Genomic DNA, 126,158 nt, shown 5'->3' with positions numbered 1-126,158 from the left:
GCCGTGTAGATGAGGCCAAGAGCTTTTGAGCTTGTAGCTGTCAGATGTTACTAGAAAGTGCCCAAAAGGAGTCCTCCTTGGAGCTAATCAGGCAGGTTCTATTTCTGCCCCTTCTCTAATTCTAGCCGTGCCATACAAGTAATGGCTATGGGGCTTGAAAAAAAAAATCGTATTCAATAAAATAAATTTGTTATGAACTCTCTGCAAGAACGTGAATGTGCCGTTACTGGTTTGGTTGTAAATACTGTAAATACTTCTTTTTTTCTTCTTTCTTTTCTCCTTTCTATATTTGTTGGTGCTGGGGTATTGTCTCTGTAGGTACTCTGAATGCTTAGGTGTTACTTAGTTGTAGCTTACAGGAGCAATCAGCATTATTCAGGTCTCCTCAACAGTTTGGTTTCACTCAGTCATGCTGCCTGCTGCTGTGTTGAAGGCATCCAAGGTACTCGCAAGGGTTTGTACTAGACTCTGTCTTTAGTTGCTTTTTTTTCCTCATTTTTTTTTCTGTCAGTTTTGCCTAGTGCTGCCAGTGCTTGCTCTTAAAATAAGCTCTAAAGCAGGATCCTCGGTTACCTACCTGCTTATGTCTGGCTGCCCCTTTCAGAGAACAAGGAGGAAGGCTGGGGAGGTGCACAGAGCAGGGCTGGCTGATAATGAAAGGTCAAGTCTTCTGTCTGTGTGTTTTACCTGCTAGATTTATGTACTTTCCCAAGTTCTCTTCTCCAGGCAGTGTTGGCTCTGGTTTGGGCTGGGTCATAAAGAAAATCAGCCTTCAGCTTGTCTAATCTCTCTTGCTCGTTACTGCCTCCTTATTTCCTAAGCTCACAGAACCACCGAGTGCTTGAGATGGGCAGGGATGTGTCTGGCATCATCTGCTCTGCTCTCCTGCTCAACCAGGTACCCAGGACCATGGCAGTTGTGTTTGGAGACTCCACAACTTCTGGGCAACCTGCTGCGGTGACCACCCTCACTGTGGTGGAAGTGTTTTATTACATCTTTAGGTTTTCTTTTTGATGTTCTTATGTCCTCTTTTGTTTTCCTCTTCCGCTCAGTTGGAGGTTAGCAAGGTTCTAGTCAGTTCGTTGTTTAGCCTCATTTAATGGGATCAGCACTAAATATTTAATAGCTCTTCACTGCCTGTTGTAGTGGCAGCTTTGCCAGCCAAGGGAACCTCTGTTCTAGTCATGTTTGTGTTACAAGCCATAAAACCCTGTTATTATTGCAAGCTTGTTTCAGTATTATTCCTTCTCCCCACAGGCAAAGGAAATCCAGGACTTCTTCCTTGAACTAGGTAGCTGTGCTGAGTTAACTCTTGGTTTCACCCGGATCCATCCTTATGTGGACCACGGCCACAGTAGTTTCCAGCACTGAGGCAGTAGTTGGAATGATGCTGCTGGAGGACTGCTGGCTGTAGGCACAGGTATGTCAGTATTGGAACAGGTATGGGGCTAGTTAAACAGTGTTCCTCAGGAATTGGCTGCACTTAAAACAAGCAAAGATACAGGGTATCGATGGTGAAGTTCAGTCAAGCACAGAGCTATCAGTGAGTCCAATGAAACATGGATTTTTCCACTGATGCCTTGTGATGTGCATCAGAAGTCAATCCTGTTTCATAATTAAGCATACAGTCTTTTCTGCTCCAATTACTATGTTTGGCTGCAACATTTTACAACAGAATTGCTTGTAAGCACAGAAAACAAATGCAACAGGAACAAATTGGGTAAACCAAAGATGAACTACACAAATAAATGAATTGTACGCAGCATTAGGACAGGACTGCTGGGTAACTCACCATCCAGAGATACCAAAATCTCTTGGCTGGTGCCGGATGCTGAAGCAGAAAGATGCCTGCCTCCAGATCCATGGGTGCTGAGTTCCCAGCTGGTGCTGAAGGCCAAGGTGTGCCCCAAGTGCTTTAGCTCCAAAGATCAGCCAGCCCCGGGCTCCAGGGTGCACCATGCTCGCACCACCACGCTCCTGTTATGCCGAACAGTGACTTGGACGTTCAATATTACTCGTTCTTGAGGGTCTAACAGCCATTGCCAACTTTGAGGCAATAGTAAGCTTTCAGATCCAACCTTGGACTTGACCTTGCCTCACAGCCAGTTTCTCTAGAAAGGAGAATATTACAAGTGCCTCTACTGTTGAATGTAAAATGGGGCAGGCAATTAATTTTGTGTAGCATGCTAAGAGGAAAAAAAATCATATATCTATTTTTAATATATAGAAGAGAGTAATAAATGAAATTTCTGGTGAAATCGTTTTGAAACATCATTTGAAACATCAAATGTGAATTCCAGGTAACAGAAAAATAGCAGGTAAGAGATGGAGGAATGGTTAAAGAAAGGGTAAGGAATTCAGCTGTTTGTGTGCTGAACCTTCTAAATGTTTTAGAAACATGCAACGTCTTACTCATCTTCCTTTTTATACAGAAAAGCTTTGAAGATTATTGCTTTTACTTTACTTTTACTTTAAGTACTTTTACTTACTTTACTGGCTCAAAACCAGAATATTTCTTATGTTTGTAATACAAAAATCTTCTTAAAGCCATATTTATACTTGTGAAACACTTACAGTAGTATTTGTAAGGATCTGTTTGATGAAAATGCAGCATGTTTAGGTAAAGCCACTTCACAGGGACAGAGGTTACAAGGCTGAAACGGGGCTTGCTGCTCTCGTGGAGGGTGCAGCCACGTTAAGGCAGGGTCGCCTGGCCCTTCTCTCCCTCTCCACGGATCCTCCTGCGCTTCCAGGACACGGTGTTACGCTGTATCCAAAAGCTGAGACTTGCTTCCCCTGCACACATGGATGTGGCAGTTAATTGGTGACAGAAAAAATGACCCATATAGTCCACCCACTGCTGGTTAAAAGATAATTTTAAAGTGTGCATTTATAGCATTTCTGTAGCATGCTTGAGTTTCTTTGAAACACAAGTTGTAATTTTGAATTTCCTGACTTATATCACTTTTGTGCAGAGAGGAAACAGTACTGTCTTCAAGACGATTTAATGGAGTACCTGCCTGTTAGTTTCAACTTCAAAATTCAGGTAGCTCGATTTGGTTTGTGAGCTGGATAATTGCACACTCTTCCAAGTTGTTTGTAAGGAATTCATATTTTGCCATATAAATATTTTGAAGCCACTTTTCCACATGAAAAATGATAACCAAGTTGATGAAGAAACCAGCAAGCAAAGAAATCCCCAAACAGTACTTTTAGTCTTATGGGAACAGATAAGAAACTGGCTTCTCACTGCTGTGCCAGCCTCCACAGCAGCATCCTTCATTTGCCGAAGTGCCCTGCACTTTGCCTGGTTCCCCCTCTGCCCTGGTCTTGCCTAGCAAGAGGCTCACCCGTTGCAAGCCAGGCTCAAGGGAGGAGGTGGGCAGCTCTGCAAAGATTCACCGTCACCGATCCCAGCACAAGGTGGCACTCGCATCCCGACGGAGGCGTTTTTCAGCCCCGCAGCTTGAGTCCCTTTTAGAAGCTGTCACGGGTTTGTCACAAGCTGTTAGTCCATTTGTTGCTTTTATTTTTAACTCTGTGATGCCCCAGAAGCGCATCCGAGTGGTACCTGGGGGGAGAAAAGCTGGAGGCCAGCAGTGATCTGCAGGGAGGGGACGGGTCGGAGCCACGGGGCAGCGCTCGGCAGGGGGGAGCGGGGATAACCTGATGCTGAATGCAGCTGTGCTCTTGCTAGCTCTAACCCTTTCGCATTCCAGCAGGAGGAGGTTCCCTCTTCAGTACTTTCCGGCCTTATCTGTGTCTGTCTCTGGATTTCTGCTGCTTCCATTATCCTGGAAAAATTCCTTCCAAGAGCAGGCAGGTTCTGTGAGCCTCTACGCCTTGTGTCCTGCTGGTAGCTGCCTGCCATCATGTCCAAGTCCTCAGGCAAGAGGAGGTGCATGGGGCATGGGGCTAGTGAGGAAAATGGTGCAAAGGGGCAGCAATAACACCTCCTCCGACCCTCCGCTGGGTCTGCAGGAATCCATTGGTCAGCATCCAGCATTAATGCTTGCCTTAGGAATGCCATACACATTCTCGGCGGGTGAAGGGTTGCTGGCTGGACTTACAGATCTTGAAATTAAGTGAGAACAAGCTGGCTGTGGCTGCGCTGGACTTGACGTGCTCGGTGGCTGCATCTCCTCACCATGCAGCAGCAGCAGATCCTGGTGTTCACTCTGTCTCTGCCAGAAGTAGCAGAGCGCAGGCCCGGGGAGGCAGAGGGACCACAACGTGCACCCCGGTCCCCCCGCCTGTCCGAGGGGGCTCCGTGCACCCCGGTCCCCCCGGCTGTCCGAGGGGACTCCGTGCCGGAGCGCAGGGAGCAGCCGAGGTGCCTTCCAGCATCCCGTGCTGCAGCCCCTGCTGTAAGGCTGGCAGTCTCCCTGGAAAAGAGCAGTTTTGTCTTAATGCTGCCATAGCAGTTTGTTTCGATGCATGGGAATCAGCACTTGGTTTCCTTGGCCAGAGAATACTGCAATAGATACTGTTTTTATAGACTTGAACTCTTCCACCTTATATTTATTACTTACCTCTCCTATTCCTGTATGTCCTTCATTAGACTTGCCTTACACGTCACCAGAGAACCTGAAGTCTGGCTGCTGAACTCCGTGCTCTCTGCAAAATGGAGGTGATGCATCCTGTCACCTGCCTCAGAATAAGGACTTCTCCTTGTCATGCCAGGTTTTATGTAACTATTCCAAGCACCAGATTAGGTAGGGATAACTCCAATAGCTAGAATAGAAAAATATTGCTTTTCCCAGTCAGACAAGGACTGCATCCTGTGGATACTTACTGGTGGTTGTACTGATTCTGTCTTGGGGCAGCTGTTTCTGGTTTTTTTGTGAGATCTTCTAAGCTATCTTCATCACTTCATCACCATTTTAACTGGACTTGGAATGCTAAAGGAGAAAAAGTAGAAAAAGATAAATATAAGAAATAGATGAGGTGAATATTCCTCCCTGTGAGAGCACATTTCAGGACTGCTGCTTTCTCCTCACCCACAAACTCTGAAATTTATGTCTGTGGCTAGAAATGTTGGTCCCTACTACCACTCATGCCTGGAAGTGATGATCTCTGTGCATTTCCCAGCAAAGAGGCATTTCTACCCCAGCATGTGCTCTGAAGGAGTCTTGTAAAAGCACTGCTATTTCCTGGCTATTACACAGTTATGTTTTTGTGGGTAACTCCCCCGCTGAGAGCGGAGGATGCTCTGGTGGCAGCTGGCAGTGGTACCTCAGCTCTGCACGGGCTGGAGGCCTGAGCTTGCCGCCTGCTTCGCTGCCCTGGGCTCCCCTAGCGAGGCCAGAGCTCACAGGGACACTGGGGCCCTGCACCCTTCCCTCCCTGACCCTGGAAGCGAGGGAAGCACCCGTGGGGCCGCAGCAAGCATGCTGTTTGCTCGCAGAAATGCTTTGGTTTGCTGTTTTGCTGGGTTTCCCCAGGAGAGGGAGCAGCCCACAGGAGCGGTATTGAAGGAATGGATCGGCTTGTTCTGACTCCAGCTAAAATGCACTTCCTACATTGCTGTGAGCACCCTCTTCCTTTGCTCTCCATGGTCTCCATCCTCGTCTCCTTCACCTTGCTACTTCCCTGGTAGCTCTCCTGTGCCTTGGCCTGTGCCAGCCCCTGAGGTGAGGCGTGGGCTCAAGCTGCGGTTCACCCCTCGGAACTGCCTTTCCCAGCAGGCTGCTTCCAGCCCCCAGAGCCGCCGTGTCCCTGCCCCGCTGCTCCCCGCGTCCGAGTCGCTTCCTTCCCGGCACCGTTTCCTGCTCGTGCTGGATCTGTGGGATGCAGAGCACAGCCCAGGCGCAGCTCCTGCGCTCGCTGTGGGGGCACTGCTCAGGCAAAGCAGGACAGCGGCTGGCTCAGGAATTTGGGCTCCTTTGGTGAAAATCTACTTGAGCCCCTAGCAAGCCTAACTTCCCGATGCTTGCTAGGTCTTAAGTGACTATCTGAAGGTTGACTTTCCCTAGCAGTCGATTGTATTCCCAGTGCTGCATGCGTAGAAAACCAGAGGAAAATAAGGGGGTTGTGGAGTTCCAATCCACTGTTGCCAAATTTGCTGTCCTTATGGTGTCACTTACTGTATCAGAATAAGTTTCCAAGGACGGGAAGTTCCCAAGTAACCCTGGTTACTGTGTAGGGAAAGGCTTGTGGTTTCTTGCCTTTTTTAATAACACTTGAGAGGGGATCTAACAGAGCCAACCTTGTGATAATGAAGCCTCTGCTGCATTGTATCTCAGTATATCCGATACAAAAACATTTACTGACACACGCTGTGATTCTTAGTGCTGCTGTAAGCGGAACTGCTCTGGGAAATTTTCCAAGGAGGAATGGGCAGGTTCTGAAGGACAAGCTGAGGAGGGCAACGCAAAGGTATCACCTCTAAGAGTAGCTGTGGGAAACTGGAGGGGTAGAGAGACTCTATTAACAGCAATTGCCACCAATAGCTTTGGTCTTTGGTGTTTCTTTCCATCCTGAAGCACCTACAGAAAGATTTGAGAGTTTTTGTGTGTGGATGATGCTTAAGGTAAGGGCCAAGCTTGAGTGGATTTTGCAGCAGAGAGTTGGAGTTATGCAGCTGGTAGGGGAAGAAACAGCCCTCGCTGGAGGGATCTGTAACTGCCCCCTCGGAGTTAGCCGGTCACTGGTGAAGACATCTTGAGACACAAGCTGTCATTTAAGGGCACAGCTGTGACAATTAAATCTCTGTTGTCTTCTGCCCTGTATGTGTGATCCAAAGGCCTCTTATGGACACATGCTGTGTTTTTTTTTTTTTTTTTTTTTCTTTCTCCAGTGTTCCTGTAAGCTGATCTGCTCTGGGAAATTTTCCAAGGAGCAATGGTAAAAAATCTGAAGCTCTGGATGAGAAGGACAATGCAAAGGTATCGGCATGATCAGCAGCCCCAGGAAACTTCTCTGGGAGAAATACAGCCAAAGAGAGGGGTAAATGTTTCAGTTCCTTTTAGGCTAGTGTAGCTTGCACGTTTTGTTTTACACCCCAATGCAGCAAGTATGCAGAGGTTGCATTCAGTGTCTAGGCTCATGCTCAAGTGTTCTGCTCTGAAGCAGACACTTATTCCCTTCTTATTCACACATGAACGATGTGTGACTTTAGTTAAAGCTGTGTGTGCTCTGTCCTTGGGTAGAGCGTATTATCCTTAAACAGTTTTGCAATTCCCGAGGCTGTATACAATGGTTTTCTTCTCCAAGCGTTGCTCTGCCTGTTGTTAGTGAGTGTTATCTTAGCCCATCAGATCATGTAGTTCATGTTGATTTTGGAGCCTGGTGGGATAATACTACGCAGCGGCCAGAGTAAACAGTTCACACCGCAGCCAAAGTTCAGGCTAGCAGGTCTGAGTTGTCCTCCCCACTTCCAGTTTGCATTGACAAAACGGGGCAGGAAGGGAGGGGGCTCGGGGACGTGCGTGAGGCGGTTTAACTCACAGTGTTGATGTGTCCATTCAAAGGGCAACATCAGAGTCAGCTGAGCATGAGTAAATTCCCATTTGTGAGAGCCTGACCTTAGACTCTGGACCTCCGCTGCCCTGGGAATCGCTCAAGGGCGGCTGGATTACCTGCCCACTGAAACGAGGATGATTTGGACTTTGCGACGAGTCCTCCGTCCGCCTCGGCTCTGTGAAGCGCTCTGAGATAAGAGCGCGTTGCCTCAGCCGCAGGAATCTGTTTTGCCAGAGATCTCACCAGGGATCTGTTGTTTGGTGCCATCCTCAGGCTGATGCCCCATGGGCATTGCCACCTCCTGGGCTTCCTGGCCAGAAAACCTCTCTGTGCAAGGAATCCCTGCTTCCCAGGAGCGGGCTGCCTGCGTTATGGGGTTTGCTTGTTGACACTAGCAAGTCACTTCAGACTCTTCTAGTGCCTTTGTAGCTCGTTCCTTGGATGCTGGTTCGTGTGTTGTGCCACTTCCACGCTGTGTCTCAGGTTTGCAAGTTCCTTTTAGGGGGCCTTTTTACCCGCAGACACTGGGCTCTGAGTCTGACTCTCTCTGGCAGCTCAAGAAAGGCTGAAAATGCGATAGTCGGGCACAGATGTCTCCCAGGATTTCATTGATTTTTGCTTCTAAGAGTTCAGGAAGAGGTGAATGTGGAGACCTATTTAAAAAAGGAGAAAAAACTCTGATACTACCAAATAGGAGTTGCATGAAACCAAGTTTAGCTGAAGTTTTGAGTGAGGAGGTAGATTGGTTCTGACAAATAACAGGTTCTCTGACTTCTGTTTGGAAGAAATCAGTGCGGAGAAGAGATAACAGGCAGTTTAAAGGGCTGTGTTTCTGTCCCATTGCAGAGGAACCTGGTTAAAAGTTGAGGAAGATGAATCTCAAAGCAGTGTTAGGAAGAAAAGCATGTTTGTCTGTGTAGCCGTTCCCTACGGACTATCCTCTATACAGGACTGCGGATGGAAGAAGTTTTCACAGGATGGAAAAAGCAGCCTGAGCCCAAGAGTGCCATTTTTCAGTAGTATCAGCTGGTTTAGCTGCAGCCAGGCCACCAGCAGCAAGTGAGCATCATCTGTGTGTTTAGTATTGTAAAAGGGCATGTGGCCATTACAGCTGCAAAACACAGGGGAAAAAACAGGAGTTTTTTGACAAGGGTAGGCCACAGTGCTGGAGGCTGAGCCTCTGCCCTTACTATTGATTGCAGATACCAGTCGCTGTGGTTCGAGTCCAGAACAGCCTCCCTCCAGGCCCTTTCTGCTCAGTTTTGACAGGGCAGCTTAGAGAGTGAGACAACGGAGGCTAAACAGCACTTGCATGAAAGGTGGCACCAGGAGAGGGGGAGAGAGAGACGAAAATAATAAATTAAAAAAAGGACAAGAATAAAGATAAATGTGACCTTGGTAGGACAGAAAAAGAGGCACTGATGGGCCTAGGAGATGGAAGTGCAATAGGACCTGGAGAGGAAAGGGGAGACCTTGGAAAGATTAATGGGACTAAACTGCACTGAGGAGGAGGGGCCTTGCCCGGAGATTTCCAAGCAGCTGTGCAACCATTTTCCCCTGCCAGGAGGCAGATAAACACGCACGCACCATTTGGTGGAGAGCAGCAAGCCAAGAATACAGGCTTTTTTGTTTCTTCATCAATTTTGTGGAAATTTTGCCTTTTTTCTGAGGTTTCTGGCTTTTCCTCTGGAAGCCACTTTTTCAGAAGGAATGATCAATTCTGCAGTTTCCCAGAGTCTGGCTTTTAATTCCACGTGCCAATATAGTAGGGTTTGTGTTTGTTTGTTTGGAGAAGTGCTCTGCACTGATAGAATGGCTGAGTTTTTACAGCAATCACAAATAGTGATTTAAAGAAAATTCCTCTCTGTGCAAGCTAAGGCATGCCAAACTTACCCTTCTCCTGAGAGTGTGTCCATGCCAGTAGGACAGCCAGTACAAGCAAGGGACACTTCTCATCTGCTTTGAAGTTTTAGGAAATGGCAAATCAAGCCCACTGAGGGGGTAAAAGCAGTGTCCCGCCAGCTCTGCGCTGCTCAGTAGGAGTCTGTAGGGTGGCTTTTGTGGCACTTTGAGTTAGTAAAGCCTCAAAGCTGCCCTAATTTCACTGAATTACTTATGTCTTGGGCCCTGGAAGTGGCTGTTTTTGTTACATTTTCCTCCAAGTTCACTCCAGTGCATGTGGCGCGGTGGCCCTGTTTTATAAATTCCTATTGGCAGGACCTTTGGCAGTGTGTGAAAGGCCCCAAGTCCTGCTGTGTTCCAGGGAAGAGCTCAAGGCAGGTTCTCATGTGCCTGGGCTCTGGTGCTGGCCACTCTCCTTGTCTGAAACCAGCTTCCTTTAGCAGTCAGGCAGCCCCTACAACCTTTTAGTAGAGCTGGGGAGACAGCTTTTCCCCAGGATCACGGACAAGTACCTCATCCTTCTATACCTTCTGGGGCTACTTAAGACCTTGGACTTCAATGTTCATTTGAGTAATTGCTGGCCAAGGCCTTTTGCTGTTCAAAGGCCCATGACCTTCTGCTCCAGAGAGAACCACTGATGGAGGGAGCTCCTGGTCCTGCAGGGCTGAGAGAACTTGGCAGTGCCTGGTCAAGTGGGTATGGAAGAATAACAGTGGCCTTATCTGATAAATAATAAACTCATTCAAGGATAGTGAAGACACCCGGGAGTCACTTGAGGGGATTCATAATATTCCACAGCATTGGTTGCATGTAAAATACTGAGATTTAGATAGAAATTGGCAAGGGATGCTTAGGATTCTCTCTTTATTATGCTGAATTGTTGCTCAGGAAGGGTGAGCTGATTCTCTAGTACGAACGAAAGATCCCGGGATACTTGGAGAAATAGGGCTGGACGTAGAGGCTGGAAGCAAGTGCCCCTCTAAGAGGATACCCAGCACAGAGGGGGAGGACAGTCTGCTTTAAGGCATGCCCAGATCAATAAGCACCTAAGGGCTGTGCTGATAGCAAGAAGGGAGCTGCGCGTGTTCTGGGAGAGAGGGTCACAGATCTCACCCCAGGCTGTGGCAGATCCACAGTAACAGTGAATCAAGAACAAAAGACTGGGAGAGAAGATAATGGAAAAGCATTTGAGTTATTATAGGACAGCAGAGGAGAGCCAAAGGATGTAGAGTAGCAGTGTAATCACAGTTAAACAACTCTCATCAGACAGATCACCTGCCTTTCAGCCTGTTTTTTTTTTTTCATCTCATTTATTTCCTCTTTTCTCTTTCTCAGCACTTCTTTTTGCACCATGAAAAGCTGATTACAGAAGTGGGTGTTTCCTGAATATGAAGTGCTGGAGCTGCACATCCCTCCCCCTCATTGTTCTCCTTGCGCTATTTCTTCAACAGCAGCAAATCCTTTCCATTTAAAGATGATGCTCTCGGTCGGTTTCCTTAGAGGTGACCTTTTTTCCATCACAAAACCAGGCAGAAAAAAGGTGTTTTTCCCCGTGTGCTCCGGGGTGCCGTGGAACAGCTACAGCGCAGCGTGGGCTGCGGGTGCAGCGCCTGCGTGGGGCCCCACACGAGTGGGGTTGGAGGGTGGGTATAAAACCTCCTCCAGCTCCTGCAAGTGTGAAGTCTGGGTGGTTGTCTCGTGCCTGGAGGAGGGCAAGGAGATGCCTGCTGGCTTCTGCGCAGAGGCCTGGCCCCCACTGCAGCTGATTTGAGTCTTGGAAATGAGAAATGTCTGGAAGTGATGTAAGGGAATGTGGAGACAGAACGGGGAGTTTGATGGAGGCGATTCCCGAGGTTCAGACCGCGGAGCTGGCAATAGCCCTGATTCCTCCTCTCCTGCTCCCCCTTGCCGAATTGAAGCATCTACAGTTCATGTTACCTTTAGTGCTGCTACCACAGTGATTTACAGTCTTCCTGCAATAAATCACTTCCAGAAAAGAGGTTTCTGTGCTAAGAATTGATTTGATGGGCAGAGATGATTCCCACTTAGAACAGTCTGGGAAATGTCCTCTGAGAAAATATTCACCTGTAGGGTAAGGTAGGAAGGAGGGTTCTCTAACTCCCCTCTTCCCAGAACAGTCCTAAGCACTGGAGTTAAAGTCCTTGCCATATTCCAGACTATTCTAAAACTACAGGAGCTTCATCTATCACCCAGGCAGATCAGCAGCACCTTTTTTCTGGCCCTGAGAAGCTGTTACACTGCTGGGCTGCAGATACCCCACTCGCTGCTGTGGAGGAGCCCCTCCTCTGACAGCAACCTGGCTTCCAGAGCTGCATCCAGACCCGGGGCACATCTGGAAAGGCCCAGTTTGTGCTGATGTGTGGAACTTGAATTTCCCATGACGCTTTTGCCTCTGAAAGGGGAGCCGGGGTTAAGACTGAAGTTGGAGACATTTTCCGTTGCGTGGGGCTGAGGGAGGCGGCTGCTGCTCTCCGAGAGGCAGCGCACAGGGGCTGCCGCTCTGCCGGTTCTGTGAGGAACGTGGAGGGCTTCCTCGAGGGGGATCTGCGAAGCAGCCGCTGGCCGCGCATTCCAGGCATTCCCGGCCGCGGCCGGCAGCTCCTGCTGCAGACGTGTCCTGAGCACCAGCCGCTCCTCGCTCCGACGAGCCGCTCCGCGGTGGGGACTAGCACCGCAAGCTGCAGGTCTGCGGCTGCAGCGGCCAGGCCACGTGTGGCTCCAGGCTCGCTGTCACCGTGGGCAGCCCTGCGGAAAGCAGGTGAAGGGCCTCGCGGTGGGCTCCACCACAGCGCTCCCTCCAAGGACTGTGCTCTGTGCACGCTGCGGTTCCTCATAGCACGTCCCACAGTGGCAGTCCCAAGTTGTTTGCTCTGACTGTAATAGACAGCAATTCACACCATCACGCCATCTCAGTGCCAGCAAGATCAGCTGCTTAATAGCCCTGGGTAAGATAGTATTATTAAAGACTAGAGGCACTAAGAAACCCTCGCTCACCTTCCCTGCCAAGAACTGAATCTTGTCCAGAGCTGCACAAACAGGATTCGAAGATAAAGACCTTGGGTAAGAATTACTAAAACAAACAGTGTGGCACGGTTTGTTAAGGGACTGGCCTTCTCAAGGCCAAAGGGTGGGTGTGGGAGAACACACCTTGCTGAAAGGAAAGCTGGGTAAATTAAGAGACAAACCTGTGTGGCACAAACAAAGCCCTACCCAGAAGTCTGTGATACTCAAGTGAATTTAATGAAGCCCAGCAGGAGAATCGCTGCAGTACTGGGTCCTCCACGCAGAGGGGATTGACTGGGCTTTGGATAAATAGCTGTTTGAAACCATCCTAGACACAGAGGGATCCTGTTTTCCTCCTGCACAGCATGATGCTGTGCAATAGGGTTATTTGCAGTTATGCAGCAGGGAAACTGCTTTCCCAAACCTCCATTTCTTCCTCAATTAACCTCAGCAAACTCTCTGATTTTGGGCACAGAGAAGAGGTGAACAGGAAATGCCCTGCTCTACCTCTTCCCTTCCCTGACGTACGTCATCAACCCGTCTGCCGCAGTGCAGGCCCTGGGGACACATTTGTTCGGTGCCTGTCTATTGATGACCGCCTTGCTGTCACTATTTTTGTTTTCACATGGATGAAATGCACTGGTAGGACATGATCTGCTATTGGTGTGGCCTACGTTCTGATTTAGAGGCAAAAAGCCCCAGGTCTCTGACCTTGCTAGCCTGTAATGAGGACCTGGAGGGATCTTTTTGTAGGCAGGGCAAGATGGACCAGACGGCTGTAGCTTGGGGTCAGTAATGCCCCAAAACCTGTTCCTTCTGCAGGTCTTCTCCTCGAAGAGCGCGTGGTCTTGTAGCTTCAGTCAGCGCTCAGGGCTGACGGCTCCATCCCTCGGCTTGGCTTGTTTAACTTTCCTACGCCGCTCGGGAGCTATTGTTAGTGCGCAGATAAGCGAGCGCAGATAAGGCATGTAGCACGGTGGAAGAAAAGGAGAGGAGGGAACTGTTAGTTCCTCTACTGTGTTACTCTCTCTCTGCCTAGCGGCAGGCTTGTCCTTCAGACTGATCTCTCGAATGGGGTAATAACAATAGCAGAGCTTTATTTCTGCTGGTACGCGGCCAAGAGCAGCAGCCAAGCTAGTACAGAAAATATCAGCCCTCCTGCCTTTGCAGCGCGCGTGCTGGGGCTGCGCTGACACTGATGCTCCTCCAGATCTTTCCTAGGTAAACAGAGGGACGGAGCCCTGCACCGCACGGCTGATCTGGGTTTGGCCACCAAGCACAGGCCTCCTGCCCTCCTCAGAGCAGCAGGAAGGTCTTCTGCCCTCCCGTATCGAGTAGGCATCAGCCTCCTTTCCTCCCCTCGTGCTGCTGCTTTTTCCTCCCTGTGTGACAGCCATCTGCTGCCTTTTCCAGAGGGCCCTCACATTGCCCTGTTGTGAGCACGTTGCCATCTCAGAGTTTGAAAGGGAGAGGAAGGACAGGTGAGTTACTGCGATCCCTCTGGTGATGTCCCTGTGGGCTGCGGTGTTCGAGTCTGGACTGCCAGTTGCAGCTGAGGGCCAGAAGGCCACAGATCCTGCTCCTCAGCCCTGTGGTGAATCCCACCCTTTGTGCGATGGAATTTGATATAAATCTGGTCGGATTTAGGAACCTGAATCATTCTGCACTATGAGAGGAAGATATGAGAGTAGAGAGACTGTAAATCAATCTATTGAGAAGAAAAGAGTCTTATGCTTGTGGCTCTTTCAAGGTTATGCAGAGGTGGATGCCCTCTGAATAGGGAAAAATACACGCAAGAGACCCCTGCAGAATCCAACGGCAGCAAAAAACACTATAGACAGCAAGTTGGCCCTGCTCAGGGCTAGTTTTTTTGGACAATGTAGCCTTAAGAACCTGATGGAAAATCCCTGCAGATTTTGCCAGTACAAAAAAATCACAGACATGGGATTTTCTAGGCAGGCAGGTGGGGATCGAAAGCACTTCTATTTTTGTTTTTGAGATCACTCTATTTGTTTTAGAGTCGTTCTGTTGAAGAATTGGATGGGTTGTGGTGCGGTGGTGGTGGTGTTTGCTGTATTTGTTTTTTGAGTGGGAGCTACGCTTGAACTTTAACTGAGCCGTGTTTTTCTGTGGCACTTAGCCATGCGGCAGGAGCAAGCGATGCCGAGCGGCCGGAGGAGGCAGCAGCGGCAGCACCGCGTGGGCCGCAGTGACAAGGGACACAAGCGCCAGTGCCCTGACCCAGCTGGGGGCCGTCACCGCTGGGCCAGGGCCTCTGCCTTCCCTGGGGTAACGGGATCGCTGGGGCTGGCCGGGGACGCCAAGGGTCAGGCTGGTGCAGGGACACGAGCGTTCGCTGTGGGCAAACACCCAAAGCCCAAACACCAAAGCTGCCAGAGAGAGGGCGATGGCCTTGCCCCACTTCTGTGCTGACAAAGTGCCTGGCTGCGTTTCTGCCCATCGGGTCCTTGAGAGGGGAGCTCCAGGAGAAGGGAAACGCTACGTCACGAGCCGAGAGGAGAGCTGTGCGCTCCAAAACCTCAACGTGGGGAGGGAGGACCTTGCTGAGCTCCGGCAGCCCCGTCAAGTTCTGCATCCTCCCATCAAGAGCTCTTTAGCAATAGCCTTGGCAGGCATATGTGAAAGAAGGAAAACTCTTATGGAGGCTGAAGTAGGTTTTTTTTTCATCTGTTGCCCAAGTGAAAGAATTTTTGTCCACAAGCTGCCTGCTTGGCAGAAACACCAATTTCAAAGATTCTCGCTAAACAATGTCTGGCAAAATGTATTAGGCAGGAGGAAGAAGCCAAATTAACCACTCACGTGCTTGGAAGTGTGTAATCTTGTTTGAAATCTGAGATAACTCCCTGAAGACCTCTGAGTGAAACTGTCTTTATGGATATTACGCTTGGAGTCAGAATTAAGTTGGATTTTTCTCTGTTAATGCAAAGGTCTGTAATCACAATGATTTTTTTGGATTACATGGTTGATGAGCTAGAGTTATTTTTCTAGCAGAGCCAATTGCTGAGGTAGAGATAAATGTTGGTACTTTTCCATCTCAAGCATGCCCAGAAGGTGCAAGGCTTAGCGTTCTCATATGTCCTTGTACAGAAGCTATCATCCTCAGGGAGAAAATACTCTGCATATAACAAGAGCATTGACACCGGCACAAACTTCCCCCTCCTTGCAGGAGGAATCCCTCCCAGTGCTTGGGAGAATGCTGAGGGGGAGCTGCACGGTGCGTAACCACACGTTGCTCCTCCCCACAGCGCTGCCCCGAGCAGGGTGCCCCCGAGCAGCGCTCCGTGTCACTCCTGGGCCTTACCTGAGCAAGGGCTGTGAGGCTTGACACGCTTGTGGCTGATGTCCCCCTCACTGGAAGTCGTGTCAGGGGTCCCTCTTGGTGCTGAGCAGCCTATGGCCTTTCAGAGCAGGTACTTTTGCAAGGCCTCCTGTCAGGGCCTGTGAGGAAACTGGGGCAGGTACCAGCATCTAGTCAAATCCTGCCTGAAAAACAGGCTGTGTGTGAGGAGGGCTGGCAAACTGAATGCCTGCCGTGGGTATGGCAGCTTTTGTAGGGCAAAAAAAGGACAGTTGCAGACCGGTTTGGAACCGACCCAGCTCGGTTTCAGTTGCGGCAGCTAGACTGTAAAAGCAAAAAGGTCCTTAAAACCAGCAAGTATGTCAAGCAGTGGGCAAAAGAATTTCTTGCACAATTCAGAGCAACATGCTAGCTGCCTGCATATGTAAGGAAAGGACTTACAATGGCACATGTGCTGGAAATGATATAAGTGGGGATTTTGTCTCATGGCTTTTGGCAATCAGAAGTAACTGGGGGATAACTGAGTTCACTCTGTCCTTCGTTCCATGGGCTCTCGGGAGCCTGTGGTGGCATCTAGGAAAGAGACTCAACCACAGCAGATGCTGCAGGCCAGAAGCATTGAGCTGGGCATTTGTGAGACGTGTACATGGCCAACAGCCTCTGTGGGCAATGGCTTGAAGAGCAGTAATTTTCTGAGTGCTCTATGGCACTGTGCAAAGCATACATTAGTCAAAGCATCACTTAGAGAATATTTTGTGGGGCCTAATTGCTCTGAATTCAGTGGCTAGCTGGGTTTTACATGTACCAGGTAAGGCCAATTTGCCTCGGGAGATAACTTTTTGTGGGGGAAAGGTTTTTAATTCCAAGCTTTTATGATCCATATAGTGCCTCAGTTTTAGGTGGTGTGATGCTCCAAGCTTTGATTCCAGTCCCTCCTCTTGTGAATAATATCATTAACAGTGTTACTCTGAAAGCTAAGATGATGCCTAAATGTCTTAAAACATATTAGGGGGTTGTTTTGGGGAGATAAAGGTATGTGTAGCTTCCTACATTTAAAAGCTGGAGCTGCTTTGATGCAAATCTGCTTATCATTCGAAACGTTACTTCATTTCTGTGTTCTAAACTTTTTTTTTCTAAAAAAAAAAAAAAAAGTTTAGTGAATATAGCAATCATTGCACCACTCTTAAAAGTGAATATCAACAAGAGCTGGAAATTTAGAGCAGCTGGTGTGTATTACTCACAAAATACCTATCTGGGCTAGCTGGAAATGAAGCACACAGGCTCTTTTTTCTCTCTACATTGCCAGCTTAGGACTCTGGTAAGGCAGTAATGCCCAGGAAACTGGGAAACTTGCTGCTGTTTGGATCTGCAACTGTTAAATGTATCCAGAAAGGATTGTGTTACTCCTATTCAGAAAGGCAATTGGGATTCAAGGCTGTATTGCAATGCAAGAGCAAGTCTTAGTGTGGATGTGGCTCTCAATACTTCGCGTTAGTGTAAAAACAAACAGCACGGGGCACTCGTTTTCCCTTGAGTTTCCTCAGACTGATGAGAAAAGCTGCTTCCATTTTCTGAAGTGCAAAAAGCACCTTTCCGTTTTATGATCAAGTGTTCCTTTCACCCCATTTCCTTCCTCTGGATTTCTTAGTGGCAGTTGTTACAGCTGCTAAGTGCCAGAAAACAACCTACCCTCTCCCTCCGCATTTGGTGCTCAGTAAAAAGTAATGTATCATATCTCACCCACCTTGTTTCCAGAAGTTATGCCTATCACAGCAAAACTAAATAATTAAATAAGGTATTCCTTAGCGAGTGATATCCAGTATGATACCTTTGATTTCACAGCATCAAGCATAAGTTCTGATGGAGAGTGTGGTTACCACAATCAAGTGAAATGCCCCGTTCCTGTGAGTTCAGACTGCAGTGAATGCTTTGATGTGAATCTCAGATGAATGCAGAGGGAGTGGTCCTCTCTGAAGTAGTTCAGCTGGCAACTTTAACCTCTTAAACCGTGGTCATATCTTTCATTTGAATCAATATTTGAACCAATATTTACTTAAGACTCAAGCATGATTTATATGGGAGTCTTGGTCTTGCAACAACTGCTCTGTTACTCAATTGGATTCCCAGATGACTGGTTAATACCTAACAAGCCAGACTTCTAAATTCAGTAGTGCAAATTACCATCAGACTGGGAAGGAGAGCTCCCTTTATTGTGTCCAATTCAAAAATCTATTAAGTACCTGTAGTGGAGGACAAGGTGCTCCTGTGGAACCGGCAGCGAGTCTTGTTCTGCTTTCAGAGGGATCCTAGCCTGGATTAATTGCTTGGTGACCATTTCCTAGTTATGGGTAACTGTGTTACTCCCTTGGGACAAAATGGAAGCAAAGTAGGATTAAATTAGTTCATTAAAAATATCACAGTCAAAGCTCTATATTATACAACATAATTCCAGCAACAATTAACTATGAGTTAAGGTCAAAAGCAGTCCTCAGTTTTGAAATTTAGATGTATCACAAAGCTACTTTGGTTGGATATACAGGTATTTTTGTACCTTACATGCCAAACATTATCAGGGATTCTTTTTGAATTAAGATCATTTGTCTCAATTCCTGTGGAGCATTTCACAGAACGAAAAATCCACTCCACTTAATTTGTGCCAATATGACCATAAGATTATTGAAAACCTTAAAATCTGCACACTAAGCACAGCCTGTTAGTCAAAACTTTTAGGGAAAGGGACTGACTTTACAAATGCTATTTGATATTTTGGAGGAGTGTTGTGGGTTTTTTTTCTTTTTTTTTTTTTGTTGTTGTTTCTTTGTAAATCTGACCAGGGAATTGAGAGGAATGCAGTTTCTCCTATAGCTGTAAATTGTGGATTAAACTTCAGGCAGGCTGAGAGTTCCTCGGTATCTGTGCAAGACAGACAAGACCTGTCATTTTCCAAAATCCAGGGTAGACCACTTGAAAATCAATGCATTTGTGTGTGTGAGAGAACACCAACAGACACAGCTCCCTGAAATGCTTTGACTTCTTTGCTCTGCTGATCCCTTCTCCCTTACCCAGTCTGTTTTCTCAGCATGTGTGTGCTTTAAGAGCAGTGACCGCTTCTTTGGCAGGCAGTTCTCTGAATAATCATTCTGTTGCATATTTAAACACATTTTCTAACTTAATGACCTTTCTTTAACCTCAGACTGCTACTTGTTATCACTGGGAAGGAACAAATGTGCCTGAATGACGTGTCCTGCCAAAGCGATTGCTTGGAACATGCCCCTTGCCTCTGGCTCTGCCACTGGATTCCCATCGCTGCTCTTACTGCAGACCTGGCTCCCAAGGGATTGGGAAACTTCTCTCTGTGGCCACCACTTTCCCTCAGAAAGCACCCAGCTGACATGCTCGCTGTGCACCATAGAGGTTTAACAGCCCTCAAGGAAAGTAGAATCCTTTCTTGGGCTTAAAGCTCTGTCAGGATGTCATAAAAACGGCACCGCTGCAAACGCTTAACTGCAATCAGTGCCTGGCTCAGAACGGCAGGGTCTGGAATTCATATCTGGAATCCACCCTTTCGTATCCCAGCAGAGGGAAAGCTGCAGCATGCCTGAATAACCAGCAGTACTGGAGCTGCAAGTTCCATCAGAAATCAGTTAGTTCAGCTCGGTATTGGGCCATTGTTGGGCATAGTTAAAATAGCAAATTGTTGCATAATGAGCAAAAGCAGAGGGGAGGAATGGTCACGTAGAAGTTCAGTTCACCTTAAGACCTGTCAATAATAGATTTGGAAAAATTTTAGAAATGCCCCAAAGTTTTTTATTTTGCACTAGCTGATATTCAAGAGTGCAGCAAGTAATTGATGTGGGAGTGGAGCTGGATCTTTTTATTGCATCGCATTTAAATGCAGAGGAGTTACTATTGTGTTAACACCAACCGCGTGCACACGGGGAGGAAAACTTTTAACCACCTTTGCTCTTGCTCTGACCATGCAAGCGCCCAGCTTCCTCGCACACAGCAGGCTCAAGGCATCTAACACGTGCAGCGACCTGGCGCCTTGTCACGGTGCGTTACTGCCTTTGTCCCATGTATTTCTCCAAGCAGCTCTTTATGACTGACCATTACCTCCACGGTATTTAGTTTTGTGGCTTTTTTTCGCGCCGGGCGCCATACCCGGCACGTGCTGGTGCACTTGTCACTAGGGGAACACGTTCCAGCTTGTGCAGCCCATTTGCCTGCGCCGCACGCTTGGAACAGCCGGAGCTGCTCCGGCGCGTTCCTCCCCGCAGCAGGCGTCTTTGGCTCCTGGCTATACATTTCCACAATGGGATTTGTAATGCAGATTAGCTAACTATTAGTCCAAGGCCTGGCCAGCGTTAGGCGTTGTGGAAAAGGCGCCATTTAGCGCGGTTTAGACCCGCTGCAGGTTTTTTGTTGATTTTGCAGTAGCGGTAACTCCGGCTCCGGCTGCAGGACGGGGCAGCCACCCCGGCAGTGCCGGTCCCTCGCTGGAGCTTTCCCAGCCTGCAGCCCCAGCCCGCCTGGTTCCCTCTGCCAAGGCCTGAACTAATGAACGCCGGGAAGACGAAGGGAGAGGGAGATGATTCCGTGCAGGTAGAGGAGGGGTTACTATAGCAACCGTTTCCTCCTTGGAGCAGGGCCTGCGAGGGAATTTCTCCGCAGTCCCCCGGCTGGGAGGGGAGATGGCTCCGAGAATCTCCTTCGGCAAAGCCAGCGGCGCGGCTGCACTCTTGAACCCTGCCGGGGATTGGGAGGAGGCCGGGGGAGGTTCGTGGGAGGAAAGCTTGACTCTCGCCCAAAAGTAAAACAGATGTTGAAGCGCCTCAGCTCACGGGAGTTATTAAACACGATACTCAGCTGACGGCGTGTTGTTCTGCGGGCTGCAGCGAGCGCTGGAGCTCTGCTCTACAGTAAGAGCCCACACAACCAAGATTTCTGAGGCTAGGGCTTTTAAAGGAACTGCAGCAGCGTTCAGCTAATTCCTACTGGATTTTCAAACCTTGCTGAGGTCCTGAGGAATCTTCTCAAAGCTAGCTGGGGTTCTCCAAGGAGATGCAGTTGTTGCGCAGCAAGAAATTTGAGTAACTTCCAGTTACTAAAGGCTTGGTCAGTCAGGCTCCAGGAAAAGTCATTCCCTGGGACTGGAGCCAGGTAACGTTATCTTTGCTGCTGCTTGGAGTACCTGGCACTGTACACGCTACAGCTATCTCGGGGCGCCACGGCAAATGAAGGAGCACGTTATCCTGCTGGTTGCTGCATAACGCTTCCCTTACGCTTGTGGGAAACGTGTAAATGCCAAGCAGTGCCTAGGTGGATGCCCGTCCTTAGCCCTGGTAAACGTGTAACTGTGCAGTAAACACAGGGTGTTTTCCTGTCTTTATGTATCATCTCAAACTTAGTCCTGAAATTTTCTCTCCATAGGGTCAAGGCATGGAAAACGTTGCAAATTCCTTTGAGCAAATGTGGCTTTGGGTGGAATGCCTGCTCCCTGGTTCTGCAAAGCCGTCTTACAGTTTATTTTCCTGTGCAGTATAGAAGACATGCATGGTGGATAGCTGCCCCAGATGCCCAGCTGCCTCTCCCAGCAGACAGCACCGTCTACAGCACCATTTTTCCTCAGGTAACCTAATTTTTTTTAGAAAACTAGCTGAATTGCTCAGAGTCTCTTTCCCTTGCTCCACAGTGGCTGTCTGAAGGGCAATAACCTGCTGCGAGTGGAAGCAGCTGCGGGGAGATGCTCTTGGTGCAGGAGAGGGACAGGTCCCTGCAGGGCCCTGGTATGAAGGCTGCAAGGAGAGAGGTGCGGCAAGGAGCGGCGGCGCAGGGCCGGGGGAGGCCGTCCTCCCCGCGCGGGCCCGCGCTCGGCCCCGCTGCGGCCTCACCTTGCAGCTGCATGCGGCCTACACGGCTGAGGCGGCCTCCAGCCCTCGCGATCCCCGGCTTTCAGAGCAGCGCTTTCTTGCTGTCGGTGCAGGGAATCAGCAACAGCAGGTTTGTTTTAAATGCAGCGAGTGTTTTGCCAGACCGGGAGCTGAAAACTGAAAATGGCCTCCCTGCTCCAAGTGTAATTTCGGTGCAGAGCAGGGCCGTGGGTATTTGCCGTGGCTGCCATCCCCTCCTCGCGATGACCGCTCAGCTCCTGTGACAAAGTCTTCGGCTCAGCCTACTTCTGGAAAAGGGATTCGCAAAGCCAGTAGCAACCTGCTCCCGATAAGCAAAGAACGTTTATCAACAGCTGCTGTTAAGACGTTTGCAAGCTTTTCATCTGAAATGGGTGTCTGTGTCCTTCTACGCACCCTTCTGTCATCCTCTCTGTCATATGGCACATACACCCTTAGCTGGCATTTGATCTCACCAGTAAAATCTGCTGCTGCTTAATATAATAGCGAGAAGGACTAGTGAAAGAAAAATAACTGCTTTATGAGTCAGAATGCTAGACTTAGCTCTTGTGTGAGCAATAAGCACTTTCTACCAAACTAATGCAATTGGAGTGAATCAAGTGATGCGTCAATCCAACTGCAGTTCCATCTGCAGCGGATATGCAAGTATTACAAACAAATAGAAAATAATTATTTTCTATGTAAATACCGGCTAATAGCAAAAAAGATGGTTCATGTTCTACTGTGGTAGATGAGAAGAGAGTCATCTGCCCTCTTCTGATGTAATACCCAATTAAGACTGGATTAATAGCCAGTGAAGACTGGAAGTCTCCATTAGGCTTAGTGAATAAGGGTCTCTGTTAGCCCCTAAGTAGCAGTGACCTCTTCTATATTCTGAATAGCCTGCTGAGCCACTGATGGACGTGGCCACAGCATGGGCTTGGGGGTGAAATACACTACAGAGGAAAAAGAAGCGAGTCCAAGGGGAAGGAGGTTTCTCTGATGAACACTTTTGTGTCTCCATACTGATAGCAAGGTCATACAAACTCTCAAGCCTCTGTTCACCCCAGAAGAGCGGATCTGGGTTCAGCCTGTTGCTTGCTCACAGTGCTATTAGTCGCCTTGTGTCTCGCCCGTGCTCTAACCCCCGTTATATAACCATTACTTCCTTTGTATGCTTTAAAGCTACCTTATCCAGGGGATGCAGGCAGCTGAAGAACTCTTAATTGATTTAGTTTATTAGATGCTGCAGTAGATTAGTCATTATATGGAATTAAAGTTGAAAATAGATATGGAGCCCATTAAAAAAAAAAAGTGTGCTGTTGCAGCTTTGTTGCTATGGGTGAAACTTGACATCAGGAACATGAAAACATGTTTGCCTTTCTCCATTACTTAAGAAGGTGGCTGGTTATTGACTAATCCGTTGGGCAGGGTATTGCACTGTCACATAATAAGCTGGTTCTAGGGCACAAGACATGGAAATGGGGAAGAAGGGTCAGTTTCTAGAACAGAAAATACTGGAATCAGACTTGGGAAACATAACTACACAGTCTTTCAGAGTTTGAGTCAATAATCTAGCACTTGATTTTTCTTTCTTTAGGTTTTTCTGGTGGCTTTTAGGTTTCAATAAGATTCTGATGTTAGCAGAAGGCTTAGTTTTGTTGAATTTGACTAAGTGCAATACTGAAGTGTAATTCCTACTTGAGAGCAGAAAAAAATGTGCTGAGCACAGCGAATGACAGGTTTGTTTTGTTTTCTTTTTCTGATTGCTTTATTTGAATGTTGACTTAAAACTTGTGAAAAGTATTATCCAAGTAGCTCCATTCTAGGATGAAAAGCTCTCTGCTAGTCCATTTAAAATAAACTGCATGAAGAGCAACAATATAAACTTCTAACACATTGCTGCTCCTGTGTGCTTTAAGCCTAACCAGGAGAGGCCGTGGGCAAGACCAGGAACTTACTTGTTTTTTGTGGGACAGATTTCATGTTTCATGAAGCCAGTACCAGCCTTTCCACATAATCCACTGGTTTCTGCACTGTGCTTTCGCTTCAAGCCCATTCATATTTGGGGTAAATGCTTAGGTTTTTAGTAAGACCCAGTTCCTGCCGCTGCAGCTTCCTGCCTTTCAAGCTGACCGCATTTGAAACACACAAGATCATTTTCGAATGTGTTGGAGAAATAACATATTTGAAAGAACTGTTACCACAATTTAAAAGTGAAAGCCATCTCGCACAGTAATGAATTCTCTTAACCAGGATTTATTTCCTGGGATTTTTTTTTTGAAACTAAGAGCAAATTTTGGGAAACAAAATACAGAATACAGAAACAGAATATAGTGAGAAATGCAAGAAAGAAAAACTATTTTCACAAGTACCATATCTGTATCCCTTTACATGAAGTAAGCATGGAAACCTGCTTATTTACTTTATTTCTATTGTGAGTTCCTCTACCCCTTTGTTCTTGGCCTTTATTGCACTGCACACACTTGTGGCTCCCCGGAAGATAGACTCTGTTTGTCGTAAAAACATTTGGAACAGTTGTAAAATAAGGTACACCCTTTTCGTAAACTTAACAGTAAATTAGAATGAGTTAGTAATTACTAATCAAGTGTTAAAATAATAAATGAAGTAGTCGGCCGAACAAACGTCTGAAGAAAGTAAGTGCTGGGCTCCACGTGGATCCAGGATGTTAATCGAAAAGGAAACCATTATAGGACTGAGGCCCAGCTTAGACTGATATTAAGAAAGAGTATGTTGCAATCAGAAGGCTATAAAACAAATAGCCCTAATTTGCATGCCTATTTCTAAATTATTTGAGGCTTTAAGAGAGATTATTTAAGGTTTTGAGTCAAATTTCATGCTTTGGTGTGAGAAAAAAATGTCAGTGAAACAGAACGTTGGTATTAGGTAAGATACCCAATAGAAGTGAAGCAAACCCTCTTTACCTGGGGGAAACAAACCATTTTCTTCTCTTACTTTTCTGCCTTCCCTTGCTATGCAAATGGCACTCTAGAAAAAAATGTGACATGTAACTCTAGTCAGAAATAGGTTTGTTAGCAGTGCCATGACAAAGCAGAGTGAAGGTCAGGCACGCAGAAACAGGAGGACCAGTTTGAAAGCCAGATTTTTCTGGTATTTTCCCTGGTTCTCCTTCCTGTACAATGCAACATCAACGTTTGTGCAGAATGAGATTTGCAGCTGTAGAAAAGGGATTTGGTACTTACTTATCGGTCATGTCTTCAGCTTCTTCTGCAGGGACCTGCAAAACAAACAGGGATCCTTAAGAGTGGAACCAATTGCAAACTCCCTGGCTTACTCTCCTTGAAACGCTAAATATTTGTGCGGGATGGGAGTGGGGGAGGAGGTCACAGCTTGGAATTTTTTCCTGTTCAAATGCCCATGTGGGAAAACATGTTTTGTGGCTGCTTAATGCACCAACACATCAGCCAACAGCTTTGGGCCCTTCTGGAGTCTCATCCCAAGCTGCAGCTCTCAGATGGTCTAGGTAGGTATAATGCTGCAATACTCTAACCTGGAACAATTCTCAGTCTTCCTAACAGGTGGAACTGCGTTGGAAGTTTGTGCTCCTTCCATTGAAGGTTTAATGTGGCAAATTTTGCAAATGAAAAGCTATTTTGCAAATGAAAAGCTGAAGCATTTTACAAATGAAAAGCTAAGGCGAGAAAGGGGAGAAAAGGACACGTGTGTCTCTCCTGTTCCAGTTTGGCATCCTAACCCCTACCTTCCCCTTTCTGCAAACCAGGGTCAGGTCTGCCTCAGCCATGACCATTTCAGTTGTGCTAAAAGCCAATATGCCAGTGCAAAGCAGTTGTGATGCCAGACCTGGAACTTCCCTGCTGCTTCTCAAAAAGTCCTTGGATAACTTGGGAGTTTTCCAGCCCTGGAGTGCCAAAGTGAAACGCACAGATGGAGAGAGGGAGCAGCCTATGCAGTGAAATATTTATGGAGGGAGGGGGAGAGGAGGGAAGGAGCATGTTGGGAACTCCCTCACAACCCACCTTCAATAATAGTTGCTGTTATTGCAGGGATTATTATTAGAAGAGCCCACAGAGTACCCATATATAATGTAGAAGACCAGCAAGGGAAAGATAACGTGGAGGGAAAAAAAAAAAAAGAGAGAGGAAAAAAAAAAGCGTGCGAGGGCAAAGATTGAAGGTGGTTTATGCATTTACTGCTCGTTTATGATGAGGTGATACTACCTATTGGGCAACGTTCCCAGCCCTTGGGGCTGCAGCGTGGCCTGCGAAGCGGCGGCTCCTTCCAGCCGGCTCCGACACCTCTGCTCCGGCATCCCTCACGTGCCGCAGCCCGGCAGCCGCGGCCTTGCTGGGAACGGGAGCAGAACATCCCCACCAAAGCTAACCGAGCTGTGAGAAGGCTGCGTGTGCCAGCCATTCTCCTTCTTGTACATTACTTTGCTGTTCAGGTATGTTTTTTCCCGAGCTGCCAGAAGCCACTTTACCACACGGGGATGAATCAGCCCCCAGAAATGGCAATCGAGTGACTCAATATCTTTCCGTAACGGACTCTAAATAAACATATTCCTGGCTGTTGTAACGCACTTTGCACAGCGCGGACATGGCTCGGATACTTCGGGGACAGGTCACTCGTGCCGGGCCTCGCGAGGAGGCCCCTTCGGCCGGGTAGAGGCTGCCTCGAAGCCCCGAGGCCGCGACGCGCGCGGCGCCGCGCGCGACCTTCCGCCTCCCCCTCAGGGCCGGCCCGCGGGGGCGCGCGCCCCTTCCGCCTTTGGGGGGGGGGGCACCTCGCCGGTGGTGCCCCCGGCGCTGCGCGCGCCGGTCACCAGGGCAACGAGGGGCGCAGCCAATGGGCGCGCTCCGCGCCCGTTCTTCCCCCGCCCCCGCGGCTGTGACGTTGCGAGCGGACGCCTCGTGCCCCGCCGCGCACCAATGGCGCGGTGCCGCGGGAGGCTGGAGCCGCGCGCGAGCCCCCTCCCGGTCCCCGAGGGGCGGGGCGGGGAGGGAGCCGGCGGCCAATCAGGGCAGAGGACGAGAGCGTGAGGCGAGCGGGCCCGCGTGCCGCGCCGCTTATAAAGGGGGGCCGGCGGGCGGCGCGCGCCTCACTCGCGGCTGGCGCTGGTGGCGGAGGGCCGCGTGCGTCGCGTTCCTTAACGGCCGCCGCCCCCCTCTGCCTCGCGCCCCTTGACGTTACCGCCGGCCCCCCGCGCGCCATGAAGACCAAGTTCTGTAACGGCGAGAACGAGCCCTCCCCGCTTGGGCTGCTCCTGGGCTGCAGCCCCGGCTCGGGCGGGGGCGGCGGCGTCGTCCTCCCCGCCGCCGGGCAGCCCCCCTCGCCGCCATCCCCGCTGGCCGAGCCCGAGGGGAAAGAGCTGGCGGCGGCGGGCAGAGGTGGGGGCGCCATGATCCCGCCTTCCCCGCTGCTGCTGCCGCCGCCGGTGGCCGAGGAGGAGCCGCCGCTGGACGCCCGCACGCGGCGCAAGGCGTATCTGTGGTGCAAGGAGTTCCTGCCCGGGGCCTGGCGGGCGCTGCGGGAGGAGCAGCTGCGCATCAGCCCCATCAGGTCAGCGCCGGGGCTGCGGGCGGGAGGGAGGGCTCAGTTTCTTTTTCTTTCCTTTAAGGAATTCCCCTATTCCTCGCGTGGTGGTGCAGCCGGCTGCGCCCGGCGCTCGCTGCGGCAAAGGCAGCCGCGGGTGCCGCAGCGCGACGGCAGCGCCGGGAAGAGCGGCGGAGCGTGCGGGCGCGCGGCGCTGCCTGCGGGGCCCCCGGCTGGAAGCGGGGCCGGCCTCTGCCGGTGCTTTCCTGGCCTTTCCCAGCTTGGCGAGCCGGCCGCTGAAGGGGCGTCCCGGCGCGGTGAATCCCCGCTGGTGACAAGTGCCGGTGACTCAGCGCGCCTTCTTTTTTCTTTTTGGAATAGGAATGACTTTCTCATTGAAAGCTGCGAGCTTGCTTGCTTTCTTGTTTCTGCTCAGAGGGTTTATAAGCTTGTGAAGGGACAAGGAGGTTGAATAGGCGAGTTTGACTGTATTTGTATAATCTAACTTGCTTAATTCTCTCTTCATCACCGTGCACCACTGACTTATTTTATGAAATACTACCTTCTAGGACAGTTATTTCTGCATCTCTTGAAAACTTTGTTTGAGATCCCCGTTCAAAATGGCTTGATAGTTTCTGGGTTGGGAGGAAGAGCAGATGGGGTGAAAATCAGTGTGCTGCACCTTACTGGCTGACTTTTGCACAAGAGCTTCATCTCTGATGCTTTCACTGAGAGATAACACAGTGTGAAGCTACTCTCAGACCACCAAAATCAGGTGTAAAACCAGCATAGCTGGTTTGTCTGTACTAGTGCATATCATGTCTGAACACCACTGTTAGGTAGTATTTCATAGGTTGAAGACGTCTGGACTTTCCTTGCAGAGCCAAGACATGGATTCCCAGCTAAGGAAACACAAATGTAGGCAAATCAAACTACTGCTGCTCTGGTTTTGGGAAAGCTATGGACAGCATTTAAAATAGGTGACTCCTTGGAAGGGCTTCCCTTCAATATTTCTAGTAGTTGATATTTAACTGATAGCTTTATCTGTGTACAGATGAGATATGCTCCCTTGACCCTTAACAAGCTGCTGAGTATGTTGACCTATATAGGGTGCAATATCTTCACTGGCCTTCTGTATGAATTATGCTGATTAGAGATAACTTTTAAAAGTCTCAAGTGCATAAAACCATAGTTAAACCCTTGTGTAATGGAGTTGAGCCAAAATGAGGTGCTCCTGCTGGGGGGAAGGTTTCTGAGCTTTCATACATTCCGCACAGACTGGGCTTGTCTTTAAGAAACCAAAATATTTTTACGAGATTCAAAGCGAATTTAGGCTGCTTAGGTTTCCTATTCTTTACATATTTGTACTTAACGAAATTCTAGAGCAAAGACTTCAAAAATGTCAGTTTAGCACCAGAAGTGTAGCTGGTAAAACCATCCCATCTTAATGACCGTCTCTGAATAGCCCGTTTTTGCTGTGCAGTTGATATCCTTTCCATCTGTTCTGGTTTTCTTTCTCTACCTGTTCACCTTCATGGTTCAAAGTTAGTTGGTACCTCTTGTCTCTTAACATCATTGTTTGGCTGTCTGCCAGGCCACCTGGTTCTCCTGTCTGCTTTTTTGAGCTCACTTTGCAGCTGCTATTTTACCTTTTTTTCTTGATTATTCCTCCTCTCTCATTGGCTCTGAATCCATAGGTCAACCTGATTTTTCTATGTAGCGTCTCCCAGTAAATAAATGTAGGTCAGAGAGCTGCTTTTTGTTGTCTGTTTGTTTGTTTTTCCTCTCTTCTCTACTGCAGAAAATCTTTACTTTCCCTGGTGGTTTGTAAGGAGAAAAAAAGAAAAAAAAAGAAAAAAAAAGAAAAACAGAAAATTATTTGAAAAAACAGATACGAGTGCCAGGTTAGGACCAAGAGCTGTATTTTAGCCATGTGGAGATCTCATGGCTTCCTGGAATCAAAGCTCACCTGGGCATTATGAAGTACTAGATAGTTTGTGAAGGCAAGGAATGTCAGAGGTTGTTTAAATCCTGGAATTACTGCAATGAGTTGAGAAAGTAGCATACTACAGATTAAAAAATCAGCTTTTTAATCTATACGATCTCGTTCCTTTACTACTGCTGGTTACTATACTTGGATTATATCTTGTCTTGAAAGGTGTCTATTCTTAATGATGAGACCGTTTTTTGAATACTACTGATTTGCGTTTCTGCTTTGCAAGTGAAGCAGGTTTCAGTACTTTTTTCGTATGGTAGAAGCAGCATCAATAGAGGAAAAGCTATACTGCAGGACAGAAAGAGGAAATTGTTAATGAATGTATCAAGTACAAGGAAGAAGGATATGGAAGAACTATAAAAAAATGTAAAGAAAACATAGGTCAAGAAAACTGTTTTCTTAACAGAGCTACTTGAAGTTAGCCATGTTAGTTTCTCTAGTATATTCTACTGTGTTAACCCAAGAATACTAACATGCTGCCTCACTTTTTCCTGCCAAGAAACAATAGTAAAACAGTAATTATATGGAAAGCTAACATACTTGTATAATTCCTGAAGAATTGAAACACTAGGGCTCCCTAGTTTGTTCTGCTTGGTAACATTTTTGAGGATGATTTTGGTCTTACTGAATAAATAATCAAATCTTTTAAGTTGTTCTGATTTAAAAATTTATTTTTTAAACCAAAGAATGGTAGTATAAGTATGACTTCCATGGTGATGCTGTGGTGTATGTTTTATGGTTAAATAGTAAAGTCTTCCCAGCTGTGACCCCAGTGAAACCTGATATTAATTCAAACTTAGGGCTTTATCTTGTGTATAACCAATGCCTAAAATTAGTCTTGCTTTAATCTTTACCTTTGAAACTTATTTTTACTGAGCTGTTACGGATCTAATTAGTCCTGCAGTTGGGATTTTTTTTTAACAGTGCTTGCAGAAGAAAACTCTTGATTTTTAGCAGTAATATTGATAGGACTGCAAATGAAGGATAGTAATACCAAGTAAGGGGAACTCTAATAAGCTTATCAAGAGCTTAGTAAATGGGATAACATGAGAAATGGATGGGGATAAGTATGATAATATGGTATAGCTTAGTATTTTGAGAATGTGTACTCTTAGGGTATGTTTTAATTTTATTTTACATAATAGCCAGTGGCTCTCTGAGGAATTTCTTAATTTCAAGTGGATCCTTTTCTTGATTTGTTAAGTTATTATATTAGCACAGGGGCTCCAGTCCAAACTGGAATATGAAACATGAAGGTGGTGAGTCTAAAATTGCATTTTGCTAGTTAAGATGAGCCTCACTGCAAGAGGTGTTAAGCATGTTTTGCTGTTTTCCTGCTTATGTGTTGTACCATAAGTCTATCTGACAAGACTTTAGTAGGAACTTGGTCAAGTTTCTCAGTTGTGTCTCAACCTTATGAGCAGAAATAAGTTTTACGTGCTGCTCACTTATGTTTCTGAATTGGAAAGTAAATTCCAGGATGCCCCCCTTGCCAAATGATCAGTTTCAGGATGTTCCCCTTGCCAAACAATCAGTTTCAGGATATGTTTTGGTCAGTTGTACCTGTCTTGCCCACTGAAGAGATACCAGGCAAGTGCGATGCTTGTTGCTGAGCTAGTGATGGGAAAATGTAACTCGGGTGCATCTGCTCTCATTTTTTCCTTGGTAGAAATTACTTTTTGTAGTCCAAGCATTATCAGTGCTATTTTGATCTAATCATTTACAATAAGTGGACATGAAATATATAAATGCAGTTTTAGCTAATTTGACAGAGCATGCATCTTCTAATCTAAAGAACATTATCATTGCCTTCTCAGAGGTGGCCTCAGCAACATGTTGTTTCAGTGCTCGCTACCTGACACCACTGAGACGGTTGCAGATGAACCACGAAAAGTTCTCCTGCGCTTATACGGTGCAATCCTGCAGATGGTGAGTATGCACAGTGCTTTGGGAGTGGGAGGGTTTCCAGTAGCTTAAATCATAATATGTTTGGAGATCTACTTCTGTGACATGCTGTAAGTTTGTGCTGCTCTATTCACTTGGAAATGTGTCTTAGTGGTAGTGGGGTAGACTTTTAGGTTAAGATAGTTCTTTCTTGTAGTTTGTTATTGTTTAGAACTTACACTCCTTTCCACACAGATCCTGACTGGCGTGTATCAGCTGAAGGCTCATTTGCTGTCCATTTGATCAGTAATGTTTTGTTTATGTGTTAAGTTTGGACTGTGGTGCTCCAGAATAGTTATTAAAACTTGCTTCTGTACAGTATGTAGGACTCTGGCATAACTAGCAAGAATGCAAGACTAAACCACTTAAAATATTAAGCTTGGTATCACTTACGAATCCTTCTGAGACTAATGTTGAAGCTTTTGTTAAAAGTACTTCATACAGTGCTCAGGCATTTTATTAGAGACTTCATGGATTTTTTTGTGTAATCATTATCAGAAAAAAATATCTACAGTAAATAAGATGAAGTGCAAACATCCAATATTAGACAGCCATTTCATTCCAAAACATGTCTTTACAGAGCATGAAATATGCCTTGTAGCTGGCATCGAGTCTTAACAATTCTGGAGTTGCTAGGACTCTTCCAGAACTGTTAAGATCTTAACACTGGAAGAGCTAAACGCTCTGCCAGAGGTCCTTTTCCTTGTATTGGTCAGTTAAAAAAAAAAAAAGTAAAATGTTAATTGCAATTTGTCAAACCTTAAGTGATTGGCAAATGTTTCAAATTCTAAACTTTAATATCCAGAATGTTTTGTAAAAGTGTCTTTTTAAGCTTACAAGCTGTTGCTGTACAGCTGTTTAACAGATCTTCTCTTACCCTACATGGCTAGACATTGACTGTAGCGCAAAGAATTGCCCTAATGTAGGAGTATTTTACCTTATGAAAAATGACCACTTCATAAAATTGCTTGGATGTTGGCAATTGCTTCTATTTGACTTAGAATCTGTTTTTATTGTCCATTAATTTGTGATATTTTTAAAACACTTAGAATAACTGCAAGAACTCCAATATCTGCAGGAAATTGACTGCTCTTGAAATTTCAGCCCAGTCTTCCTGCTTCTGCTGCCTTGACTAAACTTGCTTTCAAAATCTAATTGGACAATGTCCCTTATATGGCTTTTAAATGTTCTTTTATTAGAGAGAGAGATATATATAAATATTATATCAACTTCCCCACGGTAGCAAATTTACCACAAATAAGTGAAAGACTCCACTGGTTTGAAATAACATGGAACACTTTGCTACCTTGCTGTATATTTGTTGGGAAGTTTGAATGTTTAAACAAGACAAATATGTAGAAGTTCATTATTTCGAACTTACTCTTTCCTTTGCTTAAGAGAAATCGAAAGTCAAGTAGACAGTGTTCATGAGAAATACAATGCTTTTTTCAAGATGATTCCTTTGGTAATAAGAATTACCTGTAATTATGAATGACTTTAATGTTGATTTAATACATAGAAGGCCTGAGTAGGAAAATGGGCTGTAAAACTTCTGTAGTGCTAGAGCTTCTGCTGCCCAAGTGCTGTGACAAAATGTAGTCTTTCTGTTTTTTTTTTTTTTTTTAGTAGACTAGAATTTGGTTGCCTTCCTATTTCCCTTAGGTTTTTTCTTGACTTCCCTTTCCTGTGCCCCTGTTCCCTGAAAAAATCAAAATTAAAATTTTGGGCTCTAAAATCAGATAACTAATTTGGTTTTAAAATTGAAAGTGTGTTCATAACTTTCTAACCTGTCTACTCTTGGTGTTGAAGGATCTTTTGAGATGTCTAACTTCCTTTATTTCCATAGTGGCAGTGAAATGACTGCTCTTGTTGGTGCAGTTCACTAAAGGTTAAGTAAGCAGAGAAAGTCCCAAGGTAAAACTTTCAGATTGCATTGAGGTTCACAATTTCTGTCAACAACATTTGTCTCTTCCATCTCCTATATGTTAAATACAAGCTAAAACATAAGCAAACTGTTTTTATTGGGGTATTTTGAAAACCTCACTTAGGAGTCTCATTAATTTCTGGGTGGCACAAGCAGTATCTTTGCCAAGGGAATGGCAAATTACTCCCTTTCAGTAATGTCACTAATCTTTAAAGCCCTATAGCAATTCAGGGACACTGCTTAAGTAATTTAAGAATTGAGGCCTTATTCTAAAATTGAGACTTCATCCCCAATCATTTCTAACTGCCACTGGGTATTAGTAGTTGCCACTTGTTTGCTTGAGCCTTTGAAGCATGTGTTAACCCTTGCCTATTTTACTTGCTGTTGATATTGGAGCACAAAACAAGTGACATCAGCTCCTTGTATTCCTTACTGTAAATACCATAACAGCCTGCACCAAATTGAAGTAGACATTCCTGATGTTTAAGTTGAAACTTTGCATAGAAGTGAAAAATAGATATCAAATACTAACTTAAGAATGAATAATACTGGTACCATGATTTTGAGCCACCTTTGAAAGGAACTCTTGCAGTTTGAAAATAACCCCAGTTTGCTTATTATGAATCTTGGAAGACACAAATGTCAGTACATGAAACTCATCCAGTATAAACCATGCCAGTTGGCTTAAGCTGCCACACAGGGAAGACGCTATGCCTTCCTCTGTCATAGCTGATATGTTTAAGCAAATTTTTTTGTGTGCATGAATGTTTTGGTGGGGGGTATTTGGGGGGAGATGAACTGAACTGTCTTGACCATTATTATGAATGGTCTCACTGGCATGGCTGTTTAAAAATCAAGGACTTCTCGAGTATATCCTTGAACAGATTTTTTTTTTTTTAAGACAAGTATTTGTGCTTGTGACAGGTTAAAGTACTAACCACATTAAAACTCAAATGTTTGAGGCACAATGCAGATATGTCATACATCGATAAAGGGAATTGCCTTACTCTGCTTTTCTTGTTTTTTGCTCCAGTTCAGTAACTAAAATTTAAGGGGAGCATTGAAAGTAAAACTTCCTCATTATAAAATGCCTTAAACTGTTAGCTATATCAGTGTATATCCACTGAAAGAAAAGCTTCTCCAACAATATGCTGTTTAATCTTTGGGCTTTAAGATTGGATTTCACACACAGATCACAGTAGTATTTCTAGCCTTAAATTCGCAGCACCTAAAACTTCTCACATGTTAGAAATGCAAGTAGGATTTCAACATATGCCGGCATCATTTAAGAAAAAAAATCTTAAGTTCACCTATCCAAAGTTAACTTGGGTATTGATTCCCATTCTTACACATGTCAAAAGAACCTTGAACTCTGCTTTACTTGGGGCTCTGTTACTTTGCAACAGCCAAAACAAATTCTTGCTTATAAATGAGGAAAACCAAACCAGTATATCTAATATTCCCCTTTGGTGTCTCCGTTTCCATGTGAACAGACACAAATAATTATGGTTGCCACAGTTCTGTGGTAATTTTTTTTTCCATACCTGCCTTGCTGCCTTTTATTTTTTGTAACTAAATAAAATGCAGACTGCTGTTGTTTCTGTAATTATCAACGTCTTCTGTGATTGTTGGTGTCCATGTTTGTTTGTAGCATGGAGTAACTACAAATCCCTGGCACTGGCAGACGGCTTGAAAGAAACCAAGCACCTCTTACGGGGATATATTTGTGTTGGGTGGCGTTAAGGGTGTTCTGGGGGTAATGTACCACTTTAGTTGTATATGCATGTGTTCTCTGCTGCAGGCTTGCCCATGCGATCGTGCCTAGAGCACTCTGGTTTCCAGGTGACAGACACGATTCACGGTATAGTATGAGATCTCGGAAGTTGGAGCATTCTCTACAGCTTTCATTTTCTTTAGTGCTGGATTTCATTGTTTAAACATAAGACTTCAGTAGCACTAGCTACTGTCTGTGCATCTGAATGTTTAGAGCAATAATAAAATATCAAAATATTTCCCCTTCCTTTCCTCTGCTCCCTCATAAGAGAATGGTAACTTGAAGTGAAGAGGATTAGAGATATCCTTGTGGCTTTTGTAGGACTTGCACTGCAAATTTTCTCTCCCAGATCCTAGGGCTTCAGTAAACTAGTCTCAGTTCCTTGAGGTCTAGAGTGGATCAGTGCTCTAAGGCAAGTTTTCCATAGCAGAAAGAAAATCCTTCCTGGATTATCATTATTGCCTTCCCCATACCTTGCATTTCACAGATCAGTATCTTCAACAGCTTCCCAAGTTGAGAAAAGCTTCCACTGTAGATTAACCACAGATAACTTTGGTAACTTGACAAGCAGTTTCTTGTAGCAGTGTCAATCATTGGGTTTCGAAAATACTGCTGTACTTTTTCAGGCCCCTCTGAAAACTACTGAGTAAACTCAGCAGGAAAGTGGACTTAGAAGGCAAAAATTAAATGTGCAAACAGAGCTAATGTTTAATTTGGGGGGGGGGGGGAAGTGGCAAGTTCCTCCTTCCTTTATACAGATTTCTGCTGTCAAGCTTCATTTGGGGTATTGTGATTCAGAGCTCATCTTCTAGCTACAAGAGAAATAAATATAGGGCCTTAGGGAGAGAATGATGAGTAACTTGGTTGGGCCTTGTCAGACTGCTACATCTGGCTAATATAAACCCATGTCATCTTTTGATGACAAAACAGATAATGTAGAATGCCTTTCAGTTCTATAACTTTGATCTCATATCTGAAAACACAATGTCTTAAAATGAATTTTAAGTGATCAGTGTATTATAGTAGAGACTATAAGTAACTTCTGATTTCTGTACAGCTGCAGTAGCTGCCCTCAGTGATGACTCTTGCTTAAAACTTTAGTGGACCTTAATCTGCTTTGAAAATAAACCTTCCCACAAAAACACTGATGTGACAGCACTACAAAACAATTTAAAAGATAGCTTCTTCTCAAAGATGTAGAGCACCTGTATCTTTTCTAGCTGATATTTGTAGAGGACTTTAAGAACATCCAGGAGTTTTTAAACTGTTCTCGTATTCACAGGTGTTGAAATAAATATCTCCCAAAATTGGATGTAAGCTCCAATAGTTCACTTTAACATGTAGGTTACTGATTTAATTGTTTTGTACAAGAGCTTGTTAACTAAATGTGCATATCAAATACCTCATGGTATGAGATGTTTCATTTTGAACCACTGTTCTCATAGGGGATCGTGTTGTCAAAATAAGCACATCAATACTTTAACATCTGTGCTTTTAAGCTTCTATTACTTTAAATTACATCCTCCTTACCACATATTCTCCTTGGCCCCGGTTACTGGTGACTTAACCAATTCTAGGCTGAAAGTATGGCCACTTGTGAAGACTGATCCTCTCCAAGCTTCCATTCATACCAGCAAGTTATTTAACAAATTTTTGGTATTCATTCTTGACACTGACAATGTTCTGTGCTGAGGGAACAGAAAAGAGGAAGGGATGCTGCAGAAGTCTGCTTTTCTGATGACTCTGCAGTGCATATCCCTAACTGTCTCTTTCTAATGGCACAGTAGATGCCATAAAGATATCTCCAACACTGATTTGAGGTGCACTCAACTGGCTAGCCTCTTTATACAGTATGACTCTTGGAGGGTGGATGCCAGTTCAGGTTCTAGGGAAAAGTCTAATCTGATTACCTTCTGATGAACTGAACCATTCTGAGAGCACCATTAATCAGGAAAGACTCCCGGATGGTGAGTAACTTTCTGACTGTTCAAGAAAAATCAGTAAGATTCAAGTGGTATTGATGCAGGACATGCTTGTTTAGAGAAGCCCTCTGAAAATGACTTAAGTATTATTGTGTAGTTGTACATATAGCCTTAGTGGATGTGTTTTGACTTTATTAATTTCCTTGAAAGGAATAAAAAACTAATAGTAGCTCTCATATTGTCTTGTTTTAAACTTACTATCATAGTGGAATGGGAAGCACTTGCTGAAAGACCATCGATTCATATTAACTATACTTTTTCTATAGTTTCTGAAATACTGTAACTGTATAGCTTGTGTAAAGAATTAGTTTGTTGTATGGTACTTAAGGCAGCTCGTGTTGCTTAATTGTATTGTTAAGTTCGTATTTCCACCCTTGTTTTGGACATGCTAGAGCTTTGGAACAGAAAGGTATGCACATGGTTCTAGGAATCAAATGCTTTCGTTTAGAAGGTGGAGATACAGGCTACCTTTATGGGCCTCTAAACCTTGCCTGGTTTAAACAGCCAATGGTGGAATTGCAGCATAAATAGCAGCCACAAACTGTCACTAAGCAAATACTTGCTTTCTCTTCTCCTTACCTTAAGACCCTTTAAGGAACAAGATTTTTTTATTGCATCTGGAATTTTAAATGTGTAGCTCTACTAAAAGTATGTGCCATTGAGGGTTGAGATGCTGAGGGTACCTAATACTCCCAAATATCAGAACTACTCTGAAATTGCTTTATAAAGACTGTTAACAATCCTAGTGTAATACATTGTGCATGGGTTGGTTAGCTTTCCTTGTAGAGTGCAGTTCTTCATGCAAGCTAGAGGTGTCTCATTGGTAGTTCATTTCAGGAAAACCTTGGATTTTTACAGCCAGCAGTATGTGTTCAAATGACCTAGGCAGTGTATTACATGTGAATGAAAATCTGTTCACAGAAAGTTTACAGACTTTTGGAAAAATGAGGTAATAGGAAAAGCAAGTGCTTAACAATCTTCAAAATGCAACTCTGCTAGTAGTCCTTCTAAAGCTTGTTGGTAGTCTATAGTGTCTTTAACATGTTACGGCTGCAAGAAGAGTGTTTTCCCAGATGTCAGAGGGCCTTAGTGTACTTGTAATTTAAAAAAAAAAAAGTTCCCCTAAACTTGCAATATATTGAGATCTATTTTTTGAAATAACAGGAAATAACAACCCTGAATCCCTCCTTGCAGACTTTTTATAGGAGTGGCTTAGTCTCAATGGCACATCCTTTTGAAAGGTTTTGGAATCAGTGAAATAGTGTTGTGGTCAGAGGTCAGATGGATACTAGTGGTGTAGCTGTCACAGATCAAGAGAATGTTGAGTCATCTAGTTAATTATAGCTGGCACTTCTACTCCCCTTGTTCTGGTGGTTGCAAATGAATCATGCTAAATTTCATCTTCTCACTGTGTTTGCTTTTTCTCATTCATAGAGGTCCTGTAATAAAGGAGGGTCTGTACAATCTCAGAAGGAAAATGACTTGCAAGTAAGTAATTTAATTTGCTTGTCTTAGAGAATTTTGCAAATGTCCCGACTTGTCCCAGACTAGTAGCTACTCAGCTTGGAGTCTGGACTACATTTTTAGAATCCATAAAGAATAATTAGGAAAATAATCTATTTGCTCATAGGAGAACCATAGCTGTAAGGGTATGTGTGCGTACCTTTGAAAAATTTAAGCATCCGAAGTTAACAGGAACCTTGCCCCTGCCAAGGCTGCCCTAATGGTTTCTTACCAATCTTGATACTGATATTACTACTGCTTTTCTTGATGCTAGGCTTCTTTCTGTAGCTTAGCGGAGTCTCTAATCTGCTTTCTCATGCTCATTTTATATTACATAATTTGAATCTTAAGTTTGAAGTATCTGGAGCTAGAGAGACTTATGAATATGTTTTTGATTAGCACAGCGCTTGCAGCAACTATACAACCATTTCTGCTCACGCAGCATAATGTCAGTTTAGTGTAATTTGTCATGAAATATCATTAAAACAAAATTTGGTAGTTCAGATTTTTAACCCGGCATTTTTTGCCTTATGCAAGCACTTCCCCTTTTGATTCCGTAATAGTTTTGGCTGCCATCTGGGAGGAAACAAAAGTACACTTAAGAGTGATAAGTGCTACTGTTTTTCTCCTTGGTATTTCCTGTTCTCTGAGAATGCCATCTGAAACTCCTCAGTTATAGTAGTCTGTGTGTGTGTGTGTCCAGGAACTGAACTGAGCATAAACTGGGTTTGTGCTTCTTGAATTGTTGCTTTTGAAGTTTTGTTGAACTTTGAGTTAAACTTGCTGGAACAACTTCAGTCAGTTGAACTAAGATGGTTTTGTGCAGAGATGGAGAATGGAGTGTGGTGTTTGTGTGCATGTGTGGTGTGGGTTTTTTGGGTAACTTTCAGTTAAAAATAAATAAATAAAAAATTCTGAAGCTGTAAAAGAAAATATAACCCAACCCTCATTCCAGTAACTCAGAGGACTTGCAGTACAAGAAGTGAGGCTTTGAACTTCAGAACTGTCCTGATTTCTTCCCTGAAAACAGTGCTTTGAATTTCTGATAAATACTTAGATTGTTTTATGGAATGAATCTCATAGTGCTATAACTTCTGGACCAATTAACTCAGAAGTTTCTGTCACGGTGAATTTGATAATATACTTCAGTCTTCCAGTTGAAGTATTGAAGGTTTTTATCTGTCCTTGTCTAAATTGGAGTAGCATACCAAAAAAGTCTTGTCAAGGCTGCTTACAATCTTTAAGTTTCAAATGCAACATTTGGGATGAAGTATTCACTTCAAGTGAGTGGTCATATTCTCTCCAAAAGTTTGTATTAAGTGCAAGTGCTGATGCTTGTTATTTTAAAACAGATCTAAGTTAAAAAAGCTTCAGAGCCTAAAACTAGCGGACTATTGTCTTGGTGGTGTCAATGATATATTGAAGGCACTGATATACATAGTTAGGCATTGTCCTGTTTCAAAAAAAAAAAAAAAAGTCATCAGACTATAGGTGAACTCTTAACTGAAGTTAAATGTCTAAATTGAAGTGCCTGTAGGCTGTGATCTGAGAGGAGGCAAAATGCATTTTACTAGTTTACAAGTTTGATAACAGTGTATTTACTCAAGTTAGATAACTGTTAGGATTTTCTCAAGTAATTTATAGTCATTATAAGAAATGTTTTCCCACCCACACTTAGCAGTAGTGGTATGGAATAGAAACTCAGTAAAGGTTCCTCAGATATTATTATACCAAAGCAGAAACTTTGGCATCTGAGATGGCTAGGTTAGTGTTAAGACAGAGCTGTACTGAGGTTTATTCCCAAGGGAACAAATCTATTATAATAGAGACCCTTTTTTGTGCTCAGTTTAAAGCTTTTTTGCCGTCTGAATGCTCTGTGTCTGATCCTTTAAACGCGAATATTATTATCATTCTGCTTTTGGACAGCCTGTACTTTTCACTTCAAGCAGATTCCTTGTTCAGTTGCATAGCTAAGATGTCATGTTCCAAAGGCTGCTCAAGTATCTATGGATAATATTTGTAGTGTGAGTTGTACTTAATCAGGATAAACTGCTTTAGAAAAATATCTGCAGTTTCCACAGGCTAGGGAGGAGGAGAGGCTAGTTTGCTTTTTGCAGTCTTCCTTTCATGCTGGCTCTAGCAACAATATCTGAAGTCATACATGTTCCTCCCCCAATTTTGAACTGTGAGGCACAATGTTTGTTTTTCTCAAATGCTAAATACAAATTGCTACCAATCAAGAATATTTGATTAATAAAAGCTGAGTCTTTTTTAAATCTAACCCTCAACTTTTTTCTTTGAGACAGTTCAGGTCTTGAATACTTAATTTGTGAACAAGCACCAATTCTTTTTTTTTTTTTTTTAATTACTTTTATTTTTCTGTAGGGAGCAGAAGCCATGGTTCTGGAAAGTGTTATGTTTGCCATTCTTGCAGAAAGAGCTCTCGGCCCAAAGCTGTATGGAATCTTTCCACAGGGGCGACTGGAAGAGTTCATTCCCGTAAGTCCTGCTCAGTTACAGCTACTGGTTCACACAGTAGGATGTTTTAATTGATCATGACAAGACTCTGGACTGCCCAGAAAAGCCTGGGAATGACAGATTTGGCAGCCTGTAGTAACTGCTAGCTGTAATTTGATACAGTCATAGTGGGTGTTGGAAAGCCCAATTAAAGCTCTTGCCAGGAAGACTGTTCTAAAAACTCTTTAGCTGTAGGACAGACAAATAAATGAAGATAAAAAGCCTGTTAGATACCAAGCATAGCATGGGAAGCTCTTGAGTAACACTTTCCATTAATAGTGACAAGAGCAAATGCTTTTAATACTGAACACTTATACTGTCGTCTTTGAGGATATTCTTAGTGTGGGATATGATCATTTCTCAGGTCTCAACATCGAATTGTATTGACTGAGAGTCCCAAGTAAGCTGTGCTAGTGAAGCCAGCTTTTCCAAAAATGGCAAGTTTTGTAAAATCATGGGAAAAAATATTATTTTATTGTGGTATTCATATTTCTCAATTAGCTGTCTCTTAAAAATACTGTGTTTTGTTACAGAGCAGAAAATTAAGTACAGAAGAACTCAGTTTACCTGACATATCTGCTGAAATAGCTGAGAAGATGGCTAGATTTCATGGCATGAAAATGCCATTTAATAAAGAACCTAAATGGCTTTTTGGAACAATGGAAAAGTAAGTTGCTAAATGCATTACTCTTAAAGTATGGAAAAAGGTGACCTGCTGTAATCCTGATAAGTAAGACATTCGTCATAAGAATGCCTGAGAATAGAGCTGGCTTTCACTGTGGCTAAAAACTGTTTCCAGTTCTTTGATGACCATGACATTTGTCTTGAAAAATGCTCTTTTTTGCCATTCCATTTTGCCATTGTTTTCTTCATTTTAGTGTTATTGATATTTTAGTACTTTTGTCCATAAATGTGGTATGATTGCTTTTGTTTCTAACAGATACCTAAATCAAGTGCTGAGGATTAAGTTTACCAAGGAATCTAAAACTAGAAAACTGAACAAACTTCTCAGTTACAATCTGCCCCAGGAAATGAAAAATCTAAGGTAAGTCTGTTGTCTGAAGACATCTGGTCTATTTTTTCAATACCACTATCTTAAGGATTGCACAGTTTTAGTATGAATATGTCCATTTCAAAGCATTGCAAGGTGCATTTTAGTTTGGGGATTTTTGAGGGGTTCTGTAACAACCTTGAGTCTATCATACTGACTACAAATGGGTACACTTGGTTGACTTGCCTGTCAGTGCAATCTAACTTGTGTTCTGATCTTGCATTTGTAACTAAGAACACAGTTTTGTTAGAAATGAATAGCACTTCAAATCCTTCCAGCAAAATCCATGTTTACCTGTGAGTTGAACTGAACATAGTGATTTTTGTCGCTTACTAGAGATTATATTGCTGTTTTCTAGAGCTATGCTTGAAGCTACTTCATCGCCAGTTGTATTTTGCCACAATGACTGTCAAGAAGGTAAGCTGCTAATATTTCAGTTCCTTGCTCAGCAACGCAGTTTTAAGCCTTTTCTGATCACTTGTTTGCTCTCTGACAGGTAATCATGTAATCAAGGTAGTGCCCTGGCAGCTGACCTGAAATAACTGCCTGCGTGCTCCCAGCACATGACAGTTGCCAAGCAAAATGCAGTGGCTTTGGCAATGCTTCACACAAATGGAGACTGTATTGCATCATAACATGCACACAGGCTCTGTTAGTGCAGGCCAGCTGATGACGGGAGCCCTAGGCGTCTCCTTTTGGATCATACCCCTAGCTTTCTGTAGCATACACAAGCAGGGCAGGGTGGACTTTTAACCCTTTTGAAAGAGAGATGCTGAAATGCTACAGCTAACAGCAAAAGCGGAGGCTAGACAGTATGAGTCAACTTGCATGGGCAAGAAACATCAGGGAAGCTTTATTCACCCTTCATTCCCTAGAAGTCATGGAGGGAACAGCATCTATTCTGAATCAGTTCTCCAACAAAAGTAGTGGGGCTCAAAATGGTGCTTTGTGGTAGTATGGCTCAGTTTATGCTCCCTTTTGCAGGGTAGAGGGCAAGCTGGGCTGAGCTGGGAGGATGCACCATGTGCAGGGCTGTCTCATGTTCTCTGAGGGGAGCTTGCCTTGCTTGTTCAGCTGAGCATCTGAGCTGCTGGTGAGCAGTGTGTTGAAATAAAGTGGCCGGTCCAAGGCTTAAGACCATTAAAAGAGTGGTTCTCATTCCCACTGTTGTGACCAGCAGGAGTGCTGTGCAGGTACAGGAGGTGCTGCATAATTCAAATCTCAAGCAGTGAAAAAAACAGCTCAGCAAGGGCTGTTAAGGCTGGTAGTGTCATGTGATTTAGCTGAAAGCTGCAGGCAGTGGGGGGAAAAAAGGAAGGACCCTTGGGAGAACAAAAGTAACTTTCAGTTTGTGCAGGGTTGAAAATGGTCTTACTCCAGAAGGCTTGTATTGGTGATCTCAACTTTCAATGAGATGTTGAACTGTAATCCAGCTTTCATACTGCTTGCCTGCTTGGATATAAAGGGTGGCTAGGATGTCTGAGCAATGTTTTTTGCATGCAACATTGCTCTTCTGCAATTTCCCTGTTACTTTATTGAATATGCCCTAATATCTTAACCTTTTTTAGGTAATGTCTTGCTTCTGGAGGGCAGAGAGAATTTGGAAAAACAAAAGCTGATGCTTATTGACTTTGAATACAGCAGCTATAATTACCGGTAAATCATTTCTGCCTTTTATTCAACAAGCTACAGTGAAAGCAAGTGTCGGATTGCTAATTATTTGTCTATTCTAATGAGTTGCATTCAACTATATTAGTGGTGGGCAACATGATGTAACTAATCAAGACTGGTTTGTCCATGATGGCTTTGGGCACAGGCATGTCAGAGAGCATGGCCAGAATTTTGGGAGCTTCCTAGTCCTCCAGAGTTATTGAGGCACAAATGCTTCCTTAAACAACATTTTTTCCTCCAGCAGAGAGATGTGTGGTGACCTATGTACGTAGGGCATCTTTGCTTCCCCACTTATTTGTATGATCCTTTCAAACAGTTCTCATGTGCAGATGTTACCAATAATCCTACTTTTTTACTACATGGTTAACAAAAATGCTATCTGTTCTTCAGTCATTTACTAATTATGTTTGATCTAAACATTTTGAGTCCTTGAAAGAGTTAAATGTTTTTATAGCTGAAACAGATCCAGTCCATCTAAAAGTGTGGTACATAAAACTTTGGAGCAGGATAACCTCTATGTTTGTAGCAGTGTTGATACTTTTAGAGATGCATTAAATGCATACTTGAATGTTCTGTCTGCGTTAATTTAAAACCAAGTCTACTGTTTCCATGTAGCTGGGGAAGTTTTGACTATTGACTGTGCAGTTTACCAATTGCTTTAGTAAGGTACTTTGACAGCCCTACTACCTTTTTTTTCTGTTTTCTATCCCTGCTATCACAAGGTGCAGTCAGCTATATTCAGCTGCCTTGTGCTATTAAAATTTAACAATTTTAGGTTTGCTTAAGTAGGAATGGGTGGCTAGTATGCCAATACTGAGGAATTTGGTCATTTTCTTTTTTCTTTCTTTTTTTAATTTTTTAGAGGATTTGACATTGGAAATCACTTCTGTGAATGGATGTATGATTATACATATGAGAAGTACCCATTCTTCAAAGCTAGCTTTCTTAAGTATCCTTCAAAGAAGCAACAGGTAGGCACATAGAAGTTGTTAATACCTGTATCTACTAGCTTTTATTTTAACTGTCCTTTCTATTTTGTACTACCGTGTCCCATAATTTAAAAGTAATGTTTCTCATCCTGACTACCTCTGCTTTAAAAAGCTTACAGACTTCATTGCAGCCATTTGGCATAGAATACATTCTTTGTGCCATCTAGCTATCTATAGCAAAAACAAAGTTCAGTGGTTCTGGAATGAGTGCCGCCGTGAAATTAGTTGGCAATAGCAGAATGTCACTGTAATATTAAAAGGCATAAAATGAGCTTTTCAAGTAATTAGCAGAATGCCCAGTAACCTTAACCAACTCCAGGACTGTCACTGTTTGGATAAAATAAATGGCAATTTATTAGAAGACCTGACTTGTTTTGAAAGAGATAAACATGTCTTAAGCTCAAGAGTAATCTATTTTGATAATTTGCCTTTTAGCTTCATTTCATCTCCAGTTACCTATGTGCATTCCAAGATGGCTTTCAAAATCTGAGCAATGAAGAGAAGTCCAAACTGGAAGAAGAAGTGATGATAGAAGTTAACAGGTAATTTACCTTCCAGTGCTTTTGATGCCAGTGTGAACCACCAATATTCCTGAAACTTCTATTGTGATACCCCTAATACATTTCTGTGATGAAGTCTGCTAATTCAAAGTTCTGGATGTGTTGTAGAGAGTACTAATGGAGGAAACAAAATCTTGTAATATGGGGAACCTAATGTAATTACTATATGGAATTGCTTCCATAATGTCATACACTGCTTTGTAATTTTCAGGTTTGCCCTTGCATCACACTTCTTCTGGGGTCTGTGGTCTATTATACAAGCAAAGATTTCGTCCATTGAGTTTGGTTACCTGGTATGTTTTTAAACATATAGTTTCACTTAAATGCATACTTGCACATGACTCATAGTGCTTTATCAGGGAAAAGAGAGCGAAATAGCTGCCTAAAGGTTTGGGGTATTCTCCCCTTTTGTTATATAGCAAGAACAGCTTTGTGTCAGACCTCACAGTGGAATGACTGCCTTGCAAGCTATGAAGTGATTCTCTTTCAGTAAGACACTGCAAAAGGGAAGTTAGCACTTGCAGTAAGTGCAAAATTGGAAAATCAGTAGTCAAAGTGCATATATTTCATGTTGACATCCATTGTTCAGCAAAACATCTGTACTGGGCAACTTGCTGACCTTTTCAAATAGCTCAGCTTAACTTTTGATACTGCAAAAGTTTTAAGACTTTTACTGAGACAGCATACTGCTAAGTAATGTAACTTTTGGACACACTGGATATCCTACAGGAAATGTAGAAGCCACTTTTTTCTGCTGAAAGTCTGACCTTTTAGTTAAGATTCTTCAGGTGTTCTGGCAGAAGCTCTAGTGTTGTAAAACAGTTCAGGAAACTGTAGAGGCAAAATCTCTCTGGGGAGATTACCTTTCCCAAATGAAGAGCTAATTTAACTCGCCAAGAAGATGGATTAGGAGAGTAGCACAGTTAATACTTTTATTATGCTTTCCCATCATGAAAGTGAAAACTGAGGTATATTTACAGTTACAGATGTAGTTAACTACTTCATAACATTCCTTTTTTCTCTAGGAATATGCATTGTCCAGATTTGATGCATACTTTGATCAGAAGAGGAAGCTGAAGGTGTGAATGTTGGAGTGGCCTGTCAGTTACTGTACGAAGAGGGCAGCTGGACAGAACTTTCACTGTGCTTAGGCTACTGTATCTGTAACGAAGGGGTCACTGCCTTCCAGTTCCTTGGAAGGCAGGTGTACAATATTGAAGATTGTATAAAAATGATTTGTTTACAGTTTCATAACTATTTGGAATGAGGTTGGGAGGCAAAAGAAAAATACAACAGTGCAATATCTTTAAATCCTTTTAATCTAGAAGGTGTTTTATATTACGGGAGAGGCTTACAATTAAGTGTCAATACCACATGCATCAGAGCAAACAGTGTTACTGTGAGTACATTTTCTGGGATTTGACATAATGGTGAATGTTGTAAGCGGAACAATTGTAAAAGATGATAAATTGTAGACACTGCCTCCTAATAAGAAGGAGAAAAGCAACTGTAGGGAGACAACTGTTAAACTGTGAAGTAGGCTTAAAATCTTACTGTGAGATTAGGTTCAACATGCTCTGTGAACACTATCTTCAAAAAGCTGCTGATATGTTATACCACCACTTTAACCACAAAGCAAGTAAGCATGTTGAAGCAGCATGCTTTAAAGTGTTATCTGCATAAACATGAATGTCTCTTAAGCAGGTGTGCCTGTAAAGTGAAGTATGAATGAACTCGGGACATGCTATAGGGCTTTGTCTTGAATTGTTCATTCAGCATCCTTCACCAAGAACATGCTTTATTGCCCAGCCTGACTGACTCTTGCTATGCTGTGCCCCAAACGGGGGGATCTGTGGGCTGGCAGCACTGGGAAGAGTGCCTTGAATTGCTCTAGCTACTCCCCTAATAACTGGATTGGCATTGACAATACTTGTAATTGGAGCCCATCTCTTCTTGATTGTGTTGCCACTGTAGATGGCTGTAAGGAATAGTAGAGCCAAAGACTGTGGAGAACACTTCAGGAAACTGCTTTTCTGTCCAACTAATGCTTAAGTGGTTTGGGAGGTGCTGTTCTTGTACCTCCAACCTTCATGTTCCAGCAATCCAGTAAAGTGGAGTCTCTTGTGGGGAACAATAACGTGTATATTGAAACTTGACTATAATCTGTGTACATGTCATCTAAAGATTTCTTTACTTTTTTGGGAACATGTTTATTTTGACCATTTACTTTGTTTGTGCTTTCTAACACACTGTATTATAAATAATAAACTTTTAAGTCTACTCCTTTCACTTGTACAGCAAACACTATTTCGAGCAGTTAGTGGGTACCATTTCATGTACTGTATAGCATAACTTGTAAAAACTGTCATTTTATTCTCTAGTATAGAGAATCATTTTGCATACACTCAATTCTTAATACTTTATAATAAATATAAAGCACTTAAAACATCATAGCTGATCTTCTTAAGTCTTCATTGTAACTGAATGGTAAAGCTGATGCTGTTTCTGGCCTTAATCTATGCTTTTCTGGCCTTAATCTATGCTTTTCTGGCCTTAATCTATGCTTTTCTGGCCTTAATCTATGCTTTTCTGGCCTTAATCTATGCTTTTCTGGCCTTAATCTATGCTTTTCTGGCCTTAATCTATGCTAGAAACACTTTTTCTTACCTTCTGAGGCAGCCTGAATTAAACCTGGGATCTGTGCTATGGGACATCCTTTCTACTTAAATGCATCTTTAACATTTACTGTGGAACTGAATGCTAATACAAAGCATGATGCAAAAATGCAGTTAAAGTACTGAACTGTTTAAAGTGTATAATTACAGAAATAAGGAAGGATTTGGGTTTAAGCAGGATGTAGATACAGTTAAGTGTTTACTACCCTAAAAGCAAAGGTAAAGGTACCAGTGTGTATTGAGTTTTACTGGCACATCACAAGGCATTTGCCATCTAAATATTCAGGTAGCTATCTAGGCTTCTTGAAGGCTTCATTTAATGGTCCTACTGTATGCAGTAAACCCAATGGGAATGAAGGGGGATAGAAAGGATGAAAGCATTTAAAAGATGATGCTGTATGCAGAGGACTGTGATGTGTTAATAGGAGTGTTGATTTTGTAGGAAGCCTTTTGATTTATATTTCAATGGTAAGGGTAAGTTCTCAGGAATCCCATGGAAACTGGCACTTATCCATTGTATTTCTTGGTTCTCAGAAGCACAAAGGGAAGGGGGTTCACTCCCTGTAGTGCTAACTATAATACTTTCATCAGAAGTGAAGGCCTTATTGCTGGGATGGCTGTTTGCCAGCTGTGCTCTCAGAGGAAACTTAGCAGCTGTGGTCCTTCAGGCAAGACTACTTCAGGTAGCTTCCAGCAAGATAGATGTGGTCAAGTATTACTCTTTTATTTTCTGCAAGAAAACTTCTAACGGAAGCAAAACATACATCTGTTCCTCAAAACACTTCCAATGTCTGGCTTTTTTTTTTTTTTTAAGGTAAATTAATTTTTGAAGAGGATGGAATCCTCAAAAGGGCTCTGTGGTACCACAGTGGTTCTTGGGGAAAGAGGTAAGCCAAATTACCAGAGACCAATGCTGAGTCTTCTCAGTGCAAGTTTCTGTAGACTGCCTATCAAGGGCAACTTCTGTGACTTTTTTAAAAAATATATATATATTTACTGTAAATGACCAGTAACTGCAGCACAGTCCTCTCAGTGACTGAATCTGTGGCAATCTGACCAAGCAGTTAAAAGTATCAGCACTTCTCTAACAGGGTATTGTCTTGTAAAGCTACAGTCATAGATTTTGTATAAATGTGGTTGTTCTCTGTATGTCAAAGTAGCTATGGTTAATCTGATTTGCCTTGAACAGTGGCAGTTTTAGACTCCATGAATTTGTATCTTTGTCAGTGTTCACATCACCTTACCAGTCTAGACACTGGCAAGAGGACCTGTTCTTAACTGGTGAAAGTGAGGATTCGTGTGTAATTCTTGTGTACAGAAATACAGGTTATATTTAAAGGAGATTATCACATGTCTAGCCAGATAATTAAGACTTGAGGAATTGTAGTGACCATTTGCAGGTGGTTCAGTGGATAAACAGTGTATGTGGGGCCCATTCTATAGCTTCTACCATCAATTAGATAAGATGAAATCTTAATGCTCAGACTTAAATATAGTTAGCTGTAGAGTGCTGGGGTTTTTGTTGTTTGTTTAAGGATTTAAGCCTGCAAAAATCAGTCTGAACAGTCTTAACACCGTATCAGAGCCAATGCCTTCTCTCTCTAAACTAAAAGTGAAATTCTAATGGCATTTTTGTAAGAGTAGAATGCATTTTTTTATGAAATGTTATTACATAAATTAGTGAGTGCTGCCACTTTTTGGTTTTTCATAGTGATAATGCTACTGAATAGAAAGAGACTAGGTCCTAGAGATTGCTGTGAAAATTGGTGAAGGTTTACTTCGAGTCCTGTTCTGGTAGAGCGGAGATGCTGTGAGGTAGCAACACTTCAGCCTCAGGGAAAGGCCCAGCAAGAAGCAGAGACACAGCTAGAGCTGGATGTACAGATTAGGATACAGCATCTAAAAAAGTATCATGGGTATGATGTCTGTCCCAATGTCTACTAATTTGGTATTGCATGGGTAGACTTATAAAATTGGTATCCTATGTTTGTGCTAATACAACTTCAGGTGAATGATATGACATGATACATAAGCTGTCATTCACACCTGTCTATGCACGTAGGTTCATCTAGCCATGTGTGTAGGCATATGGAAGTGAGCAGATTTTGCTGGGAGTTTCTACCAGTCTTTGTTCTGGTCTTCTGTCACCTATGTAAGGTCACAAAAAAGGCAAATCTGCTATGGCTTTTCTTGAATCTTCTTCAAGGCCAAAGTAAGAAACTAACAGTTCTCTTTTGCTCTAATGTCTGCATAGCTCAATAATCCTTACTATGACATGGCTTTTGAAAAGTCTTACAGAAAGAAAGAGTTGGGGTAGTTGCTTTTTATTATAGCTACAGGTAATTTCTCAGATGTGATTCCAGTCCCAGAGATAGAGCATCAAACACTTTGTGTGAAAATGCTATGACAATGTATAAACAAGCCAGCTACATATGCTTTGCTTCCATCTGCTTGCAAAGACTAATTCTATATAGATCCAATACAAGATGTTAAACAAAAGAACCTGGTAGCTCATCTCCTCTGTGCTCTTGGCCCACAGCTGAAGGACAGGCAGGGTGCATGTACGCAGGTACTGCCTTTGCAGGAGCTGAGGCAAAGTCTCTCCCTTACTGAGTGCAACACTTGGGTGTTTGGTAATCTCAGCTTCTTCTTGCCATGGCAGTGTATTTACATATTATTTGAATTATTTTGGTCTTCCCCTGCCAGACTTCCTTATTTAATGGACAGAAACTACCTTGGCAAATCTATTCTTCAGCATTTCAATAGGTGGTAGTAGGTAAAGTTGAGCATGGCTGTATGACAGCTGTCTCTGAAACTGCTCTGAGGTGTGTGCAGCATTCTGAAAAGCAATTATCTAGAAACAGCACCTTGCACATCCGCTCATGTTTCTGAGCCTCTTGGTCAGATCTGCTAATACCAGAAAGGACTTACCCTTCTTTCTTCCTGTTGACTTGGCTGAGCTAGCACTATAGCTGAAGTGGAAGGAGCTGGGTTTCTACCCTTAAGATGGATGTAATTATGTTCTAGCTGATTGTGTCTGGAAACCCCTGAAGGGCACTGGGGCTTGCAGAGGTGTTGTTCAGGCACCTTATTTATCCTGTAAATCCCTTATTATAGATAATCAAGGGATGGAAAGAAACTAGCTTAATTCTGGAAGCGTGTGTAAAACTGCGAATTACAGACTTGTAAATAGAGCATAATTTGACAATTACTCAGCAAAGGAAAGTGATGAGTACAAAAGTAATTTTGCAATATGGCTATAAATACAATGGTTAGATGCTTCCTGCAATACTTCCTTAACGCCATCCAAGAATCTAGATACTAGGGTAGTAAGGGAAGGAGAAAAAAGAGCAAATAAATTCCCACAATTAAGAAAATTGACTGCTTTTCGTCTAAGTGCCAGCACCTCTGGGCTGATGTGTTCCTCTTTACAACTGCAATGCTTCAGCCCTACTGAAACTCAGCTGATAAGGAATGCTGTGTTAAATCAAAGTGACTGAATGTGTTGATGCCTCAAGATACCAGTTTGTCTTCCCTGTACTTCATTGTCACTGCCGACAGTGTCTCCAGAAAGTGCTCATGGGTTTTCAGGACGAGTAAAACCACAAGACCAGCAACTAAAAGGTCAACTTACCTGTTGCTGTTTCTCACCTATAATTTGGCTTTAAGAAGTGTGATAAAGCTAGTGCTGCAAGCTGACAGCAGCCAGGCAGTACAACACAGCCCTGCATTGTTTCTGCAGCTTAGAGAAAAGCGGATAAGGGAGAGGGGTAAGGAATGTGCCTTACAAAGACAGTATGGCTTTTAACAAGTCGAATTCTCCCTGAAAGATCTTTGAGGCAGCCTTGAGCAAGCTTCCTTCAGCTTGCAGGCAGGGTTGTCTCTTATGGCAGCCTAGGTCTGTGTGAAACAGCTAATAGAGCTGTTTCACTGGAGATGAATCAAAAGCCATAATGGTTCTGGACTGAAATAAAATACAGTATGCACTCACAGAGCCCTGGCAGGGAGCAAAAAGGAGCTACTGTACTAAGGACTCAGGCAACAAAGCTGATCTCTAGCAAACAGGCTACTTGCTCTAAGAAGAATCTGCCTTTTTATGACTATGATTTTCAAAGTAAACAGTGCTCAGCCTTACTGACTCAGCATAAAGTGTGATCACATTACAATATGCAAAAAAAAAGGAATATGTGTGTGTATATGTATATATATGATTTGTATCCACCAATTCCAGCAAATAGGGTTCCACCACTAAACTCTGAATGTATTTCCCTCCTTGAATAATGTCTGAGTAGAAAGCTTCATGACCAGGTGTCAGTTTGAGCCCCAGATGTGTGTAGCACTGAAGTAACTGCCTCACATGAAAGTGAGGAGTGGTACTGGAAAAAAAGACAAGGTAAATAAAGGTGCTGTGATTTCCTGCAGGTTGCAGACAATCTGTGACAGCCAGAAACAGTGCACAGCAGCAGAGTCTCAGCCCAACGTGCTGTGCACTGCACTAAATATCCTCTCAGAAAGCCTTGTAAGTGGTGTCCCTGCTGCTTGTATTAATGTTCTTATTTTCAGTGTTCCCTATGTGCAAAATTAAAACATGACTTGGAAATTAGTAAGGAGGGCTGATCCCCAAAGCCTACACCTTCTGAGACGCAGTGTAGTGAGAGCCTGACATCCTGTTTAAGGTGCATCAGTAAGAAGCAGTGTCTTTTATCTCCTAGTTCCCAGTAAATCTGGAAAATATCCAAGCTAAAAAATGTAGCCTTGAAAAGCATCAAAATGCAGCTGGCTGATTGGGTCTTGCTTTGGTGAGAGAAATTTACCCATTCTGGCTAGAAATAGGAGAAGAACAGCACTATCCGGAGTAAGTGAAAGTTTGAAATTTTTAAAAATTTCAGTTTTGAAAATTGAAATTTGAAAGTTTGCTGATGTGTGCTCTGACATTTAGCCTCTGGAAACTCTCAATTTTCTCTGCCTATGGGTTTTTTTCCCTTCCTCAATACACTTCTTTCTAGGACGCGATCTTGTGAAGATGCTACTGCATAGCATCCTTTCTACCACATTTACTGAAGGAAAGTGCATTGCAATTTCTGTGCTAAGAGCCAAAATCTTACAGTACTGAGTAATTTCACTGAGCCCAGGCTCTTCTCTAATTTAAATAGATACATCTCACTAAATCATCTTAAGCTGTCCTACTGGGAACCACAGCGACCTTGGCTATATAATGATGTCACAAATGTAAATAAAGAGAACAACGCATGGAAAGAAGGAAGCGACCTAGCCTGCTAGAATTAACAAACAGGAAGAGTATTAAATAATACAATAATTTCCTCGGGAAGAGATTATAGGGGATCGTGTGTAATGTTGAAGGCCTGAATGCTTTAAAAACTCACCTTAGAATGAAAGTCTAATTAGAATGTTGCAGCTGCAAAGGAAAATGGTAATTTCATAAATCCCTTGATAGAGTTGTTTGGAAAAATATTGGTCGTTCTTTAGGAACAAAATAACACAAGCAATTTGTTCACATTTGACTGTTTTTGAATGAAAACTCATGGTGCAATCCCCAAATTTTTGGAATCTGCTTTGAAATCTTGTTTTTCACTCCAATTTGGAAATGTGAGCAGCCTGAAGTGAAATGAAAGCTTTCATTTCATTTGCTTTTTGCTTTTCTCTCATTTTTTCCCTAAAAGCAGATTTTTATAAAATGTCTGTATTTATATGTATGTGTATTTGTGTCTTTAAAATGCACAGGTTATTGACAATTAATGATGTTTCTTCATAAGCAGGGGATTGCAGCCCTTTCTGCCATTCAATTTAGTCAAAGAAAGGCAAAATTATAAATATCAGTAGTTGGAGATAGGCAGCAATGTTTGGGTCACCAAATGCTCCAACTTACTTGCACATTAAACCACAGCTTATGTCACAGTTTGGGTTCTTCCTTTCCAAGAAAGTTTAGATGCCCCCAAAAGAGAAAGTGGGGAAAAAAAAAAAACCTGTAACTGGAGCCCTGTAAATAGGAATTAAATGCCTCTCCCCCAAACTATTCTTTTTTTGAATGTAAATGGTGACTGAATGTAAACGGTTTTACCTGTGCTATATGGCAGAGGATGAAGCATGTGGCTGCCACCGCCCTCTTCCTCATCTTGCCATGCTGATGGATGAAGATTGCAGCCTCTCGGGTGTCTCAAACAGCTCCTTCACACTGGAGTGTAAAGGCAGGGGGGAGAGGTGCTAAAGCCCAGCCTCCCTGCGACAACTGACAAAATGGCCTCCTCACCACACCTGCCAAGATGGCTGCCCTGCCTCAGGTGGGACAGTGCTGGGCGGGGGGGGGGGGAGAAGGGGGGACAAGGGGGAGGGGGCAGCCGCCATTTTGTGAGTGTGAGGCTGTGGCTCTGAGGAGAGCTAGAGGCTCCTGACATGGTGGTTCTGTCCTGCTGAGGAGCTGGACAGGTGCTGAGCCGTTGGGAAGCCCTTTGGTGGGGAGAAAAGCCACCATAAAAATGGATTTCCTTATTAGCAGAAGAGAAATGTTGCTCTTCGTTTCAAATGGCTTCATGCTTTGCACCACGAACCCAAGGTGTGAGAGCAGGTGACAGAAGGAGGCCATGTCAGCCTGAGCCCGATTCTGCAACTGAAACTCAGCTTGCAGTGTTCAACTATTGACTTTGTATCTCCAGAAGCATGGATTTTGTTTCATTTTTGGTTTTGTGTGGTTTCGTTTTTTTCTTCAGTGTGGCTTCCTCTGTTTGGGTTGGCGTTGTACAGCACGATTTTAGTAGCTCTGCTGTGGGCACCAAGTCTGCCCTGCCCTCAGGCCCCTGTGCTCTTCCTGTATCAGTTATAAACCATCTCTGGACGCTGCCTTACGCTGCAGATCCTGGCACGTGTTTGACCAAATGTAGAAGGTAATTCACTATTTGTGTTGCGTATTTTATACTTGGGCACTGGGTGGGCAATGTGGCAAGTGGAAGCTTTAAATCCTGTCTTCAGGGTCTCACTGTGCCTGGAAATGATCTGAGCTGGGGAGGGCCAGTGGATGTTGCTGCTGAAGGGAGGTGTTTGAGCAGCTTTCCTGGTGCTCACTAGAGCCTACCCTGTGGGAGCTGGGTTTAGGCACAGCTGAAGTGAAGTTTTGATCTGCCCTGTCCTGCCCTTGATGTAGCTGCAGGGCAGTGGGTCAATGTCTGTTTTACACTTCTATTTTTTTTTAAAAACTATTTATATCCTAAAAATTGCAACATCACTTTGTTAGAGGTGATTCTGCTTAACCCCTTCCTCCCTGGGGGCCACCTCTGTACTTAATACCTCAGCCCTGCAGCGCACAGCTGCTCCCTGAGTGCTGGGGATGAACACACTGATTTCCATGCACTCTCTCTAAAGGATTAAGGGCAGACTCCTGGGTGCAGAGAGTTTTCTTGAAGGCCACTTGCCCTTTGTATAGGATTTCTAACATGGTTGCGGAAGAACAGGATGTCATCGGAAAGGGGAAAGGTTATTTCTGTGGCGCACTAGCCCCATGCTTCAGCTAAATTGCAGCTTTTCTAAGCTTAGCCTTTACCTCCGGCTAATGCACGTTAGAGAAACGAATGCTGATTGCTGCCCTTTTGATTGATGCTGCCATCTTTTCCACGTGCTCTCTATCATGTGTCTGGTGGCACAACTGTTTCTTTTTGTAGCTATTTGCTTTGCTGGGTTTTCCCTCTTCAATTTTAAATTTTTCTATGATAGCACTGCTGAAAATGGATTCCTTAGCTTTAGAGAAAGACTAAAGGAAAAAAAAAAGGTGCCTTTAGGGGTAAGAGGCACATGACATGATACATCTTGGTCCTGCTGTTGTCCACTTATTTTCACAAAAGGTACTATGGTAAAGACCTTGCACTGCTGTCCTGCATGTTTGTAATGTGGGAAGCAAAACTGGCTAGTAGCTTGCAGCATGCCTGACTGGTCTGGATGCTACTTATGGTTGCTCAGCAATAGATGTACTTACTGGTTTATTACAGAAGGTTTCTGTGCAGGCTGTAGGCACCAATTTGTTGTGAGGTGCTGTTTAATCCTGCTTTGCATTTTTAGGGGAAAGTTATGAGAAAGGAGCATTTTGGTGTACCCACAGGCCCACACGAGTTCTGCAAACAGATCAGAAAAGACAGAGAATGTTTTTGTTCTGGTAACTGTCAAAAAGAAAGGTCTTTATTCAATTCCTGTTTGTCTAGAAATGGCTGCTGCCTCTGCTTCTATTGGGTCAGTTTTCCTCTCCTGCCTTTGGAGGCCCTGGGAGCTTTGAGTCAGGAACGCCACTTTGTATGTCCTGCTTGATGCACCCTGCATGCATGCGTGTGCACACACACACACGACCTCTTTTCCTAGGCCACCTTAGTCCTGGTTATTTTTTCAGTGGCTGATTTTGGCTGTGCTTTCTGAAAGTAAATATAGTGAGGCTGACAGATTGCAGTGTGAGTGATTGAAGGACAGGATGTTAGTGGGGTAGCTGTTACAGTGGCTGGGCTGAAAATAGAAGAGAATCACCCCCAGGTCATTGGTCTTGCAAGGGAAACCAACTGTGTAACTTGGGTATCTCCAGCTCTTACTGGTCTCTTTGTCCTCCATCTTCCCAAAGCTTAAGAAAATCAAACACAGCTTTGCCTTCCAGAGTCACCTGCAATCTCAGTTTTGTTTGCTTAACAAAGTATTTTAGTCTCTCTGAAAGTTTTGGATACATAAAACTAGAAATAAGCTAGCTTGGGGTGCTCTAGATTAAAAACTTCATGTGCTTTGGTGAGCCCATTTCCTCAATTTAAATGCTACATGTTGTGGGATCCTAAATGATCCGAAGACTCCCTCCTGTATACAGTGAATAAGGGCAGATCTCAAAATTTCTGAAAATCTGAAAAGTCACCTTGAGACTGATTTAGCAATCTTTTGATGCTTTTGGTTAAAATATGTTGGAGAGGAGGGGGAATCTACTGTGAAAAAAACTTTTTTTTTCTCCATTTAGTAGAGAGATGAAATCAAGCCCATGAGGGATGAATATGGTAAGAGCACAGCTTGCTTGTAGCAGCCTAAGAGATGGTTCAGGCTGGGGAACAACACCTGCAGGTGACAAAAGTAGTACCTGGTGGTCTGTGAGTGTTCCTGCCTGCAAATGCCTTGTTCTTGAGAAGATGGGAAAGGAAATGGGGTGTCTCCGTGGAGGAGACATTGATTCGTGCCTTCCCAAGGTTTGGTAACTTGCTTTGCCTGCCAGTACAAGCAGGCTTGTGTTTACGCAGTGCTGTAACAGAGTGCTCTGTGTTGGCCCTGCGCACGCAGACAAGGCTGCCTTGTGGAGGCCTCTCTATTTTCAGCCTGTAACCTGGCACGGGTAAGAGGCCCTCCCGAGTATCGGCTTTGCCACGTGTGTTTTCTCCCTTTGCCTGTGCAACTGAAGCTGCCCCTTGGTTTCAGCCTCTTCAAACGGACAGGTTTTCCAGGGCCCTTTCCCATCTCCCACCACATTCTCCTGTGGCACCTCATGTCCTGATAGCCTTTAGTGTTATCTAGATCTAAACCCATGCTTTCTAAATTGCTGGGAAATTGCATATTTTGTGGTTAATGATTAAGACTGCTTCTGGGAGCCCTGACCCTACTTGGAGGCATAAGCTTGTTCATTAACACGTGTTTAAAATCAGATGACAAGGACACCCTTGCAAGGTCACTCCTAGGTCCCTTGGAAGCATGTGGGGTTTTTTGACCCATATCTACCAGTTTCTCACTCTCGCACGTTTTGGAAATGGATTAGTTTACTTCCCATGAGTGAAAGTAGCGTGTTTGCAGACTGCTTGCAGAAGGTGCAAGCACCTCTCAAACTTTTACATCCCTTAGAGAGGAAAATAGATGCACTTGCTTCAAATACCCCCATTCATTAGGAACAAGCTTGTGAAGCTCTTGGTATTGGAACAGACTGGATGGGTCAGGAAGGATCGGTCACTCTGTCCCTTCAAAATGTCAGCCCAGCACTGCCGTGTCCCTGTGTGGGCAGGCTTAAAAAAACACATGTAGCATTTCCCTTTAAAACAGCCTGGGGACGCAGATGAAAGAGAGTGTAATCTTAAGTAAACAAAAGTATTACCTGTAATCTGAATTGGACAACAAACCGTCTGGGGCATGAGAGGTGGAGTTATTTCTGAAGCTGCAACTGCAAGGAAAGATCTTTATATAGCCAAGAGCATGACACTAGGTTTGGTGTAGTTCAGACTTGCATTTAACTGGAAACAAGTTTAACTATTTCCAACTGGAAACAGCCCCCATCCCAGTTGTCAAATTGTTAGAGCCACAGGGGAGCTGGAAACGCGAACGAACTTTAGGCTGACTCTCAGAGCTGCTTTCTTGGCAGCTCTAAAACAAAATTTCTCTCTACTTCACCAGCTAGATGTCATAATTGTTTTTTATTTTTGTATTTACAAGCAAATACTGATTCTACTAGCACTCTCTGCTAAGTGAATCCTCTGGAATAGACCATGCCTGGTTGGCAGCAGGGATCTATTGCTCTGATTGCTCTCAAAATCTTCTCTCTCTGGAATCGGAGAGTATTTTCGTATCCCCTTCCTGCTCTGACAGCCCAGGACAGGGATGTGCCCAAATCCCAGATGCTGTCTCTCAGCTCTTCATGCTGTGCAAACCTGTGTGCTTGTGAGCCACAGCATTTATACCAGGTGAATTCATTCCAGAACTCTCCTTAATACCTCTTAATGCATATTGCTGTGTATTTTCTAGTTGTTAAGCTTGCTTAACCCCCCCCAAAAATGAAAGAAAGCAAAGTATCAGATTGCTACCCTTGGAGAAAATGTTTTCAGAAACATATGCAGGCGTCTTTGGACTGAAAATGAGAACAACTCAAAGTGTACAAGGGCTGCTGAGCTGCTCAGAAAACAGAGATGAAGACAAGTGAGATGCTCACGTCCAGCAGCATACAGGAGCAGTGCAAGCTACTCACTGAAGATCCGTGACACTAATACACACCACGGTTAGAAACTTGCTTGTCATTCAGTTCACAAAATCAGTTAGGTTCAGACCGTTTCCCTCCCTCCTGGCTCTGGCCATGGTGTTGCTATGGTGAGGGCAGAGTTGCTATTTTTGACTCAGCGCCACAGTTGTCTGGCGACCACAGTACTACTCTATGAGGGGCTGTCCCTAAGCCAGTTCTCTGGTTTAAAGATAGACGCTTGCGCTTTGCCAGGTTATTTGGCCATTGAGCGGGGGCCAGAGCACCAGCAGTTCTTTGTGTCTCTCTCCAGGGCTCCCTTTATGGATTAGAAAGTGTCTTTCATAAGAAGCACAAAAATCGGTGGCATGGACCATGGGTATCTTTTATCTCTGAAGCAGATGATTAGAAATGACAATTGGGGGTTCTGACTTGTCACTTCAGCAAGGCGTGAGTTTTCCAGGGTGCTGCAGGCCTTTGGGAAAATTAGGCATCTGTGAGGTCAGATTGGATTTTCATCTGGGACACCAAAAGCATGTAGCGGCTTTTATTTTTCTTCATAGCTCTTGCTACACAGAAGGGAGCAGTGTCTTTATTTTTCTTCAAAGAATGTGCTTGAGGATTCACTTGGCAGAATTGCTTATACTTAGTGGGGACTTCTCCGTAGAGTCTTAAGTTGGTTTATGGTTTCTAAACTTCCTCCAGTTGCTTATCCTACTTTTTTTTTTCTCATCCCCCCACACATATACTCTGCACCCTGCATCATTTTACCTACTACCTCGTTATCCTCAGCAGCGACGTTACGCAAGCCAGAAGTAGCTCCAGAATCCTGTTTGCTAACACAGGGACTTCCTTCCCTCTTCCGCTGCTCATCCCCAGCCGGAGCACATGGTATGTTTGTCACCTGACCTCTCGGAAGCTTTCAGTTCAGAGTCAGCAAGCACTGAGCAGGGCGCCGCTGGAGAGGTGCCAGCAGTGTTGGGGTGCTGGATTTCCCCTGCGTCGCTCGGGAGGAAACTGCCAGGGGTGGTCGTGCATGTCCTCTGAACAAAAGCCACACTGAGCTAGCAGAAGGATTTGATGGTCATCCTGCTTTGGGTTTCTTGGCCAGCCCCTCTCTGGCCATCTTTGGCTCCTGCCCTAATTCCTTTTGGAGACTCCTTCTCCAAAGTATGTGTCTTTGTTCTTCTCCTCTTCCTATATATCTGTTAAAACTGTTTTCACCCAAGATTGTAAACATTATGCCACTGCCAGGGCTCAACATGCATCTTTTTATTTCTGCCACAGCCAGGAGGTCGTTAGAAAAGGTGTTCTAATGGCCTCCTGGGTGAGGAAGGCTTATACAAGGTTTTGGTGCGCTCCCATGAGGAGCAAGGCCTCTGCCTGCAACTGGGGAGCAGAATGAGCTCAAAGATTAAATACTGTTACTGCTTTTTTAATAGGCTTTCTCTCTGATTTTAGTAAACAGCTTAATATCTGTCCATATCTCTTTTTTATGGGATAACTTTTGCCTCCCAGCATGTTTGTTAGAAAAACTAAATCAATCGTGAAGCCACTTAGATTCAGTGATGAGAGGCTTGGAAATGGAGATAAGTAATGTGTGTGGGAAGTGGAAGCTTCTCTGTAGCGAAGCAGCCCTTTAAGGTTTGCAGGTCAGGTTGATTATTTCTGTTGTTTCCAGTGTTGGAGAGGAGAGCGCGGGATTGACTGCTCCTCCTTTGGAAGGCTGTTGTCTAGGTGATGCTGCCCCTGGGCTTTGAGAGGGCTGACACAGTAACACAGAGATCCCCGCTTGGTCTCCTGCCAGCTTACTGCAGCCTTCAGCTGCTGCAGAGTCAAGAGAGCTCAGGTCTTGGCAGCGTAGGCCGAGGGTTGCCAATTGCTTTCCTTTACATCCCCTGCAAAGTGCAGTGGCTTGTGCTTAAGGGTGAGATCAAATCTCACAACAGCTTTGTTCTGTCTGTTCAAGAGCCACTGCTCTTAGCCAGGAACTGGGAAGCTTGGAATAAGGAGTTCCTTGGTGTGATTTTATGTCATTGAAACATCAGTTCTCTCCTCTTTTGTATTTAAACACGCATTTGCAATTTGCTTACATCGAGATTAATAAAGGGGAAACAAAAAGTTCTCCCTGCTGGCTGTTGGTCTCACCCCCTGTTCTGCCTCCTCGGAGCGGGAAGAACATGGATCTCCACCACCTGATGGAGCTGGGCATGGAATTTATAACAGTCCCATGGGATCCAATGGGGAAGCAGGCAAAGAGGAAGATGGGTAGATGCTGGGCCCCTGCATGCACCTCTCATGGCTGTGCTTACCTCTCCTCTGCCCACTGAGCCACGAGCTGCCTGGCGGGCAGACAGCTCTCATGAGGCGTTCTTCTGGCAAGATTTGCATCACTAGCTCCAAGATTTGAGAGGAAAAAGAACTGGCAAACTCGCCTCTGGTCAGATGACTGCTGCTTTCCCAGACGAGCTTCCCATGGGTCCTGGCCTCTGGCATGGTTGCAATGATATGGACCTCTTTGAAAGGAACCAGCTGGCAGGAGGAGGATAGCAGCCTCTGTTGGCATGGGACAGCAGTGCTCCATGTCTCTACATGTGCATGTCAGCTTCTCTGCAGGCATTTCCCCCGAGTTTCACTTCCTGAAAGCACAGCCCTGGGCAGGCCCAGCAGAAAGCACCATGCTGAGTGTGGAGGAGCTGCCTTTGCAGCCCAGCTCCACGGGGCCAGGCATGGCTGGGAGTGTTTTCTCACTCTTTTAACTTTCTAGTGGCTGCCGTGGTTTCATCCCACTGGGACTACAGTTTGTAGGGAAGGTATTTTCCCAGTGTCAGGTCATGCTGCGCCTGGCATGCTGAAAGCAAGGTTTGGGCAAGGGCCTTGGGATTTCTAAATGAGGACAGCTCTATCACCTTTGCCAGAGAGGGACTTTAAGCTGTGGTTTCGAGGACACGTGCTTGCTTCTGCAGCCTGGCCACGTCAGAGTGCAGTCGAGAGGTTATGGCCCCTTCTCGCAGGCAGCCACCTGTGCTGACCCTCTGCCAGGTCATTGTGAACCCCATCACACAGGCTTTTCTTATCAGCGCTGTGCTGCCAGTGTTGCATTAGGGAACAAGTGCGTGTTTGTTTGTTTTTTTTCCAGAGGAGCAGTGATTACAAGCACGTGGAGGAAAGAGGGGAGCAGATGGGTGTGCTGCTTTGCCTCTCCAGCAAACACGACTGTAGCCAGAGCTGAGATTAAAGTCATCCTAGACTTGCGCTCGGGTGGCTTGAACTGTTGCCTGAGATACCCATCTCCAGGGGCTGGAGTGAGTCGGATAAATGTCAGCATTTGTGACTTCTTGCCGTAGCAGCTACTTTGCAAATCCCCTGCTCCCGCTCACCCCAAGGCAACTGCTCATGGCTGCTTCCCTGGGAAACAGCTGCACATACCAGGGACAGAGAGACTCTGGGGAGCCCCTGGCTATGCAGTGTAAGCAGAGAGCGCTGGGATGCCAGGAGCCACAGGTCAAGAGTCCTTCCATCAGGAAGGAAAGAGCTGGAGGGAGCGCTGTACTGGTTTTGCTTGACTGGTTGAATGGCCTGTGGGAGGTGGGAGCAGCATGGTCAGGGATAGACTCCACCTGCCCGGCTTTTGAGGACCATGGGGTCTTGCTCTGACGGAATGAGGAGGCTGAAGGTGATCCCACAGAGGCAGGTCTTTTAGAGCAGTCAGAACAACTCCTGGGATGCTGTACTACACTGATGATGAAAGCGAGGGCATGTGCAGATAGAGGTTGATGATGGTGAGGACTCAGGAGGTCTCCAAGCCTTCTGGATCCTTTGCTGAACCAGGTGCAGAGGCGATGGGGTGGGCAACCCAGCACCACGTCTTCTGCACACAGGAGCAGAGCAGCTTTCCTGACAGCTCCATGTGATCCTGTGGGCTCAGGTGTGGCCATGCCCTCCTGGGTGGCATCCTCGTGGCACTGCTGTTTGGAGAGAAACCCACTTCTGCTGCCTCCAGAAGCCGGAGCCAGTCCGTGCCGAGAGCAGCACAGGGTACATGCGAAAAGTAGGGAGAGGGCTGGGCTTGGTGTGCAACGTGGCTCAAGGCAGCTCAGCTACCTTTTTGTCCTCATTTTCATCCTAGCTAGAGAGCAGGGCTGGTGCTGCATGATCATGGGGCCTGCAGGCAGAGGGGAAGGAGGCAGCAAGATTCTGCTGTGGCTCATGAGTGTCCCTCCCTCCCCTTGCTACCTGCCCAGCCGGCTTCAGCAAGCTGCATCTGCAGCTTCCTCCTTGCAGGAGAAAGGGCTGGAGACAAGCTGGCAGCAGTGAGTAAACACCGGATGCTGCACTCTTGCTTGTGTTCCCTGATGCTCTGGCGCAGTTACAGCAAGAAGGCTCAGGCGCCCTTGGCTTTTTCTCCTGAGGATTTGTTGGTGTCTTGCCTCGGAGCACGTGTTCTCCGCGGTGTTCTCCAGCAGTGGGCTTGCGTCAGTTCCCGGCGTGATCTCCTGCAATACAGGATGTGCAGTTCAAGCCTTTTACAGCTTGGCCAGGACAGCACGTGGCTCCTGTCTGAATAAAGTAAGTGTGGCTTCCTGCCTGCAGAAGGGCTGAACAGTGAGGGCCACCCCTCTGCAATGATCTGAGAATATGGCCGTGAGGCTGAATTCACCAGTCACTCTGTGTATGAGGTGAAACTGAAACATCTGGCTGCCCTGCTCAGCGTGGCCCAGGCCACATTCAGCCCCAAATTACTGCTTTTTCGTTTTTCCATCCTAATAGTGGTTGTTTGCAGTGGCTGACTGTACCATTCGGCAGTGAAAGGAGCTCACAGCAGTATCAAGGCCGTCCTGCCCCCTCCCCCCCCCTTCCTAATTGCGCACGGTAAGGAAAAGATCAAAATGACCTTGAAAGCAACCTGAAAAATAGGACTGAGGGTGGAGGCTTTGCCAGCACCTTGCAGATAACATCTTACAGCTGTTCATGTGTGCATGTGGGCTCCTAAGCCCACCTGGAGGGCTTTTCCATCATGTTACCTGCTGGCCTGGGACCCTGCTTGCAGTGGTGGCACAATTTCCCATCTTCAAAGAAGTGACTTAATGTTCCTGCTTTCTGAGTGTCCTTGAGGTGGGTGATTTGTGTCTCTTTCAGAGAGAGGTATCAATGATGCTTTTTATTTTAATATGGCAAAGGTACTGGAAACTTGTGCAGCCTATTAGGCTAAGAAAGCAAAGGGACATGAGTTTCCATAGCCAAAGTGATGCAAGAAAATGAGGTGTCTTGCCTGACTGCCTTTGGTTTCCCCAGCTCAACAGGCCTCTTCATATCTGAGGTGACTTTGGGAAGCATCAGGGTGAGCTTTGAATTCCTCATTCTGAATCCCTGCTGAGACAACTGCCCTGAGTACAGGGACAAGACTGTACCAAGTACAGGGCCAAGTGTAAAAACCTTCAAATAATACAAAGTTTACTTTATTAGAAACTCCTTACCAAGGAAGCACAAAACCTCGGAATAATTTGTTGCAGTTAAGACCTCTTTTGATGGTGTTCAAATCTAATGTAAGTGTTGGTCTGAAATCCTCGTGCTTTTTTTTTGTATTCTGCATTGGTGCCGCCTTTGGGCTGTTGTCAGTAACTGCATGCTTTGCAGGACTACCCTTTCTAGTGAACTGTTAAAGCACTGATACTTTTTTTTCTTTTTAATGTGGTAGGGATTTGTGCTTTAAAATCCAAAGAGCTCTGTAGTCTGTAATTACTATAGGTAGATTGAAGCTGGGTAAGGACTTAGGCCTGTAATTTCCTTTAGCCAGTCCCATTGTCATAGGCAACATCCAAAAACAGTCAAACACTGCCAACAGCTAGAATGAGCCATTGCACAGATAAGAATCTCCAATTCACTTCAATAGCTCCTAAGGTAAAGTTGCCAGAGAATAATTATAGAAGCTTGGAGAGTTTGAGGAGTGAAGTTATCTTAATTCAACTATGTGAGCATGAGGACTCATTTTGCAGGTGTTAGGAGGAACTGTCTCCTGAATAACTGTTCACCTATAACCTAGTGTCTGAATTCTTCACCATGTTTGTTGTAAGATGGAGAATTCTGTGTGAGAAGGAAATCTGAAGTTCTACCTCTGTTGCTTGATAGCTCTTTGCTTTACAGATATCTTTCTCGTAGGGTCTAAAGACCTGTTTGCCCATCTGTACGTACTCTTGTATAAATATTTATAAGCTGCCTTTCCCTTCCTCAGATCAAAATTCCTGGGTGTATCTGGAGTTGGAACTGTTGACTTTGTTCTCTCAGTACAGGGACACCACAGCTCAGGGGTGGATTGACAGCAGTGAAATGCAATATTATTGTAAAATGGATGGCAGGGTAATGTCATCAGCTCTGGGAGATGTGAGTTCAGAGTACCCTCCTCTGCACTGCGCAGGTACCTTAAGGTACTCCCTGTCCCTTGGTGGTTCATTATCCACTTCCACGAGCCTGCCTGTGCTTTGCCCTTCAGAAAGGTGAATTCTTGCTTCTTGGGGCACCTTGCACCTGTTCTAGCATCAGTCAGCCAGCTGTGTATCACAGCCTTTCTCCAGCCTCCCTCCCTTCACGGGGCAAGGGTACCTCATCCACCTCGCAACCCAAGGCGCTCTGCAGGGCAAGCAGACAGGAGAAGAGACCTGCAAAGGCAAGCCTGAATGCAGAAGCATCCCTTCTCGATGCCTAAACTGCTTCCTGCCTCCCTGCTCTGCATTGGCCTTGTCTTGCTCACTTCCCACGCCAACGAAACTTTGCAAGCTGAGTCATTCCTTTTATGGGGCACACTGTATGCAGAACCCATCCACGCACTTCACAGAGCTTCAAGGAGGTGAGGTCTTGTGTGTCTTTTGAGGGGGGGGGGCAGGTTTTCTGAACAGTGTCACTGTGGAACAAAGAAGGAAAAGTGAAGCACCAGCCTGCACCAGCTTGCAGATGAGGCAGAGAGGATGGCTGTTGTATGAAGGGAATCTGCCACGTGAAAGGCTGGAAGATTAGTCAGAAGAATGTGCTAAAAGTGTATGCAATGATAAATGGGTCCTTTGATGAGGACAAGATGACAGGTGAAAGGAAAGAAATCTTTCTTTAAAAGAATTTATTTTCCAGAGTAACATGTAATATACATATCCAGAAATTCCCTGAGGCCAAAAATACATCAATATCCAGAAAGAGACTAAATGGATGGGGACAGTAATAATATCCAGATTTGTGAGCGTTAATGGCAGTAAAAATGTCAGCAGGGATATTAAAATCCGTGCTTCAGCTTGCAAGAAACTCTTTAGTCATTAGATCCAGCTGGAGGGAGTCAGCCCAGGTTGCTGACTGCCTTGTGGAGGCAAGGCCTGTGCAGTCCCAAGCGAGAGGCTCGGGCATGTGAAGCAGGAAAGTCTCACTGAAAATGATAAGTGGCATGTGAGCCTGCGGTCTGGATTTCTGGGGTTTTTGTCTGTGGCATCTGCAGGAAATGTCTACCCTTGTGTATACATCTGTGGCAGGGAGAGAGAAAGGAAAAATGAAATGGGGGAAGGGAGGTGGGACCACTGGGGCATCAACCTCTCAGAGTTGATGTGTTGATACGACATATTATTGCATAAGTTAGCTGTGCTGTGAATGGGCTGGGTGTTGATTAGAGCAAAATATTGTTAACTCTGCAGGCTTGAGGAAATTTTCTCAAAGGTAGTAACAAAGCTCGTGTTGGCTTCAGCGCTGCTGGGTTTCAGACCCCCTGGCCTAGGCAATGCCGTCTTTGTAAGTGCATAGGCAGTAGGAGATAAGCAATCCTTACCATCCTGTGATGATAGAGCATGGTTTATTAAGGGATGTGTGTATATATATTTATATACACACTTGAGAGTAGTCCCTACTGCTGTGAAAGGATGTCTGAAGTGAGTAGAAACAGTTTTTTTGATGGAGCAAAGGATTTTCTACCATTAGCCCTGTGGGGACTTAACGCTAAATCAAATAACAGTGTCAGGGCTGATAGGTAAGCAATGCAGAGGAGTCTCTGCAAATTGCTTTGCCTGCATTTAATTAGTGCAGTAGAAAATTATAGCTCTAGAGGAAAAAGTGAGAGATATTTTGAGCATGTAGGCCTGTGGGAAGAGTTCAGCCTAGGAGAGAAAAGCTCAAGAGCATCAAAGTCTTCTATACTCTTCCCTACTTTGTCTGCTCAGAGGCAGGCTCTGAGCTGTATGGACTTGTGGTTTGATTCGGTAGCAGTTTTCTGCCAGTGCTGAAGGTTGTAGAAAGTGGAGCAGCAGGGGAAATAGAACTTACTATTATTTGCAGTGCTGCAAGGGGCTGCCATTTTTGCCTTGAGCAGCCCGACTTTTATCCTCTGGGAGATGGGACACAAGCACTTCTTCCACAACGTCCTGTGAAAGGCACAGGGACATTCAGTGAGCACAGCCACCCAAGGGCTCACGTCAACCTTTCTGCATCTTCTCAGAGACCTAGTGCCTCAGCAACAGAAATTGCAGGGACCATTACAGCATTCCGGCCATATCCTGCTTTCCAGTAATCTCGAGACGGCCTTTTCTTTCTTTCCTTTTTTTTTTTTTCCTTCCCTCTTTCACCTTTCTTTGTTTTGCACAATAATTTCCTTTCTTCCTAGGCAGGAGTGGACAGCAGTATTGTTTGATTTCTGTTTTTCCAGTGGGCCATGGCACTCCCTAGGGCTTGTAGCTCTTGCTGTGTTGCTTATCTGTGAAGGATAGGTCTGAAACTAAATTAATCCGGATTCATAGTCGGTCCCCAAGGATGTAAGGCAGGAATTTTTCATTAGTAAAACTATGAGATAATTTGTATTAACATGTATATTTTAACCCCTCGAGCCACTGTTTGGAGACACATTTGAAGGCCGCGTGATGGACTCACTACCTCTGTGCTCTTCTGCAGATCTTTGCATAAAATGAGGCTTTTGGAAGCCTTTCGGTCTCTCAGGGCAACTCCGACTTCCCCCTGCGTAGCATTTCTAGAGTTTTTGTCGAAGTGTGGAGTCTGTGGAAGAGAGGGAAGCAGCATGTCCACACAGGGAGAGGTGCAGGATGGAGCTGTGTCGCAGGTGCATGCACAAGGACCACAGATGAAACTCCTGCCAGGGGAACTCCTGCTTTTTAGCCTCTTTCCATAGGTTTCCAGTCTTACTAGTGTCACTAGGCTCTGAATTGGGGTGTCATAGTAGACAAGCAGGCCTATGCTAAGAGATAAACTTCAGAGGATTTCTTTTAGTGGTATCTCCCAAAGCAATTCTTCTGCCACTCTTTTATCTCTGCTTAGCACCTACCATTCCAACCACATTACCCCAATCCCTACCTTCATACAGGGCTGCATCCCTCCTCACAATGGCCCGAGAAGTAGGTGGGCCCTCGCACAAGGGCACGTCCTTCAGCAGCTGCCCAACTTATTTCATGACAGCTTTGAGCTTTTCCCATGAGTGTTCACACATGTCCCCACTCCGTGTCCCCTCACAGTTGTTTCTCCCCCGTTTTCCTGTCTAGTGTGCAGTTTCTCTGCACATCTGTTGTGAGTTCTCAGGCTTGTTGCTTGCAGCCAGTCTCGAGAGTGTGGTTGCGTGTGGCCTTTGCTGCAAGCACATGTTGCGTGCACGCGTGTTTTTGGTTTGAAGTGAAACCTATTCAAACTGCTTGCTGTTGGAGGAGAGAATTATTGCCATCAGCTCTTCACACTTGCATGCTATAACTCAATGTCTATGTGTGGATCTAGCTGGGATCTTTGATAGCAGCATGAAACCACTTCAACAGCTTATGGCTCTTGCTTTCCTGTGTTCTCTGTCTCAGCTCCATCTCCATTTCTCCTTCCATCTTTTGCTCTGGATGCACATCTCTCCTCTATGTACTGTGCTCTTGCCCTACCACTGCAGCTACCCATGCCGTTCTGTGGCAGTTTGCTTTGAAAAAATTGCCAAGTGCTTTTGCTAGTGAAGGTGCCATGCAAAAAGTGAATGGAAAATTAACAGAGATAGGAAACTTGACTGCCAAATCAGAGGAGCTTTGAGTAGTGTGTTACGAGCCATTTGTCAAGGGCATGAGATGTTTAGCAACAGAGGAGTCACCGTTCAGGTTCAGATGTACAATCCACCTAGACTGTGACATCTTTTGAAATGGCGATTGCTGGCTGCTCTTGGGAGGGAGCAAAATGGGAGGAGGCAACTGTCTGGGAAATGGCCTGTCTATACAGGGGATTTCACCAGTAGTGGCTTTGCTACTGTCCCCTCAGCATAACTTTCAAAGACATCTTGGTCTGCAGGGTGTTTCGCAGCTAGCTGCTGCCCAGGCATGAGATGCATTCAGTATCGCTGGGCAGTGGTACATCTGCTTCAAGGTGCCATCTGGCGCCTCAAGGAAGTTAAATTATTGCTATGTAAATGCTGCAGAGCCCAGGAATAGAATGTCAAAGAAATTATTAGGTCACAGCTTTCACAGCCAAAGCATCTTAGGAGCTCCAGGCTTTCTGATTGCTATTGACTCAAGTACTTGGCTATTGTGGTCTTCTTGTGCTACTGAAAAGTTAACATCTCTGTAGTTGCTCTCTGAGAGGACCTGGTGAATGAGTCTAGGGAGCTACTAACCCACTCTGCTTTCTTTAGAAGGGCAAAAGAGTGAGACTTCGAAAGAGGCCAGTGTGGAGGGAGCTTCCCATCACACGCTTTGTTGTTGAGGCACCATTCTCCATGTCTACTACCTTAACTAGGACGCCACACAGATCACTCAGACATGAGCCAGCCCCCTCGCACCTCCAGCTTCAGAGTGCTGTTCTCCACCTCAGTGTCCTGCAGGAAGCAGACAAACTTGTCCCAAAGGCAGGCTTGCTGCAGTTCTTCACCACCGGGCTTTGTCACTCATGGACTAGGGACTGGAGCCCCCTAAGGATGTGGGATGAGACTGCCTCAGCAGTCGGATACGGACAGTCAACCCAGCACGGCCTCCAGGCATATCAAAAGCAGCTCACGTTCTTCTCTGTGATAGAGGAGAGAAAACTTCAGTTGGCTCTGGGAGCTGTGCAGGAGATCTGAATCGCTGCACACAAACCATGCAGTAACTCCATCCTGATGGAGGAGAGGGGTAGGCAGACAGTTGACTTGTCCAGCCCAGCTTGTAAAGCCAGGATCTAAGCAGAGAGAGAGAGAAGGTCTGATAGGTTTGAACTTCATTTCTCCTACTACAGTGCAAAGAGATGAAGGTGCAGTTATGCTGGGGGATGTAGCACAGGTGTCTATTGTTCGTTGAGGCTATTATGGAGATGGAATGAGCCACAGTGGGACTCCTCCAGCCTTACTTGGGAGCCACATTTAATCTCCTGTTCTTGCCCGTGGCTCTGCCTGAGTTGCATTGCAGCCAGGCCCACGTCTGGCCGTTGTTCCCTTGATCCAGATCTTGACCCACGGACTTGGCTTGACCTTGGACCTGCCTGTTTTACCGGGGTCAGACCGTCACCTGAAGTAAATCAGGGTGTTTACAGCAACTCAGAAATGGTTTTGCTCTTGTTTTCTCTGAAAGCATTGAACTCTGACAGCCAAGCTGCAACAGTGGCAACAAGCACAACGAAGCAGCTGCTTCCATGCAAGATGACCCCTCTTTTAGAGTTTTCTTCCTCTCACCATGCATTTCTTTCCAATGTTGGCTCTTCTTTTAACTAGCCACAGATGAGCAGCTGCAAGCCTTTATTAGCCATTTGGAGTCAACAGCTGCTAGGGGTATTTTTATGCTGATCCCCCTACGCTGTTGCTGAGTAGGCTCTTGCACCCCCCTGCCATGGGACTGGGTAGAGAAGCCATTTGTGCTCTGCTGTTGGTCTGCTGTGTGACCTGGCCAGCTGCAGAAAGCTCACCAGGAGCTCGAGGAACTTATTTTACAGGAAACCACATCCACTGTGGTAAGTGGAGAAGCAGTCTGGAAGTGGAGAAGAAACTGGACCCCTTCAGCCATGGAGAAGGGATGGGAAAGCTAGGTGCAGCCTTTGTCTCTTCTTAAATAAGGATTTAAGAGCTAGATAGGGGCAGAGGAAGTAGAAATCAAACTCTTGATCAAACTGGGATAAGTTTTGGTTTTTCTTTTTTTTTTCTACCAGTTTTCTGTCTTCTTTTTTTTTTTTTTTTTTTGCTTTGCTTAGCAGCAGGTTTCCATAAGCTCAGTAGCAGCCCCAAGCGTACCTGGGAGTAGGTATAGAGGAGCTCTCTGTTGCATATTGTGATATCTGGCTTCTCTGTCTTGCCTGCAGCCTAAACAACTGTAACATCTGCTAGCAGCTTTATTTAGGAGAGATCTAAATCTGGATTTGGCACCCCAAATTTATGTAGACTCCTCCTAGTATCCTCTGGGAGGCAGAGATACAGTAGAGCAATGTAATGTAGTGAGGCTGGCTGGTGACCTACTGCGTTGGTGTTTTGCTTCCTCCTTTCTTCCTGTGTATCTCTGTGCCTGTCTAGTCCTGCTGGGGAAACGAGGAGGAGTGGATGTGTGGTCCTGGCACATGTGGAGTGTAATGAGGAGATCCTGTGCAAGTGTGCTCTCCTGGTCAGCAGGAGAGCCTGTCCTTTTGGGTGCCTTTTCGTTGCCATGGGACTCTTTCGGTTTTCTGTGTTGTTTTCTAACTGTGGTCGGTCCATCTCCCTACCCTGCAGGATTTCTGAAAATGTGGATAGTGTATGAACTTGCCCTAGCATTAATGTACCTGCCTTGATAGCTATGTTGTTCTGCTTAGCAGTGTCAATGAGAAGAGGTGTTTTTTTTGCTTTCCCCAGGTGCTCTTTGCTGCCTTTCTCCTAACCCAGCCTTTACAGGTGTCACAGCCTCTACTCTCTGTGAGAGTAGAGAAAAGCTGAGTAAGTGCCTTAGCTTGGAGGAGATGAAGTCTGGGGATTAAAAGTCTTGCAGTGAGATTTTTTTTTTGAGCTTTGAAAACCTTTTGGAGAGTTCAGCATTTTAAAGCAAAGCTTTTAGATGAGGTAACCCAAAACCTGTGTTGTGGATGGAACTTTTCTCCTTGGAAACCTGGGCCATGGGCAGGAGGACAGTGGGCCTGAAGGCCTTACTCCGCCTCTCTTCCTGCCTGGATACTATTGCAGCCAGTATGGGCTTGCGGGGCCCTGTGTGAGTGCTGCTGTAGCGTGAGTGCTGGTGCCAGTTACCTGGTGTCTCCTTCTGGCTCAGGCTACCTTGTGGGCGCCTCTGCAATATGCTTGCAACAAAAATGTAGCTCTGAGCAGTGTAGCAAGCTGTGCTCAGATGGCATTTAGGCCTGCTGCTTCCAGGCACAGGAAATGGGGTCAGCCATATGCAGTAACAGTCTGTGCCCCTGCATACCTGAGAAGGGAAGAGGAGGAAGGAGCAGTGGGAGAGAGATTTACTTATTTCCTTTAGCATAAAACATCCAAGATCTGTGGCTGGCCAGAGTGTGACTGTTACCAATAGGCCAGTACTTGGAAACATAAGGGCTCCTTTGGTATTAGTGCAATTATACTCTGTCCCTGTGTTTCCTCCAAAGGGTGGTGGAAACAGACTCCTAGGGGTTGCTGTGTGGTGTTGCCTCATACTTACTTCTACTGAGAAGTGTTTCTGGAGCTGACACATTTGGCAGGCTAAGACTGCCAGCACCATCAGGCGCCAAGAGGGTGGCTAATGCCAAGATCTCATACTTCCAGGCACTGGCAAGAGGCAGCCATAAGCTGTGCAAGTCAGTCACGATGGACTTTTTCTGGATTGTAGCTTCTTTCTCTGCAAGACACAGGAGGGAGATATCAGCATGGCTAGTAGCGCCTTGCCACACTGCACGGGCCAAGCAGAGTGCAGGCTGGCAGGGATCAAGTCTATATTCCAGGCATGTGAAAACTGAAAGCATGGCCTAAGAATGCAAAATTAGTCACGTTGCCTTCTTGGCGGCTTGTGAATGTTTTATTTATGTGTGCTTGTGATCACAGGGTCCGTATCATGGTGTCACAGATTGATGCTGTTCTTATTGTCCTGTATACAGGCGGGAATCTGCTGGGTTTCATTGCTTTCTTAGGACAATTCACAAAGCAATTCACAGGTTTTTAAGATTAAAGACTGCAGGAAATGTGAGAAATGTGGTAATGTGAAGGACCCTTGATTTCCTGGCCAGCTCTTTTTTTTTTTTTTTTTTTTGTTCCAGTTTTCTTCACTGCTGTGCTTTACAAGTGCTGCCTCCTATGATCACCTACCCTTGTGGACATTGCCATGTGGGAGCAGATGCTCAGGGGAAGGTTAAGACTGGGGTAGCCACCCAGCAATTCTCTTCCCCAGATGTTTCTCTGTCTCTTGTGATACGCAGTGGGCAGCCTTCTTTGCCTTTAGTAAGGCCCAGTGAGTTTTGTTTTTTAATTTCCACTAATTCGATTGCCTTTCCAAGCTGTGTCACACTGTGTGTTCCGTAGCAGCCTATGGCAAGGAGTTTGCAGCTTAACAGCAAGAACTATCTCCTTTATTTCAGCTGAGTTCTCCCATGTGCATTTAACTTGTTCTCTAGATCTTGAATTGGTCCTCATAAGAGGATCCCCTCTCTTAATTTTTGGGAGAAGACTGAGGCCAGCCCAAAGGGCTGGAAAAGCAGAGGGATGAGGCGCTCAGGTGGGAGTGCTCCTTCCCCCTGCCCTTTTAGACCCTTTCTCAATAAAGCCCTGGTAGAGAATAGAAACGAGTTCCTTTTTTTGATTGCTCAGGATAAGATTGAAGCACTAATCTGTGCAGGGGAGCAAACATTTTAGCCACCTCTAGCAAACAAGAGCACCTACGAAGCAGTGCCTGGCTTTGGATAAGAGCTGTTTTACGAAATTGCTGCTCTCTTCTGCAACCTAAAACAAGTTTTAAAGCAGGAACTGATTTATGCAAACTTTGTGGACAAAAGCTCAGAGTAGATGTGATCCTTACTCCCCGCTGCTGAACAAGTTGTTCTCAGCGGGAGTTTTCTCCTATGATTTCTCAGCACTGACTGTATTAACTGCGCCCTTGGTGCAGGATCTTGGGCAACTGCCGAAGGTGCTGGATAATGTATCACCAGCAATCACTGCTGGAGATGAAGCAATAGCAATGAAGGGGAGGAGACTGGCATAAATATCCTTGTGTGGGTGAGATCTTGCGCATTCAAGCTAAAAAAAACCCTACTTCCCGATAATATGCTTGCTTTAAAAAAGGACTAAGAGAAGCCTTTAAAACAGGCCAAGAAGTTTAACTCATTACTAACCTGCAGCAAGATGTTGTTGTTAGACTAAAACCAGAATAACTGAGCTACAGATGGGCTTAAATGTGGTATTAGAGCATCAAGGGGAGTTCCTCTGCAGTAGTAACCCAAAGGGAGAGCTTTTTATGAAGGTAAAATACCGTTAGTACGACAGGCAATTACATACATTACCTGTCTGTCAGCCCTGGTTCAGCAGTGCGGATTTACAACCTGAACCGGAAGTTTCTACCTAGGATGGAATCTTATAATATCAGCTCCCCATCCGCTCATGAGCCTGTGGATGTCCTTATGAATCTGAGTCTGTTTCCAACACTGGGCTTAGCAGAGCCCCATAATCTCCAATGGAGGAACAGAGTCGGGTTGTGCTGATTAGATGGAAGTGGCCCTAATGAAGAGTCTTGCTTGCCTTCTGGTAAGGGCAGGAGCAGAGCAAGGGAAAAACAAGAGCCCAACAGTGAGGAGATGGGCTAGCGCCTTCCTACACAACCTGCTCAGATTGAAGCTCCTCTCTGTGCCAGCTGGTGCATAGCTTATGGATGCACTGAGCTGCTGATTTTTTTTTTCTCTCCTCCAAGAAAAGCCTACTAATGTTGTTAACATCACCAAGCTTTCTGTGTGGGCAGTGGGCACTCATGTTTTCAAACAAACTCATTGTATGACTGTCATTCAGGGGAAAAGCCTTTAATTTCGTAAGTCCTCTGTCAGGAGAAAAGAATGGTCATCTTGCTGTTCGCTTTTCCCAAGCCCCAGTCCAAAAGCACTGCAGTCCAGTGATAGCTAACTCTGGAAAATACCTGGAAATAACACCGCTAGAGTCTAGGAGGCACGCGCAGGCTGCACGCCCTCATGAAACCAAGAGGAATCCGTTCCTAGTTGCTCCTCCTGGTTTATCTCGACAACGGGCAATGGAAAAGTCCTACCTTGGGCAGCTGCTGAAACTCGGGTCCTCGGGAGCCCCCTGAGAGCATGCGTGGGCTCAGCAGTGCACCAAGATGGTGTGCTCTGCTAGGAAAACACGGTCCCACCCTGCTTGGCTCCAGAGAGCAGGTGATGTTGACCAAGCCGGCTTGGAGCAGGGCGCACGCACAGAGCAGTGCAGTGGAGGCAGCTGCGTCGTGAGCTCTGACAGAACTGCCAAGGCCCGGGGGCTCAGGCGAGCAGCTGCCCAGGAGTGTTCAGGGTTCCTCGTGTACAAGGCAGCTTGGCAAGTCTGGCCGTGAGGGTTGCGGCAGGACCTGAGCTCCTGGGGCTCCTTATAGTGCCTTACAGCTGTGCAGCAGAGTCCGAGCAGGAATCCTCTTCTCTCCTTACCCACACATCTAGTCAATATAGAAGGCAGTCAGATTGGTCAATGTCATGTTGGCCTGGCGTGCCACTTTTGTTTTCTACTTATGTGCCCAGAAATTGAGAAAACGTCAATGCTTTCTTCCCTTACTCTCACTAATCATATTAGAGAAAAGAGGAATCTAGATACTGAAAAAATAGAACTTGAACTTGAGCAATTAAACTTATTTGAATTGATATTTTGTATTTTACCACTTTTGGGATCTTAAGCATGCAATGTATAGTCTGCAAGTTGACTTTTGCAAGCTGTGTAGAAAACTAGCCTTAAAATATTTCAGCAGGCAGTGCTGGAACATTCTAATAGGAAAGCTTTTGCAAATCTGATGCATTTGCAATATTTCAATAAGTATTCTAGTATAATTAAAATTATAACATTAGTCATGAATATTTGTAATCAACGATGGATCTGCCTAGATGGATGTATCACATAGGGCATACTTTGCCTCGTCTATGTTCTTGCTTCTGTTACTGTTCTGTCTCTACAGCTAAATGATTTCCTCAAATATCTTTGGACCAGGAAAACAAATCAAAGGAACAAATATTATGTGGGAATACTTTGATTGTCTACTAGGACCTAATTAGTTTGCTACCAAATGTGTGTGGGTTTTTTTTTTTTTTCTATTTTAGTAGTAGGGTGGAGATGATGGGCTTTAAAGTACCCATAAGGAAAAAAAAAAAAAAAAACTATTACAAACAGTGCCCTCACGTGGAGAGAAGGGAAACTTCTTTTCAATTAAAATGGGCAATATGTCGGTCAAATTAAGAGCACAGTGAATGGAGTTGATCTTGCTACTGAGACAACGTGAATTGATAATTGAGAAGCAAGTTCTTCCTGTGTGTGAGAAGGAAACAAATAATCAGAAGGCCTCATTCCAAGGAAAAATATCTAAACAAATTACTAGGCAAATGCACAGAATGTTCTGTGGCCACTCCTGTATTAAGAGAGCAGAAACTGGACCAAATTAACTCCAGAGGAATTATGGTGAAGTTGATGTCCTGTGATTACGCAAAGATTGAATCCGGAGGTGGTGTAACAATTTTTTGTCAGTTTAACTGCTGACAGATGAACTCTTACAGCTTTGCAATGGACGCTTAGGATCTTAGCACCTTCCCTGCCCACTCCTTCCAGCTAGATGTTTCTGCTGCAAATGTTGGGCCACATTTATTAGGCCTGTGAGAATTCTAATCAGCTGCATTGCAAAGGCTGTAGGTTTTGAGTCATCACGAACCAACAAGCCTGGCCTATATGAACAAAGTTTGTGGATATGAGTATGAATTAAATATACATAACAAAGTAAATATTGTAAATGTGTCTCCTACAATACACACTGATGATAAGTGGTGTTTTGGAGATTAAGCTTGTACTACTACATCAGTGTTATGTGTATGATAATATGAGCAGTAGCACTGCTGTGGGCAGCTCTGGGTGTAGTATAATCTTAATCTGCAAAATCATATAACCCCAGATCTGCTCATTACAAAATAAGGTTGTGAATGATGAACTCTCATTTTTTTCCTTTTAGCAAAAGCTAGGAAAGCACTGAAAATGCAAGGTGTAAAGAAGGTATTAATAATAGAACTAAAATTTTCATCTGGCCTTATGATGACAGAAAAGGAAATAGTGACATCCTGAGGAAAGAAAATAAAATGCTGAAATTGGAGAGTTCTGTCACTAAGCTTATTTTAAATGTTCTTCTAGGTCCTGTTTAACCTGCAACACTACTGAATCAGTGGAGAAGGAAATAGCTGTTTGTGATTTGCCATCTCAGTGCCCCTGTGCACAGCTCACAATCAAGAAAGGGGACGTACCTTTCTCCAAGAGATTGAGCAAGATCTGACAAGGTGGGTAAAATTAAGCAATCTAAAGATTCCAGAAGAATGGTATGTAGTTAAGGAAAATATGTGTTATTAACTAACGATTGTTTTATGAGGCATTATAATGGTATTTTTATGAAACATTTCAGGCATTTTAATAGTATTAGAGCTTTGTGCATTTTCCCCATACCTAGAGAAAAATATTTTGGGGAAAATACAACCCTAGCACGCCTAAAATGCAGAACTGAATTCAAATGTTTTTTTTTTTCACTTTCATTTTGTATTTTGTGATACTGTGCAGTCCATAGCAAATTGAGGATCTCATCTTTCTTCAGGTGCATTCAGAAAACAGGCAATTAATTTTATTGCCCCTATTTGGTCTGTCTTTGATATCTGTGCATTTTGTGGAATTGCAGCATCTTATGGATGCATCTGGCAGTTGTTAAGACAGAGGGTTCATTGCCCATAACAGTTTAAAAAAAAAAAAAGTACATAAATGCAATTTTCTACTCACTTATACATATTGTAGAATCTTATGTTTCCTTCACAAGGTGCAGATTAGCCTATATGTCTCTCAGTGGAAAATGAAAGTCCTCAAGGGAGTCATAAACATGTTCAGTGTTCTTAAACAATAAATTTTAGATACAAGGTGCTGGCTTTGTTTCCCTTTTATTTCAATTTTAAAACAAAGATACTCTACAATTTCAATGGGGGTTACAAGATGTCAGGTCGAATTGCACCTACCAACATTTTTATACACTTGCAAGTAATTTACAGTACAAACATGAATGAATCTTGACTAACCTTCAAAACAGAAAAGTAAATGACTTCAACCATGGGTGTCATTAAATGATTTTTGACATTTTTACTTGATTTCCTACAGGATATTTTTTGAAAAAAAATCGGAGATTTCTCATCAGTTTATTCAATTTCACAACAACAAATAGCACAGAATAAATCCTTTAACACAGAGAAGTTTGATGTTATTTTCTCAAGTGTTCTTGAGTTAAACTGGAAAGCTGTGTGACAGTTTGGGCACACCTAACCTTGCTGTTTGTCACTAGATGGTGCTCATGCTGAGTTGTTTCTATAGCCTTATAATTAGAATTCCTGTACTTCTCTAAAAAGGAAAAAAAAAAGGAAAAGAAAGAAAATTAGAATACATATGGCTGTTCCAGATGTTAATTCCAGGTAAGTGGTATCCCCCCAATTATACAAGGAAATTAATTTTAATTCTAGGAAAATCAGAACTGAAACCACAGAAGATTCCACACTAATATGAGGATGCAAATTCTGTAAAGCTTTAAATTGTGTAGTGAACATTGCTTAATACCTTAACATTTGAATAATGCTAATTCCAAACAGGTAATATTCTAACATTGCTAACTGCGAAAGAAGGTAAAGAGATTGTTTTACACAAAGCTGTGATAATTATTGTGCTCAAAATTTGTGTAAAAATGGTTTAACACTTAATTTTTAGATACCACAGTTACTTATTTACATGTTGCTGAAATGTCCTTCATAGAAGCCTCTCTAGGAAGGAAGTCTGACCACATGCTGCTTTGTGGCAGAGAATAAGTGCAGTATAAGAGCACAGCAAAGGCCTCCCAATTGAGAAGCCTTTTTTTTTTTTTTTTCCTTGAGGCAGTAGGAGAACTAGATAATCATAGCAATTCCTGACATCCAAGTCTTTACATCAAATTCCTATAAAACTGTGCAACATGTTCCACACAACACACTCTTTGTGTCTGTGAGGCTGTGTGCTTTGTGTAGATCAGCACCTGAACGTTTCTGCCCAGTGCTCCGCTTCGCATTGGTGCAGATGCTATGGCAGATGATTGAGGAGATTCATCTGTCTCAGAGTTTTCTGACAGTGAACATTGTATTTCAGCAGCAGGCAAGTCTGCTTATTTGTAAATGCTGTGCATTCTTCTTCATGGTTCTTTGCTGTTTTCAACAAGCACAGTTTCTTGCTCTTTATTCCCAGATGGACCCCACCTAACTCTAACCTAGGTGGAATTTGCCATCTTCCTTTTTCCTGTGTTTTCTGCTACGCGTATGTGGGACATTTTAGTTAAAGAGGAAATGGAGAAAGTTTTTAGAGGCTGGGTTTTCTCTTGGGGCAAGAATAGCTTTGCCTGCTTTTTGTAATAATATTTATCCTAAGTTTCATTTTTTTTCTGCTTTCTCTCTGTTTTCTGTCACTAAACATGTGGTGACACCTGCGCAAGGTCTGTCTTCTCCCTTTCATTCTATGCTCTGTAGCAATGTATCATTCTTTATCCCTTTCATTCGTTTCCTTCAGGTGAAGTCTGTGTTCATTAGGGGCTATTCCAGGCCTAGGTTAAGGGAAGTTACTTGACTGTTCATTTTGATGATCAGGATGCCAGACTTTTTTTGGCAGAGTCAATGTATTAACATGTAAAGAGTCAATCATGAACTTTGAGTTCATGGAAGTCTGAAATTAGAGTGATTTATTTAAAAACAAGTAAAGGTATTAAAAATAAAATAACACTTCTATGAGAAATTGTGTTAGTAGCTAACACTAAATTCTGCACATATCTGGAAATCTTAGACATCTACAGGTCTACACATTTACAGGTGTAGTACAGAAAACATTCATATTTTCACAGTCATTAATTCCACAGTGTAGTTGGTGTAAGAAGACAGACTTGCAGATTGCTTTTCAGAAAGCACATGGGCTGGAGCTGACATTTACTGTGTCCTTTACCTTTAATATCCAAATGCAATGCACAAAGTCAACTGAAACTCCAGATTGTGCAAACCCTACTTACAAAAGGAAAGGAAGCTGGAACCTGGAGACTGCAACGTAAGAAATTTGGCAAATCTTGTGTGAGGCGTTGTGTCATGTCAGGGCTGACATCAACATCTGCTTTTCTAACCATAGCGTGACACAGTGAACAGCTCTAGGCAGGCAGAATGCTCAAGTGTATTTGTTCATTGTGCTGCTAATACCTGAGTTATTTAACTCTTTAACTCTTACCTGTGTTATTTAATGAGTAGAGATGACAAGTGTGATTATGTATATGCATGGAGTAAATTTCATGTTGCTTCACTGTATGAACTAAGGCATAGTAACTGGAGAGGATTGGAAAATTTGTTTCAGAAGTGTGTACCTAAACTGAATTAAAATGCTAATGCAGATGCACCCTAAACCATCAAAACTCTGCTTTGCCCAGGACACCTGAAGACTGAGATGGGGAAGGCTTCTTTCGGTCTGTGTTCTCCAGAGGAAGACATGTGGGTTACAAAACTTTGTCTGTGAATCCTAGGAAAAAAATAGGTCTGCAAGAGTCAAAATCACCAACGAAAAACAATTGCTGAGTTCTAGCATATAATAAGTAAATCAAATCCTAGTGTAGTTCCAAGTATGCAATTAGCTTTCTATGTGGTCTTTAGGTTGAGCTCTGGCTCATGGCTTTTGGATATGGCATATTGGATCCTTTGGAATCAGTTTTGCTAATATTTTTTTCCTGCTGACAGAAATAGTCTACTTTAATTATATTTTAAGCCTGCCCAGGAACTCACTTTGTCTCTTCTTTCATCACAGAAGTATTCCAGTAGTTTTAGAAAAGAGAAAACATTCTGTGAACCAAAAGCCTACTTCCTTATCCTCATGTAACAACTTGAATATGGAAAACAATGAGTTCTAGCAGCCTTCTAGGCCCCCTAATTGTTTAGAGCTTCCTGTATCAAGTATCCTCCCCAGGATACTTTGTGCCAAAGTTGCGTGTACCTTTCACTTGTTCCTGCCAACCCAAAAGATTTCTTCATGAAGGATGAAGTTTTCTTCCTTTCCTCTAGCAAAAGCTTTATCTTCTTTATATCTCCATTAAGCGTGGACTGTGCCAGTTTTAGCATAGTCATGAGCAACAATATAGTTGAAGAATGTACCGACCTGTACTGTTTTTCTAACTTTCCTTAGTGGAAAGTTAGGTGGAAAGCTGTATAGATTTTTCCAAAAATGAGATCCAAGCCAAATGGTTTGTTGAGTGTTTTTTGTTGGTGGGTTTTTTTTTTTTTTTGATTGCTTTATTCTGTTTTATTTTGTGATAACTAGTAGAGAAGTCTTTCCCTTCTAGAGAACTCCATTCAACAGAGTTATGTGTTTTAATCAAGGAGCCTCTGTGTTTTCTGAGAAATATCTATAAAAACCTACTGGCTTCATCCAAGCTTATTTGTTGAGTATTTGCTAAAAGTGTGGCAGGCAAGAGCTTTCTGAGTGATATGTCCCACTTAAAAACATCTTCTATTTCAAGGAATGCGATCTTTATTTTCATGAACAGCCACCTGAAACATTTTAACAATACTCATTTGTCACAATGCTTTCTGTTGTCATGTGTCGTGTGTCTCAAACACAAGGCATCATTGAAAGTTTTAAGAGGAGACACCAGATGAAATGTGATCCAAGCGTCAGTTTTCTAGACACAAGTTTTAACAAGTAGGAAGATTAATATAAATGTTTAACGTGTTTTAAAATATCAGTGGGAACAAATGATTATTTTCTTGCTTGAAAGAGGATCTCTTCAGCATTCTGCTGTTATTTGATAATTGCAATTACATCCAAGTCTTCCACCACTGTGCCAACAGTGAAAGTAGCCTAACTAGGAATAAAAAAGACAGACGCTAAATCGCAGAAGCACCCTATTGCCTGTCACCAGGAAACTGCAACTGAAAAAGGCTTGGGAGCTGCAGAAAAAGTGGCTTTATTAACAGCAAAGTATTCTGCAGAAAGCTCCAGGGTATGATAAATGTGTCCGAAGAGGCAGAGAAGTATGTCTGGAATAATCAGCCTGCAGTTCTTATTAAAGGAAAGTATGCAAGAAATTATGAAATTCAGAAAGAGCAACCCAGCTCCTAAATAGTTTAAGGTACTGTAGAATTTGAAGACGACAGCTCAGGAACAGACAGAGGACACAAATGTGTACAGAAGGATTCCTCCAGAACCTGGAATGAGTGAAGTTATGGAGGCTTGAAATTTGTATAATCTGGGAATTTTTTCAAAGTGAGGTTGTTTCTTCCGTCACGAAAGGGAGAGGACTGAACAAATCAAATATGATACACATGGCTATCAGCTAATGCACTGTGGACTAGCAAAAAGGGTTATTGCAGGCTTTGTGGACTGACTGTTCTGCTGTAGGGGAAATCCTTGCAGAAATGGAAAACAAACACATTTGATGAAGAAAAAGGACATGGCTCTGTACATAAATCGTGAGCAGGATTGGCCAGCCTGAAAGCAATATATAAAAGCAATGAGCCCCTTTGCTTGGAGGGAAACCAAGAAAAGAGTAATTCTGAGCTGCCCTGAAAGATTGCAAAGGTAGATAAGAGAGAAGATGGGTAAAACCATATGTTGCATATGACTTGAGAAAGCCAAACTTACAGGGGAAAAAAGAAAGAGTTTCTCAGGCTGGTACAGCTGAACCCCTGTAACATAACTAACTTAGAGCCCTTTGTGTTAGAGTAGGGCTAAAACTAAGTTCTTTTGTATCAAGATGTCCCCCTTTTTATAGACAAGAGGAGAAGAATAAAAGCAGTGTTTCATTTAATATCTTTTGGGTACAGGGATAACTAGAAGTAGGCTTTTATAACTATTCTGGAAAACTGGAAATGATTAAAACCAGGCCCAAATTTATTTCCATGAAAAGAGGAAAAAAGAAATGATAGAGACAAGTCACAGTCCTGGTGTGGCATCAGGCTAGAGCTAGAGCTCATACCTGTATTTGTGAGCCCAAACTAGTCCCAGACCATCAACCTACATGCAGAAAGACTGACCATCTGCCAGACCTCTGGTACGCCTAGAAGGCAGCAAGTCTTCTCAAGGGGAAAAGCCAGGCACTGCTTCTTAATTTGTGTGTGGCTAAGATCCTACATTTCTGAGCTGAATTTTTTGGACTTTGGCGCATTGAAAAGATCAAGGGATTTTGCCCAGAGGAAAGGCTTTGGGAATGCAACTCTTCGTCTCTTTATGTTGCAGCAATTACAGAGGAAAGATGCCCCAAAGTGTTAGTTTTTCAGCTGAAGCCTATTTCTTTGGATGAGCAAAGATGGTGCAGGGAGGCAGTCAGGCCAGCATGCCTTATACAGCAGCTCCATGTGTGCCTATTCCAGAGTGCAGGGAGATCGGGTAGCCCAGCTAGCAGGGCTGACCTCAGAACTGGAGGCAGTATCCTCACGTCCGCACGGCACTGCACTCAAACTGATTAGCTGTGTGATGAGAGACAGCGCTTCGTTAGGTGGCACTATGGTTTATAGCAGAGTATAGCTGGAGCTGGTGTCTCACCTAGCTCGCTCCTGGGCAAGTTTGCTTAGGTTTCTTTGCACCTTCCCTCCTGGGCTGTGTGGTCAGGCTTGAGCTGTGCACCCTGGCCGAGTGGTAGGAGCTCAGGATGGAAAATGCCTCTAAACAGGAGCGCAAGCAGAGCCCACGGCTGCCTGCATGTGATCCTGGTAAAAAAAAAAAAAAAAAAACAGCGGGGCGAATGCTCTTACTCGGCTCTGAGCACTGTCGGTGTCTTTATCTTTCCCCACAGTGCTGAAAGAGATGAGCAGAGGCATTTTGTGTTACTACAAGAAATTTGATCTGAGATCACAAAACCTAAAATATCTTCACCTGCCATTCCCATAATTCTGCCTTATATCACCACTGCATGCCAGAGCTGAAATGCTTTCTCCTGACATAGTTTGATTTTTTTTTATTTCATGGTAGCCAGGGTTCTGAACTTTCTTCTATTGTAGTACTTGGATTGAGGATAAGTTTCAAGAGCTCTGTAGCATATTTTGTCCTAAATTACTGCTGTGTGTATTTACCTGCAATGTGATTTAGTGTTTGGAAATTATGGTGCGCTACAGTACTGTCATTATGCCTGATTCTTTGTTCACAGGCACTCGTCAGAGCTCGCCACCTACACACTAAGGCAGAGAACAAAATGAAGCACCTAAGCCCTATGCTTAAAGTGTATAAGGTTAATATAGGTTAATTCCAAAACAACTCTGTCTCCTTTTTTGTGGATGAGACCTTATAGAAACAACAGAAATGAGATTAGTATAAATTAGCATACATTAGAGGGGGCAGAGGGTGACCAGAAGAATGTGATATAACTTCGCTTTATCTTTGAAGCTGGCTGTGCCTTGGATGCAGCTTGGACCAGGTGAGGCCTCTTAAAACCTGTATTTTTCTCTGATTTTGTGATTCCAAGAAATGTTAAGGCTGTAGCATCCAGTCAGGTAAGGGGAGAAATTGAAATATTGGAAAAAGTGAAAGTAAGCATTGTCCCCTTGAGTCAATACAGAGGCTTGATTTATTTCAAGTTCTACTACCAAATCAATTGCTGTACTTTAGGCAATTGCTACCGTACGTGGAATCCAGTGCTGCCGTTGTCCTTGCCATGAAATACTGAGGAATGTTAGGGTGTTTAACTGATGGAAGAAGTTAAGCAAAATGTAGTTGATACAATTTAGGAAAAAACGAGGTTGGCTAGAGCAAACACACAGTACAAAATAATGGTTCATGCCTTAGTGGTTTTGGCAAATACATTCCTGCATCTAAGCAGGAGGGAAAAAATAAATAAATTCCATCTTGACCCTGAAAGCCTGATCCACAGCATAGCCAAAGACAGGAGATTCTGGCCCAGTGCAGACTAAGAGTAGCTACCAGAATGTCTCCCGGAAGAAAAATACTCGGTTTTATTACTTTTACTCTTTAGCCTCAATGTTTTCTGATTCAATCAGAATTAGGCTTACAGAGTTGACTGATTTTAAGACACCTGGCTACTTCAGCTCCAGATTTGAAGCCCAGATTCTCTAAGCAATGAAGTCTAGTGTAAACCTGCTAGTTTGACCTACTGAGAAAGTCCCCCAAAGTCAGAAAGCTCCTCACTTCATTATGGGAGTCAGATCAGTTTTCCACATTAGAAAGCTCATCGGTAGGAAATGGAATCTATTTCGAAGGGCATGTTCTGTCCCTCATCCACATCCCTATTTTGAAGAATGTATTATATAAAATGTAGGTGTAAGGAATTACGGAGGGCTCACACCCAAAGCTTGCAACATTCTGCTGTCAGAGTCACTCTCATGGACTATGGGAGAAACTTTGCATTGAAAATACTAATCAGGCAGAGTGAGGATTGAAAATCAGGTCTGTCAGCATCGATGGAGATATCTTAATCACCACATTAGTGTGCCCTGAGATCTCTCAATGGGATTACAGTTCAAAATACCTTCAGATAGATAGTTCAGAGTCAATAGTTGCTGCACGAAGGCTGCTTTCTTTGCGTGGATCTCCTGGGTCTGTCTGGCCAGAAGCACGTGGCTTCTGCTTAGCCCGTAAACTGTGAGTCTGACACATTCCAGCTCCAGTTGGTAACGTATGCTTCACAGGCAAACATGGCATTTTCTGTAAATCCAGCACAGCCTGAGCTTCCTTGATTTGTTGTGCATTTACAAACCACTGGTAAAGTATATGCAGAGCTTCTGGGAAGTGCTGCACATACGTTGCATTTGTTAGTGCGTGTCTGGGATATCTGGACATCCTGCTGTCTGCTTAGCACTGAGGACAAGCAGACATCCTTGACAATTGCCCGATATCCTCAAGTTATTCCTAGTCAGGATCTCTGGTTACAGAAAAGACTGTGTCCTTGGAAATGTGAAAACATGATAATTCTACTTTTAAGAGGTAAATTCTCGTGTATGTTGTGTCAGTTTTATAGCATTTTTACAACTGCAGTTGAAAATTACAGTATAGACTATCCGTTCAGGTGTGCTAAATAGAAATCATGTCATGGCAGCCAGTGTCAGAACAATGCATTTGCTGGAGCTTACATTTTCTATCTTGTCAATAATGTAATGTTATGGTCTGATATGGCTAATGATAAGGTGAAGAATAAGCAGACCTGAAGTATGTGATTCAACTGATTGTACTATATCTGTAATATATTTCAGTAGTCCTCTAAAGGATGTTCTGGTGTTAGAATTTGTATAATTCATAGTTTGATGAAAAATAATTGCAATGGGGCCATCTCAACCCTCAGTAGTATTTTGCAAGCGGGTATGGTTAAGTTAGCTTATATTGCTCAACATTTATGACTTTCCTCAGTGGATGTTAAAGAAAAAAAAAAAAGCAGATTGATGCTGTCTGTGATTTGCAACTTTTATCTTCCAGTACTGCTTACATGTCACTAATAAATGATCCAGACACTGCATATGATATTGTGGTGCTAGCTGCAAATCACAGTCAAATATTGTATTAGAATTACAGTAGCATCTTAAACCATTTATGTTCCTTGTTCTGTAGAACTGTTAATGATAAGTAAAACTCTGAAAAACAATTGTCACAGGTTAGTTAATTGCAAATATTAAGGTTATACTCAGTGTTCATGGCCTTCTATCTTTTTTTGCTCTTGCTAACTGATGACTCTGTCCCAATAACAAACATGGCAGGAATTCTGCAGTTTCTGAAGATGATCTCTCCCCTTGCTACCACTGCTTTTCCAATTTTTAATTTTTAATCCCTTTCAAGTTTATACCACTTAGTGAATCCGGAGACTCTATAGTTGGCCTTAGAGATGTGGAAAGAAAATGGAGAACCTCAGGACGGTTCTGTGCCTAAGAGCCAGAAGATGGGCATGTCTCACACTGACCCTTTTCTTGTTCCTGCTGCTGCAATTGCTGCAATATCACTTAGGGATAGTTTCCAGGCTCTGGACAGGAATGCTGGTAGAGTAACCATTTCACAACAGCAGTAGCAGTTACTTTTCAAAATAACATTTGTTTCATCATGACATATTTTCCTAAGGTAGAATTTGCATTTGTCCATGCTTTTATGTGTGTGACAACCTGTTATCTTCAGCAGGAATTTTGTTCTTCTTCATCTGCTGAACCTGTATTTGCTGTGAGTCTAGGGCATATCTTGTGTTTTTTCTGGTGCTCTTCATGTTATGCCAGACAGAAAACTTTGAGGAAGAATAAGGAATCTTTTTCTTAGGGGTCATGGCTACAACACATGCATACTGGTAGTGTAGCTAGGAGATAAAGCTTGTATTTTTCCTCATCTCATTCAAGGATTCTTACTGTAAACAAAGGAAATCTTCCATAGGCAATGGCGTGATTCTTTATTTCCACACCTGGTGGCTATTCTGTACACTTTTATCCTACTCTGTTTTCTGAAAAGATGATGTTATATCACTGTGTGGGTCTCCTTGTATGAATCTTACTAGCAGCAGGCAGTGTGTTTATTCTATTCTGTCAAGTCAAAGTCGTATTTTGTTCTCAGGTACTGCTATGCTCTGTCATGGATCTGCAAAGTGGACAGAATCCTGCAGTCTCAGCTGAAGTACTGGGGATATTTGAAACAACTTTTTTCAAGTCAGCTGGCAGCTGAGAATTCGTCAGACCAAATTTCAGGACAGAAGTTTATTAAATATCTTAAACATCTCAGAAGATGCATATGAAAGCCCAAGAATGAGACAGTTTTTGCTGTGAAATGACCGGGCATCCATCCGTGATCTAAGTTGGTTGTGTTGTAAGTTATGATCATGTTCATCTCCCGCATAACAATGAAGTTAGTTACACTTGCTCCCTCAGTGTAATTAAGATTTTGGTCCCAAAGTACATGGTATGTTTGAATCCACCTGGAATTGCTTAGTGAGGTACGTATCTGTCAGTGACACCTTTGGCAGTGAAAGTATAATCACATCTCCCAGATAGATTCAAAGACATTCCAAAATGTAGAGCAGGTCACAGTCATTCACAGCATTTGTGTAACAGAAGTTTCAGCTTCGGTATCCAAAGCGGTTTGGAGACCGCCGCTGAAATAGCTTTGATGATGAACTTTTCTAAGAGTTCAGGGCAGAAGTTGATATTCAGATGATAACTTTTTCTTTAATAGTTCTAACTTTGGAGTGCTAATATTAATTTGTGGATTGAACTGCAATTTGTAATTCCACTTACATCCAAGCTTGACTGAAATTATCATTTTACCTCCTTCCAGAGGTAACTGGAAGCAAAACAAAAACACCTGCTGAAAACAGTATAAGTAAATTAAAGTTTGCCCTGGGAACAGATTGTGATCAAATCTTGAATTGCTGGATGAAATTTATAAAATTCATTTTAAAACTTGGTAAATAATATAATTGAATTGATCTTTTTCGACATTTCATTTGCAAATGGCCCATATTGCAAGAGTTTCCTGGTCTGTATGTCGGAATAGGAACAGAGTTAAGCAAATATGGCAAGTTATTTGTGGAAGGTGGAGGCTTAACTTCACAACTTTGTTGCCTGTCTTTCCTCAGCATGGCTTCTTTGATGGGATCTCCTGTTAGGGACCTGCACTGTTTGGCCTTGTGCTATTGATGAAGCGCTGACAAATGCAGGTGCAGATACATGTTGGATACATATTGCAGATACTGGTTTATTTTCAGGCTGAAAACGTGAAATGGCTTACTTTAAACAGGCTAGAGACATTAATTATTTAAATTTATGAAATCAGAAACAGTCACTAAGCCAAATATATATATATATATTTTAGAGACAATAGCATTGAAGGATGGTATTGCTTATAATAAAAGATGGTACTAAACGCTTAATAGAACACAGGAAAAAAAAGTAATTGTGACTAAACAGATAAATGTGTGTATAATTCTTAGGATTATACAGATGAAAAAGTAAGTCTTGCTTGTGTAAGTTAGATGTTGCTAGTGCAGAATCAGTTCTTGAGAACATATTCTGAGCTTTATGCAAGGAATGGATAACTAAAATGGAAAATAGATGGGAGAACATGAATTTAAAGTATCAGGGTATGTTATGTAATTACAAAGCAAATGAAGCAAACAGATTTGCACCCTTCGATAAGGAAAACTAAGACAAAGAGGGAAAGTAAAGCGTGTAATGAGCTGATACAAAAGGAAATGGAAAAAAAGTAATGTTGAAACATAGACACATGCTAATGAAATTCACTGATAAACGTCATAAATGCAAATATTTAGTGATTGCCAATTAGAGTTAACACTGGAAGAGCTTATAGAAGAGCCAATAGTCTAGAGTGATAGAAACAAGAAGCTTGGTTTGCATAGACATGTATAGTTTTATACTTAATGCTATGTGCTAGAACCTCAATTTTAAAGGCAGAGAAAACCACGTTACATTGATCAAAGTGACGCTTTTAGGAATTGCTGACATGATGTAGTTATGAGAAAAATAAGGCTAAGCTGCCATCCAGAGATCTATTTTCAGCAGAATTATGAAAATACTTCTGTTGGCGCAGCATCTCATTGAGACTCCCCTTAAAATATTGTGTTTTCCAGAATCTCTGTCTTTTAAGGGCTCTTAGAGTGACTGAGAAGAATATGATTTGTCTGTACAAGGTAAAACATATACAGAACATTGCCCATTCAGCACAGCAAAATGAAAGCTGAAGTGAGATATGACTGTTCTCTACAAATGTATTGCAGTGGGAATTGAATTTTTGGATGAAAATAAGTAGTTAGAAGTAGGAAGAAGAGATGGATGAACTGGAAGAAAAGGGGTGTAATGTATTCACGAATAGATTTTGTTTGTAAATTAGAATGGGATTCCCAGCCGTCAGTAAGGAAATCCTGAGGTAGGCTTGTAATAGGAGTAATTCAAGCAAGAAAATTAGATTCACTGCGGGAGGGCTTATATGATGTGGTTTTCTGCAAAAGGTCAGCTGGATGATTCATCCGGGCTTGGTTCCTGTGTTTCTGTGCAGATAAGAGAGCTAGGAAGAGGCAGCTGGGATCTAGCTGGTGGCACTTGTTAAAGCCCTATTATGCAGAAGCTGAAAATGTTAAGGTAAGGGGTACAGGACATCAGTTAGTAGTGTACTGAGCTGCTTCTTACCCTGCTAAAAATAATGTCTTGCTGCTTCATTGCTTCTCTCTTGCCCGATTTTTATCTGTTTCTTCGATTTCAAGACCATATTTCTTTTGTGTGTTTTTAACACCTTCCAACCTCATCCTTCTTAATTCTGTGGTCATTAATCTCTGTCCCACGTTGCAATCCCAACAGCCATCACTGAAAAATAACCAACTTAGTGCATGTTAGCATGGAAAACATTCAGAAGTTAACACGGTGCATTCGGTTGGTATCTTTAATATTTTCACTAGCTTTAATAGACACCTGAAAAATAAGTTACTGGATGTTTCCTAAACTGATTTAGCTTGTTCAGGCCCTTATCTTTGAGCCACAGTCTCTCAAGTTAGAAGACAAATAGTTTTAACTACATTAATTACCATTCACACAGAGCCCTCATTTAGAGTTACAACAAATTCAGAAGTACATTTGCAAACTCCACCCTACGTGACTGAGTGGAATGTCCTGTGGCTCAAGAGTAAGTGCCGTTAATGCTCCTAACTTCATACCTACACCTTTTATAAACACCTTCTGTAATCAGGACTGTAACGACAGCAAGATATCCTCACAATGCTGCAGCAAGGAATGAGCAGGTTCATAAGTGAAAGCTGCCAGAGCGTAACAAGTTGGCATGTCAGCAGCTAAACAGAAAATGCCAAAGATGCCCATGTGCTTTCTGAAATTACAGAAAATAACAAAATATTTGTGTTGATTATTCCTTTAATGAAATGTGTTAGATTTATCAAGAAATAGAAGCACGCGTCCATGTTGTTCTTACAAATAACTAACTTGGGGCAAATATATGCCCTAGGCTATGAAAAAAGAACCGCTTGATAATATGCCCACAGCCTATTCAGGTAAAGATATGTGACTATTTGCATAAAGCCAGTTCTGTGTCTGAGGTATACAGCGGTGAAGCTTTGCGCAGAGAAACAGGAGTGTCTATATGCACAGCGTGTTCCTGCAGTGGGGCTGTCCTTTCTAGGGATACTTTGTGGTTTTGGTCTGGTACTTATCCCCGGTCATTCCTGCAAGTGACAACATTTTTGGTTTCCAAAGCAGGGATTCTGAGGAACTTAAGCTTCACATTATAAAATGACAGATTTCTATCTTTTGACCAACAAAAGGCACCAAGTTCTCCTAACTCTTGGCTTTACTTAAAATTAGACAAAATGTAGTCAGTTTCTGGAAAATTCTTGTGAAAACAATCAGCTTGCAAGTACTGCTTAGGAATGTGAAGCAATTTAAAGATATGAACTGGGTTTCTGTTTTCTGATTATATGCAGGTGCTTGCTTCACACTGTCACAGATAAGAAATCAAGATTTGGCTTTGAAGAGATATATGTTTATTTTGCTCCAGATCTATATAACAATGTGTTACACTACCTCTTTGCATTGGGTAATAGAGTTTTATATACCGCTTTTATATTAGCTCATCCAAGTCTATGGCTTCTTTATAATTTATTTTGACATTCCAAGGCTAGAGTATGTTTCTGTTAGTGTCTTCTCAGTTTTATCCTTTGGTGAAAAATTCACCTTACTACCTCTTACAACCAGCTGGGTACATTCTTTCGGAAGCAGCCATACAGTACTGTGTTAAAATGCAAATTCTTACAGTAGTGTGTCACTCTGATGTCTTGCTGTCTGTAGATAATGTAGGAAAGATTTTTTAAAAAGGAACTTTTGAAAGAGTAATATGGAAAAAAAATCAGATTATTAGGTTTCATAGTATCCCCACAATTTTTGAGATTCTGAAAATGGTTCTGGCATTGTGAACCTGGCATCGTGATGCTTTGTTCTATCGAAACGTTTTGTCCTCATTGAGTAAAAGACTGACTCAGCCAGAGGATATTATGTTTTAACATGTTGATATTCTGAGTTTACTAAACAGAACTGTTTGCTGCAGCAGTGCTGAACACAAACTGACAATACTATGCTCTGACTATTCCCATATTCTGGGGATCCTGTGCTATCTCATACTGTGCTGTGCAGTAGTGCCACTTGCTGTTGCTTGCTTGATAACTCTTACATATATTTATCTGTTTTCTTGCCTAGTTCTGCCAGACATTTTGATTGTCGCTGTATTATACACATCAACAATGAGCTCCGACAATAATCGCATGTTATTATATTTGCTATAAGACAGGAATTTAAGCTCCACCATTTTTAAACTGTTTTCAAGAATAAGTCTGGAGAAAAAATAGCTGTAGCCCACATGAAAATATTGCCATCTTCCTCATTGCTTCCATTCTGTGGCACTGAAACTCACATTTTACGAAGTGAGTTCTTGAAAAGTCACCCAAATTTAACTACTATAATAATTTGAGAAACTTTCTTTTGCATATGCCAAACAGATTAAAAAAAAAAAAAAACACCAATAACCTTCCGAGGACTTTGTGTGTACTGAACATATTATGCAGCTGTATCTCTGTGTTGCAAGGAGCTGTTCCGTGTTGGGGAATCTGAAATGAAAGCTCTTCATATTAATGGGAAAGGCTTCATATTAATGGAAAAGGCTACCATATGTCAGCATTTCACTAGAACAGAAAAGCAAATCAGTAATGCCGTAATAGCCAGCAGCGAGTAATGAGATCAGTAGGGATGTGGGCGTTTCAGACTTGAGCCTTTGCACTGCTTGATTTACTTGATTTTCATATATGGCAGACGATCAGACAGAGCTTTGGCTTCAATGAGGGAGTGTTTTCCAAGGAATAACATCATAGTATGAAAAGCTGCCCACTAACTGCTACGGCAAAGAGTGTAAAATTACATGATTCTAAATACTCTGTGAAGAAATTAATGATTTAGTACTGAAGGTACAGTTTATCTAGTATGAAGTCAGTCAGTCATGAAGTACATGTCTCTCTCTCAGCTGCTCACAGCTGTGGGCTCAGCTCCCATTCTGAGGACCGGGATAAGGCAGGAGCTGCTCTGAAAAGGTAATACACAGTGGCATCATCATGGGCTCTGTTTACAACAGTTCCCTTGTAATCATTTATATGCAGCTAATCAAAATTAAGATTTTAGGATGATAGAGGTTTCGCAATTTTTGAAGGCCTTATGTTTTACAATGTGATGCAGGTTCGTGTGTGCAGGAGTTACTTATGAAATAAGTGGCAGCAGGGCACAGCGGGATGGCACGTTGCCCTGGAGTTTGCTGTGGTATTAGGTAACGAACGGTGAGGTAACTGGGCTGCGGCGCATTTGTACAGCATCTGCGTACCGACGTCTGTGTCACGAGTGAGGGGGTCCCCGGACAGGTGGCTCGCGCAGGGCCGGCGGGCTCTGGCGCGGTGCCCGTGGGCTGCTCGCGGCCGTGCCGGGGTAGCGTGCGTGGGCAGAGCGGCGGCGGCGGCCGTTAGCGGCCGTTGGCGGCGGCCGTTAGCGGCCGTTGGCGGCGGTCGTGCGCGGCGGCCCTACTGCCGCTGGGGGCGCTGGCGGCGGGCTCCTCGTAAGCGGCCAATGGGCGCGGCGCGCGGGCGCGAGCGGCGCGGGACGCAGCCAATGAGCGCGCGAGTGGTGCGCGCGCCGCAGCCAACGGGAGCGGCGCTCTTAGGACCGCTGCCCGTGCGGCTCGCAGCGGCGGCGGCCGGCGCGCGGGTGTCCGTGCGGCGAGGGGGAGCGGCCGCGGCGCCGGCAGCGGCACAGGCAGCATCGGCCAAGCGCGGCGGGGCCGCCGCCGCCTGCAGCAGGTAGGCGCCGCCCGCCGCGGCCGAGGAGCGCGCAGGGGGCGCCTCCTTGGACTGAGCCGCTCCATCCTCTCGCGGCCCGGGCGCGGTGGAGGCCGCTGAGGGCGGGTTGGGGGGAGTGCTGAGGAGCGGATTGTGGGATAGATGGTTAAAAATGAGGGAGGGAGGAGAGAAAAAAAAAAAAAAAAAAAGGGAAGAAGCTGCGGTGGGGGCGGGCGGCTGCGCTGTGGCGCGGGTGAGGCCAGCGGCGCCCCCTCTGCCGTGAGGTCTGCTCGCCGCCCAGGCCGCCCGCCGCCCTTTCCCTGCCTCGAGGCCGGCCCCTCAGTGGATATATATGTGTATATATATATTTATATATATGTATATATTTTGGCCTGAGGGAAGAGCTGGGGCCGCGTGCCGAGGCAGTCAGCGAGCTGGTGCGTGAGGGGAGCGGCGGGAGGAGCCGCTTGGCCAAGCCCGGGAAGCCGGGTAGTGATTGCGCGTCACCCACCTCAGAGTTTCTGCAGCCGAGCCGCCTGGCGGCCTCGGTGCTTTAGTAACCGCTTTAGAGGTAATTAAAGCATGAGCGGGACGTCTAGGGATTTAAATGCCCGTAACATCCACCTGCCTTGCAGCGGGCAAGGGTTCCTGCGGTCTGTGACCTGCGACTTGTGCTTCATAACTGAGGGGAAATGCCATTTTTTTCAACAATTTCTGAAATTTCTGGGATCTCTACACACCTCAGCTCCTTTCTTTTGCTTTTCTACCCTCCTGTCTAAACGATTCTGAGGAAAGAGGCTTTCTGCGCTCTTTTTGGTTAGGTACTTAGATAAGGAATACTTTGATTGGGAACCTGTCCTGGTTGTAGGACAGGCCAGCAGTTTGTGAGTAGAATTTGCTATAGATCTATGTCTGCATATATACACATATATACACACATTTCTTTTTTTTTAATATATTTTAAAAGATGCAAAAGTTGTGGAAATAGGACTTCAGATTTCTCTGACAGTGTTCTGACATTTTTTCTTTTCTACATGTCTGGAAAAAGTAAGGGTAACCTTATGTGTGATTAGGCCTTAAATGCAAACTGACAGTTGTCAGATTAAAGAGTTATTTTAGATTTCAGAGAGATAAATTTTTATTTATTTGTACGAACATGAGAGAAACTTATTTTCACTGATTTTCACTGAAGACTGGTGAATTGCGCTATATTAAAATGTTATCCAACTTGACTGCATTATTGTATGACTAATTTTGAAGTGGTTCACTTTGACTTTAAGAAATTAAGTTCTTTCTTGCAGTTATGATATGTAGGACTTGTCTATAATTTCAATGCCCCAATTTTTGAAATCTTAACTCCCTTCTTAAAACTGTTCTGCAATCAATAAGCATACTTGATCCAGCTGTTTCAGTCAAGAAAAGCTCAGATGATCAACGAGTTTAACATTTATTTTATTGCAAAAGCATGGGATGATGTAGGGAAAGCATCTCAAAGTATTAATTCCTGGGAAATCATTTTTTTTGTGCAAGATTTGTTGTAAGTGCACCTCAAGTATTGCAACACCATAATATATAATGTAAAAGAAGTGAGGTTTAAATTTAAATTTTAAACTAAGAGGTTTTATTAATTACAGATTTTGACAGTAACTGCTCTGTTAACAAACTTTAATCATAAGCTTCAAGAAAATTATAAAAAAAAAGGCTCGGTAAAATGTTTCTTTCTTGTCCTGAAGCTTGAACAGAATATGACTGGGAAGAATGGTTGACCAAACATTGCATTATCCTGTTTGAGATCAAGAATTTGAATCTAGGTTTTATTTGCTTGATTAGTCTTTTACAAATTTGTCTCATATTTTGTTGGTTCAAAATATCTTGAATAACCATTCATGAGAGAAAGTTCACAAAATGTCCATATCACAGTAACAGTTAGAGCAGTAATTATGCTGTTGCTTAAGCTTTTTCTATTAAGAATTTGAACTGCATAACAGAATAATAGAAGAACAGCTAAGACTTCTGAGGTAGATTCTTAGGTAACTTAGATTGAGAGATCTGGAATGTGGTTCCTATCAGTGAACCTTGAATGTGATATCCTAAAATTTGTTTGAAAGCGGTCTGGATTTTCTTCTTTGGTTTCCCAAACCTTGTTTGAAAGGAGTCTGGATTTAAGTGTCACAGACATGGTTGCCCATAAACTGGAAATGGAGTATAGTAAATGCTCTTTTATGTGTTATGATTTATTGCTATAACTTAATTTCTGAGCTTTCTGTTCCTCTCGTGCAGCCCTAGAGAAATGAGATTAAACAAGTTTTCTTTTAACATGAGCTTGAAGACTAAGCTCAACCAGTATATCAATTCAGAAAATCGTCAGTCCACGAGTATAATTTTATTATGAAGTGATAATTAAACTTGTTTGTACTAAACCAGTTCATAGAAACTTTTTTTTTTTTAATCCTCTTTAGAGGAGGGCTCTATTATAGATGAAATACAATTACAGCAAAGCATGAGGCCTCTCCAGTACTCTGTTAAACTGTACTACTCAAAATTTAGTTTAATTGACCCGGTACAAAATGCTCTGAGAATAGAGGCATAAGTGAGTAGTACAAACCTGTAACGGCATTAGAATTTTGGCTTAAAGAAAGTATGTGAAGGTGCACATGAACCACACATGTCAAATGCCTCTGATGACAAAGTTTTCCTGAGATCATTTCCGTGGAAAAGATACAGATGCCGGTACAGATGAAATAGCTTACCGTTACCCTGAACCCATTCCAGCTATAATCCGGAAAGTGGGTAGTGAAATGCTTGTAATCTAGTGTACTGCCTAGTGAAAGGTAAACACTGGCTAGTTATTATTAAAGGAGTGGAGTCCTTTTGATAGCTCTTCAAAACTAGATCTAGTCAGCTTCCACAGATGGCTGTGTGTTTTCCTGTGTGTAAGGGTATGTTGTATTTTCTTGGCAGGCTTATCCTGCTGAGTACTGTGGCTTATAGCTAGTAAAGGAATGACCTTGCAGAGAATAGATAAGAATGTTAATAATAAGTCTAAAACGTGGATAAGTTTGTCTTTTGCTAGGTGTGGGAAGAGTCCCAAATCTTGCCTGTGACTGTTAAGATGTACTTATTCCAAATTTAGGTTAATTTGCACCAAAAGTGGTTGGGAACAGGAAATACTCTATCATATTTGTTGTAGAAGATGAGAGTAGAGACCGTTATCTTTGACAGATAAGGTTTCTCAATGGATATAACCTTGGACCAGGAAGACAAACATACTGTCCTTCTTCAGTGATATCCTGGACAGATATTGTCTAAATAAGATAGATCATTGACCCTTGCGGTTGTTGGAAATGTGGACATTCTGCTGATAGCATTCATTGATTTACTTTTGTGGAAACAAGGCACCAGATGCAATGAGACACGATACAGTGTTATGACCCAGACTTGTCTTGCTGACAATAACCTTGTTCAGCTGGGTTAAATATTACTTCCTTTCTGCCTGAATCCAGTTCTTCAGTTTTATTCTGGCTTGCTATAGCGTCCTTGCAATGCAGTAGTTTACGTTCTCTGTGAGAGACTTCTGTGAAGTTCTTGAGTTTCAGACACTTCTGTGTTTTACTTAAATACATGCCTGTGCATTCAGGCCTGATATCTAGATGGGATTAGTTTCTGAATATACACAGGTGTTTCTTCCATCTTATTTTTAGACTATTTCCTGTTGCACTGTCATTAGTAATATCGTCATTAGTAATTCGAGTTGACATGGGTAAGGGAGAAAAGAGTTTTTTGGCCTGTGTTTCGCCGTATTTCCAGTGAATGGTTGCTAATGCTTGAGAGGCTGGGAAATGCACATTTTTTGTTTCCAGTGGTTGGTTAGGCTCATTATGACTGAATTTAAAGGGAGGCTTTTGCTGACATAGGGTTTTTCTGTGATAAACTAGAAAAAAAAGGCCATATAGTCTTGAATAAGGACATACCTTCTCTCCCTGACTGGTTGATGGATTTAACAGTTTAACATTCATTAGAACTGGAGCTTATTTCAGGCTTTCTTGGCCCTTGGAAAGCAAATTTTTAAGCATCTTGATCTGTTTGGACAAATTTGAGAAACGGTCTTTTTTCATGTTAAAAACAGAATGTGGACTTATTGTCCTTGTTTTGAGAGTCATAGAGACCTCAGTGTGTTTAAAGCAATGAGTTAAATGTTGCTGCAGCAGCTCTGAAAACAAACAGAGCTGCTGTTGTGTGTTCTATAATAGAACTTGCTCAGTCTTGGATGCTAAAAGATGGCAAGCGTTGGCTTGGATCCTGACAGCGGGTGGGGGGCTCTTCTGCTGTGTTTTTTTTCCTCCTCTTCCCTCTCCACCCCCCCCAAGTCTTTTGTCTTTTGCATTGAAAGAGTGCTGACACTTCAGTGTTGAATGCCAAATTTAAGTCTTACATTGTCTTGCAAGGTAGATATCTTTTTGAAGCTACTCCAGCCTGTTGTGTTTTGCAGATCAAACTGAAGTTGCAATGGGAGCAAAAATCTTAATCGGATTAGGTTTTTTAGGGTAGTGTGGCTGAGTGGCTTTCTTTCTGATTTGTTTGCACAATGACATGTTATCCAATAATTTACTCCCTGAAAACTTTAGGCAATAACACTGCTAATATAATTGCAGGTATATGGTAATTTCTTTCTGAGCTTGAAGTTAGGAGTTGACAACAATGCTATGTTACCTGACATGGAGAGAGAGCCTCTCAAAAGAAGACGTTTTCTTGCGCCTCTCAAAAGAAGTAACACTCTTCCCTTTTTCTGGACTTGTCCTTTCTGGGATGATTGCTTGTTAGGCTTTCTTCATTTACCCCTAGATTCTGTTTACCTTTGCTTCAATTTTGATGCTTCTAGGCAAATTGCTTGCAGTCTCAGTACGTATTGGCATATAAATCATTACCAAGATCCTGTAGGAATCATACCAATTTTGTCTTTAAAATTAAGTTTTGTTATAATAGCTGCACGAGTCTCCTGTTCCATTTGAGACAACAGGAGGCAGACATAATTTATGCATGGGAGCAATCCTGGAAATTTTTAGGAGGAAATAGAACTGAATGTTATATGCAAATATAAGCAGAACTTGGGTTAAGGGGAGGGCATACTTGAAATCACAGAGAGTCCTCTTTGCCATTGTGGGAGTAGTAGTGAAGACAACAGGTCACTGAACAAGAAAAAAAATGATTTGTGTGAGCTACTTGGCTCTTGCTTTGTTGCAGGTGGTATACTTTTTGAAACTGGTTTAAAGATTTGTAAGTATGTGGCAAAACTGAAAGGGTGAGTACAGGGTGTTTTTTCTTTTCTTTTCTTTTTTTTTTTTTTTTTTTTAAAAAGTTTCTGCTTGTAACAGCCTGTTGACTCAAGACAACTAAGCACTTTTATAGGTTGAATTCCTACATTCTTGGGTGGAGGTGCAGAAAGACTGTCATTCTATTTAGCTGTTCAGGATTGCAATTGTTATTTAAGTAAAAGTCTCTACCTTCAAAGAGACTTAACTTTTTTTGAGTGCAGTGCTTCTATAGGGCGATGCAAAAATTCTCTCTGGTCATCTTCTGGTTGCAGTGGTTGTGTGCATGATGCTTGTGCTATAAGAGAGTACAATTAAACTTCTACTATGCAAGCTTGTTATTTTGGTAACAGTACTTAGAAAAAATTGGTAAACCAGTATGTAAATGTAGACATCTGCTATATAGCCTTTTGCAGGAAAAGTAAGCAGTTTTAATGGGATATGGTCAAGACATTGTCATATGGAATGTCTCATAATAACTTGCAGTTAGCCTGAGGCACAGGTTGAGTTCCAGAGGCCATTAAAGTCATGTTCCAAAGGCAACATTAGTGGGAAAAATAGACCTGCCTACAAATGGATATAATTTTCCAGTTTCTGGTAGCTTATCGCTGGTATCTAGAACTAATCATAGTCTCCAAACAGTTTACTGGAAGAGGAGAAAGCATTAATACTTCTCATAGTTAAATTAACTTTTTAAACTGCAGCAAAGCTGGCAATGTCTGAGTAGTCTGCTGGGTTTCAATTACCATCCCTTCCCCTTCATTTCATTAGAGGGAATATTTTGACTGCAGAGACTTGAGTTTGTCTGAGTTCTGAGAGCACATCTTGTTTGAAGTATGAGGAGGTTCTTCATTTGGTGAAAGAGGGAAACCTCCTTTACGTTTACGTTTCTGTGGCCTAGCATCCATGCTTCTTAGGAAGACTTGGCCTAAGTCTAGCAGGGGATTTGCTGACATGGGCAAAATTCCAGGGCAAATAATTGGCAGATGCCTGGTTCCCTGTTTTCCGTCAACATGTTTGAAGCCTCCACTTGTGATTATTTTTTAATGATATGACCTTTAGACTACACGCAGCAGCCACATAACCTTAGAGTTTTAAAGGACCGTGCACTTGGAGATAAAACATACCAAAAGTTCAGCTATTTTTCTAGGCCAAGTGGACATCTAATACCTTAAAAGTAAAAACACTGTTGTAGAAGCGTTTTACATTTACCAAGGGGTAATCTTATTTTAGTATGAAATTAAATTTTCACATCTGTGCCATTTATTTAGAATTTCAGATTTGCAGAAGATATGGAAGATTTTAATATATATATTTTTTGTAACTTCTCTTAAGGTCATAATGGTTTCCATCCCTGAATACTATGAAGGAAAGAATATCCTCCTGACGGGAGCTACTGGCTTTATGGGGAAAGTACTTCTGGAAAAGCTACTCAGATCTTGTCCTAAAGTGAAAGCTGTGTATGTATTAGTGAGACACAAAGCAGGGCAGACACCTGAAGCACGAATAGAGGAAATAACCAGCTGTAAGGTATGTGCCATATGCTCATAAAATACATTTTCAGCTATCTTTTGTTTCCATTTCATTATGAGGACAGCTTTGGTTTATCTAAAGCCAGTTACTGTTGCTCATTGTCTTTTTTTTCTAGTGGAAATGGAAGGCGTGGCATTGTTGCTCTTATATGAATGCAAGTAGCAGAAAGTCTTCCTTTTTATTTAGTTCAGGAAGAAGGTGCTTAGCCAGCTGTGTGTTGAATCGTCTAATATCTGACAAAACTTCTTAGGAGAATGTATAATCAAGAGCAGGAGGTAGCATGGACTCTTGAGTGGTAAGACCTGGGTTGTGAAGCTGGTTTGACTACATAGCCGCTTTGATTTTAAGCAGGTCCCTTTTCTCTTTGTGCCTTACCTCATTTTCTTGTCTATAAAATGAGGATTGGCACTTTCCTTTTTTGGAAAGCACTGTAAGATTTACCAGTAATCAAAGAGGTGTGATCTCAAAAGACTTTTTAAATGAATTATGTTTGAACAGAATGAAAAGGTTTGCTTTAATACATTTTACTACAGATTTCTATTAGTCATCACCATCACTGTAAGACTGACAACAAAGGAAAGGCACTGGCATTCTTTGTTCCAGAAGTATTCAGCAGATATCTAAGTGACTTTTCTGTGTAGATGTTTAGGCTACACCCAGTTAATTACATATTGGTCATGCTGCTTGGGTGAGGTACTTTCCTCCTGAAAAAGACTTATTTGCTTAATAGTTTGGTGGGATAATTTGGGAATTCTTAATACATGTAGAACCACACATCAGTATTGCCCATCTCTCTGTATCCAGTGTCCCATTTATAATGTGAAGAAAGAACGAGAGGAGAACATAAACTTTTGAAACAGAGACTTTTTATGCCTCCCCTCTTGTGGGATGTGAGAGTTGGTAGTACAGACTTGGTAAAAATGTTCAGATATAGCAGCCTTCACAAAGTGTGTGCTTAGAAAGTTCTTAAAGGCATTCAATAAAAAGAAAATATGAAGTCATTTAAGCGGAAATCCTTTAAAGTAGGGAACTGAATTTCCTCACAACTCTAATTCTGGCTGTTTGAAGTTACATCAGGCATGAGGGTAGCTTTGTCTCTAGTAAACTGTCCCTTTTTCTGTAGTTGTGTCAAAACTCTTCACCCATTGTTCAAGAGCATCTACTTGCATTTCAATACCTTGCCCACAGCATGCAGCAGAAAGTTGCAGTGGGGGTTCAGTTTTAAGATCCATCCATAGATTGTCTCTTTCACATTTACATGAAATAGTTCATCACTTGCCCAAGCAAATAAAATATATGCTCAGACTAAGCACCAAACTGAGGGGGATAGCGAATGTTTATCACTCTCCTTTCTGTATATGTTATTAACCAAATAAAAAAGGCAGGGAATATTCAGGCAGGGGGAAGAACAGCTGGTCGTGTGAACTCACGCAGCTTCCCTGCGATTAGGCCTCAGTATTGCTTTTGGAAAGTTCATATGTTGCAAGAGGCTCTTAAGTTTACAAGCCTCAAACTTTCTACTTTAAGTCTATACCAGCCTTGATGTATGGCAGTCCAAAGTATTTTATGAGCCTCACTAAGCATTTATTGCTGGAACAGGTCCAAGAAATGAATTCCTTCTGACGAGCAAAAGTACTACTTGAAGTAGTCCCACATCTTAGTGCCTAGACTTAAGAACATAAAATGAGTGTTGCTGGGCATCACACAGCTGAATCAAGATATTTTTTCTGATTTTATCATATAGTTAGACAAAATAGGTTCAAAGTGTATTGTTTAACTGGTGTTAACTTGATCATGATGCCTCCAAAGAAGTATGAAAATATTTAGTGAGATTTGTTGTCTTAATATGCCCTGCTGTGAGGACCCTGCCAGTAATTTCTGAGTTTGGATGATCACAGTAAGCACACTACAGAGGTTTAGATATTCTGTTTCTTGAAGAGTTTAAAATTTAAATGGGTGAAAGTGATGGTTCGGAGCAAAACTAAGCTGCAAACAGTAAGAAATCAAATGCAAACGGTAAGAAACAGGTTTCTATTTCCGTTGGATTTGAGATGTCTGATTTCTGTGGTCGTTCGGCATGTGCATCATTTGTGTTCAAAGTTTTTGTTCTTCCTAGCACTTCATAGTGATGTCTTGCTGGTATGGAATTGTGCTAAGAAGGTTTCCTTGAGGATGTGAAGGGGTGAAAAGCAGATACCTAACATTAAAAACGATAAACCTGTTTTTGTGGCTGTTTTGTTTTATACTTTAGTGCTTTGTCTGTGGGACTTTGCTTGTGTATAATAAGGCTTAATATGATTAGAGTGCGGTAGCTTCCATTCTACATGTCCTTAGAGGCAGGCACTGTCATTCCAAATATAAAATCATACTAGGTCACTTTCAAAATGATAGAAGGTTCCCTGCCTCACAATCAAGCTGAAAAATCTATCTACAAAAGTATTTTTCAGCTGGACAAACAAGCTCTCCCAGCCACTATTGCTAGTTCAAGAGAAGCAACAGGCCAGTGAGGAGCTAGGAAATTGAAGCAATCTGTTTGGCGCTGTACTAGGTTGCACTGCCTCAACACAGTCACAAAACCGCACCTTTAGGTTAATTTTATAGTTGGAAATGAATTGGTTTCTTTTGATGCTGTAAGAAAATGACTTTTAGCTATTTTCCCTTAGAGTCACCACATACTTAAATAGGAGAGAGAAAACAAATAACTGCTGTCATTTTAATCTATTCTAATAGACTTGCAGTAAAGCAGTTGTGATATTGGCTTAATTGTAAAGGGCCCTGCTCTGGTGACACTTTAAAGTGCATTTTGTTCCCACAATGCTCTTCCCACTCCCTTAGGAAAGATTGCATGTTAATAATTGGGAATAAGATGAGTCAAGAATTTAGTTGTGTCTAGTAAGTCACAAGTGATTAGAGTCCAGCTAATCAAATAAAGAGAATTGAAAATATGTGATGAACATAGCAGTGGGTGGAGTTTTTTAGTAAAATAGTTGAGCATCAGTTTGATGAGATTTATTAGATGTTCCAATACAATGAGCAGCCTTTAACTGTGTCTGTTTTACATTATATACTTAGATAAGCAGTTTCCTCACCAAATATGTTCACGTGAAGTTAGTAATGTGCTATTAGGAAATTCTTAAGTGCATTTACTGCAACTGATTAACTTGAGAAACAAGGATGTATGATTGCCTATAGGCAGAAAATATGTGTTGTGTTTTGTTTTCTTTGCTTACATGAAACTTGTATCTTATTTTCACTGGCTATTAGTTTGAATTTTTAGTTCTGTTTTCTGACAGCTCTTTGACAGGTTGAGAGAGGAGCAACCAGACTTCAAAGCAAAAATAATAGTGATTACAAGTGAACTTACACAACCTGAGCTGGACCTTAGTGAACCAGTCAAGGAGAAGCTTATAGAATGCATTAATATTATATTTCATTGTGCTGCTACGATCAGGTTTAATGAAACGCTGAGGTGAGTCTAAAATTCTGTATGTGATAATTTGATTAACCAGTGGCCTTCAAGGGGAAGGGGTAAATCTGATGTCTGCAGGATCTTGTGAATATTCAGCCTTTCTGAAATATAAACCATTCCTTCAGCTTTCCTTTTTGGAAAGCATACATATATTTCTAATGGGCATATCTTAGGCAAAGTTGTATGTGAGGGAAGCTGTAGCGTTTGTAAGGCCTGCTGAGAGTAAGAAGATTATGTCAGAAGTCTTATATTCACTTGTGGCGCTTAGCGTTGAAACATGGAGTATCTGATTTGGCGAAATGACTTTGAAAAGGTCAGGTATACAGGTAAAACTTTGATGACTTCTTTTGTGGTAACCAGATGTCCTGTTGCATTATTTACTTCTTGTAGAACACTTTTCTTGGAGTAGAATTAAAGAATAGCCTTTAGGAAGTCAAGGGATCCATGCTAACATTGGAGCATAAGATGAAAGTAAGAACAGGGCAAAACTTAAAGAAAGTATGCTGAATATCAAGAGAAGTTCTAGATTAAGAACGGGGCCTATAGTTCCAAGCAGAAGCTTAGGACACTGTCTACCAACTCTTTTTTTTTTTAATGAATACTTTTACTATGTATATTGGTTAGTGAGGCCTTAGGGTTAAGTTGAACAGTTGCTTGTCACTTGTGCTTTTTACTTCTGCTTTCTGCTAATCAAATTTCTGCTTATTCAACAGAGATGCAGTTCAGTTAAATGTGATTGCCACACAACAGCTCCTTTTCTTGGCACAACGAATGAAGTACCTAGAAGTGTTCATGCATGTTTCGACCGCATATGCATATTGCAATCGAAAACACATTGAAGAAATAGTTTATCCACCTCCTGTTGATCCCAAGAAACTGATGGATTCTCTAGAGTATGTGATGGTACTTTGTGAACTACTTCAGCAATTCATAACCCTTTCCTTCCTAGTAATAAAGTACCAAAACATGGTTAACTGGCTGAAAAATGAAGAAAACAGCTTATGTTGCCCTATATGTCTAATGTTTGTCTGGCGCTTTCCCTTATAGAAAAGGAAATGGACTAAAGTTTCATGGTCATTTAAGCTGATACAGCTGTGGACTTAGTATTGAAAAATGCAGATGCTCTGTTTTTTCGTTTTTTGCTTTTTAGCTTTTTGCTCTTGAATTGGATAACACTAGGAAAAATATTCATTTTATATTTTATTTTCTGTGTATATTGCCCTGAGGTCCTACCTTAGCTGTCAGCCCCTTACAGAATCAGGAAACAAGTGGCAAGTATGAGGTGAATCATGCAACAATCAGATAATATTTCTGTTATCCCTAAATTGCTCCCTCCTTTCTTCCTTGTCATAGAAATACTATTTCTTGTTAATAGGAAATGAAATAGTAATCAAAAATAGTAATCAATTAAAAAGCAGTATGTTTTTATCTTGGTGTTGTAGGTAGAAGAGCTACTATGGAACTACACAAAAACACAGCACTACTACTATTGTTTAAACAAGTTTTACAGGAAACAATCTTTCAAATGAGATACTCTGAAGTAGTTTTATTTTCTGTTCTTGCTTTTCATGGGCAAAGTAAATACAACTTAAATGTTTGGCCTTGGACTACTGTCTGTATTTTAAAACCCATTGTGAAGTCATGGTGTACAGAGGCAAAGCTGTAAAAATTTATATGTGAAAGATCCATCTAGCCAACAGCTGACTGAGACACTGATAAACACACATTTGTGCTCATCATATGCATCTTCCCCACGCTTTCCAAATTCATATCATGATAGTGATACACATTTCCTTAAAGATAACAGCATTGCTTAATGAGAATTAAAGTATGTTGAGTAAAAGTCCAATTATGTGACTAAAACATTGTGTCACTGAAGCAGATAAAATCCTCACTGTGTCCCAAAGATAATTGACGTGCTAAGTCTGCACTTCACATGTGATAATTAATGGAGTTATGATTATTGCAGATGAATTCAGTATTTGCTCTACAGTAGGTGTGTAATGAATTAACTACTTGTGCAAAAAAAGTAGTTGCATCATGGTTTATATGCCTGCTGACACTCAGCATGAAGCTCTCATCTTTTTTTTTCTTCTTGATGTTTGAGAAATATGTTTTGTTTGCAGTTCAGACTGTATGCCTTTCTTAAGAAGAGAAAAGAATCTTAGTAACTTTTATCCTATCTAACAAGAAAGGAAAAAAAAAGTCTCTGATACCTAGTCTAGCTCATGAATGTGCTTGCTTTCTAGGGTGTTTTCTAGGAAATGTTTTCCAGAGGATTGTGGAACTGGCCAGAGATTCTGGTGGAAGGGTTCTCTTGCATTTCCTTTTAAATCCTTCTTTTTTATGCTTTAGTTTAAAGCAAGGTGAATGTGAAGTCAGTGTAAAAATGGTTTTCACAGGAGGTTGCTAATGTCACTAGTCCATCTTAACTACACTGCTGCAGAAGAACACAAATACAAGTGATGGTAACTTTCAAGTTCTCTTTTCAGAACAGTTATAGATACAATCAGAATGGGTGATAGACTCATTTTGGTAAACTGGAGAGTATTTTTTTTCTCCTTTTCATGGCCTCTATAGGAATTAGCCTCCCATTTAAAAGGGTTAAACCTCCACACATGCACACTCACAACCCAACCAATGTGAATGGCACTTTAGGAAGCTATCTAGTTTTAAAGCTTAGCTCAGGGAATGCTGCTTGCAGACACTTACTGTTTGGTATTCAAATGCTTGTAGAAATATTTCATAACCTTTAACCTTTTCAAGTTGAAAGAGATATGTGATTTGATAGGCTCAGTGGGAGTTGCTTTTAACTTTTGAAAATCAATCTGGCTTTTAAAATTTAGTGATCGGAATTTAATGTTGGATACTATGGTTGCTACAGAAATGTGAAACACTAAACTGAGCTGCTATTTTTTGCCTGAATTTCTTTGCAGAACTCTTATTCTTCTTAGACTTATTCAGGTTCTAGGGAATGCTTGTGTTTTGAAGAAAAGATTAGATTTTTAAATGACTTTCAGGAATATTTTTATTTGACTTGCCTTTTTACATTTAAAGAAAAATTCCTCCTGATGGAACAATGTGCTGTTATTTACACTCGTCTATTCTTTTTTTTTGTTGTTCTTTAGGTGGATGGATGATGGTCTAGTGAATGATATTACTCCTAAACTGATAGGCGACAGACCCAATACTTACACATACACAAAAGCCTTAGCCGAATATGTAGTACAGCAAGAAGGTGCAAAATTAAACATAGCCATTATAAGGCCATCTATTGTTGGTGCTAGCTGGAAGGAGCCTTTTCCTGTAAGTCACTGAATTTTCAATTGAGTATCTTGCTTGTAAAATGTAGTGCATGTTGACAGCCTGGGAACGTAGAGGCCCGGGTGCAGGAAAACCTTTTAAGCTTTGAAATTGTGGCTTAGTTGCTTCCAGCAAACAACTCTGGTATAAACGCTAACAAATACAGTATTTTTATGCAGGAAGAAGAAAGAATAAATTACTTCTAATCACAGAAAGCAATACATTTCTGTCAAAGCAGAGATTAAAAAGTTTGTTAAAACACATATGAAATAATTATTTATCACCTTTTCACTTCCTGAGTGTAGATATGTTTTGTTAATCTGTCTGCTTTTTCCACCTCGAGATACTTCGGTATGTCAATAGCGTCACATTCAAAAGGAGATCGGGGCACTGCAGGACATAGAAACGTTTTGATTATACTTTTAGTCAAGCCTTATGACTTTTAGTCATAAACTTTGTGGAAGGCAGCTTAAATTTTATACACCATATATGGTATATAAATCTCTAGTGTGTATGCTGTACGATTCCTCCAGTATAGGAAACTGGTGCTGCAATAACTTTTCCAAATCAAGATGGAGTATTTCTCAAATTATTATAATCCATATAATTGTACATATTCAGTTGACATTAAAATGGAGATAAAATGTTTTCTGTTTTATAAAATGCAAGGGAAAAATCTAATAATTGATATCAAAACCGCTTGTCAGTCCATTGAAGGAATTTCAGTATCCTTAACATAAATGTATTGTGCAAAAAAACCTTGCATTTTATTTGCTAAGAAATAAGACAGCAACTCACTTTGACAGATAAGTGAAGTGACAGATAGATCTCTTCTCCAAGATGTGCTGATGTGTTATACCACCAGATTTTGCAGTGGAAGAACTTTATTTCAAAATGTGGAAACTAGATTTCCTCCTGTCGCTGCTGCCCCCCTACTCCCCCTCCCCGCCCCCCCAATTTATTTCTCAAAACTTGTCAAATTTTCTCTTAAGAATGCTGAATGCACTCTGACCTCCTTTTTTTTATTTTCTCTTTTCTTCTCCCTTCATGCTAGGGATGGATTGATAACTTCAATGGACCTAGCGGTCTTTTCATTGCTGTAAGTAAATGATTGACTATAGTTAACAGATTTCCCTACACACACACACACCAAGTTTTTGGAAGACAGCAAAGCTTTATATGTTTTGTGTCTTTTTTTTTTTTTTTTTATTCTTTAAGGCAGGAAAAGGAATTCTTCGAACAATGAGAGCCTCCAACAGTGCAGTAGCAGATCTTGTTCCAGTAGATGTTGTTGTCAATACAACCCTGGCTGCAGCTTGGTATTCTGGAGTTAATAGGTATAGTAGGTGACGATATGGAGTATTAGTATTTTGAAGGATGATACTGTGTATTTTGATAAAGTAGTCTGCTGTTTAATTGCTGCTCTGTATCCCGCTGTTCCCCCAGGACAAAGGAATCTAAGGTACTCACAGCAATTAGTCCCTCAACCTGTAACCTCCTTATGGTAATAGCCAGCAGTTGAAAGTCAAGAGGAAGACATCATGTCCTGAAAATTCCTTCCTAGCCCTGGTTACGGTCAACTTATGTGGGCAAAATGTCCTCTGAAAGAAAATAAATGTAACAGTTGAGGAAGAAATAGGAAGCAGAAAACAATGATTATGCTGTTGATTCTTTATTAGTATTATTTAATTTAAATGATGCTGTTATGGGAAAGAATCACTTTAGGCATATTGTTTTTTAAAATTTTCTTGTTCTCTCATTTGCTCTTTATTTTTTCTTCTTCCTTTTTTTCTTTTTTTTTTTTTCTTCACAGACCAAGAAATGTCATGGTGTATAACTGTACAACAGGTGGCACCAACCCTTTCCACTGGGGTGAAGTTGGTATGCCATATTTCTTTTTCATAAGATTTAGTAGAAGGATAAGGTCAAATAATAAATGCATAGGCTATAATCATTAGAACATATTGCTTTTTATCATTGAAACTAGTAAAGAAGCCATACCTCTCAATCTTGCATCTTTTTTTTTCCTATTAATTCTCCCTCTTTGAGCATTACAAGTGTTTAACTTTTTAAAGTTCTGTCATCACTTAAAATATGTGAAAACTGATTTTTCAGCTTGGTACAAGCCACAACCTAATCTGCCTACCACTTGTGGGAAACTTGTAGAGAAAAGCATTGCTCAGAGGAACAGTAGTAACCTTGTGTGCCAATTTGGCTAAATATATTTGAAAAAATCAGCCCCAAATACACATGTATTTTGTACAGCTGCATAATTGAGAGGGATGACTATAGTTTTGCACTTGTGTAGTTTCTTGTTGTTCTTAGTTTAAGGTAATTCTTGTTGGGATCGTTTTTTTTAGTGTTCAGATAGTTACGTAAGTCATCAACTGTTCTTGCAGGGGAAAAAGTAGTCTTGAAAAATGTATGGCCACCTATTTTCAGCTCTTAAATATCCCGGCTAAAATGCAGCCCTCATGCCAAGAGCCTTGTAATAGTTTTTATTATAAGTCACAGTGCAAGCTGGCTGGCACGATAAAGTTGTATATTAGCTGTCTGTTTTTTCTTTTTTGCAGAAATAGACTTATTAAACTGAGATTAATTCTTTTTTCAGTTGACTTAAAAACTTAAGTCTCTTTTATTTCTTTTGACTACTTTGTTCATGCTTGCTATTTATTTTTGCCCATTTTATATGTACCTACACTTATAAACCTTGTTATTTCAGGCTAAGTGGGAAAACTACTGACCTCCTTTATATCCCACTTTTAATTGGGATGTTTAAATACTTCTATAAGAAACAACGTAAAATTAGAGATTATTAGAAAGATGACTTTCTGCCTGTTTAGAGTCTGAACCTGCAGATTATCCTTGAACAGCATTTTTAGGCTTCAACGGGAGTTTCATGAAAAGTCCAAGCCTAATGAGATTTTTTTTATTATTTAGATATGAATATGAATAATTTGTTAAATATGTCTTTTTGAAATGCACTTCATTTACTTGTCAAGTCCTAAGTCTGTTTTTAAGTTACTCTTCATGTAAGAGATTAGAATAGCCTTTTCTGGGAAAAGTAGTGTAATGTTTTGTTTTATATAGCTCTATGTGCTATATAAACTGAAACTGCTATGAGTTTCTGAGATCAACAACCCCTAAGGTAGGGAAGAGGAACAGAAAGAGAGAAGCTACAGTAAAATGTGATGCTGAAAAGGAAGGCGTAAAAGACCTTTTGATATACTAGGAACCAGTTTAACAGTATTGCAGGTTAAAAGTTTGACTGTCTTACTTTCTGTGGATGGTAGAAAAGTTAGGGTGGTTACTTAAATAACATACTGAATATTGTACACTGTAATGTACTTTGAAAACCATTAAATTTTACATGGTTATTATCAAAGCTGTTACACAACTTTTCTTTCTCAGAATACCATGTAATTTCTACTTTCAAGAGGAATCCTCTCGAACAGGCCTTCAGACGGCCCAATGTAAATCTAACTTCCAATCACCTTTTATATCATTACTGGATTGCTGTAAGCCATAAGGCCCCAGCATTCCTGTATGATATCTACCTCAGGATTACTGGAAGAAGCCCAAGGTAATGGTGACTAGCTCTGTCTTATCTGTTCCTCTGACTTTTAAACAAAGCTATGCTTACACTATAATGTATATTGACTTTTTTTTCCCCATGAATGCTTTGTGACTAAAATTCAGCCTTTTTTTTTTCCTGAAAATAGGTCCTTGAATTGAAACTGACTTTAAACTTTCTGGCAAAAATGAGGATGTTTTGGTTGAATATTTTACTTGTTTGGGGGTTTGAGTAATCAAGACAAACAGAATACAAGATCTTTGATGTTCATTCCTGAATCATAAATATTCAAAATATGTTGATCCTTATTTTTTTCTACAGAACACCACATAAATTTGAATTTCAAGACAAATCCGTTAGAACGTGCAATAAGGCGCCCTAATGTTAGTTTATGTTCCAACCCCCTCTTGTGCCAATATTGGACTACAGTCAGCCATATATTACCTGCATTATTGCACGATCTCTTTCTCAGATTGACAGGTCATAAACCATGGTAAGAAGGACAGGCCTAAAAATATCTGCTGATGAGGTGGTGGAGACTTGTGAAGAAGACGTGGCATGGGCACTATCCAGATTTACTAACCATAAGCAATAACAATACAGTGACTGAGTTTCTAAGATTAATGATCGGCTGAACAGTGTTGACCAAGATGCGTCTCAGATCAGAATCCGAGTCGGTCATTAAACTCTACGAAGTAGCTTGCACTAAGATTGTTGTTGCTATTATAAACTGAAAATGGAAGGGGAAAGGAAGCTAAATGTGGGTTATTTCTATAGATGATACAACTTGATCTGGTTGTCTTGTATCATCTCATTCCATTCAGTTTATAATATTTAAATTAGTATGTGGCTAACCTCTTAAGTGGGAAAATGGCATAACTCTTCCAAGCAGGCTAAAGTAAATTACATAGATGGAATATAAAATATCAAGATGTCAGATGATTTTGCCAAGTCATCTGATCTTAACTCATTACATATACTAAGTTTTCAAAAACATTTGTCTTTGGACTGTATCTAATCTCCACTGTGTTGACAGTGTATTGACACAAGCGAGTGCTCATTCATTGTCCCACAGTCTAGGTCTGTCATATAAGGAGGGTAAAAAGTTATGTAGTGGACCTGGCACTGGATTGCTAAAAAGATGGAAGGAAAATGAATGGTTTGTCTGATTGAGTTAGTAGAGAGAACTCTTCTAAACTGCCCTGGCTTCTGTTGTCCCAAGCCTACTCTATACTTGTGTAATGCTCACAGTAACAACAGTGGTAGGAGGGCATGTCTGTACAGTCATATCCCCATATGAAAAAATGAAAGGTCTTTAGATCAAAAGAAGCTGCTGAATGTAAATAAGATGCCAGTATTTAGATTCTCTTGCCATATAGGCTGTGTTATTAGTAAAAATTGATATAAATTCCCTGACAGATATGACAACATTTATAATCCAATTTTTAAGTGATCAGGTTGACTTGCTGTCTTTCAAATGATTAAGAAGTAATTGAATAATGTCAGAATCTTGTCAGTAAGAGAATCTTGACCAGTAAGAGTACAGCTTTGGCCAGGGGGAGTAAAACGAGACTGTGAATAACAAGGTTGTTCAGGAAACTTTCGTAGTCTTGGCGTTCCTAATGCTTCAATGTAAATCTTACTTGCCTTTTCTGGAATTCCTGTTTGATATCCAGAGATGGAATTGAGAAGTCTAATCAGTAGTACAATTAGTACATTGTACTAGTACGATTAGTGACATTGGCTACCTTAGCCTGTGAAGTATTACTGGTATGAGTATTCCTAATAGTGACTAATTTTAGTCATGACTTGGGTGAGTTTCTTTTGAGCAAGACTGCCAGTTTGGAGGAAAGATTGAAATTCAACTGAAAGAAAAACGGAGTGTTCAGATTGTTATAGTTACTTTAACACCCTTTATGGGGGTTTTTGGAAAAGAAAATAAAACCCCACAACTTTTAAGTTTGACATCCAGCCCATTTACAGAAACACAGCTTTTATTATGGAGTGCGCTTTTTAAATTTTTTTAAAACTTTTTAATAAATTGCATAGTAGGAGCAGTGGAATGAAATTACAAGCAAAACGGGCACTGTTAAATCCTATTGGACTTCATGGGTTATTTAATAAAGGAAAAGAAAAATTAAGACTCATTTTACTCTTGGTCTGTTTATTGATAATAATAAAATTCTGTCTCAAAATGCTTTGAAAGCATTTTTATACCATGACTGTCAGTTTATAGTGCTACTGTCCGCAGTCTCCCAGATAAAGGTTAACTGGCTATGGTCATTCAGTCCAGTTGGCTCCTGTTTTTAATTACCAGGTAACACCATTGGGAGGCTGCTGAAGCCCTGGAAACACTGTTAATATCCTGACTCATCACAATGTTGTTCTAAGTGATAGAGGACTAGCTTAATTTAAAATACGCCTTTTTTTTCATGACAATTTAGCAAGAAAACTTGAACTGTGTGGTTAAAAAAAAAAATCTGCACAGTTGAACTTAAGTGCTGTGCTGACCCTTGACTTCACGTGATTGTAGCCTTCCTTCTCTGTGCTCCGTATGAGCACACTTTTCTTCATTGCACACCCAGGAGAAAGAGTCTAAGCAGTGACATGACTGTGTCGGTTTAACTGCACTGCTGTCATACTATCAGTGTATTCCACTGTGCCGGGGAAGAAGAAATATCTAAAAAGTGGAAGAAATAGATTTTGGGCTATGACTTTTCAGAACTAGAGGAATATGTTCATAATGAAGAAATTATATTCATATTTTATCCTTAATTTATAATTTGAAATATTTCTGCCATATCAAATAATTCTTTTGCACCTTACTTGGGGAAGCAGTTAAAACAAAAGGTTTCAGTGTGATGGATTTTCTTTTTTCTAGTGGTACACACTTGCGTTTTTCGTAAGAAATTTTTTAAAATTCTCTGTTACTATTAACAGTATTAAGTAAAGAGAAGAAAGAAATATTTTTGCCAGAGTACCTGGAAACAACATGCTCTACGTTTTGAAGGGCACAATGAAAAATTAGTATATTATACCTAACAGATTTTTATGATGTTAGGCAGTACATAAATAGCAGTGATAATTGATAGCATCCAGGTTTAAGGATAGTGTTATCAGTAACTTGCTATAGGTACTTGGAAATATCTTGCATAGCAAAGCTTATTAGTTATCTAATTATTTTAAGGAATAGCTCTTGTAATTTTTGCATAGGGCTTAGCTCAACAGAACCGTATCTTAACTAAAAACAGTTCAGTGCCTTTGAAATCTTAAAACCCTTAATTATTAACTCAATACATCTTTCCAATGACATTAAGTCAAGATAGTAATTTAGATATTTCTCCAGCAAATAACTTTCTGTTACTACTGCTTAAAAAGCTAAAGTGGAAGTGTGGTTGATATGTATGAAGGGATGCAAAGAGATCATTTCATAGATACCATTTGAGTTGAAATTAGAATATAACGTGAAGCACCCTTCACATAATTACTCTGTTGCAAACCAGTAATGAAGAAAGAGTAGACTTTTATTGAATAGATTAGGATTTGTTTTGGTCTTGGAAACACTATGTTCCTAAGTTGCATCCACTTAAGAGAACCAGAGTTGCCAGAAAGATAAGGATTTCAGTGTCTTGCATTTAATCATTTATAGCGAAATGAAAATCTCTCTCATTTGACAAATCTAATGCATTTTAGAGTAATCCTGTAATGTTTATGTAGAGCCTTGCATATTCACAACCCACAGAATCACTGAGGCGTCAGTTTGCATTTGGCATCAGAACTGGCTTTAGCCTGGAGACAGTAGCTTGTGTGTAAGACTTCAAAATGCAGCCTGACTGCTTTTTATCATCTCGTGCAGAAACACGATCACTGAAATCATAGATGCTTAATTTGTTTTAACTGTTGCTTAAAACTTGGAATTTCTGAGATGTGCTTCTTGGTCTGCTTAGTATTTTTTTTTTGTGCTAATGGCAGTAAGGACTGACTAACAAAGTTTTGCATAGAATAGGTGAAAGCTTTGCATGTTGTCACACTGACTTGGTGACTACAACAGCTCTTCAGTTCTTTAAGACAGAAAAATCAGACTTACTGATCAGCTTATGAAGAAAGTGCGGTGCTACGTTTGATGCTGTATTAACTGGTTTTGGGTGGTTTTGTGTGATATATTTACTACTTATGTGAAATTAATTGCTATCTCTGGAACAACCTGTGAAGTGCATAATTCAGAACTTAAGCTTGAGAGACAAAGTTCACTGTGTATGTCTATTCTTATTTGAGTCATCTATGTGTTCCCACTTGCAAGAGGAATATGGTGCCCTTGAAATTACGAAGTCTGTCTGCTAAACCTTAGTCTGATAAAACTACAACATCCAGTGAATGACATTAAATGTTGGCATACCTGTTACGTCTATAAATATGAGGGGGTGTCACCATACTTTTTTCTTCTTTAGTAAAAGAGAGTTGGAGTGCAATTTCATACTGATTTAGTTCAAGCTGACAAGGAAGCTGGTCCTTCTTCCTCCATCCCTGAGCTACATACTCTTGTCAGGTCTAGTAACAGAATGTGGGGTCACTTGATTCTTTTGGTTGCTTCATCAAGAAACTAATCTTGCAAAGAAGAATGAAAAAAAATCCACTCATCAGCTGAATTAACTGATTCTGCATCCAGTCACTAAATCCATTGTGAGAGGGAGGGAAGGAGAGAGAAAATGTGCAGCTGAGGTAGGGTAGCACTGTCTGTAGGAGCTTGCTGTTTCATCAGCTTAACTGTGCTCTGAAACCCCTTCCAGAAGCAGAGGCAAGATTCCCAGGAGAAATTTAAACTTAACTTATTTTTTTTTTACAGAAAAAGAGGATCTAAAAGCAACACCAGTGACTAGTGGCAAACTGTAAATCTACACTTACCTATTCAGATTTTCCTTGTCCTCTTCACATTTTGTAGTGGTACAGATTTTCTTAGGCTGTAGCAGTCGAATTAGTCAAAGTAGAACCCAACTGCTCTTCCAGCTTAGCTCAAGCATTTGCCAAACTGGGGAAGCCAACTAGTGCAAGTCATGTAAGTCATCTTAGTCTGTCAGTGGACAGATCTCTACAGAAGAGCCTAAACAGTTGGCCCCTTTCTTTAGTTTGGCACTGTTTTTATCCCAGACAAGTCTCTGTGAGATACTTTCCTAATCAGTGAGATTTTTTTGCCTTGTGCTTCCAAATTCATTTCAAACAATTCTCTTTCATTCCTTTAACTCTTAAGGAACACTTGGGAACTAAGGCGTGTTTTGCTTTTTTTGATGTTCAATTCAGTCCTTCAACATTCTTAATTGCTTTTGAAGTAGAGTAACTCTGATTTCAACGTATCTCCCACCACTGCTACCTTACCTAATTGGAGAAACTATTAACAGGTGTTTGAAAGCTTTCAGGAATGTCTAGTAAAGAAATCAGATGATGGTCTGAAGCTCTCAGTACAACTTCATTAATCTGTAAATACCCGTGGAGGTGGAGAGTTTGTACTTTTCCATTTCAAATATGGTTTTTCAATAACGCACACTGTATTATTCCATTTCTTGAGAAGAAGCAGAAAGAGGCACTTTCAGTATTGTCTTAGATACTGAGATTGCCAGCCATTAATAATAGTAGGAGACACTTGTGCAATGCAAAATAATTTTTCTTTGGAAGAGTTTCTGGGACTATGTGCTATATCCCTCCTACAAGTATGAATGCACCAGGGTTGCTTCCAGAGAAAAATCGGTGTGTGTTTTTGTTTTGAATTGCAACCACGTTTCTTGAACAAATGTTACTTTCAGAAAGCCATTTCCTATTAGTGCTGGGTTGTTCTGCTTTGTGCTCCCTTCCTTTCCTCTATGCTTAAAATAATCAGTGTATCTTGCTGTAAGGATCAAATTGGAAGCAATTCCGTGAAACAGAAAAAAATCCTTTCAGCCTTAAGAGCAGGAATTTAACAGCATTATGTGGTACTATTAGTACTTAGACAATTTGAGAGACTTTCTTTAGTGCTGTAACATTTAGGAATTTTCTTGTTGGAAAGTGGAGAACTTTGCAATGAAGCAGAATAATTTATGTTCTTAGATCCACCCTCAGACAGTCTGATAAGAGGGAAACTTGCTCAATTTGATCCTTATAGCATAATTTCTCTGTACTCCAAGTGATGTTTTTGCAGAGTTTCCTCCTCTGCATAGTAAAGGATGATAGAAAATATTTCTGCATATTTTAAAGTAGCCCAGAAATGATCATTTAACTTTTGAAACATGCTGTGGTCTAATTGGTCCCTTAACAATTTCTTACCCTTTGCTGCAGAAGCAGTAGGGTTAAGGCAAAGAGCAAGTGAAGGGCTTTCTGTGTTAACTGTCCTAAAATGAAAAGCTGGTAAAATGTTGTTCTATGATAGTCACTTTTTTTAGAGAAGAAAGTTACTACACCTACAGGGTGTAGGAATAATGAAAAAAATGGAGCTGTTTCAGTAGGGTCACATTCCCTTTGGATATGCAAAATTCAATAGCATCTTTTTTGTGTATTATGCAGAAATATTCATCTGTTTTTTTCATGTTTGGGTACAGAGCAGTTTGGGATGTATCAACTTAGGTGAAGGGTTGGAGGGTAATGAAACTTATGATCTGATTGTTTTCCTTGATTGAACTAATCTTTACTGCTATAACCTGTACATACCATTCCTTGGACTATAGGATGATGAAAACAATAACACGTCTTCATAAGGCCATGATGTTACTAGAGTACTTTACAAGCAATTCTTGGATCTGGAATACTGAAAATATGACTATGCTAATGAATCAGCTAAATCCTGAAGACAAAAAGGCAAGTTGTTGTGTGATGTGCAGAGAGTCTGAAAAACAAGTTTATTGGTTTAGGACTTGAAATGTACTGGAAATGCTTGAATGGTAATGTAGAGCTAAGCCTAGCACTAACTTGGTAGATCTGACACAGTTGTGCCACTGTTATCTGTATGCGGCCGTGTTGTAAACTGGATTAGTGATGTGACTTGAGTTTTTAAAAAGAGCCCTTTTTATAAAGGTACTAAACTAGTGAGGGAAGAAATGAGTGACTAGAGGTGGCACAGGTCTTCTTGAAGGAGATTTGTTAAACTGATGTGAAATACGTCAGATTTTCGAAAACTACGCTGTAGCCTTTTATTAGCCAATTCTGCTGATTGTTGTGTGGAGTGTTGGTTTTGATTCTTTCCTGAAATACTCAAATACACCACGAAGACTGGGGGGAAAAAGTTTAAGAAAGCTTTTTTTTTTTTTTTTTTTTTTTTTGGACAGAACAACTTTGGACTGTTAGTATTTTCAAATAGCTTTGTACTAGTGCACTGTTTCAATGCACAAAAAAAAGCTCAATAGTTTCACTGTGCAAACCTGCTTATTTGTCTCTTGTTCCTAGTGTGATTTTGCTTAATCTATTTTATGAAAGAACACTTATAGGGTTAACATCTCATTAGGAAAGTCTTAGTCTTCCACTGAACTATTTATCACTGTCAGGGAATCTTTTGAGATGAGGAAATCGACACCAGTGGAAAACTTGAGTTGTGAATTTACCAGAGCAGTTTCCTTTCCTGATGATATTTCCATATGGTTTGTATTCAAAATATAATTGTACAACTATAAGCACAGTTTAACTGTGCATTTATCAAACAATGAACTTGGTACAGAACGGTGTAGAACAGTGAATTTATTCAGCAACATAGCAGAACTGTTTTATTACTTGGAAGAAAACATAATGCAAAATAGCTTTTAAATATCTAGAGTGGAGTTCCTTGCAGACAGAGGAAATGGAAAAGTAGTCTGCTTGGAAGCTGAGGGAAGAATATTACTGATGAGAAAAAATAGGCGTGAACTGGTTGGCATTTGCCAGAGAGCATATAAGGTAATATACGGCTAAGTCAAAAATGGGATCTAAATCTGCATTATTCTTATACCTAAGAACAAGATACTTCCATTTTTTGGTTTGGTTTGGTTTGTTTATGCAAGGAAATTATCTGATGTAAAGGAGTTTACCATTTCAAAATTTCCATTAAATTATCTACATAGGTGAAGTTTTAGGCAACTAATAGAGAAAGCTTTTTTTTTTATGCAGACGTTTAATTTCGATGTTCGACAATTGCATTGGGCAGAATACATGGAAAATTACTGTATGGGAACAAAGAAGTATGTGCTGAATGAAGAAATGTCTGGCCTCCCTGCAGCTAGGAAACACTTGAATAAGTAAGTTCTGTTTTGGGATTTAATTGTTCTTTATCGCACCTGCTTAGATCCACTAGAGTTCCAGTCCAGTTGTCTGAAGCATTTTCTAAAGCAAACGAGTATCATCTTTCCTCTTCTGTTGTTGCTTCTTAAGATGTTTGCAGTATTAAGACTTACAGTAGTATTCCAGTGTTATGTTTATAGCTGTCATCAATAATATATACTGAAGGAGAGGTTTCTGGTTTTACCCAAGTTCCTTTTGGAAAGCAGAAAGGTACAAAACAGAATAGAGTGGCTCATTCATTTGGGGAGATTTAATGGAAGAAGTACAGTTGTTCATTCTGGGAATGTGGTCTCTTAACACAGGCATGGACTCTTCACCTCACACCTGGCAATGTTCCTTGGTTTTCCTGTTTTCTGCTTTCAGCGGTGAACTGTTACATCTTAGCCTTGCTCTGCTTAGTTACACATTAAATACCACTCTATTTATCTAGAGATGAACAGATGAGCAAATTAAATTTTACAGTGAAGTTAACCCAGAGTTTTCTTTTTCCTCTAAGTCTTCAATACAATCTCAGTGTTTTTTGTTTGTTTTCACCACCCAGGTTAAGGAACATACGCTATGGCTTCAATACCATTCTTGTGATCCTGATCTGGCGTATCTTTATTGCAAGATCACAAATGGCGAGAAACATCTGGTACTTTGTGGTCAGTCTGTGTTACAAGTTCCTTTCCTACTTCAGAGCCTCCAGTACTATGAGATATTGAAGAGAATTTAGCATTAGGACATCTATGCATATGGTGGTCTAACTGCACAAAACCTGTAACATGTAGTCATCTCATATTTTATAAAAGCATAATTTCATCTTAAATGGGAGTGCGAAATATACGGTATGGTATATGTAATGTTAATTGTGTATTTCCATGAAAACAGAAAATAAAATGGTCAGGTGCCAGGTTGAATTGGCATTGGATAAACATTTAAAACAGCTCTAACAACTCCTTGACCTGGGGAAAACATTTATAGACCACTGACCAGCATAACTGTGCAATCTGGAATGCATTTGATTGAAATCTGCCTTAACATAAGTTGTTCTTCTTTCCTTTTGTTTTTTACTCCACATCGAGCAAGACGAATACTGACTTGGTTGCTAGCTATTGTAGACATATTTATTTGAAATTCTTCTAAATTGCGAAGGGTTTTATCAAGTTGTAAACCTGTGTAAATGATGGTGGATCTCCTGGAAGAAATGTGCAGGACTCTTCTGTAATTTGTTCTTGCTGCATTCTCCTGTCCTTTCAAAGTAAGGATACTAAGGGTGACTGCTTTAAAAAAAAATAGAGAAAGACAAAGAAAAAAAATCCTTAATTACTGAAAGGCCTTTTGTCTGATCTTATCTTCAGAATACGCTCAGTGATTCAAATTCTGTGCTTGGAATTGGCCTCATACAGCTTGCGTTTATGTCAGCCTGAGCAATTTGCTTTTCTGAAAGCAGAGTTGGTTCCATCATTCACTAGGTAGAAGGAAATGTTACTCTGAGGAAGATGCAAGTCACTGACCATCCCTTTTTTTTAATAATTTTATTGGAAACACAGAGCCAGCACTTGAATGTTACACTTGACTTTAAAAGGTAAATGTATTGGAAAGAAGTTTAATGTGCTTAATTGCTATTTATAATACTGGTGATTGTAGTTGGACAGACTTTAGGCTATTAAAAGATATTTTAAAGTTTTGAGGAAAAATTAGCAAATTCTTTGTAAATTAGGAATTTTTTAAAAATCTCTCCAAGATGAGAAGTTTGCATGGAAAATGCCAGTACACAGCATACTTTCTTTCTCCCTGGTGCAATAACACCTTCCTTTCAATGGACAAGAAGTGGGAGCTGCACCTTGCTTCTGAATCCAACTTTGTTAATAATTCTTCCATCTGCCATTTAACTTTAAATTCTTAAGGTTAAATCTGAGGAAATTTGTTTTCCTGCATGTCAGTCTGTTTTAGTATTTTTTAAAATAGCAAACCCAAGAAAAGACAAAATCCCTGTTTAAAATAACACATGAAGTTCCCTTTAGATTTTGGTGGCAGAGACATCTAGTTAAAAACATTTTAATGCTTTTATTGCTGTATAGACCTTGCCCAGTGTCTGCTCATTAAAATTACCAATTTACACTTTACATGAATAACATGTTCTTGAATCTACTTGAAAAGACAAACGATAACTTAATTACACAAGAACCATACTTTACTTGCCCATGGTAGTTTTTTGTCCTGCTTGGATTGTGTAAAGAACTTATTTTGCTGTTCTTGTGAACACCTTTCTTTAAACGGAACACCTCTCATGCAGGTGTGTATCTCATTCTGAAAAGATAATGGCTTCCTTGCTGAAGCTAAATATTCTTTAGTAAGTAATTAAACTGTAATTCTTTTTTTCTTTTTTTTTTTTCTATTTTTTTTAAAGTTACTTATGTATATATAAAGTTAGTGATTAAAAGTCTAAATGGTCTAGGACCACACCTGGTGTGAGAGACCTCAGACTGTGGCTGAAAATAAATTATGGCTTCCGTGATTGAAGATGTTACACTTTAACAAATACATTTAGGCATATTGCATTGTAGTTGTCTCCTCAAGCATCCTGTTACTCAGCCCAAAATTATGCTTAAGCATTCCTGCACCGTAGACTTTTTTTTTTTTTTTTTCAGAGGTGCCTACAATCCAATGACACCCCCTGCTTCCTGTGCTGGCATGCAGCTGGGGTTGACAAAAAAGAAATATATCAACATTGTGAAATTTATTTCCATGATACAATTCACTTACAAATTTTGGTTGTTTATAAACATTATATATGATAATTTCTATGTCGATTTAATACTGAGGACTACAGAGCCAATAAATGGATTATTTCTGGTCCAGAACACTGGTTAGGAATTTATTTTATTGACTAATTAAGAAAATAATTACTTTAAGCATAAGGATATTTAACAGCTACCGTTTCAACATTGCCATTTTAGAAGCCTAACTTTTCTCTCTCTGGAGACCACGGTTATCTGTGCACTCTTGATATCTTTCACAAACTCATCAGCCATTCTATTGAATGACAGCACATCCAGTATCACACTTTTCCATCAGATTTGTCACTTCCTGTCGTTAGTCTGTAAAATTCTATCCGAAACTGCTTTTTTTTTCCTGTGTCAAGACCCTGTTCTGTTGCAGTCTGTCATGCCAGTGTTTGCACATAACAGATTTTGATCAAAAATATATTTGAACTATGTTTTAATACAGTCAGCTAGATTAACTGAATTGACTAGCAAGTTACAGGAGGTACTCTTGACTGGTTAAATAAGAAGATGAGCAGTTTGAAACCATGTGTTCACTTAACGGTTATATTGCTATTTAAATTTGGGACCAGGAGAAGTTGTGTTTTCCTGTAATGGTTTTTCTGCTGTAGGAACAGACATTCTGAAACAAAAACGCTAAATCTGTGAGCTTTTATAAGACATAAACAGAAATATTGGGTGCCTTTGTTTGTAAACCAAAAATAAACAAATCCCTTTAAAATGTTGTTACAGTGTTTATTGTGCATATGTGGCCTTTGTTTTTTTTTTTTAAATAGTCTAATGAAAAATAATTACCTGGATAGTATTATTTCCATCCTGATATGCATATACATGAACATATTTTTTTCCCCTTATGAAGAATCAAGTTAATGTAAGTGGTACAGCATTAAAAAATAGGGGGGGGGGAGGGAGGAGTACATTCTAAAACTCCATATGTGGTGTCACAACATAGTGACTTACTATATACATATATTTTTAAACATCAGCCTTTTTTAAACTTCGGCTGTTTTTCACCTCACTGTCTTTGCTTTTTTTTTCTTTTCTTTTTTTATAATTGCAATGGATGCAACCTAATTAATTCATGAAGACTTTCTCACCTAATTTAAAAGGGAGATAAATACCTGCTCATGCATGAGCTGTAAGCTCTGGTTTGAGGAACTACAACATTAAAGCATAGTATCTTTTTCCCTTGTCTCTTAAAGAATTAAACTACCAAACATGGGTGGATTTTTGTTGCGTTTCTTGGTTTAATCTAAATTGGAACCAAGAGACAAAGAAGTTAATGCAAGTTATATTCTTCCTGAATATTTTCTATACTAAATACTTTAATTATTTAAAAATACTAAATATTTTACTGTTTTTTTCATAGAACAGTATAGCTAATAGATCAAAAAGCAATGCGCAGGCTCATAGAGGTAACTTGGACCTGAGAAGTATCCTGCAAAGAGCTGTGAGGCATAATTTTTGAAAATACTATCTTTTTCATACTTTCCAAAGTGCTGAGCAAGCAGAGTTGAAAACAGAAAGGAAGCCAAGCCACAAGAGAAGGGCTGCTGTGAAGAAATGTAAGTGAATTGCTTTAAAATGTTGTTCTTAGTGCTTGTCATTTTTTTGTGTGCTGAGGTATATGACACTTGTTTGTTTTAGTAGCATTCACTGAATTTTGAGTAAATCCCTAGAAACTGTAAGGGTGGCTCCAGAGTGCAAGATCGATTGTATGCTCTTATTTTTAGCATGTACCATAGGATAAACTGTCAAGGGAAGTTAACAGAGAAGAGAAGACTGACGAGTCTCCCTTTTATCACTTTGGATTTCTAATTATTCTTGATATTCTCTTAGGGTATTCTTCAGAGTCTCTTCAGATAACTTTATCCTCCTTTCTGGCTGCAGATCAGCCTGCAAGTAAAATCCTGCTTAAGTGAACTGTGAGCTATTTCTTTGTCATCTTGAACTAAATTTAACCCTGCTTTCACTTCACAGATAAACACTTTCATGCTTAAATTTGTCTTGTTACTTTTCACTATAGATTTGGCATTCACTTTATCTTTCCCTACTCTGCTACATCTATGACTCACTGATATTGAATAATTATGCAACAGTCTTTTCAGGAGTATGAAAAGCATGGAACAATGATGGCTTTGAGTAGCTTTTACTCATACAGTGAGCAGCAGGAGGAGAAACTGACTGGTGAAAGCAAGTTCCAGCACATGAGTGTACTGAGCAAAACTCTTGTGCTTGAGGTTGTGGGATCTGGGTAGGCTGTGTGGATTATTTTCCCTCTTAAGTCAGTTATATCCATTAATTTTTAGTGTAGTGGTTGCTGCCAGAAGCCTTTAATTTCATTCTAATTTAATTGCTATTCCTTTCAGGATGGTAAGTCAGTAGTCACTATCACTGCTGAAAAACAAGGGTCTCAATATGTTGAACCTGGTCCTCTTTGTGGGATAAACTTCTTAAGGGATATAAAGTATCCACTTACTTTTCAGTTGTAATCCACTTTCAGATGAAAAAAAAAAATAGAACCATCACTGGTTTGAGGTTTCTTAACTGTGTCTCAGGTAGTAGGAGCTTTCCCTCTGTCCTCTGGCAGAGTTTTGTGTGTGTACTATAGAATTAGCTGTACAGTCTGCCACCAGGCAGACTTTTTTTTAGGACTGCATACTTTATCTTTTCTTTTGTTGTTGATGGAATTATTTCAGAACTGGTTGCCTGGGGACGCAAATAGCTATGCTTGCTGTTATCGTCTTCTACCTTGGATGAAATTCAAGTATCTAAATATAGCAGACTTGGTTTCCTAAATTATAGGTGTTTTCTCTGTATGATTCAGAATCATGAGCAAGAAGTTTAAAATAAGCAGGGAATACTTCTCAAAAGCAGTCACATGGCAGGAGGAGAAGGGCCTGTGGGCATGAAAGGAAAGGGTTAAATTGTAGGAGCAAACTTAATGTTGTCAGTGTGCTTCATCAATCCAATAGGTAAGAGGAACTGCTGATTGTGTTATGAGGTTCCTGCTCTGCATCTGTATTATATAAAGAGCTTATCTGTCAAAATGTATAAATTGGGCAACAGAAGTTAATTTAATTCTGAATCTAAGTGAGCAAATCTGTCTTCCAGTGTCTCTCACTCCATGTTCTGTCCTCCGACAGTGTTCCCTGCAATTGAAAGATGATTCAGATTGAGACTGGAGGGGGACAACAGCTGAAGAGATGCTTGTTTTAGAATATTTTTGAAAGCATCTAAAAGTCTATAGAGTCTGCTGCCAGATCCACCAGATCTTTCCCTGATTTTCTGTGAAAATGAGAGGATTTCTTTTTAATTTACAAGGCAGGAATCCTCTTGCAAGTCAGCTATTTATTATGATGTTAAGGGCAGCATCTGGTCCTCCAAAAGCACTGGTACCAATACAAGATTTGTTCAGCTGGCACCAATACAAGATTTGTTCAGGTTTTTTGAAACTTGTATCTCAAGGGGCTCACTAATTTTGAACAAGTTTCTGTAGATTGAAACAAGGGAACTTGATAGCTACTGTAAGTGCTTAGCAGGAGGAATGTGACAGTTCCCTGATGCACTTGCTGTGGCACACAGGCACACCAGGTTCCTCGATACAGGTTTTTTCAGGAGGGCTTTTTATTCAGCATGCTTAGTTTTTAAATTGTGCTTAAGATGGAAATACAATTCTCCAGTTGTGCGAAACTGTTCCTACCTTCTAAAAAATGCTGAGTTTGTTTCTTTGTTTGCTTATGTCTTTCAAATCTATTTTACCTTACCTGCTTGCTGTAGGCTGCTCCAATTTAGGTGTTTTTCTGTTGTATGAAACACACTGTATTTTCGGAGTCCTGTGTCTGGGAATTGGGCACAAGATTTAAGTCTGCTACAGGGCAAAGCAGCACAATCATCCTGAAACTAATGAGCTTTCACTTAGTAACTGTGAATTGACAACACATGCTGTTCTTTCTGCTAATGTGGGTTTTTGAAGCCTGCGAGTAAAATGGTTCTCTTCCAAATTCAATTGACTGTTAAGCACTTGGGTAGCATAGGACTCATAATCTGTCTTCCCGAAATCATGTTGCAAGAGTAACAGTCCAGGAGGCTTCCTCCGTATTCAGTCCTCAGCTTAATGTCCCCTTGCTGAAAGGGCATTTTATCAGCAGAAAGGTCAGTGCTCTGGGCATAACTCTGCTCTACCAAAAGAAGAGTTTTTCATGGCAGTTTAGATTGCACTGCACTAGTGAGCTTTTAAAAATTGTTTGGCTCCTTTATTTTCCTCCCCACCTAGATCCTACCGGACGCTTGGTTCCTCTCTATTATTACCCCCT

General features: G+C 42.0%; 2 protein-coding genes and 1 pseudogene across 2 annotated transcripts; 2 read left to right on the top strand and 1 right to left on the bottom strand.

Annotated features, from left to right (window-relative positions):
* The first annotated feature begins 26,803 nt into the window (after window positions 1-26,803).
* On the top strand, window positions 26,804-47,323 carry CHKA (choline kinase alpha). The gene is made up of 12 exons (XM_088525910.1): window positions 26,804-27,159; window positions 30,946-31,057; window positions 38,187-38,240; window positions 40,641-40,754; window positions 41,306-41,439; window positions 41,713-41,817; window positions 42,182-42,240; window positions 43,392-43,479; window positions 44,357-44,465; window positions 44,919-45,025; window positions 45,255-45,336; window positions 46,069-47,323. The coding sequence occupies exons 1-12, from the start codon at window positions 26,810-26,812 to the stop codon at window positions 46,126-46,128; spliced, it is 1,374 nt and encodes a 457-aa protein (XP_088382036.1). The 5' UTR covers window positions 26,804-26,809; the 3' UTR covers window positions 46,129-47,323.
* Window positions 47,324-65,941: 18,618 nt separating this feature from the next.
* On the bottom strand, window positions 65,942-80,938 carry LOC104572995 (uncharacterized; annotated as a pseudogene).
* A 12,679-nt stretch (window positions 80,939-93,617) lies between these two features.
* Window positions 93,618-120,267, top strand: FAR1 (fatty acyl-CoA reductase 1). Its single transcript, XM_088525908.1, has 12 exons — window positions 93,618-93,636; window positions 100,260-100,454; window positions 103,751-103,926; window positions 104,640-104,819; window positions 107,055-107,232; window positions 108,284-108,328; window positions 108,448-108,566; window positions 109,043-109,110; window positions 110,641-110,812; window positions 117,496-117,625; window positions 118,904-119,031; window positions 119,616-120,267. The coding sequence occupies exons 2-12, from the start codon at window positions 100,266-100,268 to the stop codon at window positions 119,776-119,778; spliced, it is 1,548 nt and encodes a 515-aa protein (XP_088382034.1). The 5' UTR covers window positions 93,618-93,636; window positions 100,260-100,265; the 3' UTR covers window positions 119,779-120,267.
* Window positions 120,268-126,158: the final 5,891 nt, after the last annotated feature.

The sequence above is a fragment of the Tinamus guttatus genome, unplaced genomic scaffold (assembly GCF_059628265.1).
Source record: "Tinamus guttatus ecotype Peru unplaced genomic scaffold, ASM5962826v1 Tinamus_guttatus_pri_ptg000240l, whole genome shotgun sequence".
Taxonomy (NCBI): domain Eukaryota; kingdom Metazoa; phylum Chordata; class Aves; order Tinamiformes; family Tinamidae; genus Tinamus; species Tinamus guttatus.
Note: the sequence above shows the minus strand (reverse complement) of the source record. Positions and strands in the feature narration are given on the sequence as shown.

Bases quoted from the DNA above. Each gene is read 5' to 3' on its own strand.
- FAR1 (XM_088525908.1), top strand. From the start codon at position 100,266: ATGGTTTCCATCCCTGAATACTATGAAGGAAAGAATATCCTCCTGACG. The intron at 104,820-107,054 runs GTATGTGATGGT...GTTGTTCTTTAG, and splicing joins AAACTGATGGATTCTCTAGA to GTGGATGGATGATGGTCTAG. The intron at 109,111-110,640 runs GTATGCCATATT...TTTCTTTCTCAG, and splicing joins TTTCCACTGGGGTGAAGTTG to AATACCATGTAATTTCTACT.
- CHKA (XM_088525910.1), top strand. From the start codon at position 26,810: ATGAAGACCAAGTTCTGTAACGGCGAGAACGAGCCCTCCCCGCTTGGG. The intron at 31,058-38,186 runs GTGAGTATGCAC...TCTCATTCATAG, and splicing joins ACGGTGCAATCCTGCAGATG to AGGTCCTGTAATAAAGGAGG. The intron at 44,466-44,918 runs GTAGGCACATAG...TTTGCCTTTTAG, and splicing joins ATCCTTCAAAGAAGCAACAG to CTTCATTTCATCTCCAGTTA.